Raw genomic sequence first — 144,179 nt, forward strand, 5'->3', positions numbered from 1 at the left:
ACAACTCTTCTTAGATCTGAAAGAGAGGCAAGGTCACAGGGCAAGCCCCCCAAAGTGTAGAGACTCACAGGAGATTACAGAGAATCACAACTCTCCTGAGTAGAAACCTCTGCCAGAGACAGTGCAGGGTGCGAAAACCTGAACCGCATGTAACTCATGAAAGGCTGGAGGCTCAGTGTGGATGATGCCGAGAGTTAAAAATTCCAGGGAGACCCAGTCATTAGGGGGTCCCACACCTCTGTGAGTTTTACCTATTGCATTTCTCCCAGGTTCTCACAGTGAACATTGGAGAAATATTCTGGCAGGGGAAAAGGAACCATTTTGAAACATGTCAGAGAAGTCTGTTCTTAACAAGGCCTGCCCTCAGGAGAAACTATTTAACCTGAGCCTAACTTGCTTGGACTTGTACAGAGTCCAGCTGACCTGGGGGAAGGGGAATACCCAAGCCCAGCCCCCTCTAGCTGTCCAGTCCCACCTAAGAGAAGCACATGTAAAGTTTACAATCCAGGGGACAAGTTCACTTAAAGACTGAGATATAATCGTAGGACTATAAAATGTTTCCCAGCCCCTGCACCTCCCCATACATGACTAAAGGCCTAATTCCAGCAGTTCCTCTTACTCAGTCCATCATAGCTGGGAACTATGATAAGGCACACTAAAAGGCAAAAAACATAGTTGGAAGAGAGAACAAACATCAGAACCACATTCATACATGGCCAGGATGTTGAAATGATCAGATCAGGAATTTAAAACAACTATGATTAATATGCTAAGGGCTCTAAGGGATGAAAGAAACAGCATGCAAGAACAGACGGGCAGCGTATGCAGAAAGGTGGAAATTCTAAGAAAGAACTAAAAGAAATTCTAGAAATCAAAAAGACTAACAGAAATGAAGAGTGCCTTTGATGGACTTACGGTAGCTTGCACATGACTGAGGAAAGAATCTTTGAACTTAAAGATATCTCAGTAGAAAACGCCAAAACTGAAAAGCAAACAGGAAAAAGAAAAAAAAGACTGGGAAAAAAAAAAAAAACCAAACAAAATATTCCAGAATTGTGAGACAACTACAAAGGTATCACATACATTTAATAGGAATATGAAAAGGAAAACAGAGAAGGCAACAGGAGAAATATTTGAAACAGTAATGACTGAACATTTCCTTAAATTAATGTCAGATAACAAACCACAGATCCAGGAAGTTCAGAGAACATCAAGCAGGATGAATGCCAAAAAAACTATACCCAGGAATAACTTTTGAAAAACTACAGAAAATCAGACATAAAGAACAAATTCTGAAAAAAGCCAGAAGAAGAAAATAACTTACCTGTAGGGGAGCAATGATAAGAATTATACCTCACTTCTCAGAAACAAGGCAAGCAAGAAGACAGTGAAGTCAAAATATTTCAAAAAGAGTTGAGGGAAAAAAACACCAACCGAAAATTTTGTACCCTGAAAAATAAAGACTTTCTCAGACAAATAAAAATGGGGAGAATTTGTTGCCACTTGCCTTGCAAGAAATGTTAAATTCTTTAGAGAGAAGAAAAATGACCCAAGTCAGAAATTAAGAAGTATATAAAGAAAGGAAGAGCACTGAAGAAGGAACAAGTGAAGGTAAGATTAAAAGTTTTATTTTTCTTATTTTTAATTGATCTAACAGTTTGTTCAAAATAATAACAGCAGCATTCTCAACAATGTAAGTTCACATATGTATATATATTCATACATACATATATGTGCTTGTGTATGCTGAGATATATATATATATTCACACTTATGTATGCTGATATATGTGAAATGGATGACAGCAATGACACAAGGGACAGGAAGGAGGGAGAAATTAGTGTTATTTTGTTATTATAAGGTACTCACAGTACCTGTGAAACAATATAATGTTATTTGAAAGTAGACTTAACTAATTATAAATGAATATTGCAAACTCTAAGGCAACCACCACAAGACAAGTATAATTAATATGCTAAGAAGCGAGAGAAAGTGGAATCATAAAACAATCAATTAAAACCACAAAAGGCAGAAAAATTGTGGAAGACAAAATTGGAGACAAAGAGCAGGGACAATAAATAGAAAACAGTAACAAATATGGTTGATACCATAATCCAACTCTATCAATAATCCCTTTGAATGTCAATGGTCTAAACATATCAGTTAAAAGAGATTGTCAGAGTGGATCAAAAAACAAGACCCAACTATATGTTGCCTACAAGAAATTCACTTGAAATATAAAGACATATAGATTAAAAGTTGATAGATGGAGAATGATATACTATGCTTACACTAATCAAAAGAAAGTAGGAGTAGCCATATTAATTTCAAACAGAGCAGATTTCAGAGTAAGGAAAGTTATCAGGGATAAAGAAGGATATTAGAAAGGGAACCCTTGTGCACTGTTGGTGGGATTGCGAATTGGTGCAGCCACTATGGAAAACAGTTCAGAGTGTCCTCAAAAAATTAAAACTAGAACTACCATATGATCCATCAGTTTCACTACTGGAAATATATTCAAAGGTAGGTAATGAAAACACTAACTTGAAAACATATCTGCACCTCCATGTTCACAGCATCACTGTTTATAATTGCCACTACATGGAAACAACCTAAGTGTCCACTGACAGATGCATACTTAAAGAAGCTGTGGTGTATATACATATATTCATTATATATATATAAAACAGAATATTATTTAGCCATTAAAAATGAGGAAATCCTAACACTTGTGGCAACATGGATGGACCTTGAAGGCATTATGCCAAGTGAAATAAGTCAGAAAGAGAGAGATAAAAATTATATGATCTCACATATGTGGAATCTAAAAACAAAACAAAACAAAAAACCAAAAAACCAAAACTAAAACCCAAACATGGAAAGAGGATCAGATCAGACTTAAAGTTACCAGAGGCAGAGGAGAGGAGATGGGAGAATTGGAGGAAGGTGGTCAAAAGGTACAAACTTCCAGTTATAAGATAAATAAGTACTAGGGATGTAATGTACAATATGATAACTATAGCTAATATTGCTGTATGATATATAAAAAAGTTAATAAGTAAATCCTAAGAATTCCCATAACAAGGAGAAAGTGTTTCCTTTAATCTTGTTTCTTATCTTTTTATTGTATGTATGAGAAGATGGATATTAGCTGAACCTATTACGGTAATCATTTTACAATATATGTAAATCAAACCGTCATGCTGTATGCCTTAAACTTATACAGTGATGTTTATCAATTATTTCTCAATAGAGCTGGGAAAAAAGTTTTAAAAAAGACATTATATCATGATGAAGGGGTCAATTCTCCAAGAAAACATAATAATCCTTAACATAAATGTGTAAATAGCAGGGCATCAAAATACATATGGCAAAAACTGAAAGAACTACAAGGAGAAATAGATGAATTCATTATTATAGCTGGCGATTTCAAGACTTCTCTATTAGAAATGAACAGAAAGTCAATAAGGATGTAGTTGAACTCAACAAAACCATCAATTAACTGTATACTATAGATGTGTATAGACTATATCTAACAATAGAAGAATACACATTTTTCTCCAGCTCACATAAGACAAATCACCAAAATTGACCACATTCTGGATCATAAAGCCACACTTACATATAAAAGAATAGAAATCATAAAATGTCTATTCACATACCATAATGGAACTAAACTAGAAATGAGTACCAGTAAAATAGCTGGGAAAATCTCAAATATGTGGAGATTAAAAAACACACTTCTAAATAAGATATGGACCAATAAAAAAATCTCAAGAGAAATTAAATATTTTGGACGAAATGAAAATGAAAAGACAGCTTATCAAAATGTGGGATGTGGGATGCCATGAAAGCAGTGGTTAAAGTGAAGTTTATAGCAGTGAATGCCTGTATTACAAAAAAAGAAAAATCTAAACTCAATTATCTAAGCTTCCATCTTAGGAAACTAGAAACAAGAGCAAATTAAATACAAAGTAAGCAGAAGAAGAGAAATAATAAAAATTAGAGCAGGAATCAGTGAAATTGAAAACAGAAAAGCAACAGAAAAAAGGCAATGAAATCTAAAGCTCATTCTTTGAAAAGATCAATAAAATCAATAAATCAGGCTATGAAAAAAAGAGGACAAATTACTAACATCAGACATGAAAGAGGGGATATAACCATGGACATTAAAAGGATAAAAAAAGTATGCTATGAACAACTCTATACCTACAAAGGTGATATTAAGTGAAGTGGACCAATTCCTTGAAAGGCACAATATGCCAGACTCAACAAGAATAAATAGACAATTTGAATAGGCGTATATCTATTAAAGAAATTGAATCAACAGTGAATAACTTTCCAAAACAAATATCATTAGGCCTGGATGGCTTCACTGGTGAATTCTACCAAGCGTTTAAGGAAGAAATTATACCACTGCCCTACAATCTCTTTCAGAAGATAGAAGCAGAGGGAATATTTCCTAACTAGTCCTGTGAAGCCAGCATTACCCTAATACCAAAACCAGACAAAGACATACCAAGAAAACACCAATATCTTTCATGAAAATAAATACAGAAATCCTCAACAAAATATTAGCCAATCAAATGCAACAATGCATCATAAAAATCATAAAATTGTACACCACTACCACTTGGGATTACCCAGGTATACCAGGTTGGTTCAACATTAGAAAATCAATTAGTAATCTGTCACAACAGTCTAAAGAAGAAAAACTATATAATCCTTTCACTCCACTACTTGACATTTACCCAAAGAAGCTGATAACTTATAGCCACAGAAAACCCTGTACAGGGATGTTTATAGCAGCTCTATTCATAACTGGCAAAAGCCGGAAGCAACCAAGATGTCCTTCGGTAGGTGAGTGGATAAACTGTGGCATATCCAGGCAATGAAATATTATTGAGTACTAAAAAGAAATGAGCTATCAAGCTATGAAAATACATGGCAGACACTTAAATTCATATTACTGAATGAGAGAAGCCAACCTGAAAAGGCTACATACAGACTGTATTCTTTCAACTCTATGACATCCTGGAAAAGGCAAAACTATGGAGACAGTAAAGAGATCAGTGTTTGCCAAGGGGCAGGGGGGAGGGAGGGATTAACAGGCAGAGCAGACAAGTTTATGGCAGTGAAATTACTCTGTATGATCATATAATGGTAGATACATGTCATTATACATTTGTCCAAATTCATAGAACGTGCAACACCAAGAGTGAATCCTAACATAAACTATGGACTTTGGGTGATAATGATGTGTCAGTGTAGGTTCATCAGCTGTAACAAATGTACCACTCTGGTGGGGGCTGTTGACAGTGGGTGAGGCTATGCGTGTACGGTGGGAGGAAGTATATGGAAAATCTCTGTACATTCTGCTCAGTTTTGCTATAAACCTAATACTGCTCTAAAAAAACAAAGTCTACTAAAAAAAAAAAAAAAACCCAAGGCACAAATGTGCTTGTCTTGTTCCAGAAATAGCAAAGAAACCACTGTGGTTTCTCGCTATTGGAAGAGAGGAATGGAAAGAGAGGCAGAGGCCTGGCCACCTAAGGCCTCTCAGACTAAGGGGAGAAGTGAAAATACAGTTGTTTCGAGCCATTTAGTGTTCCCTAATGGCTTGTTTTCACAAAAGCATAGTGAAATAGAAATAGTTGATGGTTATAATGAGGAGTCTGTAAACTGAATTATGAATAATACGCTCCATTTTCTAGAGAAATCTTGAAAAAATGTATCACTGTATTTACTTCCCTGAGTGAATAGTTATGTTTCTAATACTTGAACATATTTTCTAGATATCAAAGACTCTTAAGGAGTAGGGTCTTTCCTGCCACTAGGATGCCATAGCACCAGGCACCATGTCTCCATCCTTCATTAAGCCTGAGCACTTGCTTGTGCACTGGTGCTGCTAATAACCTACGACACCCAACAGGTCCTCAGCCACTGCTCTACAGAGCATCCCAACCTGTCTGTAAATGCCTTCCCCTCAAAATCATGGAATTTTCTCAACTGAAATAGATTTTCTGTCTCCCTATTTCAAAGCCTGAAGCATTGCGAGATTCATGCTACTTTAACTCGTGCTAGGTTAACTCTTTAACCTAAAAAGTAACTACCCGATGAACAGTATGAGTAAAACTAAATGTATTTATCTTAAATATTCTAGGTTAGCTTTTCAGGAGTTAATAAGTAAAATAAATTATATTCTAGATGTTTCATAAATGTTGACTTCATGTTTCTGACCACATAAATTGGTGACACTGAAATTCAGTGACCTCTGTTGCATACTGTGAGAATGGTCTTAAACCAAAATTTTCAGCTAAAAATGGTGTAATTCAGAATTTGCTTACTGAATTGAATTAACGTTCTGCATTAAGGATAAACACTGTGGGAATAATTCTGGTATACTGGGTTGGTGGTTTTGTGCAGGACGCTTAGAATACCACAGCTCTTACAATAATTGTATACTCTTCTGGCTTGTTTCCCAGATTTGCTTGAAAAGGGTCAGAGGACAGGATGAAATTAATGACATGTGAATGCTAACACCCAATTAGAGTTGTCTTCAAAGGAGTAATTAGGCTAGACTTAGTAAGAGGGGATTCTGAGAAGAAAAAGCTTTAGGCATAATATACACCAAAGGAAAAGAAGAAGTGAAACAAGGCAACTCTAGGAGATTGGAGTTGATTAATATTTCAGGAAGTGATTTTTTTTATCATCTTATCTTTAAAATAATATAAATATGGTGAGACAGAGATGAATGGAGAGGGATGGTCACCAATCTCAGACTAGGAGCAAGGGTGTGAACACTGGGACCCTTCCTGGGGCATATACCCTGGGATTGTGATTTTAGGATCCCTACTCCCTTTATGAAGGAGACGGGTTTTGCTTTCCAAAACAACAAAAACAGCACCAACAGCGGCAGTAAACACTTGAACTGTGCTCACCATGTGTATAGTGCCTGCCACCTATTAATCTGTTTCATTTCTCCATCTGTAAATAGGGTTTATATTATTATTACATCCCCACAACAACCCCTAGAGTGCAGTAAGCGACTTGCTTAAGGTCATACAGGTAGGTATGATCAGAAGGCAGATTGAACCCGGAAGCCTAGCGCGGAATGCTGAGCCCTCATTCACTGCACTATATGTGTCTTAGGGAGGGGAAGGGACACACACAAAATGCTAGCTCTTTCTGCACTTATTTTAGTGTCAATTCTCCAGTGCCTCCCTTCCCACACCCTGAGCCTCTTAATTTGCCCAACACAGCACCTTCCTTACTTTGCCCTGCCATTCTCTTCCCCTTCGGACCCAAAGGCTCCAGTAGGTAGAAGATGAAAAGCAACTGCTCCGTCAGGTACAGGGCTTTCTTCTTAGCACAATCGCTAATACTCATTGAAAATCCTTGATTAGACGCACGGGTTTAGGAGTATTCACTGAACGCTCAGAGTGGGAACGTTTATCAGGAATGCAAATACTTCCTAGCATACGTTTTTTAACTTAAAAGCGTAAAAAATTCTCAGACAACTCACTTCTGAATAGGAACCTTCACCCGCAGCTCTCACCCCGGCGCCTCATTGCACGGCACTGGCCACGAGGAGGCAGTGGCGGCCATGGAGTCGCACCCAGCGACTGCGCGGGGCTCGGCCATCGCTTGCTCTCGCCTGGCGCGCCGCTCTCGGCCGTGGATTAGCGCAGCTGGGGACGTGGGAAGCCGCGGGCCCCGCCCCCAGCCGGCGGCTGCGGCGGCCCAGCGCGGCAGTCGGCGCTGCAAGCGGAGCGGCGAGGAGGGTGCGACCGGCGAGCAGGGGCCCAGGAGTACTCGCCGCCTTCCGGGCTCCCCTCCGCGCTCCAGGGCGCGGGCACCACTGCGGGCCCCTCGGGCGGGCGCCGGGCTCGGGGCTCCAGGAGTCTGGGGCCGCCCGCCGGGGCGCCGGGACCATGGCTCTGCGCGCCCGGGCTCTGTACGACTTCAGATCGGAGAACCCGGGCGAGATCTCTCTGCGGGAGCACGAGGTGCTGAGCCTGTGCAGTGAGCAGGACATCGAGGGCTGGCTCGAGGGGGTCAACAGTCGCGGGGACCGCGGCCTCTTCCCGGCCTCGTACGTTCAGGTGATCCGCGCCCCCGAGCCCGGGCCGGCGGGCGACGGCGGCCCGGGAGCCTCGGGCGCTCCGGCCCGCTACGCCAACGTGCCCCCCGGAGGCTTCGAGCCCCTGCCCGCCGCGCCGCCCGCCTCCTTCAAGCCGCCGCCCGATGCCTTCCAGCCACTGCTGCAGCCGCAGCAGGCGCCGCCGCCGAGCACCTTCCATCCGCCAGGCGCGGGCTTCCCGTACGGCGGGGGCGCCCTGCAGCCGTCGCCGCAGCAGCTCTACGGCGGCGGCTACCAGGCCAGCCAGGGCAGCGACGATGACTGGGACGACGAGTGGGACGACAGCTCCACGGTGGCTGACGAGCCGGGTGCGCTGGGCAGCGGCACGTACCCGGACCTCGACGGCTCGTCGTCTGGGGGCGTCGGCGCGGCGGGCCGCTACCGCCTGTCCACACGCTCCGACCTGTCGCTAGGCTCCCGTGGCGGCTCAGTGCCTCCGCAGCACCACCCGTCTGGGGCCAAGAGCTCGGCCACCGTGAGCCGTAACCTCAACCGCTTTTCCACCTTCGTCAAATCGGGCGGAGAGGCCTTCGTGCTCGGCGAGGCATCGGGCTTCGTGAAGGATGGAGACAAGCTGTGCGTGGTGCTGGGGCCCTACGGCCCTGAGTGGCAGGAGAACCCCTACCCTTTCCAGTGCACCATTGACGACCCCACCAAGCAGACCAAGTTCAAGGGCATGAAGAGCTACATCTCCTACAAGCTGGTGCCCACGCACACGCAGGTGCCGGTGCACCGGCGCTATAAACACTTCGACTGGTTGTACGCGCGCCTGGCTGAGAAGTTCCCGGTCATCTCGGTACCCCACCTGCCCGAGAAGCAGGCCACGGGCCGCTTCGAGGAGGACTTCATCTCTAAGCGCAGAAAAGGGCTGATCTGGTGGATGAACCACATGGCCAGCCACCCTGTGCTGGCGCAGTGCGACGTCTTCCAGCACTTCCTAACGTGCCCCAGCAGCACGGACGAGAAGGCCTGGAAACAGGGCAAGAGGAAGGCCGAGAAGGATGAGATGGTTGGCGCCAACTTCTTCCTGACCCTGAGCACGCCCCCCGCTGCCGCCCTTGACCTGCAGGAAGTGGAGAGCAAGATCGACGGCTTCAAGTGCTTCACCAAGAAGATGGACGACAGTGCGCTGCAGCTCAACCACACGGCCAACGAGTTTGCGCGCAAGCAGGTTACGGGCTTCAAGAAGGAATATCAGAAGGTGGGCCAGTCCTTCCGTGGCCTCAGCCAGGCCTTTGAGCTGGACCAACAGGCCTTCTCGGCTGGCCTGAACCAGGCCATCGCCTTCACCGGAGATGCCTATGACGCCATCGGCGAGCTCTTCGCCGAGCAGCCCAGGCAGGACCTGGACCCAGTCATGGACCTTTTAGCACTGTATCAGGGGCACCTGGCCAACTTCCCTGACATCATCCACGTTCAGAAAGGTAAATCCTGTCCTTCAGAGCAGATGGTGTGAAATGTGTTGTTCAGGCGAAAGGGTGACTTTGACGGAAATACCATTGTCTGTTTCAGACTAATATCCTACTGGTTGGGAAGCTAGCAGGGATGTGGATAGTTAGGTGTGCCCCCAGCATCGCTTGGATTGTGGGCAGGTCGCTTCCTCTGTAAAGTATTTCCAGGAAGTGAGTGCTCTTCAGAGCAGGTTCTGAGAGTACTTTTGATGGCAGTGCTGTCATTTTAGAGTTGAAATAGTTAGGTAATGAGCTTCTGGAGTTTGTAATCTTACGTCTAGGGTAGAATTAGAAGGGGACCCAAGCCGTGTTAGGCATCTGAACACTGCAGTGTCACCTAGCCATGGGCTTCTGGAAGCATGGAAATAGTGGGGAAGACTGGATATCTGCAGATAAAGCTAAGTCCAGCTTTCCCCCTCCATACCGTACCTCTCAGTTCTTACAGTGGTAGAGGAATTAGGGTCAGTTCTCTGAGTATTAGCGGGGGCAGCTTAGGAATCTCCTGCACAGGCTTCTTTCTTGCCGTCTTTCTGAAATGAGATAAAAGACTTAATTACAGAAAGTTTTCAGAAATTGAGTTTCTTTCAGCCCAGTCAGTTTGAGTTTGGAGTCTATTGACCGATTGAAATTAATATTATTTAGGAAAATGATGTAAGGAGGCTGCATAGAAACTACAGAATCTGTGTTGTGTCAGAGAGCAGCGTTTGTGGAATCCCAGTGAGTTAGCTGCCCAGCTGTCAGCTTGTTTTAGTAGTAGCGTTACTGTCCCTGACTTTCGTTAAAGCACTGAAATTTGCAGATTGTTTTCTTATAATATAAATTAGAATAGTAACGCCATAGTAACGTTACTTAGTAACCTTCATTCTGATAGAATGCCTCCAGTGAGAGAATGGGCAGGGGCTGGAGTTAGGGAAGTTTCGCAGCCTTGCCTGCGAAAGCTTTCTGTTCAGTGTTGGGGAGGGGGAAGAGGGAGTCACCTAATCTGCCTTGGTCAGGTGGTGGAAACCTGCTTGGGCCATTAGGTCTGGCCTTTGGCAATGGGGTGCTCACTGCCCTTCTAGATGGGAGAGTCCCATTATGAACAGTCCTGATCTTTGACATGTTATTCCTGGTATTGAACTGAAATTGGCCTCTTTTGATTCTCTTTCTGTTCCCTGGAACCACACAAAATAAGTCTCTTCCTCATCAACATGTCAGCCCTTCAGACCTTTGGAGACAGCAGCTCCCTACCCCTCTGCTGCTCTCCTTCCCCTTCCAAGTGTGTGACAGTCTTCTGACTCACCAAAGGGGGCTCCTTCAGACACTCTGAATGTGGCATTGCCCCTGCTAAAACGCTTCACCCCAGACACCTGCAGTACTAGTTTTAGTAGAGAGTGGTAACTGTCTTAGCAGTTTGCATTTTGGAAGTGCAGCGTAAGATTGAATTAGCTATCTGGGCAGCCTTATTGCTGTCAGCCTACATTGAAACTGCATCTATATTCCCTGTGTCCTTTTTTTTTTTTTTTGCGAAAATTGCTATGAATCCTTGACGTTTTGGCTGGTGCTGGTGGGACTGGCTCTTTGAGCCTTTAATGCAGGACCTTACATTTAAATTTCATTGTGTTACATCAGTGTGGACCCAGGCTGACTGCCTTTTTACATGTTGCTGTGAGCTTTTGCAAATGGTTAGTAAATGGTTGAAAGGGTGGAGCCAGGTACAGACTCCTGCAGACACACACAGGTGACTGGCTATTACAGGGTGGTATCAGTTCATTCACTGGTTTTACTGTCATCAGACCACACATTCAGCTTTGAAATTATTTATTAGAAAAGGTGTGGGATTTGCTTGATGATCTGTTTTGAGTTTACAGCAGTAGTCTCTGTAGCCTATTAAACCATGTACATAGTTCATTTTTTTAACCCTAGAACTCGAATGGCCTCCTATTGGGATTTGAGAAACTTCCCTCATTAAAGCCAATGCTATTTTATGTTGTTTAAACGATACAAGGGCACTTAACATAATCTTTAGGAACTTCAGAAAAAACACCAGTTGATATTCAACGTAGTTTGTTTCTGCTGTAGCCTTGGTGTGTAACGTACAGGGAGCTTGTGTCCCTAGATGACATGTCTTTAGGACGTACTCCTATTTAAAGCTATAGTGTCTAACACATAAGGCATTTGTTTACAACCAGCGTTTATCAAGGATGCTCGTGTTGGCCATTTTTAGGAATACAGGTGAGCTTTAGCCAGGCTAAAGCTTTTTGAGCACGTTCTAGATGTTCAAAACTTACGGTTGTAAAGAGCAGCTCGACCTACCCCCCCCCCCCAAACTATACGGTTGCTGTTGGAATGAATCTTTCTTACTCTGAGCATTTGAGGATTTTGTTTACAGGTTGTTTTTTCCTCCAAAGTCTCAAAGCGTAATCATATCAGAGGCCTTACTGTGACTTGAGAAGAGAACCCCCCCCCAAAAAAAGATAAAAAAGATAGTGAAAATCTTTAAGCAATTTAAATAGCCTTTTGTTGTGTTTGGTCCGAAGTTTATATTTCACCTTGGAGAACTTTAAGAATTCAAAATGATTATTTCAACTCTTAAGTTTTCATTGTTTACAGTAAGAGAAACGCAGTTTCACCATGTCTGCATTTTACATGTTCTAAATCGTATATTAAGAGACCCACATTCAGTTGAGACAGAAACGATTAGAAAGTGCTTTTTAATTACTAAAGCAGTTAAGAAGGGGAGTTAATTAGTTTTTTTTTCCCCTCCCTTAATTCCTGGGGAAAAGGACAAAAAACATTAGGCTCCTCTGAGCCTTTTCTTAGCCAGGAGAATGCTGTTACCAGCCAGCTTGCTTAGCGTCTGGCTCTGTGCTGTTGGATGCTGGGTCTGTAAGCCACATGTGACTATTTAAATTTAAATTAGTTAAAATTAAATAAAAGTCTTTTAAAATTTAGTTTCTTTAGTCACACTAGCTTAGCTATATTTCATGTGCATTATAGCCAGCAGCTACCATATTTGACAACAGAAGTAGGGAACATTTCCATCACCACTGAAGGTTCTATTGGACAGGGCTGTGTTGGGCTGTTGGCCATAGTTTAGCTGTCAATCTTGTCATCAGTTTCTCCAGCAAACTGATGATCTTTTCACATGCTTTCCGGATAGTTTTCTTTTTTCCCAGTCATCTCACGGCATCCCCTCTTCATATAGGCTTAATGATAAAAACTAGGAGGGGAAATAGGTCCTGCTAGATCCCTCTTTCCCCAACTTACCAGGCGCTCAACCAATGAGTAACACTTCTGTAGTCTGAAGACGTCCATCTGCTTTGCAGTCCCATTCAGTAAATACTACTGGTTTTAGGACGGACATCTGAGGCTGGTGAGGAATCAGCTCCAGAATGAGGGTGAAAACCCAAATGCTCTCATGTGGTTGAGTGGCGTTTTTCTGACTGTACTTAGTACTGGAACCATCGCTTAACTTAATAGTTTCAGTATAAGTACTTTCTGCAAAAGTGAATAGAGCCATGTGTTTCCTTTAACAAAAAGAGAATGCTAGAATTCTGATTTTTTTTTTTCATCAACCAATGGAGTTTTAGATAAACAGACCTATTTCAGTTAGTGGAGTTGAGTGAACGAAGAAGGCAGTTTGCTGTAGCCTGAAGTACAGAAGATGGAATTCACAATCTTTTAAAATTTTCTTCCTATTTTACTTTGTCATCACAGGAGTCCCTTAAATTCTTTGTTCATGGGCAGCTCATTGATCCCTGACTAGCCAGCCTGCCCAGATCTGCCAGTGATGATGAGCTTTGTAACCCTGTGGTCTTGATTTTCTTTCCTTGAAATGGCAGTCTTCTATCCTCTCCCTCTTCACGCCTTTATGATGTCGACCTGTGAGTGCGGGGTGGTACATAGAATATATTTCACCATCAGTCACTTAGCATATTCAGCTGTCTGTTTCCATAGATATGATTAATCTGTAATATTTAATAAAGCTTACTCTGGATGCTAGTGAATTGTGGTCGTTTAAAAGCTTTAGGCTTATCTCTCGGGGAATATTGTGAAAGGGAGAGACCGTAACGTTAGATGGTGAGCAATGTTGGTCTCATCTTTGTTTATGAATATGGACTAGATAGCCAGAGGGAGTCACTTAAAGGAAAACTGTATTCCAGAGAAAAGGTAAAATCATGTAAAAGTGATTGGTTGGTAAAATGTAGTCTGAGTGGGTAAAGTGGGGATGCAGAACCAGACAAATGAGCAGGCGATCCTGTTTTGTGTACTTGTAAATTAAACGTGCAGGCTCTCCCTCTCTGTCCTCTGTAAATGTTCCAGATGGATCCTTCTTTTCAACAGAAACAGCGCCTGGACCTCAGAATGGTAAACCAGGAGCGGGTCAGTCAGTCTTGTGGGATAGAGTTTCACCACATGGAGGGTCAGTCTGGTGTCCCCCCGACAGTAATTAAAGATAGCCGAGTCCCGGCAGGGCACACGAGGTAAGGCTGGGCCACTGTGAGCCTGTCCCTCTCTGCTCCCTGTTCTCCTGTGGCTAAAAATAGCCCTGAGAGGGTGGTGCCAGAATACAGAGAAGAGGTCTAATAAGCGGGCTGTTTACAAACTCATCCTTATTTTGAAATCTCTGGGCTAGAAACCGAGGTCATTCATCTTTTTTGCTTTAGGCCCATCTTAATTGGACCCATTTCTCCTCTCCCCTGCTTCCACCCCAACTCCTTTTCAAGGAGACTTCAGTTCTAGCCTTAATCTTTGGTCCAATCTCCCAGTCTGTATTTTCTTAGTGAAAACAAGGTTATCTTTCGGGCTTTTGATGTAGATGACTGAATTCCTTGGTTGAAATGTCAGTGTGACTGGCTGCTGACAGTCTTGGTCATGACCCAGGTGGGGACACTGCTCACGTCACCCTGTCATTGGTTTTCCAGACTTTTTTGATCCATGAAGCCCTCAGTCACACCAGAAAGCCCGGTCTGTTAGGCTAATCACCACAGAACCCACAGGAGGCAGGGACCCGCATTCCCACTCACGGTCTTCTGAGGATTCTTGGACTCAGTTGAACTTCCCTCTTTATTCAGAAGCATCACCTGCATGGGCTCCTGTCTGGTCATCTTTGGGTTTCCAAACACTGTGTGGAATCCAGACAACCGAGAAGTTCTGTTCCCTTACAAACGCAACACTTCCCTTAAACTATGTTCCTTCTCTTCAGGCTGAAGAAAAATCTGCTGTATTGTCTCTCAAGGTATTTTAAAACCAAAGTTCAATACCAGGTTGGATTTAATTTGCCATCTATTTATGATTCTCTCTCACACACACAAATAGCATGGTAATGCTTAGCTCTCTTTAGAGAGACTGTAGGCAGAAGACCTGTCCTGTTTGTCATCCCACACCGATAGAGCACAGACTAGACTTATGTCTGCAGTAGGGACAGACAGGACTCAGATCCTCACTGAGTTTTCTGACTAGTGGAGGAGAAGCTGTGTGCCAGGTTGCTGAGAGCCCCCTGGCTGCACAGGGGAGAATGGGCTGGCCTGAGCCTGACAGGGAGCTCAGTTACCTCCAGCCCCACGGGCAATCTCATCGCTGTGGGCCTGGCATCTGGACGACCAGTGCGCTAATGTGAGGGGAGCTTTGGGCAAGCTATTTTAACCTTTCTCAGCCTCAGTTTTCTCATTAACAAAGTGGGAACACTTCCTCGTGAGGTCATCAAGTTATTAAATGTTATGGTTCTTAGTAGCTACTCCCTCAATACTTGATTTTGAAAAGTAAAAAGGTACTTTTAAAATGGGAGGCCTTTCCTTTAAAAGACCATCCCAGTGATCTTGTCATCCCTCCTGGTGGCCTAATACTGCCAGAATTGCAGGCAAAGGTATAAAACCCCATGGAGTCATCGGTATAGCAGTGAGTATTGTATTGTAATGTGGCTGTCCTATACTGCACACCTGAAGAAGTGGTAACAGAGGAGTAAGTGTCGGTGTCATTGGAGTCCCCGGTTGTTGCAGTTCACATTAAGGAGTCTCTGTAAATTCTCCTGTCAGCCTCTCCCCTCCTCCACATTGCTTGTGTCCTTGCACAAAGCTCTGCTGTTTTTGAGCTTCAGTTCCCTCATCTGTAAATATGAGGTTCGTGATTTTCTAGGTATCTTTTTATTGGTGGACTTGTTAAAAATAGCATCATTCCTGCACTGAAAATAAAATACCTCTTAAGTATACAGTGAACATTTACATGTTATTTCAGGCTGGTTTCAGTATTGTTCTATCTTCTTATGTGACTACATAATCTGGGAGTGTGAAAATCTTTTATCAGTTGACCTGAAAGAAAATACATGCACTTTTATTTCAGTTCAGCAAACGTGTATCGAGGGCTTGCCCCGCCAGGTGCTGCACATGTACAAGTGATGACTGCCTGGCCTCCTGTCCGGGTGAGAGTGCCCAGAGGTTCCAAAGCCAAGGCTGTGGGGCCACTGGAGCCACTTTCCTGGCTGTAATTAACAGGGCCACCAAAGAGAGAAAGTCTGATGGGCTTTTTTCCCTCCAGCAAACTGAACTTCACTTTGAGTTCTAAATGCTGTCTCCTCTCCAGAAGTAGAAACAGTCTTGAATTGTTGATCTTGTGTTTGTAGCTTGGTTATACTTTAGTATGAGTGAGTTTTAGTCCACATGTCCTTTTACACTTTTTTTAGAACTTTGTATCTCTCACTGTGATTTGACTTTTATGATAAAGAAATTTTGTGTTATTTAGCAGATAAGGAGACAGTGGTTATAGGGAGGAGAGCTAAAATCATTAGATTTATTCATAGGATCCTCTGAAAGATAAACCTGATTTTATTCAACAAGTATGTAAGTACCCGTCATGGATTGGGCACTGTTAAAGATGCTAAGGTTGCATCAGTAGTCAAAAAAGATCACCACCCTTGTGGGGTTTACATTCTAGCATGGTGGAGACGAAATGAAAAACACACAGTAAGTAATTATAATGTATGTTGGCATACGGTATGCTTTAGTGGAAGAAATAGAAGTGGAGCAGGACAAGTGGGCATGGGAGGCAGGGGGCAGAATGAGGTTTGTATTAAAAAGGATGATCATTGAGGCCTCTGAAGTGAGATTTAAGCAGATGCCTGGAGCAGGTGAGGGAGTTAGCCAAACAGGTATCAGGGGGAGAGCTTTTGAAGGCCGAGGATACAGCTAGAGCAAAGGCACTGGGATGGGTACATCAGGACTTGAGTCTAATCATTTTAGATTAACAGGTTCCTGCATTTTGTCTGCATCTCCCCCACCCAGCACAGGCAGACACAGTCAAGCCTCAGATCAAGTTCCCTTCCTTAGATTATCCCACTTGGGGCACTTGGGTCCCGGTCCTTTTCCAAGTCATCATTGCTGAATAGAATGCTAACTGGGGTGCCAGAGATTAATACATTGCTCAGTTAGGGTGTGGGGGTCATGTTTTTATGTTCCTCTAGTATGAAGTTCCACTGTTATGTACATGCAGAGTAAGTGCTTAATGAACGCTTGTTGAATTAATGAAGTGGGCATTCAGTAAGTACTTCTTGGTTGATTTTGAAATAGATTTCTTTGTGATTTATAGAATGTTTTTGTTTTTCTATATTTAAGATGATGGATAACACGGTTTAAAAGTGGGCAGGAAATAAAGATAGGATCTGGATATGTTTTATGGGTATGTTTTCTGGGTCACTAACGTGAGTGGCTTAAAGTCTTAGACATGTGGATCTACGAAGTGACTTTCCAGAATTCATTGGGGAGAGGTGAGGAAGTTTGAAAATGCTTTATTTTTGAAATGTCAGCAAAGTTAATATTATATATATTATATATATCATGATTTCACTTTATATAGATTCTGGGTGTTTAAGCTTGTATAGCATACATTTCTTTTCCCCTTTGGTAAGCTTTTGTTATAATAATTTTATTGGGGTCCCTTTTGCTTAACTGAAAGCATATGATTCAGAGAGTGCGATCACCTTGCTGAACAACTTGGATGCACAATGCATTGAGCGTGGGTGTTGAGCAGGAGGTACCTGCCCTCAGGGAAGGTTCGGTTCTGTGAGGGAGGGAGCATGTGTGCACAGACAACTGAAATAGGAGGTGGACCTAATTTAGTCCCTAGATACTAAGAGTGTGTGGGAGTCCAGAGGATGGAGAGTCGTCGGTTGTGTTAGAGGCTGGGGTGGTAGCACTGGTTTCCCCTTTGAAAGATGGTCATATTTTGACTTATGGAGGAATGTGGGTGGAAAGTGCATGGTTGGTCTTGGGACTACTTTAGGATAGGTTTGCTAAGGTGTATAAAAGCTGAGGCGCTGCATGCCCAGGGCTCAAGTCAGCAAGGGAGCCTGACAGGTGAGTTAGCTGTCACCACACAGTGTAACACATACAGTCATGGGCACGTGCTGTGGTGTGAAGTAGGACAGAGGAGGCCTGGTTAACTATGGGGAGTGGGTGGGAGAGTTCAGGAGTGGCTTCTCCCAGTCTCAGCCTAAGCAGAGTTTTGAGAAGCCATTGGAAGTTTGCCTGGTAGGCAGAGTGGGGAAGGGCATTCGGGGCAGATGGAACCATATGTACAGAAATCAGGGACTAACTCCTGGCTGCCTGTTACAGTCAGCCTTGGAGTGGTTGCAGCTGTACAGGGGCCTCAACCTGGATCTGTTGAATCTGAGTGTCAGGGATGTGCGGCCTAGACATTGGTGTTCTTAGAAAACTCCTTGCGTGATTTTAATGTGCTGCTGGAGATGATCACGGAAGATGAAACAGGTATTGATGTGGTCAGGCCTGCCCTTGAGATGGACAGGTCCTGGTGACAGGTGTGAAGGGTGGCTCAGGGTGGGGCATGGTGGGAAGTTCTTGCATTGATTCAGGCAGGACTGGGTGAAATCCTCAACTGAGGCAGTGCCTGTCAGGGTGGGGAGGAGGAGGCAGAAGGGGCTGTTTGCTGACAGGAGTGGGATATGGAACAGGGAGGAGTCTGAAATGACCCGTAGGCTAGAGCCTGTGGAGCTACCAGCAGCGATGCTTGGATATGGGGCCGGGGTCTGCCAACTACAGGCTGCGGGCCAGACCTACCCAGGCGTCTGCTTCTTTATGGCAAAGAATTCCGTTTAATGGTTATATAAGCCTTGATTTTGCCTCCACCTGCAAAGCATTAAATATTTACTATCTGACTCTAAAAGAAAGTGTTTGCTGACCTTTGACTTGGAGGTCAGGCAGGTTAGGGAGCTGGTGCGTGTGCAGTCATAGCTGTTGCTGCCTGCCGTCTGGGAGTGCTGACTGCGTGAGCAGCAACATTCTGGGCAGTCAGTCCGTTGAGTCCATCCCCACTCAGGAGTGGGTGTGACAGCGCAGGGCTGTGAGCCTGGACTACAGCCACACGGGGCTAAGTCCCCACCAGCAGTTTCTCCCAGCCTCGGTTTCCTTGTGCGTAACATGGCCTAACCATTTTAAGTTAAGCAGATGTCTTTAAGCATTCATTATTAGCTATCCTATTAGTTTCCTAGGACTGCTGTAACAAATTACCACAAACTAGGTGGCATAAAAGAAGTAGAAATTCTCTCACCGTTTTGGAGTCTAGAAGTCCAAAATGAAGGACATGTCTGCAAGGCCACGCCCCTTCCAAAGGGTCTAGGGGAGGATCCTTCCACGCCGCTTCCAGCCTCTGATTGTGGCCGGCAGTCCTTGCTGTTCTTGGGCTGTAGATGCATCACACCAGTCTTTGCTCCATCTTCACCTGGTGTTTGTCCTGTATGTCTGTCTCTTTGTCTCCTTTTAAGTATACTAATCACGTTGGATTTAGGGCCCATCCTAATCCAGTGTGACTCACCTAAACTACTTACATGTGCAAAGGCCCTGTTTCCAAAGAAAGTCACAAGTTCCAAGTGCATGTGAATTTGGAGACGGGTGGGCATACTGTTCAACCCACGATAGCTATTAACTCCCCCACTGGGTACCTGTGAACACTGAAGCTTCCGGAAATAAAGTGATTTCCACGCTCATACAGCTAATAAGGAGACCCAGGAATTGAGTTCATTTTTTTTGCCTTGACCTGAGACCAGTACTCTTTCTGCTACAAGAAGTAGTATGTGTGCTGCTAGAAAATTGAGTTTTATTCTACAGTCAGCCAACAGCTGTTAAAGGTTTGAAACTGAAGAGCGACGTCTGAATCGTGAGAGTAGCGGACATATTTTGAGGACTTTCTGTGCTCCAGACACAGTGCTTCATGTTTTCTATGCGTTATATCCACGTAAATCTTTTGGGAGATTTTGAGGTAAATTCTCATGATCCTCCCTTTGCAGGTAGGAGGTGAGCCCCAGAAACCTAACTGTGAGCTCTTAGAGGTGTCCCTCACCCCAGGAAGCTGCTCTTGTTGGCTGAGTGCAGATGTGCAGAGGCTGTCAGAGGAGACTGGGCTCGAGGGTGGCTTTGGGAAGAGCAGGTGAACTGGAGACACTTGGCAGGCAGAGGGGTAGACTGGGTGAGGGGTGGCTTTCCCAAGGCATCTAGAGTTCCCTTTGAAGTTTTAAGATTGGATGACAGAAAGTATTGATGCCAGGAATTGAAATAGGCAGGTTAAAACAAGGAGGATTAGAGGGAAAGAGAAGGAATGGGGCTGAAGGGAGTCTTAGAACTCCTATTTTCTGGGCCTTTTATTATCTTTAGTTATATTGACATTTATGATTTTCACAAAAGCCACCTATTGCTTGTGATAAGACATCTTTAAATACTAATAAATGTCAATGTGTTTTATGAGTTGTACTTCATGTGTATTTTAAAATAATATATTTCTAGGTGCTCTATTGTGTCTTTAGTTGGTTATTTATGACTAGTTCGGGAAGTCAGATGTGGCCAAAGCGAAGACTCATAGCCAGTGGAAACCTGGTCTCTGCCAGTGTGAGGAAGCAGGAAAACCCCAGGGTCAAGAGTGTTCTTAAGTTTGAAACAGCTGATTTAGGAATTGTCCCCAAAGCTTAGTGATCATAAAGTGATGCAAAGTGCTGGTTGTAAAGGTCACAGCCACCAGCACTGAGGAGAGTGATGAGTGCCTTGCTGCTCACCACGTGATGCCACCATAGCCCAGGTAGCAGTTTGTGACACCAGGGTGTACCATTATAATTCTGTTTTTTAAAAGTAACTTGGGGAGGGGGGCATTAATTAGGTTTATTTATTTAATGGAGATACTGGGGACTGACCCCAGGACCTCATGCATGCTAAGCACACACTCTGCCACTGAGCTCTACCCTCCCCCTTTATCATTACAATTCTGAAGTTAAAAACTAGACATCACTTAGGAATAATACTTGAAAGCAGGAAATAGATTATTTGAAAATATTCTTCCAACTGTAGTACTAACTTCAACTTTCAGAAGCGTTCGTGGTAATCAGGAATCCTGGCTTTGGGCATGTAGCTCACGTCTCCTTGGTTTCTCTTCTGAAGGACCACCTCACTCTCTCCCTGACCCGCGTAGAGGGGCCTGTGAGATTTATCTTAGCTTGGGCCTCCCTTTATCTTCCCAGAGAAAATAAAAAAAGAAACTAAGATTTTACCTTTGGTTAAAGGTATTTTCCAGAGTTCACGTTTCTCTTAGGTCCAAATATGTTTTGTTGTATGTCAAAGGTCATTGAAATCCAGAGTGCTGGCAGCTTGCAGACATATCTCATGCCACTTTATTTGTACAGACTGATATTCATGCACGTGTGGAAACAAAAGAATTAGGAAGTTAGGAACTGTGAACTGTAGACCTCAGCTGCCAACAGTATTCTCTGAATTTAAACCATTACATGGACTCTATTTTACAACATCAGTTGTTTTTTCAGGTTTTATTGTGTTCATGATTATTAAGGATAGTTTTTCTACCTTATTTTATTATGATTCTGTGGGTATAAAATCTTTAAGGAAAAAAATGATAACATGCTTTTCTTTTCCTATCCTCAAATTTTAAAGTCTTTATATTTGCTTGGCCATAGACAAATTAACATTTTCACCATCATATCCAGACTCTTCTGAAATAAAAACACACAAAGTTTACAGAATTCTCTTGAATCTATTACTTTAGTATCTTTATCATGTATTTAATATTAAGTACAAGCTGAAACACAAGAACCTTTATTATATATAAAATTTCCTGGCAATGAACAGCTTGTTTTACCAAATAAACCACAAGAGATATGTGGTTTCTTTCTTTATTTTTGCAACAAAGTGAGCTATATGAATGTATGTACATAGTGAGTAAAAGTAATCAAATGTATTAAGATGTTGTAAACTCAAGTGAATGCTTTCATTCATACTAAATGTCATTCTGCCCTTACACTTTTGGTGATTGCCAAAAGGAGCTATACGGGTTGCTTAATTAGAATATAATAAGGCTTTTTACCTAGAACAAACTACTTCTTATGCTACCTTCAGGACCAAACCAAGCTTCGAAGCCTGAATTCTTTAAGTGATTAACTTTTTCATTATGAAGCAACCAGTTTTTTGTTGTTATTGGGTGGTTTAGGGTTTTGTTTTTTTTTTTTGCAATTTACTATCCTTGTTCTGACTTTTCCCCTCCTTTGAAAATGACTCAAAAGATCTCTTTGTGAATTGAAAATGAATTTTAAATTAATTATATCTTTGAATTTTGATAGTTCTTGGCTTTAGGGACATTTAATCCCTTCAAAAAGTTGCTTTCACTGAACTTGAGTTCAGTAGTACTGTTTGTGCCATCCAGAGTTGATTAATGCAGTCCCAATCTGGAGCCCACTTAGTATGACTAGATGCCAGAATAGAATTTTGAGGGCCTAGAGGTGGTTTATGTGTTGCTTATCCCTGAGATGAGGCTTCTGGAGGGCTTGGCGTGGTGCACTGTGTCCTGGGGCTGGTACATGGGGCTTGGAGATCTCAGGGTTGAGGTAGCCCCAGTCAGGCAGGTACAGGGAACTGCGTGGGCTGGGAAGTTGGGTGGACCCAGGTTCATGTGCAGCTGACACCTTTAATAAAGTTATGAACCTTGCCTAAGCCTCCTGTCCACCTCTGGAAATGAATTGCTTTTCTTTGGAGGTTAAAGAGAAGAAAACGAGGCATGCAGGATGTAGACCACAGCTTTGCATAGAGCAGGTGCTCACCTGAGACTGTTTTGCCTGGATGGATGGCCATCCTACCTCTCTCTGTTACATGGATGTTGGCCTGTAGTTTTTGAGATGTTTTATTTAAAAAAAAAAAATCAAAAAGTAAATGTTGGAGCAGAGAGGGGAGGGAGGAATCAACAAATGAGTGGTTGGAGACCAAAGGGAGGAAAGAAAGGGGAGGGGAAGGAGTTAGGGGGGTGGTAGCAGGGACCCAGAGGGTGTGGGTACCAGTGATGAGAGGATGAGCGTGAAATAGGCCACTTTGACCAAATTAGCATTTTCTTTCAACATTTTACATGTACAAGGGAATGAAGAAAAACAGGTCTAGTAGAGTCTTGGGCAACTTCTGTGCAGCTGTCTCTGTGCCATTCAGCCTGTCTCCTGTCTGTCCCTCACACCAGAGCTTTGGTTTTCTGGGGCAGGGCCCTGGGAAGACAGAAGATCTAGTTAATGTTTTTGGCACATTTATGATTTCAAAATTAAATAAAGTGCTTGCTTTTTTTTTTTTTTTTTTTCTTTTTAAGGGAGAAAATGTAGCCTTTGGATCCCTGTTGCTTAGTGACTGGGCCTTTTGTATAACTGGGTCTGAGGAGTGACAGAGAGAGCCTACTGAGAAGAGATTTGGTTGAGGAAAGGAAGGCAAAGTTCAGGTGCAGAAACTGGTGGGTTGGGAGCCTCGGAGCAGCCAGCAAGCACAGGGGCCCTGAGGAGGTGGGAGAGAGGGGCTTAACAAAGGAACCTGAAAGGAGGCCAGACAACTTCTTCAGCTGCATTTAGGGCCCTGCTTGGTGAAAATGCCTGAGGCACTTCCGTGGGGGGGGGTGGGGAGTTGTGTGTTCATTTGTTTGTTTTGCCCCCTGCCTCATTTTGTTTGGTTAGAAGTTGCCAAGAAAGTGATTTCTCTCTGTAAATCAGAAGGAAATGATATAGAAGAGTTTAGGGTAATGTGACTGCATTTGCTGGTGTGCTTTAGTTTAGTTCACAGCGGGTTTTTAATGTGTGCTGATTGACTCCATGACACCAGAGCGTCATTGCTGTCATTTTAGAAAAACCAAAATGGCACTGAGATTCTTCCTGAACAGTTTTATTGATGGCAAGCTGTGTAAGTAATGTGATGCTTTCAAAAAGAACGCTGACTTCCTGGATTGTAATTAATCTATAAAATGAGTTTGTTTGAGTTTGAGCCCTTCAAGGTTATAACATTAATGAACCTTGTCATGTGATTGAATTCTTTATGTTTAATTATTTTGTGTTCGTCCCAAACATGCATGATATCATTCCTCTAAAATTGAGTGCATGTGGATTGTGAACTGGGATGCTCCTTCCAGCCTGAGCAGTCTTTTAAAACTCTGCAAGGTGGCTCACTTTGATAAGATACCAAGTAAATGGTTGGAGAGGGGTAGGAGTGAAATTGGGATATGAGTTCTTCTGGGTTTAATGACTGGGAAGGGGGCAAAGTGTCTTTCTTTGGGCCTGGGCAATTGCAGTAACGATAAAAACAAACCTGTTAGGAATTTTGCATGTACAGTCAGCTAAAAATGCCAAAGGAGCCCAGGAGATTTTGTTAAAAACAGGTCCTAAAGCAGAGTTGAAACACTGGTTTAGTTCTCCTTTTACCTCTCCAGATGTGGAAAGAGAAGAACCCTTTTTAACAGAGTGGAGCAGAGGCCCTGCGGGGAATGTGGAGTGGAAAGTGACAGGGCTGGCAGGCAGGTGGGAAGGGTGAGTTCTTTGCCAGGAATTAGCTGTGGGACTTTGGACCAGTCATTTAGCCTCTTGCTAGAGAGACTGAGAGAACTATACCAAAATTTTTTCTAAGGCCCTTATAGCACGTTAAAAAAAAAATCTGGGACCCGCCTCTGCCCTTCTCACCTTGGAATCAGCACCCAGCTTCCCCAGTGGGTACCTTGTCAGGATGGAGTGATGAATGAGAAGGAAGTCTTTGGGGTTTCTCCTCTGCCCTTTGGAATAAAGGTTTAGGGTGATCAGTTCCTGGGTGAACTTCCTATCCTGTGGAGAAATTCTAATAATTTGCCCAACTAATTTAATAATTAGATTGAGTGCTCTGCTGACAGTCCTTCCTAGCCTGTAAGCCTTTTTAGGAGGGGGTGTCTCTGTGTTCCTTTCTGCCTCCCCCACAGAAATCCGACTCAGCCCCGTATCCTGGAGGGGAGCTGGGCTACTTTTGCCCACTTGGGAGCACAGTCATGGATGTAGTGGAAATGTATTGCCCCACTTTCATCAATACTTTTTCCTGTACTTCAGATACACTTTAAGAATTTACTTTCAGCTGCATAACGTGGGGAGACTGCACCATTTCATGGTACCTTCTTGTTATTTTGTCTTGTTATTGGTTATTTTTTAAAATGAAGAATATACTTATTACTCTGTATTGTCAGCCCCTTCTTATTTAATGTCAGAATTTAATACTTGTCTACATTTTCTTTTCATAATAAAATCCTACTCGGCCCGTATGTTAGTCCATATGTCTGTCTGTTAGCCTGAGAAACAATTTCATGGTTATGTGCTTATATTCCCATTTTAAATGTGTTTCTCTCTGATTCCTCCTATTTTTAATTTTCTTTCATTTTAAAACTGTTGCCCTATCCATGAGTATTACAGGGACTTTTGTTTAATCCAGTAGCAATCACTTTTCACCTTGGGCTTTATTGCATAATTTCTTTCTCTTATTCTTTGATTTTCCTTTTCTGTTTTGAAAGAAACAGTAATGTGATGTTTATGAGAGGAGGAAACTGGCAGGGGGGTAGATTTTTAATTAAAGTACTTAAAAAGTACAGATTTTGAAAACCTTTGCCTATTTTTCTATTGGTTGCATGACAAAAATGTGTGTTTGATTTGTTCTTTAGATATGGGACAATGTTTTTTAGCTTTTATTTACACTCCTCCTGGGTTTGTTAAAAAACACAGTACAGCTAAGGGAATATTTAAAAGATGCTACGATGTTTTGTTACGGCTCTGCAGCTGGTTACATTGTACCTCTCCAGTTGCTTCTTAAGCTACAAATTAATTTTTAAAGCTATCCTAGAAGTAGCAAGCCTGTAGCGATCTGACTCTGCCCCTAGTAGTTTTCTTTAACTCTCACTCCTTAGGGGCTCGGCCTGATTGAACATATGGTTATCTCTGCCTTTCTTATGATATTTAAAATTTTAAATATGAAAAATTGTGAAGGGTAGAAATACATACAGATTTTTCCCAGTTTGAGACTTGGCAGATCAACTGTGAGAACTCAGCGATTTGTGATAAAACCCAAATTCTAGTTCTAGTAGTAAAACTATTTTACTTACATCTAAGCAATGTCTATAACATTATTTCTATTGGGAAAGTATGTTCCCACTTTGGTCTTGAGAGAACCTAGAGCTTAGTACAGTGGGTAGAGGTGCAGTAGAAGGAAGCTTTAGGGAAAGTAGTTGTTTGTCACTCCCCAGGTGTTTAAACACCTTTGCTGTTTGTTTATTAGATGGATAGCTTGAGCTGTTTAAAGGATGCCACTTTTTTTTTTTCTGTTTACTCCCAGACAATAAACCGGTTAATTAACTCCCATAATTAGCTTACTGAATGACCTGACTTTATCTTTCTCATAAGGAAAACACACTAAACCCTTACTGTTTGTTAAAATATATAGCACAGACTAACCAGAAGGTTGTAAGAGGAATATTTTAAAACAAAACAGTTTTCTTCTTAAAGGAAATAATACTTTTTAGACTTTGAGTGATCGTTTATAAGAGGTAACTTACGTTTGGGGGGACTTGGGGCTGCAGGGCTTCAGGGTTGTCATCCTGAACTTGAACAGCCAGCTGCTGTACTCCTAGGAAAGAACCTGGTTGCTATCTCTTCAGCTCAGGAACTCTTGTGATTTTTCAGAAAGTATATCGCTACCAACTTGTTTTATTGTTAATCATCTTTCTTCTGAAGGTGGATCTGGGAGGAAATCAGTTTAGCTACATTTTAATTAAAAGAGGTTGCTGTTAAGTTGGCTCTGAATTCATGGGTGCAGTTTTGTGGAGACAGTCTTCCCTGATTACACCTAGCACCCCCTTCTACCACAGTTTGCACATTTATAGAATGCTGTTTAATACCTCCATATGCTGTTTTGTATAGCTCTTTAATAGTTTCAGGCATGTAAATCTTGTCACCTCAAAAAAGTAATTTGAGTCCCTAAAATAGGAACCGTGTCTCTTTTCAAAAATATATTATGCCCCATCCTATCTTCCTGCTCCTGTAATCCTGATGCATTTTGTGCATGGATTTGAATTGCATTAAGTGTGTGTTGAACCAAAATTCCAAGTGAAATTGACCTCTGGGTGCTTACTCTCCTCAGTGGTTTGTTCTGTCCTTCCTAGTTTGTAAAAACAAAAAATGTTTTTTCTGAGATGTTCATTTGCACCAGAGTAAACAGAGACAAAGCCCATCCTTGTATTCCTAAAGAGATTGTGTGCTACTAATTTGGGGGCAGTTCTTAATTTATTTAATTTTCCAGGAGGATCTAAGTAGAAAGAGAGGGTGGAGAGGGATAGAAAGGGCCCCCTCCCCCTATGTAAGTTTGAGCTTAGATTTTCAAAATACTGAAATATGTGCTGCCTTTTCAGTGTTTTGTCTTGTGGCTCCCTAATCACGTTGATAACAAAGATAAGAAAATCAGACATCTTATAAATATTAAAAGCCTTTGCGGGCATAATTAGTGATTTGAATGAGGTTAGTAAGATTCCAGGGGGAAATTTTCAAAACCTGTATAGTTTCTTTTACATACTCACAAGGCTTCTGAATTTCATGTCAAAATAAAAGTCAGGGGCCCTGGAAGGAAGGTGAGGAGGGAGGAGGGCAGTGCAGGAGCCCAGCACTGGTGCAGGGGTGGGGAGGCCCGGGGTCAAGGGGAGGAGAGGGAATAGCTGATCCTCAATGCCCACCCTTATCCCCAGAACGCTGCTCACTGGAGTCCACCTTCCTTTTTTTGCCCATTCAGGCTCCAGTTTCTTTTCTGAATATTTGGAGTTGGAGCGTTTGCTTTGAAGTTGGTTGCGCACTCAGATCCCATTTCCACCTCTTACTGGGTTACCTACTGACTTTGAGGCTCACAGAGGTTGGGTGGCTTTCTCAGTTTCCTTATTGTAAAATGGCAGTAATGTCAGCTGCAAAGTTGCAGTTGGGTTTGAGTTGGTACATGGAAAGTGCCTCGAGAATATTGTGGCTATTTTGGGCAGCTACTATTTACTGTTTATCTACCCCATCCCCGCCCCCCCATCCTCAGCACAGTGCCTGGCACGTAGCAGGCCCCCAGAGCATTTTCCCTTGTGACACAGTCACATCCTCTTGGAGAAAGCATATTCTACTCCCGTGCAGAATTCCGTGCTGTGGTCCTGTTCCACGTGACCTGGCTGTGTGCTGGTCCTCAGTATGCTTTGTGAGGTGGCTTCCTTGAGAGCTCGGGTGGGGACTTGACCACTTCAGCGTGTGAATCCCCCCGTTCCAGCTCTGTGCTCTACGTCAGGTCCTCCATAAACGTTGTGAAACTGAGATTCTTGCCCCAGAGCCCAATTGTTGGGGCTCTGTGTTACTTAGTAAAATAAACTCATAGTTGGGAGAAAAGTGAGTCTTAAATTCTCCACTCCTTCTATACGCTCAGAAAGCTCAAAGGTGTCAAATGCCAAAGAGTCTTTAGGCCTCAGAGAGATGTAGGCTGTTGTGATACAAGGTGTGAAACCTTCAGACTTACTCATCTTTAAGTTGGTTTTTATAGGTGCACATCTGCAGTTCTATGTAACAGAATGTCATTTCTAAGAATACAGTGACCTCATCTGGGGTCTTACAAGCTGCAAGTTCATTGACATTGGTGGAGCTCGGGGCGAGGTTTCCAAGCTCCTCTTTGCTGGACTCCAGCAACTCAAACAAGCACTACTGGCAGCAGGTCCTCAATCCAGGCCACGGATGCGCGGAGGCGCTGAGCGGGCCGGGCGCCGCGGGCCTGCCCTGGGCGCTCCCACAGCGGGCCCCGGCATCGCGGGGACTTTGCTCTCTTGACTTCCTGTTCTCTGTCAGCCATTTAAAATATATATTTGATAACTTTATGTTCTCAGTCCTCTGTATGGTTTTTTTTTTCTGTCTCATATGCTTTCCTGGTCTCTTCAATTTCAGTGTTTGTACATAAATTGTGAGTGATACTTGTACAGATATAATGAACATAAATTTGCTACAAGAAATTACTGTTACCTCTCGCTGAGGGGGAGCGCTCTTTCTCTGTTTAATGTAGACCACAAGCAGGCAAGTTTCAGTGCTTCTGTGTCTTGTGCACTCTGGGGGAAGTGGTAAGAGGGCCGCACTCCTTCAGGGTGTGAAACAGGGGTCTTCTGTAGCTGTGTTAGCACGAACAGCTTTCTCTGTAGCAGACCCCACATCGCTGCTGCGGAGCCACAGGGAAGCAGGGTGCTCTCTGCTCCAGGGCTCTCCTGCTTGTCACGTAAAGATCTCTTTTAGAATAAAGAAATGAAAATACAGACACGTATATAAGTGTGTGTCTTTAACATTTGTTATGGTAGGTTTTAATTTCTCAGGTCTTTGAGCTGTGCCCCCCCTTCCCCACAAAAACACACTGTTTAACCTCTAAGCATTTTATTTAATACTAGGTTTACCCTGTATTATTTTGTAAATTTGAAGAAATTTAGAAATAGGTTTCTCCCCTTGTACACTTCATCACTGGCTAAAAGTGAACATTTCCAGAACAAAGCTTCTCAGCGTCCTCACTGCCTTCTAAACAGGCTGCCTTTCCTGTCACCATGTCCTCAGACAGCCAAGCCAGGGGTTCTAGATGTGTTCTCTCTCTTGTCTTTCATCATGGTTTAGTAGAATGGGTGCAGTGTGGAATCAGGAAATCTGAATCCTTGAGCTGACTGTGCTCACGTGATAAGAGCTTTATCATCATTCATTTTTGAGAACCTGTATATGGTCTTTATTTTTACTTCCCCCTAAACATCCTCAGCCTTTTGTGTCTTCACGTGGCTATGCTTCTGGTGGAGGGTCTGCCCTCATGTGGCACCTGCCAGAGTGGCCGTCCCCTTCCCTCCCCCTTGCACACACCCTCTGGTGACATTTCTTGACTAGAAACTCTGGTACCTCTGGCATCATTCCCTGGCCATCATAGGGCCAATTCAAAAGTCAGGTCTTTACAGCTGCTAACGAAAAGGAGGCAAATTCTTACTTCAAAGGGCCCTCGTGCTCCAGGTATGGGTCTCCTGACAGAATGTGGAGTCAGAATCAGGCATGTGCACAGTATCCCCTCTTCACTGCCCGCAAGACACAAGCTTGGCCCGCCACAGTGAGGGCGGCCTCCCCCTGTAGATTGGCAGCATCGCCAAGCCCCCTCCACGACACAGCATGAAAACACAAGCTGAGTTGGTGCTAACATGTTTTAGTGTCTAGTTCTGGAGTCTTAGACAGTAATTCTTTAGTGAGACTTTCCCAGGAAGTGGGTTTGTATCCTCTGTGGAGTATTATTTTTATAGATAATTCTCTTAATATGCGTGCATGTAATGGTGTCACATCCTTTTTCTTAAGAATGTTAAAAATGCAGAGTTTCTTGGTTTGTCTTTTTAAGGACAGTTCCTTATTATCTTTTATATATAGTAACTCTAATTGGAAGAGATGAAACATACTGTTGCTCTTTGGTCAATGGCAAAACCTAGTTTTAATAGGGGAAATTGCAGTAATGGAAGTGTTTTTCAGAAACTTTGCCGGATTTCTTCTTTTTAAATACATAATTACAGTCATCCCTTTAAATTCCAGAGGACTTTAAAATAGTTTAGGCAAATATTTATAATGCCCAAGATTCTGCTTACTACATAGCTGTACCACTGGGATACGTATATTTTTTAATTATTATTTTTTTTAAACTACAGGAGCTCTTACCAAAGTAAAGGAGAGTAGGCGACACGTGGAAGAAGGGAAGATGGAGGTCCAAAAGGCTGATGGCATTCAAGATCGCTGTAACACTATTTCTTTTGCCACTTTGGCTGAAATTCACCATTTCCATCAAATTCGAGTAAGAGACTTTAAATCACAGATGCAGCATTTCTTACAACAACAAATAATATTTTTCCAAAAAGTGACGCAGAAGTTGGAGGAGGCTCTTCACAAATATGATAGTGTTTAATGACTGGTTGTTGGATTGTGGACTTTTTTTCAGTTCAAGGATAATTTCTACAGCAGAATAAATACTGCTATCAAAGAGCTATTGCCAACTATCAGCAGTGGTACAAGGATGGTTTTGTGTTCAACTGAAACTCGGCTGAATATATAATTCTGTAGGAAAGAAACAGTTAATATGGTTATATAATAGAAACAGTACCACACATTGTAACTAAATTATACTATGTATGCCTACACTACCATTGTAACTTTTGGAATAATGATTATACTATTTGCCTTATTGCTTTTTGAAGTATGGGTATTTTAGTGCATACTTTGTAGACCTCAAAACCCACGAAGGGTCTCAAAGAAGCTGGCTGGGTAAAAGCCTGCTGAGGATGCCTTTTTACTCTCTTAGATTGGGATTACTGAAATTCAACCTGTTCTCTGTTTACAAACTCCAACTAGAGCAGCTATGCGACTTTGTGCCTTTAGACTCTTGGTTTTTCATTTCTGCACCCTGCCCCCACCCCTGTTTCTTTTATTTTAAAGTAACCACAACTTTTCTGATTGAAAGAGTGAAAGGCCAGTGTACATAATGACAAACTGCCGGGAACCTCCTACTGGCGCTGGGGGCGGGCTGGGAGGATCAGCTGTCATCAGCTTGCCCAGCGAGTTTTGTCTTCTGATACACGCTGGTGAGCGCAGTGGAGGGAGACGCCTGCTCATCTTTGGATATAGTGTCTGTTAGGGAAGAAATGGTGCCACTCTGTTCCCTTAGATGCTACAGTAGCATAGCCTCTTCACTCAGGTGTCGTGGAAACTTGGAGTGGAGATGGAATCGAACATGTCTTATAACCTGGAGAAGGAGTCTAATCAGCTGGGGACATGAGCACAGAATCAGTGACGACACACACTCAATTTTAGTTCTTAGGAGGGTTTTCTTTTCCTTTGTTTTTCTTTTTTTTTTTTAGCTTGAAGATTTTCTTTTAATATTCAGCGTGATTTTTTTTTTAATGGATCTACACTGTTAACTGATTGAGACTCCACTGTGATTCACTCGTTTACTTAATCAAAAACTTTTCAGGGATGTCTGTAAAATTCAGTGTTATACGTGATGAAAAGTAGTGTTGGTTGATCTAAGGAGGGACCAGAAATAATTTCTACTATTCCAAATGCTGACAGAAAAAAGTAATTTTTTTTAAAGTATTGGTAAGCCCCCAGGACATTTAACCTTTCAAATTATTTTGAGTATATTCTTTTATTATTATAAGGGAAATACAAATGGCTAATAAATACCAAAAAAGATTCAAAAGCAGCTTAATTTAAAAAGCACAAAGAGGTTCTGGCTTGAAACACCAAAATCTCAACGTTTTTATAGTTGCTGAGCTCAGTAATGTGATTCTTGAGTTTACAGATTTAAAAATTGTCACTGAAAGATTAAAGTATCTACTGTTTTTGATGAAGTCAAACGTATGCTGCCTCAGAAATCCCTGGGTATTGAAATGGTAACATGGAAGTAAAGAGGTCAGTTTGAAATGTTAGTGAGTCACACTGATTAAAAGAAAAGGGTCAATTTGCAGGTAGTCATACAAAGAGAAGGTTATTGAAGTGAATACTCAACAGCACATTTACTCTAAAAAGTAATCTCACATGGGTTGAATTTTTAAGATCAGAGTATCATAATTTTGATCAAAATTTTATACCTTAGGTAACTTAGAGCCAGATTTAACATCATGTGGCTTTGTCTCTACTACCGACATGTGGAACTGTAACCAAATACGTTGTTCTCTAAAAAGTAACTTTCTCCTGTTGATTGCAAAATGCAGTTCTATAAACAAAACCCATCTATATAAATGTTAATTTTATTACAGAAGTTTGGAGATTATACTTATAGCATTTAATTTAAGTTTGAGTCTATTGGACAAATAAGCAGTATGCTTGTCAAATGATTTGAAAATCAGTTTTATTTGCCTTCTTTTTTGATGGTGGTTTGACTTTTTTTTTTTTTTTTTTTTTTCTTTTAAGGAGAATCACTAAACTTGTGCGATGGTAGCATGGAAATTATCTGAGGTGTCTTGTATGATTGTGCTTTGGCCAGGGTGGACATAGCTTAAATTATAAAAACTAAAGATGAAAGAACAAGAAAGTATAAGTTCATGCTGCCTATTTAGAAGGAAACTTTCATTTTTCATAACTATATAACATTATAATGCCACTGATTCATAAGGGGTTTAAATTAATTCTGTGGGGTAGGACACCAGAATTATTAGTGTTCATTTTCATCTAAGATCTTTATTTCTCTAACGTTCTTGGTCCTATTGAAACATTTCAGTATACAAACATACTGCAATGTTAATACCCAAGAGAAAAGCCATCATAATGTGTATGCTGGTCATTATGATCAGAGTGGTACAATTTTTTAAAATAAACTATCATGCCCTTTATGCCATTATGTCTTTATTTCTGTAGTTTATAATTCTGATATATGGTGTATTTAGAACAGGAGGGCGTCCTCTGGAGCCCGGTTTTAGTATTTTAGTGACAAAGTCGTTTATGTGCTGCAGCTATAATGCAGTGAGACTGGTTCTCCAGCCATACTTGGGAACCCCTTTGCTCTTCTAGGCTGTTGTATCTGAAGGAACACTTTAAACCCAGGAAAAGGGAACACATTTGAAAGTGAAACAGAGAGTCAGTGCTTGTTGGCTTTAGTAGAGTTGTAACTGGGATTTTCTTGGGCTTTAGCGATCCAGTTGTCTTACATTTATTCATAAGAATACAGCAGATTCTTAAATACTGATTTTTAATTGTCTGGAATTTTGCTGCTGTTCTCACCATTAAGGACTTGAAAAATGTTTTAGTCTCTCAAGTCAAGCATGTAAAGTTTATGTATAAACCTTTAAATGTCATTCTTTACTAGGTTCATTGCTACAGCCATTTTTTCCGTTTATGCCTTCATTTCCTCAGAATCAAATACTGTGTATGATTCTTTTAAATCCACAAGCATTATCCAGTTTTCTCATTTCCAACCTTATCTTTGGCTAACAGAATAAGTAAAACAGGGTACTATTTATTTATAGACTAAAAATGTTGAATATTGTTTCATTTCCTTCAAAATGTTATGATTAGTGCAGATCAGCCATGTTTATCTTTTAAAAAATTAACAAAGGTTGCTATATTTCTCAACTTCAATGGAATATTATAATTATTTATTCTCCAGTAGTCAAGGAGGCATTTATTTACTGTGAAAGACTTAAACAGAAAAATAGAAGCGTGTGTTGACTGTCTTAAGCTCCCATCTGCAGTTGCTGTATAAATTGTTCACAAAACTCTGTAGTAAGTTTTGATTTAAAACCATAAACCATTTGGGTGGTCCCACTGAGTACCTGCTTCTGTTACTAACTTCAGTAACTATTAAGCATATAGCAGTAAATTGTGAGTGAGATGTTTTGAAATAATAGATACCATGAGTCCAGCACCTGACACATAGTAGGTACTTTAAATAAAGTACTTCACACACTGTATCTGTTGGGGACCGTCACTGTTGGTTGCCAGAAACAGGCCAGCTCAAACTAGCCTAATTTGAAATGGAAAGGGTCATGGATGGGTACAGGGACTGGTGACTCCCACACGTGGCCAAAAGTCCCATCTAGAAGTAAGCTTGCCCTCTATGTGGGGCTTTGTAATCTGTCAATTTCTCTTCTTTATGGGTCCATTTTATTTATTTTTCTTCCTTTGGCTTGGCTTTTTCAGCATCTTCTAATACATCTAAAACAACCAAGCCATCTTGTAGTCACAGATTTCCTTGGGCCAGTGGTGGACACCTGACCAAACTGGACAAATCAGCTGTGGCCTGGACAGGGTGGTGGTGAGGGTGCTGAGAGGAGAGGTTCTCTTAAAGGGTGTGTGAGGGTAGAAAGGAAACCACAGGAACTAATGTCAAGTTAAATGTTTAATTTCACTTGGTCAGGGTCAGAGTTACCCTTGACAAGCTCCCCTTGGTCACATGTAGAAGCAAGAGAATTCCTCACGCAGTAAGCTCTGGTGAGTTTGAGAAGTGGTGAGTAGACTTCTGGGCAGAGTACAGAAGGGTGCTATGCTAGGGCACTGGGGGCGGGGACCTGGAAAGACCCAGCTGAGGATCTGCCTTTGCCCCAGGCCTCTGAGCTGATGCGCTGTGAATCTGGGATTGGGTGACGGCTAAAGCCTTTCTAGGGATGACGAGTTCTTCCTACTTGGCCCTGATTCTGAGGATGTCCGAATCCCATCATGCTGGTGACCGAGATGGAACTTCTAAAAGTGGCTTGTTTTATTAGACAGTTCAGCTTCCTTGGGTGAACTTGTACCCAAAGTCCATGAAGTTGTCTTAAAAGGGTTTAGAAACACACAAGATGTATGTTATACCTGGAAATGATTCCTAAGTTTGAAGTGGCCACATGCACCAGATTTTATTTTTCTAGTGCTTTAAATTTTCAGTCACTCCAGGAAATGGCTCTCAGGGCTTAATAGCTGCTGAGTTGTAGGACTTCTCTGGGAGCATAGTGGGGAAGCTGATCCAGCACATCAGTGAGAAAGGCACCGCATTGGAGCCAGGGGTCACACCCTAGCTTCTCTACTCTGAGTGACCTCAGGCAACTCACCAGCCCATCTGTGAGCCTACTGAGATTTTATTGAATTATTGAGAATATTAGATTAACCAGTATGTATAGTCCTTAACCATTTGGCAGTATTCCCTTCTAAATAACAACCATAGGAAGTGATACAAATTCCAGAAGTAGGTACTTAGTAAAAGATAGCAATGTTCCCAAACATTGTGTGACCTTGAGCTGGCCACTCAAGCTCTCTGAGCCAGTTTTCTATCTGTAATGGGAAATATTGCGAGAACTGAATGACACAGGAAAAGCCCTGAGCCCAATGCATGGCAAGAGTGAGAACGATAAAGATCATCTGTGATTATGTGAGAAGGCATGAGATGAAGAGTTTAAATAATAAGAACTTCTGATCAGCTGTAAACAATCCACACTGCTGTCAGCCATGGCTGTCTCACCTTGCACCTTCCTTTACCAGCTCCTCCATCCAACCTGGCCTCTGGTCCAAACTCCCCTCCAGATTTCCAGAACCCTTGCATAGCATCCTTGCATATTCTGCCTAAAAGCCTAATTCCCTGCTTCTCAGACTCACCAAACTCCTGCTGGGTGGGTAGGGGCTTAGCTCTCCAGAGCCCTGTGCCATAAGGCTCCCTACTTGGTCTTGAAGTGCTAAATACCAGTATGTTTGGGAGGCTGTCCTCTAGTTCAAACCAGAATATCTGAAGAAGACAGCTCAGAATTCTGTTTTTGTTCACCAAATTAATCATGATTTTATTGACATCTGCTGTTTTCACACCTTATAAAAAATATGTACTTGAGGCCTAGGACAAAGAGAGGCAGCACACAGCCCTGATCTCATGCCATGCAACACATTTCTAAATGACAATCATTGCCTTCACTCTGGGAAGCTGAATTTAATGCCTCTGAATGGCTTTGTGAGCAACCATGTTCTGAATCAAATAAAACATCGGTATAGACCAAGTTTGATTAGACAACACGGTGGTTCTGCTTTTGTTAAACCTAACAGTTTTAGAAAATGCAAAGTTTTAGGTTTTGATTCAAATGGTTCCCTTAGGGAGAAAAATCTTTTTTAAAAAATTGGAGTATAGTTTAGGATTTAGTAAATTAGATTCAGCTTAAAACCTTTGATGTTTTAATCTATGTGTTGGTGTTCAGCGTCTGTAGTTTTGATCACTTTTTAATGCCCTGGCCTCAGTTTGTGAACTTGTTTTGAACCAGCTGGAGTAGTGAGGTGCCAGTTGCATGTTCAGTACAAGGCTGCAGCTGTGTGAAACCAAGTCCATGAGCTGTGTCCTTTATCTGAACCAAAATACCTATGGGGAAAGCAAAACCTATAATTCTGGGGGGAAAAAGATGGGGGGAGGTTCTGAACAAATGGTGCTTTTTAATGGCTCCTATTCTAGAATCCATGGGAGGAAATTTTGACTTTTTAGGTACCCATCGTGACAGGCAATCCCATGATAAATTACACAGTTATCTGAAGGATTAAAAACCATAGGTGTCAGTCTGAAAAAAAAAACAACTTCACACACCAATACAGAATTCCCCCACTGCCAAAAATTACATGACAAAAAGAAAAGGGCAGAACAATATTTTATATGCTACCCTTTGAGTAAAAGAGAACATAATTATATTTGCTTATATATGCCTAGATTATTTCTGAAAGTAGAGGCAAACAATAGGTAACAAGGTAACATTGTTTGCTTTGGAGTCTCGGAACTGGGTGGCTGTGGGGTAGGGTTGGGAAGGAGATTTTTATTTTATGCCTTTTTATATCTTTGAATCATTGAAGAATGTATTTTCTATTTTAAAAATAAAAATAGTGAAAGATAAATGTTAAAATTGACAAAGGGACTAGTCAAAAAAAAAAAAAAAGTAAAAAGGAGGTTGGAACAATAGCTCTGTGCCAAACCCTCTGAGACCTGGAAACAGATTGTCCAAGCATAGGAGGAACAATCTCATGCAGACAATGGACTCACAATGGTGACCAAATCAGTCGTCATCATGTTATTCCATGCTGAAATCCAGCAGCATTAGGAAGTGTACTGTTACAAGACCGTGTAAAGTGTACTGTACAGAGAGGTGTGACCAAACCATAGTCTGTTGCTCTCTGGTACAGGTTATTCTTTTGTCTTCCTCCTTGCCCTGTGAAGTCTTCCAGCAATGCTCTAACCCCTGTGTCTGGCCCCTTCTCTGCACTCCTGTCACTTTTGTGATGACATTTAGCAACTAAGCACCCATAGATCCTGAGCTGATTTTGATTTCTTTTTCCTACCACTTACACATCGAGTGTGTATTCTGCTCTAGGTATGGTACTATTACCTACCATTACATACATTATTTTATCTAAGGAACTCACTTACAAAACCACTTGACAGACAAAGAAACGGGCCTCTTGACATTCCGTGATGGTCACAACAGCCAGAAAGCGGCAGAGCTGAGATCTGAACCCACGTCATCTGACTCCAGGGTCACCTGACCCCATAGCTCTCATTACTAATCACTTTACAACCTACTTGAGGACAGAGGCACATGCCCTTGAGCTGAAGAGGAGGTGGTGGAATAGTCCGCCTGAGGACCAGCACTGTCTCTGTCCTCATCTCCCCAAGACCCGGCAGCGTGAGAGGCGTGGGGTGTAAATGCAGGAGAACTGTGCCTCGAGAACAGAGGACCTCTGTGACTCACCAGAGTTGCGAATCCCACTAAATTGCATTTTATGAAAGAAAATGGCAAAATGCTAGCCCTCTGCGTTTGCACCACCAGCACAAGTGACTGGCCTTCTCGGGAGGGCTGTTCTCCACAAAGACCTGTGTCCTGGTTCCAGGAGAACGGAGGCATTGGCCGTAGGAGGAGATTGGTGTGGCCAGCTGAAGTGCCCGCCTTATTCCAGCTGCGGGCCTGCTTCTGTGCAGCCGGCTCCATTCAGAGCCATGCCCAGACCCAGGACCACAGGTTACACCCTACCCAGCCCTCTGTGATCGGCTGTCATTTGACTATCAAATCCGTATGTGCCAGTTTGCTGCTGTGTGTTCTTCCTAAACACAACTGGCAGTTTGAAAGGTACAAGCTGAGCTCCAAGAATCAGGAGGAAAACTGGCCTCTGAGCAAGTGGCCAAGGGGTGTCACAGGTCAAGACCAGGAACTTACCACCAACAGAGCCATTTAGAGACTGAAGCGTCAAATGAGATGAAAAGTCATATATTGTCACTCTGATTCTTTCACTCCTTCAATACGAAAACTTTGAATGGAACCAGACTACAAGCCTTCTGACTAGCACATCCTTTCCTGCTTTACCCTGTGGGAAACCAAATCATCATTAAAAAGTTGCTGTGAAAAAGGGAATTACCCCAACATCAACACATTTGAGTCACTTACCTTCGAAAGCTGGATGAAGCCATTGGCACAGTAGAGATATCCTGGACCCTGATTCACTTGTTCAACAAGTATTTACTGAATGCGTGTTTTCCAGGCATTGTTTTAGGCACTGGGAATACAGCAGTGAACAAGACCAACCAAGACCGCAGCCCTCACAGATGGACACACTAGTGTGGGAGACATAATAACTAAAAGTACTTGTGAAATAGATGATATTTAGAGGATGGAAGTGGCATATAGAAGAATACACTGGGATAGGTTGGGGAGTATGAGCAGTGAGAGGTGGGAGAATTTGTTCCTTTAAATAAGGTGGTCGGGACAGGCCTCCCAGCCTGGTGTAAAGACCTGAAGGACCTGAGAGTGAGCCACGTGGACACTCAGGGGAAGAACATTACAGAACATGGACAGCAAGTGCAAAGGCCCCAAGGCAGGAGCACACCTAGCAGGTTTGGAGCACAGCAGGGAGGCAGTGTGGGATGGGGGTGGGGAGTAGGGGGTAGGGGTAGTGGTGGTGCGGGGCTAAGTAGGAGGAGAGGAAGCCTAGAGGTAGGAGATCCAGGTCGCAGAAGGCCACATATAGGCTGTTGTGAGGACTTTGGCTTTTACTTTGAGTAAGATGGGTGCCCTTGGAGGGTTTGAGTGGAAAAGAGCACGATCTGCCTTATATTGTGACTGGGTGACTTTAGCCCCTCGTTGAGCGTGGCAAGGCAGAAGCAGAGAGACCAGTTAGGAGGCTTTGTGATAATCCAGACATGATGGGGGCCCACACTAGGATGGAGGCAGTGGAGGCTGAGGACAGTTGGGTCGAGTCCCTTGATCAGGGCCCTTGTCCCCAGTGTGGAACTTAGCAAGCACAGGATCAATGCCTTCCTTGTTTCCTAAGCCTCCATGGCTGATGACCATCCTTTCTGATTGACAAATTCTTACTTAACAATCTATCTTGCTGATTCAAGAGCCATTCATTCTCCTTAGCACGACTCTTCTATTAAGTATTGATTTTGTAACTCAACTCTCAGAGAATACTCTTTCTTATTTTAAGTTCCTAGGGGCCACTCCATCACTGCCCCCAGGTACAAGAGCTGACGAGAGGTCTGACACAGAAAATTGACTTCCATGGTTCTGGGTGCACACGCCTGTATTTCAGCAGTAGATGGGCCACCCTGGTCATGGCCTGAGGGTCTTGTCTCGCACTCGGTGAGGCGGTGTCTGCCTGGTTGCCACGGTGCTACCTCTGACTCATGCTGGTATCTGCAACGTAGAGGTTGAGGCCCGGAGGTTGTTGCCTCTCTGTCTACCCTGGGGACCTCCTGCACTGCCTGGTCAGGATGCTGCCAGTGATATTTGCAAACTGAATTGACAAACTTTAACAGACTGTTCGTGATTCCCTTGGATTCCTTCCCTCTCCCTAATGTGTAAACACTTGACGCACTGCTCTCCATGACTGGGCCTCCACTGTGCTTTGTGCTCTGCCTGCTGGCGGCCCAGGGGGCTCCTGCAGTACCACGTCTGTCCTTGCTGAGCCTTTTTATTGAAATTGCCTTGCTCCCATTTATTCATCTGTTTTTTGTTATTGTTGTTTTTGTTTTTTAAACCATTCCCTGTCTTTTAATAAATATCTGCAAATGAGTTGATAAAACTTTAAAGGATTCCTCTCTCAGTCTCTCCTACTTTCAGTTATGGGATGTTTTGACAGTGGCTTTACATTAGGATCACTTAGGGAACTCTAAAAAGTATTAAGATGCCTGGATCCCACTCTTGGCCAACTGAATCAGAATCTAGAGAGTGGGGCATAGGCTTCAGTATGTTTTAAAACTCCCCAGATGATTCTGATGTACAACTTGGCTTTTTCCTTCTAGTCAGTATAAACAGGGCCTGGCACCAGAAGGCTGTTGTGGCTTCTCATTCACCAAGGCACTCAAAGGTTCCCTGTACACGAGATCTTACAGAGAGTAAGAACCAAGGAAGGCATTGAAAGAAGACAACGTTCCTTATATAAATTCAAATCTCTGTTCCATTCGCAGAACACATGGCCTGTCATGAATGATGAATTAATACAGTTTTAGTCTGTAATCCATTTTGAATGGCACAGTTTTATGTATTGTATTTTGTATGTGTTAAAAGCAATGGTCTGTTAAATATGAATGATTAAAATATACCACAAAGTGTTTTTTCTTCTTTGATACGTCAGGGTTTTTAAAGAACCAGAAGTGGTTCCAGCCTGCCTTGGGGCCCAGGGGCTTTGACCTGGAGGGAAGAATACAGGGCAGGGACTCCCAGGAGCCTGGGTCTTCCTTTTCTAGCCCTGAGACTCCAGGCAGGGCCCTTAATCCTCTTGGGAAAGGAAGGTTTTAGGATTCTATTATGAAAGTGGGGAAACTAAGGTTCAGAGAGTATAAAAAAATCTCATTATGTAAAAGTCCTTGTGTAGGGTTTTAAAGTTTACTGTCTTCCCAAATGCCACCCCACCCACACATCCACACTGGACATCGTGTCAGCTAGCCTTTTGTAAGCTGTTTCCTCCGCTGGGACGGCCTTCCAAGTCTTTTTTGTCTGGCTGAATCCCACTCCTCCTTTGGGATTGGGTTCAGGCACTTCCTCCTGGTGGCTGTCCCCGTCCTGCCCTCCCACCCAGGCTCGGTGAGGTGTCCCTCCCTGTGCTCACGCCTCCCTCTCGAGGTACCCACGCCTTCCTCTGCTTTGCCACGTCTTGCACTTTGTATCATTCTCTTGCTTCTTCTCCCTTCTCTAGTCAGTCAGCTTTCTTTATATTTTCTAGTGTTTATTTATTTGTTTGTTTATTTTTTCTCTTTTTTCCCCTATATTTTCCAGTGTTTAACACGGTACTTAGCATATTTATAGGTTTATCGTAAGAAGGAAATAAGACTGGGTGGCTCAAAAGTACCACAGCCTCGGTGTTGTGTTATACTTGCTATGCATTTACAATTTATTAACTGGAATCTCTTTACTATATTTTCCCTCTCTTCTATTTTAAATTGATCGCCAAGCCCTCACCAAAACCAGACAGAGGTTACCTCTGGCAGTTCTCCCTTTGGCAAAAGCCTGAAGCCTCTGACATCCATGGTTATGATGCAATATTTTGTCAGGCTTTTATTGATGGGTGCTTAGGTTGCTCTCAATTTTCTTGCCACAAATGATGCTGCAGTGAGCAACCTTAGTCATTGTACTAGTTTCCTATTGTTGCTGTAACAAATTGTCACAAACTTGGTGGCTTTAAGCAACACAAGTTTTATAACTGAATCACTTTGCTGTACACCTGAAACCAACACATTGTAAATCAACTACACTTCAATAAAAATAAATTAATTTAAAAAAAGCTACACCTAGTTATCTGCTGAATGTTTACCAGTTTTTTAGATTGCATGGATTAGTCTGGGATCACTTAAGCTTGAAACTCACCCGGTGTGCTCCCTGTCAGCAAAGCAAAAGCTTCCTAACGGCCACTGTGCAGACGTGCCAAGGGCGTCCTATTCGAGTGAGCTGCCTGGGAAGGCCGTCTTCCGTGTGGAGCAGGATGCAAGCTTTCTGTGCCTCCAGTGGGACTGAAGAGCTTATGGAAGGAAATTTTACAATTCACAGTCCAAACTCACCGAGTGTGTGATGTGATAATTTGGGGGAATTAAAAGATATTCATGGGAAGGCCTTCAGTAATTTTTGAGTGCAGCTATTTTTCTTATTAAATAAATTATATGTGTGTGCTTAAAAAAAAACCCCACAAATTTATTACCTTACAGTTCTGGAGGTCAGAAATCCAAAATAGATTTCATTGAGCTAAAATTAAGGGGTAAGCAGGGCTGCATTCTTCTTTGGAGACTAGGGGAGAATCGTTTTTCTTGCCTTTTCCAGATTCTAAAGCCTGCTGCTTTCCTTAGCCCCTGGCTCCCTTCCACCTTCAAAGCCCAGCAAATGTTGATTGAGTCTTTCTCACACCAGCATTGAATCTCTCCTACGCTGACTTTTCTGCCTCCCTCATCCACCTTTAAATGACCTTCAGGATTTCACTGGGCTTACCTGGTAGCATACAGGAGCATCTTATATTAAGGTCAGCTGATTAGTAACCTTTAATTCTATCTGTAACATTTTACCTTCTGCCACAAACATGACATTCACAGGCACTCAGGTTCTGGTTATTAAAATGTAGGCATCTTTGGGTGACCATTATTTAGCTTACCACAGCCACATATATCTTTGAACATTTGTATGATTGTCATTGTGGAATATATAACTAGAAATGAACTTACAGGTTGGGGGGCAGGAGGAGAGAATGCACAAAAAAGTTTAACTGCCCTCTTAAAGGTTTAGATTTCCCCCAGCACGGTATGTGAGCCCCTGTTTCCCACACCCTAATCAGTCCTGAATATTTTAATGTTTTAAATCTTTGCCAATCATACTGTTAATAATTAATTAGTACTCCAGAATTTGAAAACTGAGCAAATCTGACATGTGCATTGACATTAAGAAGCTGATGGGACACAAAAGAAGTGTATGTGATCCAGAAGTTGATTGAGTTTGCATTTCAAAAGACTAATGCATTGTTTTTCATCTGCGTCATCTTTGAAACTGTGTTTTGCTTAGGTTAATATTTAAATAATTTTGCATTCTCTAAGTACTATCAGTCAATGAGCAAAGGTGTGTCACAGAATCAATGGGAAGAGAAATACCCTATGATGAACATTTTCTTGCTAGCAATTCTTAAAACAGGATATTAATCCATTGAGTTATTAATTTACTAATTAGTCCATTAGTGCTTAATATACTCTTAATGCATGTCAGGCACCACCTGACCTTCAAGAAGTTACAAAGCAGTAAAAAGGATAAGACACAAGTACCAGTATGTGGCAGGTGATTTGATGCTAACATTATAACAGATGACCTTTATTTTGGAAAAACGTCATGTTTTTACCTAAGCAGTTAGATATTTAGGCAATATAGCAATATAACGTGCAGATGCCAAAACTTCTGTCTGAGTGTAAAAATTTGTTGTCTCAAAAAATAATCTAAAAAATTGGTTATCTAAATAAGCCAGTCCAAAAAAGACAAATTCCACTTAAAGGAGGTACCTACGGTAGTCAGACTCATACAGATGGAAAGTAGAATGATATTTGCCAGGGCTGGGGAGAGGAGGAAATGGGACTTACTGTTTAATGGGTATAGAATTTCAATTTTGCTCGATGAAAAGAATTCTGGAAATCAGCTGCACAACAATGGGAACATACTGAATACTACTAAACTGTACACTTAAAAATGATTGAGATGGTAAGTTTTTTGTTATGTGTATTTTATCACAATTTTTAAAAAATCTTAAAAAATTAATTGATTATCTACTGAGCAGTCATAGAAGGAAGTTATTGTAGACATTTATTGAGTGACAACTGTGTTGGGCACTTTCATTGATCATCTCATTTAATCCTCCCAATGACCCTCTGTGGCAGGTATTAATTGATCTATTTTGTAGGTGAAAAGACTAAGTATCTTGCCCAGAGTCACACGCACTGGGATTTGAGCTTGATTTGTCTTTCTCCTGTGTCCTCATCCCTGATAATTAAAGGTGCATGAGTGAGATGAAAGTGATTCACCCATCCCCAATATTCTCTAACGTAGATGTGCCCATATTAAAAATGACAAAAGGACGCAATCACTTAACTGGAATATAAAATTCCTAGAAACTTTCATGGCTTCCTCAGCTAAGATTTATCTTCACTAAATAATTAAGATTTTAATTCCTTCTCTCCTTTCTCAGTTTTTCTTTCTTTTAATATTCGAGTAACATCTACATCATGGTCATAAAGAGCAGCACAATCTATGCTGAGGTAACATAATTAAAGGTGCCCCTCTCGATATTGTTCTTTCATTCAGAGAGGGCTGGGAAAGATCTGTAAGGGACAAAGGGCTTGCCCTGCCCGTTCCTCCTCTGACGTGGGCCCTGGATGACATCACATAAAAAGTCATTTCCTGCTTGGTTCTTATCTCTAATGCTGACTAAATTATTAGCCTTACTTCCTTTACTTGTGTGTAATGGAATTTAGGAATAAAAGTAAAATCACTGCCTGCTGGAGTTTATACTTAGGCCCCTTAAAGTTCATGTACTTGGATGCTTTTTTTGTCTCTGGAGACCATCAGGTTGTTTGATGTAGAAAAAGAACAAGTCATAAAATATGCCAAGCTGATACTCAATGAGAGACATGGATTACCCACTACTCATGCTCTGGTGAATGTCTTTCTGACTCACAAACTTGCTGAAGATTGGGGAGGAGTAAAACCGAACTCCTACAGGCATGGAGATTTTTTAATTAATTAAAAATGATGACCGTTGTTATAAACAATATCATCCCACATGGATCTTTGAAGGTGTCCTATGCAATGTGAGGCAATGAAAAGAGCGCTGGACTTTTATTCTCATTTGGCAAGAGAATCTGGAGCTGCCTAACCCAAAGAGAGGCTGTGGCACCAAGTGACAGATCTCTACGTGAAAGCATTAACTGTCAAGCATTTCCTTCAGGGCCCCTGTCCCAAAAGGGAGGTAGTGGCACCAAATCTGTGTTCTTCGTTGGGAGACTAGGCTACATACTGAGTAGCCATTACAAAGGGGCTGGCCTCTGAGAAATTTACGCTTAATTAGTTATAAAGGTCCATATTTCAATGGCTCTATGATCAAGTCAAACTAGTAAATCAAGCTTCACTGAAAACCAGTTGTCTCCTTTACCCCTTTTTATTATCAGAAAGTTTCCCTTTGTCCCCCCAAACTTATTCATTCATCATTAAATGCTAAAATAGGGTGCTTTTTTATGCAACAAATAGAGGGTGGCATTTGTTGGACAGAATTAATGGCCTTGAGAATAAAAATACTCAGGATCTTCTGACTCTTGACTTCTATATAGAGCTTACGTATTCTTATTATTCCTTTTATCAACAGGAAGCAGATATACAAAGGACAGAACCTGATATACAGCAACAAGTTTTAAAATTTGTGTGTTTTTTCATCAGACCATATTATTTTGAGAGGGTTAGCATCCAGCTTGGATTTTTCTGATATGAGGTTTTTGTTTTTCTGATGATAAAATTAACACATAAGTAATACTTGATACATATAAGAAAGTAGTATAAAAACAATTGCTCCCAGGTATTGAGCAGTTTTCCTTTTCAGCTGGAACTCCCTGACCAGTGCTTGGCCTCCATGAGCTCATTCGGTCCTGACAGCCCTGTAGGGCAGGCATTCCTATTATTCCCTTTATTGGCAAAGGTGCTCAGGTACCAAGAGTGAGCTAACTGGCCGAAGGGATTTAAATCCAGATCATCTAACTCCAGAGCCTGTGTTCTTAATGATAATAGAGTCTTCTCTATTAAACACTTTTAACAAGTCAGTGCTTGTTTCTGGTCTAAAAATATTATAAAGGCAGAGAAATTTAGCAATGGTTTTAAATATTGTTTATACTGTATGAGTAGGATGTGGTGGTTATGAGAAACAGAGCATTAAGAAAAGGGACCATCTCCTCTCCACTGCCTTCTGGATGCACTATTGCAGGCTAGGACTCCATCTGATTCTCCCTCTTTGTGACCCAGATGGAGGTAGCTCTAACCCTGGCAGGGCTCGTTTGACCTCTCAGGAGGCCCCTTTTGAGAGCCCACCCCACTCCTACAGTTTTCTCCATAATTTAGTATGGATCTGATTCTTCCTATGTCCCTTTCTGTTTGAAACAGCTTGAATAATTTCTCTTTTCTGCAGCTGAACCCTGTATGGATATGTCATATCTATTATATGAGTATATAATTTTTATAACTGAAACCAGATACAGGTTTATAAACTGCTTTTTTCAACTTAATGTTTTCTCATAAATGTTTAACAAATTTTACAATTGTTATATGATATTTCTTCATATAAAAGTAGCATCATTTTTTCTATTCCTTTATTAATGAATATTTAGATTCTTTTCAGATTTTTACTCTTATAAAGGAGTGCTTTTTTGACATAGTGTATTAGTTTTCTGTTGCTGCTGTAACAGATTACTACAGACTTGATGGCTTAAAACAACACACACTTCTTACCTTGCAGTTTTGGAGGCCAGAAGTCTGAAATGAGTCTCACTGGGCTGAAATCAAGGTTTTGGCAGAACTGCATTCCTTTTGGAGGTTCTGGGGGAAGATCTATTTCCTTGCCTTTTCCAGCTTCTTAAGATGACCCACATTCCTTGGCTCATGGCCCCTTCCATCTTCAAAGCCAGCAATGGCTGGTTGAATCCTTCTCACAATGCACCACTCTGACACTGATTCTCCTGTCCTCCTCTTTCACTTGTAAGACCCTAGTGATTACACTGGGTCTACCTAGATAATCCAGGATAATCTCTCCATCTCAAAGCCATCTGATTTGCAACCTCAGTTCCATGTGCAAACTGACTCCCCCCCTGCCATGTAACATAATATATTCATAGGTTCCAGGGATTTAGGATGTGGGGGTCCATTTGAGAGAATCATGATTCTGCCAACCACATGCAGTAATTCTGCTTTGAGGAGTCCATCCTGCAGAAAGAGTCAGAGATGCAGATAAAAGAACTTTTTAAAGCTTCTGCCATGTCAAATATAACAGTACCAATTTATATCCCATTTACAAAGTTTAAGAATTCTCACCTCATTCTTACCATACCATTGCTAGTGTGAAATACTACTGTTTCTCAATATCTTTCTGACATAGGAGATTAATAATACAATACTTGCTTGAGATAGAAAATTCAAAGAGTACAAAAGAGTACGTAGTGGAAAATAAGTCTCCTGTTTACCTGTATTCTCCCAGCTCCCCCATCTCCTCCTCTTACCACTGATGCCAGTTTTTTATACACCATTGTAGAGATATTCTGCACATATGTAAGCACACATATAGATGTGTCCCTCCTTTTCCCACAAATCATAGTATACTATGCACATTCCTCTAATCTCTTTATAGGTTTTTGAAATAGGATTGGTGTGGGTAAATAAATATACTACCTTTGATCTTGAAGTTCTATATGTCTTAAAATAGCCACAATTAAGATTTATTTTGTGTTAGTGAATGATGGACCACATAGAGAACTTTTCATCTTTTACTTACAAGCATGAATGCATTAGGATTCTATTTTTTATAAGTACAAAGGCATATTGAAAGAAATTCAATCTCAGAAGAGACATATGTGATTCCATCACTAGATTTTAGTGTGTTTATACTGTGAAAATGGATAGTGTGTTCTGTAATAAGAAAACAGTAGCTGTTTCTAGCTGAGGGTAATTTATATTGTAGTAGAATAAAATGAAAAACAAAGCAGATTTCACAACTATGAGTTCATATTTTCATAAAGAGTTATAGTGTCATCCAATAATCCAGTAATCACTTTCTGAGGCTCTCTGTAAAATTCCCCAACTGTGTTTTGGAAGGTAATAGTTGTAATGGAAAAAAAAGTCTACTATCAAAAAAATTCAAAATAGCTTCCTTATATTCAAATAATACAGTTATAAAACAGAGAAAAAACATATCATTCACAAAAGCAGCAAAAATTGAATTATAGGATTAAACATTAAACATATAAAAATAAGCTATGACATTTTATGAAAATATTAAATAGGGTGGATAAATGGAGAGATATACTTTTTTTAAAAAGACTGTATTAAAATAATACAACATACCCTTGATCTCTACATTTAATACAAACTAAACTCCAATAAATTTTTTAAGGAAACTATCAAAATGATGCTAAATTTTACCTAGTAATTTCAGTGTGCTATTCTAGAGAAGAAGAGTACAAAAGGAATTTAACTTTTGCCTTTCAGATGTGGAGCCATATTATAAAGTTACAGTAATTAAAATAGTATGATACTGAGGCAGAACTAAACAAATCAGTGAAACAATATGAAGTCTAGAAATGGATTTCAATTTACGCAGACATGTAGTAGATGCGAAAGAAGGTCCTCAAATCATTGTAGAAAAGATATCACATCTATAAAGAAATTGGGGCCAATTTTCTTCCTGTTTGAAAAGAAAACAAATTAGTTACTACAACAAAATTATAAATCCTATGTATCAGATTAATTTACAAAATATAAGCCATAAAAACTTAAGAGGAAAATTTCCTGGAGTGCTTTTATAACCTTGAGGAAAAGAGATAAAGGAAGGGCCTTTCTAAGCACAAAATAAAAGAACTCAGGAAAAGTTTGAACATCTTTAATGTCTAAAAATTAATAATTTATGTATGGCAAGGTGACTATAAGCAAATTTGATAAACAAATAAAAAACTTAGAAAAAGTCTTTACAAAACATTATTGAAAATAGCCATTTATATTTATTTATAAATGACTCATACTTTAATAATAAAATGACAACTCACTCAAAAAGAAAACTGGGCAAAGAATATACATGACAGTTCTACAGAAGAACTAGGAAAGAAGAGTAAAAATGATAAAAGATGCTTATTCTTAATAAAGATTAAAGAAATACCTACTAAAATAATGAATTGTTTAAAAAATAATGAATTTCTAACCTGTCAGATTTGTCAAAATTAAAAAAGATTGGTGATAGTGTGAAGATATAAACAAAGTCATACATTGTTTATGGGAATATAATCGACAGCATACTTTTGGAGGGCAATTTCCAAATACCAATACACATTTAAATTTATATACTCACTTGCAAATATGCATGTGTATTTCTGTAGGTTAACTTGCCAAAAATGGAATTACAGGAACAAAGATATTTATAAACGATGCTTATTTTAACATTGTTTCTCATTTCAAAGCATGTAATGATTAAAATGATGGTACATACAAAAATTGTAATACTAGAAAATAATTTCAAAGAAAGGTATATTAGTTATTTTCATGTTTACAAACATGTAATGCCATGACATTACAGTTATCCCTTGGTATCTTCAGGGGCTTGGCTCTAGGACCCCTATGGATACCAAAATTCGTGGATGCTCATGTCCCTTATATAAAATAGTATATGCAGTCAGCCCTCCATATCAGTGGGTGTCACATCTGTGGATTCAACCAACCACGGGTCACCAACTGTATTTTGTAACCTACTTTTTGAAAAGCATATTAAATTTTATGTATCTGTTTAAAAGGGGACTGGAAGGTCATATTCCAAACTGATAACAGAAGAGACATGAACTGGCCAGCAGTGGAATGGAGTGGGAAAGTCGGGGATGGGGTAGGGTGAGGGTTGGATTTCTACTTTTAACTTTATACAGTTTAATTCTATTTCAGATTTTACTCATCAAATGAGCCATACTTTCATTATAAAATGTAAACAATGAACATGCTATATTTTGGGGGGGAAAAAAAGCCGCTGATCTTCTCTCAGTCATACCCAGAGATGCAGAAGGGTACCTGCTGCTCCAGAAAAACCTGGTGGACTGTCTCTGGACCATGTGGCTTTCCTTGCTCAGGTAAATTTATTACAGCCATGGCCTGACCTTTAGCCTGTGACTCAGAAACCTGGCTGAGATCAGCCCCTGGAGAGCCTGGACACAGTCTTATTAACCAAACTTAAGGGTTCCAGTGCCTACCATTGGAGCAATGAGAAATAACAGCCACATGGGCTGTTCCATCCTCAGATTCTCTTCTAGCAAGCAAGTCTTCAAAAAGTCGAGGTAAGAGCACAGAGTTCAGAATCCAACATACCTGCCTGAGTTCAGATCCCAAAGCTGTCACTTGTACTGTGGTATAGATTGAACAAGTTGTTGAACCTCTCTGAGTCTCTGTTTCCTCACCAATAAAGGTAGGAAACTTGCAATATCTCATCAGATGTTGTCTGGAGAAAATGAGGTGGTGAACCTAGAGCAGCTTGGACAGAGCATCCAGATCATTTCGGCTTTGACTTTGGCTAGTGTGGACAAAGTGGATGTAGCAGGCTGGATGCAGTAAACACGGGGCCTCATTCCTGAAGTTTGTTTTTCATCCTGAAAGAGATATATTACAGAGATATAAAGAACATGGAAGTGTATTCTTTCTTCAGGTAGTGGTCTGGAGTTGGTTGGTGGGCTTCTCTGCTCCACAAGGTCACGCAAGTATCCAAGACTCTGAGGGGGAGGGTACAGCTCAGCAGTAGAGAGCATGCTTAGCATGCACAAGGTCCTACATTCAACCCCCAGTACCTCCACTAAAAACAAAATAAAGTAAAAAATTAATTAAAACATACATAAAGAAATCTAATTACCTCCCCTCTAAAACAAGACTCCAAGACTCCTTCTGCCTTTGTCATGGGTGTTGTCTTCACCCGGAGGTTGAAGTTAGGTCCCAAGCCCATAGGAAGGAGTGGGAGTTGTGTGCAATGTTTTAAAGGGTCTGCTGGAAGTGGGACACTTTCTCTCACCTTCCATTGAGGATGTAGGCATATCGCACACCTCACTGCAAAGGCCTGCGAACAGATGTGTTGTCCCAGGCCCCCAGCTGGGGATTCATTACTGTGGAGGAAGGGAAGAACCTGTGTTGATGGATAGCTAGCTGCCTCCACCACAACTGGTCTTGCCAACAGCACTAGAAATATCCCAATTCTCTTAGCTGCTTCTCATCTCCACTTCAGGGAAGAACTTGCCTTTGGGTCTTAGGGCCAGAAACCATTGAAGTTCTTTGGCTGACTCTCATCTTTCCTGTCAGGACTTTCATGGACTTAGCCAAATTTTGCTTCTAGTTCTCTCCTTTTCTAGGGTTTGACAAAAATACTCTGTCTCACCCCCATACTCTTTCTTTAGATTTATCAAACTTGTGCTAGTACAAATTCCCCAGTACAGCTCGGCTGGCTTGGGAACAAAGGTGAGTTAGCCTTTAAGCAGAGGCATGGATTTTAGTGTGTGTATGTGAGCATGGTGGGGCGAGTGGATGGTGTGCTGTGGCCCTCAGGAATTGTGTGTGAGGACAAAGGTCACTGGGAAATGAATTAGAGTGAGCTCTTTCTGCCCTGGGAGAGGTTGGGGAGGGGTGGAAGGTGAAGGATGCTGTCCAAGTTGTATATACTGTGAAGACCAATCAGAGGGGGACCCAAAACAGAGAGAGGGTTTCGTATACACTTTAAAGTAGGCAGGTTTGGGGCCTTCCCCAGCCCTAAACTGCCTTGTCTGGGAGTTGAAGATGTTTCATTTTGTCCTTCCAAAAACATCAGGGCAATGTGATGGGAAGAACAAAAGGAAGGAGCTGGAAGGATTTGCCTTGGTCTCCACTGAATGTCTTACTCTCTTTACAGAAACCAGAGCCACTTAAGTAGTTCACTCTAAACCACCAGAGTATCTGCTAACAGGCAAGTGATACAGACAAGATCACAAATTTAGCAGAAATGGCTACCAGCTGTAAATGGAGTGATGGCTCCCCAGAAGACTCAGCAAGTCTCTCATGTTGGCTCAGCAGCTCAGAGCACCTCGCACCCACTTCTTGCCTGGTTTCTTAGGGCTCCCTCCACCTCTGTGGAGGCCAGTGGTGCCAACTGTGCCTGGGATCCCTGTGTGGAATGTTCTGTGGAAGTGGGAAGTTGCTCCTGGAAGGGAACGATTGTCCTTGGGTCTGGGAACATCTCCTGTGTGTAATGAGTGCCTTCTTCCCTGATGTACTATTTGCTTTTAAAGTTTCCTTAGAAACCATGCATGTAATACTTAACTCACCCTTGGCTCCATCCTGACACATTTTTTGTGGAAGTCACAAGGACTGTTCTTTTCAATTGTGGCCTTTTGCTTCTCGCACTTTCCCTTGGTCTCTAAAGTGTGACCATTCAAGAAGTCCAAGGCTTCATTTGTCATGCCAAGATTTGTGTTTGTGCTCTTGGCAGGATGCATTGTTAACCTTTGAATACTATGTCTTTGAAGGAAAAGGATGTGCTCCAGTGACACACTTTATGGTAGAAACTTTGTTCACATGGTAGAAATAACACCAGCAGTACACAGGTCCGGGTCTGTGGTACAGGCGGGCATCCCAATGCCAAGCCGTGGAGATGCATAAACTGTCCCTTTCCCTGTAGGGGAAGGCGGCCATGTCACTGGGCCTCCCTCTTCTAGGCCTTCAATGGACCCTCCCACTTCTCTCGTTGTTCTTCCACCTCTCTCCTCCCCAAACTGCTGCACAACCACTTCCCTCCCCATTCCCAAAGGAGAGGGAGCTCTGGGCCCGGCGCCTGAAGGGCAGTGCCCGAGAGAGTGCCTGACCTCTTTTTCAGTCCCTGCTTACTTCCATATGACCAAGCCCTGAAGAGACTAGACTCAGCCCTGTGAGTCCCAGGGGTCTTAACTAAAACAAACTTTGGTTGCAAAATAATTTGTGTGTTGATTATGGTTACAGTACAGAGTACAGAGAAGCCTCAAGCATTAGGAGTCCTTCATGACTTGTGGCTGGAAACACAACCACCATACCATCTTCCTAAATGAAAAAGTTCTTTGTTTCCTGATTGTTTAAGTAATATGAACTCATCACAGAGAATTCAGAAAATACAGAAAGGTATAAAGAAGGGGGTAAACCCCACTGCCACCACCAAATAATCTCTGTTAACAGTTTGGGGTCAAACCTTTTAGGCTTTTCCTTTACATGCATATACATTCAAATTTTTTTTTTAAATGTGACTGTACTATTCATGGCATTTTGTAAACCATATGATCTATTGCCACACAAAACTAACCTAAAACTTGGAGGCATAAAAAGTGACTGTTTTATTATAGCTCATGAATTCTCTGGGTAGAGTTTAGACAGGACACAGCTGGGGTGGCCATGATGTCTGGGGTCTTAGCTGGGAAAACTCAAATGGCTGAAGATAATGGAACATCTGGGGTCTGGAAATACTTGGCGGCTTCATTCTTCACTCACAGAACTAGCTCCTGGGTCGGATTCAGTAGGATTCTAAGTTTTGTTGGGCTTATGGACTAGAGTAGCTGCATGTGATTTTTCCATGTGGGTTGAGCTTCCTCACAACATGGAAGCCTCAGGGGAGTTGGGTCTAATGACTAATCTACTGACTGATGTCCTGATTAGAAGAGGGAAATGTGGACATCGGCACACAGCCACAGAGGGAGTATGCTGTATGAAGGGGGAGGCAAAGACTGGCGTGATGTATCTGTAAGACAAGGAATACCAAGGATTACCAGCAACCACCAGATGATGGGAAGAGCAAAGAGGAAGGACCCTCTCCTAGAACCTTCAGAGAGAACGTGTTCTTGCCGACACCTAGATTTTGGATTTCTGTCCTCTAAAAGTATAAGAGAATAAATGTCTGTTGTTTTAAGCCACCAAAGTTTACGATAAGTACTTTGTTACAGCAGCCCTAAGAAAAAAACAGTTCCTCATAGCTACATGGATCTGCATCATCATTTCATAGTTGCACAGTAACCATGGCATGCTTACTCAGCATTTATTTAATCAATCTTAAATAGGTCTAAGAAATTTAGTTCAATAATTAGCATGAGTGTGCATGCTATACAATTAAATGGCTGACTCATCTCTCTCATAGACTTTGTTTCCTCCACGGGGCCTAGCATTCAATAAGTATCAGTTAACTTGCTGTCACAAAGAGAGTATCAGAAAATACAAAGTTTGATCACCTACAAGCAAGTTCTGTCACTTCTGGAAACTTGCTTGGTGAGGTGACTGGAGGGAGGAACAGGTGAAAACTTCAGTCTAACAGAGCACGCCTATAAAACATCAAATATTTTAAGGTGAAAGTGATTGTAGTACAAAAAGGTGAAAACCCATTCCTCTTTACAGATGTGATACTCCCAGTTCCCCAGCCATAAAGGGAGTTTTAAACATCTAAGCCTCTTTGCCAAGTGTTAAGAAATGATTCAGAAATGTAATCCAGGCAGACGACTACAGAAACGCACCCCGTGCATTCTAGACCTTTTCTGCTGCTTCTTTATGACTTCTCGGTTGAATGAGGCCTCCTGTGTTTTCCTTCTTAAGTTCAATCCTCTGTTTGTTTCTTGGCCCCATTTGTCACTTCCTCTACGCAGAAGGGCGGGCATGGGGCAAACCTGGAAAGAAACCAGGTTGCCCCTCCCCGTCCCTCCTGGTGCCAAGTCAGAGCAGCAGGCAAAGTGCTTAGCTCTTTAAATTACGAGGCTGCAAGCCGTTCCAAGCAACTCTTTTCTTTTCTTCTATAGATCACAAGTCTTCCCAAAAAGTGCCTGTAGGAGAAAAATAAAGCCTGTTTGAATTCTAAGATGTTTGTCGGTGCTTTTGCCATTTTCAAAGGACCTTTAGATGTTTTGTGAATGCGTATTGACATATCACCCCCGCCTCTCCCCTACCCCAAATGCTCTAGCAACTGGCAGGAGAAAATTTCAGAGGAGATGAATTCTGGAAAGTGCAAATTGAAGCCAGCTCAGGGGAGACAGAGAAAAATCCTCAGTCTAGGGCTTTGCTTTTGGTAGGGCCTCATTTTTATGGAGAAGAAAATTGGAGCCCAGAGAGATTAAGCAACTTGTGCAGAGTCACACAGCTGGTTTACGGCAGAGCTAGGCTTTGTATTTAAGTCTCTGTTGCTCTTTCAGCTACATTAAGCTGAACACAGTAACTCAGGAGAAGGGATACAAGAGACTAAAGCAGATGTAGGGATGGAGTGGGATCCAGTAAGAGCTGAGAGCTTGGCCTTCCTGAAGGCATGTGAAAAACTGAGACAGGGTGGCTGAAGTTCTGGAAAGGTTGGGAAGAAGGGGGAGGCATTACACAGAGTCATTTCCTCCCATCCACTTCTGGATTGTGTGTGGAGGAACCGAGGAAGTGGCTACAAGGTCACATGTGGTTGCTGGAACTCCCATGAATTTTGAGAGCCCACAGTGTGAAGAAGCAAACTAGATCAGATCCAAGCCTGAAAAAGCAAGAATGCCACAGACTTGCAAGTTAGATTGCAAGTTATTACACAAAACCTCCTGTTTGCTCCCAGGTTGGCTGGGCCCCACCTCCTTCCCATCTGTAATTGTAGCTCCTCAGGAGGGGCTGGGTCCCTGGGTGTGGAAAATCAATATGCTATTTCTGGAGGTCAGGTGAGCTCCATGCCTCCCAACTCTTCAACCTAAGCCCATTAATCAAGTCTGATGACTTAATTTACTGTTGAACCAAACACATCCATAGCAAAGTGATACATCACAAACATCTCCACTTCCCAAATGCCAGGGGAGTTAGCCCAGAGAAAAAAGGAGACGTAAGACTTTCTCTAAACAAAGACATTCTCCCTTTGTAAAATTAGAGACAAGCGATAGGATCTGAGTGTGTACTCACTGGCTTCTGTCCTGGAGATGCCAATCATTTGCTCCCTGCCCCCAAGCCCTGCATCAGAGGCCCCAGAGCCCCAGCCACCCTGCCTCCAATGCAGCAGCTGGTCAGCCCTTCATAAAGGCCATCCCAGTTTCCAGCTGTGTGTGTACTTGGGCATAGGAAGCCATGGGCAGTGAGCTGAAGGCTGTGTAGACAAAGGAGCTGCAGCTGGATTTTGGATTGATCTCTGGAGAAACCAGAATGAATCAGATATATAGCTACAGTGAGGGCTCCCACTGCCCTAGGGAAAGAGATGGCGATGGAGAGAAGAGGTGACCTGCTTCCAGATCTTCCCTGCTGTCTACATGGGGCCCGCTGTATTTCCTGCTCTGGTCCTGCAAGATGTCCCTGAATCCTTAGAATACTTTCCTCTTCATTTCCATGAGCTTGAGAAGGTTCTATCTCCTGCAACCAAATGATTTTCTTTATTAAGATATCGACTGTGTGCAATGCCAAATGCTGGCAAGAGAGGCAAGAATGATTAACATAAGGTAGGTAACTGATCCCTTTGAAACAGTCTCCTTCATAAGTATACCCACACTTATCTGCTGTCCTATTTCACTTACTATATTATTTAAGCAGTTATTTGTTTACTAACTATTCAAAGTTTGTTAACCTTTCCTCTCTATAACTAGACTGAAAAGGGCCTGATGTTCGACAAAGGAGGCAAGAATATACAATGGAGAAAAGACATCTTCTTCAGCAAGTGGTATTGGAAAAGTTGGACAGCTGCATGTAAATCAATGAAGTCAGAACACTCCCTCATGCCATACACAAAAATAAACTCAAAATGGCTTAAAGACTTAAACATGCAAGACAAGACACTATAAACCTCCTAGAAGAAAACATAGGCAAAACATTATCTGACATAAATCTTAGCAATGTTCTCCTAGAGTAGTCTACTGAGGCAATAGAAATAAAAGCAAAAATAAACAAATGGGACCTAATTAAACTTAGAAGCTTTTGCATAGCAAAGGAAACTATAAAGAAAACAAAAAGACAACCTACAGAATGGGAGAAAATATATACAAAGGATGCTACTGACAAGGGCTTAATTTCCAGAATATACAAACAGCTCATACAATTCAATGACAAAAACCCAAACAACCCAAACCAAAAATGCGCAGAAGACCCAAACAAGCATTTCTCCAATGAAGACACACAAATGGCCAATAGGCACATGAAAAAATGCTTAGTATCACTAATTATCAGAGAAACAGAAATCAAAACTGTTATGAGGTATCACCTCACACCAGTTAGAATGGTCATAATTCAGAAGTCCACAAATAATAAATACTGGAGAGGGTGTGGAGAAAAGGGAACACTCCTACACTGTAAGTGGGAATGTAGTTTGGTGTAGCCATTATAGAAAGCAGTATGGAGATTCCTTAAAAAACTAAAAATAGACTTATTGTATGATCCAGCAATCCCACTCCTGGGCATACATCTGGAGGGAACTCTAATGTGACAAGATACATGCACCCCAATGTTCATAGCAGCACTATATACAACAGTCAAGACATGGAAGCAACCTAAATTTCCATCAACAGATGACTGGATAAAGAAGTTGTGGTACATTTATATAATGGAATAGTACTCAGCCATTAAAAAGAATAAAATAATGCCATTTGCAGTTATAAGGATGGACCTGGAGACTGTCATACTAAGTGAAGTAAGCCAGAAAGAGAAAGAAAAATACCCTATGATGTCACTTGTATATGGAATCTAAAAAAAAAAAAAAAAAGACAGACATAGAAATTAAACTTATAGTTGCCATATTGCAGCAAAGTGTGTTACAACTCAGTGTTACAGCTCAGTTGTGACAGCAACCTGGATCCAAGTCCAAGCAGCACTTGGAGGGTTAGAGAACTCAGGTTTATTATGCCAGAGGGCCCAGAGGAGTTAACACTCCAAGCTCTGGACCCCATCTTTAGGTTTACACAGGCTTTTATAGGCTACCAGTCTAGACCTTGCAACATTTTGTAACATCATACGCAAATAAGATATAACAAAGGTGACTAATTAGGAACAAACTTTGTAGAAATGGACCAATCAGGAGTGAGAGAAATGGACCAATCAGGAGTGAGGAAAATAGAACAATCAGGAGTGAGGGAAATGGACCTATCAGGAGTAGGGAAATGGACAAATCCAGAGTTAGCTCAGGGAGCCAATAGAATCTTAGGGATAAGTTCCGCTTTCCTAGAAGTAAGCCTTTTCAGAGTTTAAAAAGCGAGATAATGCTGCAGGGCCAGGGAACCAAATGGTGCTGGCAGGAGGGTAGTGGCCCTGCCTGGGGGTCCTGCCCTCTTTTTCATGGGGCTTCCCACCTCAACCAGAGGGGAAAGGTAGGGGTGGAGGGATAAATTGGGAGTTTGGAATTTGCAGATACTAACTACTATATATAAAATAGATAAACAACAAGGACTTACTGTATAGCACATGGAACTATATCCAGTATCTTGTAATAGCCTATAATGAAAAAGAATATGAAAAGGAATATATATATATACACATATACACACATATATATATACACATATACACACATATATATATGTATGTGTATATATGTGTCTGTGTGTATATATATACACATATATGTAACTGAATCACTATGCTGTACACCAGAAATTAACATAACATTGTAAACAGACTATACTTCAAAAAAAATGGCCTGATGTAAAAAACCATGTCATATATATATACTTTGCACCCCTTAACAGTGTCTGGGAGAGTATCACACATATTTTGGCCAGTAAGTATATTAATTTTTTTTTTTGCTTAAATAGCAAAGAAAGTGATTATAGAATCAGGAGCTAATTCAGTTATTTTAATAAAACAAATTTCACTTATTCCCTCTCTCTATCCTTTTATCAGTCACTTGTTCACTTAATCCATCTGGTTTGAGTGGCTTGGAGTTGGAGAGATTGGGAAAAGCTAAAACAATTCAATCTTCCTGCAATTCCCCAAGTGTAAGGTGATATAAGGGTCTAGTTAATAGACATGCAGAGGAAAATACACATGTTTTAGGAGTAAAATCAACAGCACTTAGAGACTAGAAGGACTGTGGATTGGAAAGGGAAATTAATCAAAGATGGGGTAGAATGTTAGGATGTTTCCAAGAGGGCTCACTGGCAAAGTCCTGAAGATGGAGGTGTGTGTGTGGCTGGCCTTAGGAGTGTTGCAAGGTACATTTTCTTCCCTTTCAAGAATTTTTTTCCTTGAAAAACAAAGAAACAGTAGTTTCAAAATATAGGAGTTGAACAAAAGAAATATATTGTCCTTAAGAATAAAATGTTTTAGCATTTGACAGGTGGACCCAACAGTCATCTGTCAATAATGCATTTGTTTGTCCACATACAGACATATTTAATTATTTAAGGAGTTCATACAGCCTGTCTCAGGTTACACCAGCTGGAATACACACACACACACACACACACACACACAGATCCAAGGTAGGCATTTGCCTGATAAGGGTTATAAAACTGGTCAATAAAATAAAATGCATTTACAGAGAAGCTCTGCAAAGACCAGCTTTACTATCCTCTGTCATTTTCCCCTTATTAAGTTTGGATTTACATCTGTATTTTATATACACTTTTGCAGGACTGCCACATTTAGCAGGTCTCAAAAGGTTTGTTTTGATGGTTCTTATTTTAAAAGTCTGAAATTCATGGATTGAGTAAGAAATGGGCTAATTGGCTCTCAGTGGGACTGCACTCGCTCTGTTGCTCTCTCATTTTTTGTTAGGAGCTTACTTCTACAATTTATGATTCACGTTCATGATTTTAAAGCTCCTAAGAGCCAAGCAATTGTAGCTCTGAATTATTTTATTCATTTGACAGATAGGTAAAAAACACGCCTTCTCTTTGACTAAAGACTGGGAATAGATTTTTTAAAGTGCACTAAGATTTCAAGTCAATTTATGTGTTATTTCCGAGTCTCCTTGCAAGTGTAGATTTGTCTATGAATTACAAGTGCAGAAAGAGAAAAAAAAGACCACTTTCTTCACTTTTTCCCAAAATATCAAGTGAGCACATCCTAAGTGCCAACCTGTCTAAGACAACGGTTGAGAAGAGTGAGACACAACCTCTGACCACAAGAACTCAGAGGCAGGGTGTTCTGACAAGGTAGAAGAGTGAGATGTTTCTTGGGGACATTCAAAAACCAATTTCCTATGACACAGTGGGAGAGAGCTTAGGACTTTCAACCTTTGTTCTGGGGGAAACTTTGCTCAAAAGTGAGCACTGACTGTCCTAAGTGGTGTGAAGCTGGGGCCAGGGGTTCCTCAGGAAAGGGCTGTGCAGGGGGCTTAGTGGAGGAAGTGGGACTCAAAAAGGATGCTGAGGAAGCAATGGAGCTAGAAAAGCAGAGAGAAAGGGTAAAGTCCTATCAAAAAAAGCTGACCCCTAGTCCCAAGGAGGCAGAGGGTCATTTAAAGGGCACTGTGGTGTACTTTGTCATTTAAAGGGCACTGTGGTGAATTCCGTTGCCTGGAGTTCTCGTCTATATCCTCTCTGTGTCAAGGCATACCATGAACAAACCCTGAAGAGAGCTGTGTACCAAGTTATATTTGGGAAGACTAATGTGATTTCACTCTGTGGGGAAGAATAGGGCAGGGACTAGTTAGGAGCAATAGTCTAGGAAAAGAATAAGTGTTTTAGGAATTTGGCTGGAGTTGCTTTTTCACTCTGGGATTACAGACTCCAGAACACCACCAAGCTGAAAGGGAGATTGAAGGAATAAGACCCGGACCAGGTTCACTTGGGAGTACATGAGGACGAACGACTTGTTTGCTTCTTCCTGGGCTCTCCTCTGCACTGTGGCCTTACCCACCCTGCTCCCAGGGCTCCCTTCTCCCTCCCTTGTACCGGTGGGTAAGGGGAGCTTCCTGCTTACAATCAGTCAGCAATCAACAAGGATCCTCAGTCTGGTAAAGTCTAGCAAGACTGTGGGGAGCCAGCCATTTGGGCATCTCTTGTCCAGATGGAACCTCCCCTAAAACATTTTCTCTATCAAAGTCTGCCATGTGAATGGTAGTGATTTTATTTAACCCAATCAGTTCAGTTACTGTTGCACTGTAGCAAAACATCCAATTGTCAATGCCAGTTCAGATCTAAAGATGTAGAGCATGCTGTATTAGGGGACAAATCCAGAGACACCACCACCATCACCGCCAGTTGGCACTTACTCACCAGACTGAGCTCAGGGCCCCTGCCAAGGCGGTGGCACTTCTGGCTCTTCGCAGAGCATCGTTCTGGGATCTGAGAGTCAAGAAAGCCAACATGTTGTTCAGGTTGCCTATGAGAGTTTGCCTCTGGCCCTGGCCCAGGCCTGGGCATAGGGCCTCCTTAGAAATGGGAAGTAGAGGGCTTTGTGGAGTAAAACTCAGGTCATGGCTAAAACTCTGCTTTCAAAGTTTTGAAGACTTCTGTCTTCTTAAAAATTAGGAAACAAAATAGGCCCCTGGAACTAGGCATCTTAATCTTATACTCTTTATTATATCAAAAAAAAAAAAAAAAAACAAACCAAACAAAACCTCTCAAATGGCAGCTGTTGCCTGTGTCTTAAATTATTTGTGACTAGGTCAGAACAGTCACTCTTAGGAAATCACAAGACATCCCATGAGCATTGACTATAAAAATTCATGACACAAAGTTAGATGGTTTCAGTGGTAACATTTTTTTTTAAATTTTGTGTTTATATCACTTGTTCTAAATGTAGAATCTATTTAGAAATTTTCAAAAAAGAAAAGCAAAACACAGCTTACTATCAGTGGCTTTAAAAGAAATAAACCAACTATATGATTTGGTTGTGGGGGAGAGGATTAGTAAGTTTATTCCCCTTCCAAATCTTATCTGTCCTTGAGAGTTTGGTTCAAATCCCTCTTTATAAAGCCTTCCCTGAGTCAGAACAGCCCATATTCACCTCTTTCTTCTCTGAACTGCTATAAAAATTATAGTCAGTAACATACAATTTAATCCTTCATTGTAAACTGCCTTGTATCATTCACCATTACCCGTGCTGTTCCTGTTTCCCCAACCAGATGGCAAGGTATTTTAGAAAGCATGGATCCTGTTAGACATGTTACTGCCTAAAAGCTGAGCATACTCCTGACAGCATTGTAGGTATTTGGTTAGTACTTATTGAAAGAAAACACTGAGCATCTAGTGGGGCTCATTTCAGGAGCCAGGTCTGGTTCTGAGTCTTCCCTTTCTTGTAGGGGAGGCTCAGGCTTAGCATGATCCAGGGCTGGTCACACAGAGAAGTTGTGTCATGATGATGTCAGTCACTCCTTGTTGACAGCCCTGAGTGGCAGGGGGACATACTGATTAAGAACAGCCAGAAAACCTGGTTTCAGATCTAATTTTTCCCACTTATTAGCCATGTGGCATTGGACAAGTTACTCTACTAAACTGTACTTTCCTTCTATATAAAATGGAAATAAAAATAGTACCACCTCCTAGCATTTTTTTCAACAATAAAATAAGTTGTATTGAACCATATGTCCCACTTCTCCATTTGGGTATGTAAGAAATGTAATTCCACCCATTGCCTCGGAAAATGCCATTTGAGGACCCGCATGTCCAGATTAGGAAAGTCCAGAATCCTATTCCTTCCCTGTGGACCAGCCTGGAGACCCAGAAGTGCCTACTTGATCTCAAAGGACCATCCTGGATCTTCTCACCTTTCTGGGGTTCCCAGCTCCCACATGCCCTCAGCTGTACCCATGTAACCACCAAAGCCTGATGCTGGTAACCCACTGCAGCACGGGCGATCCAGGACAGCCCCTTCACAGCTGTTGTCAGTCCTGCAAGGGCTTCTCAGCCAGAAGAGAGGCTACTTCTGGGTTCCTGATGTTACAGCTTTTTAACAGAACTTTCCCTCAGTGCTGGGGTGTACTCTGGGTCAAGGGGAATAATCAATCCGTAAATAAGCCCCAATGGCTTATGGAGCCAAGAGAGGAGGATACCTCACCTATAAGTTTTATCTGGTCCGCGGTAAAAAAGCCATGATTTCAAAGTTTCAATCAGCTCTTCGCGTAGCTGGAGGGTGGCCACTGGTGTTTATGGACTTGATGTTTGGAAAGATTAATAATGGGCCAGCTGTCTATGCATTGAGGGCCTGTGGGAGATGGTTTGGGATACAGAAATGTCATGAACAACAAGAAGAAGCTGTCGTCAGCCCACTTAATTCCGTGACACGGCACTTATAAAAAACGTTTCTTTCTCTTCTTTAGAATTGGGAGGTTTGTGTGTGTGTTCCAATAGTTAACCACCAGAAGAATGAGGAGGCCCAGTTTTGCTTCATGTGGGTGGGTGGTCTTGGAAGGCCACCAAACCCCAAGTACTAAGACCCATCCTGGGGTGAGCTGTGGAAATGACTTCGTGTTACTCGACTCTGCATTTCCTATCCAGGCTGGGGGGGCTGGCACATTTCTTTGACTATGTACCTGATGCCTTTGCCATTTACTCATGGATAAAATGAAGAAGGTCAAAAAGTAATGTAATGATCTACATGTCCTGATGAACTTCCAGCTCTCTGCTTGGGAGGGCTGAGTGGGGAAACTGCCACACAGGATTGGGCAGCAGGAGAGCTCAAAGGTTGTGCATCCTTTTGTGCTGAGTGGGTGGGGTGGGATGGGAGCCACAGAGGCCTGGTCCCACCCTCTTGGTCTTCTGTCACACTGGCCTCTGTGACCCTGAATAAAGGGACACGGGACTTCCCTGAGTTAGATGGCAACTGTGAGTGAATTGCTGGGCCTGGCTTGTGAGAGATTGGTAGGAGAGAGTCCCAAGAGTGAGGGACAAATTTTTTGGTAAGGGTGCGACTGTAGCAGGAGCATAAACAAAGGTCCCACTACCTAGGACTCTGCAAGTGGCTTAGTGTCAGGTTGTAAGTTCTTCTACATTGTAATGTCCTCTAGACACCCCTAAACCCTTCACTGATAACTACAGTCTGGTCAGATGATGCTGTGGAGAAAGCCAAGGTGGGACAGAGCCTGTGATAGGAGCAGTGACATGATGCATGAACAGACATATATGTATAGATGCAAATATAGCAGAGGAAGGGACCCTTGTTGGGGAAAAAGGAAAGTACTCTGTAAGGTTAACGGCAAACTATTTTGACTCTTCCAAAACAGCCCCCTTCTCTAGGGAGGAAGCCCACTACGCCCAACTCCAGGTGGCAGGGTTGAAGTCTTGCCCCTCCCGACAGGTTTTCCCCTTGGGTATCCAAATGTTGGTGGAACAGCCAACCCATTAATCCAGCCAACTATTACTCTCATAGTGAATTATTTAAATATAAGAATCCATTGCCTTTCTCTGTCATCAAGCTTTGGTCCAGGCTATGGTAGTCCAACCAGTATCTTTTAGTAACTTTGAGTCTCAAAAAAAGAAGGACATTGTTGGTTCTTATGTTAAAATTGGTATGTAAACAAGTGTTAGGGAAGCAATTAATAACACATAAATAATAAGTCTGAAGAAACCAAAGATGTAATCTATTACTGTCTTCCCCTGGAACAGAAAGTAACTCTTACCAGAACAAGACTGTGCTCCAAATGTGAATTAATGTTTTTACCTCTGTAGACTGAAGACTGTTGGTAACTCCTAAAAGGCAAGAAAATAAAGCAATAAAACTCTTACTGTGCTGTCTCTATATGGTACCTACCATATATACCTGCACACCATGTGCCCCTTCTGTTGGGCTGCCGGTGTTCCAATCCCTTTTATTGTGCCCTTCATTGCCCCCAGAGCCTCCTGCTCTCCTTCAGTCCACTTAGCAATTACTATTACTGTTGATGATATTACCAGTTATTGAGAAAGAAGCAATACAGCTCCATGCTCTCCATTCATGTGGTCGGAGCCAGAGGCTGCAGGTTACCCCCTATATCCATTCCCTGTTCTTGTGACACTAATAAAGCACCCCTATTGTTATCTGGGAACCTAGGGGACAATTTGAATGTCCCTGCCCCCCTTTGCAGTTAAGCATGGACACGTGACTTCATTCAGGCCAATGGCTTGAGAAAAAACATGGTAAGTCCATCCACCAGGTTGTGCCCTTAAAGTGAAGGTGTATCTGCCCCCTCCCCCATCACCCCCCCTGGCTTTGCCCCTTCTCCTTTCTATGTAGAGGTCCCTCTTGGACCAGGTGCAAGAAAGCAATCGGCTAGAGATACAAAGAAGCAAAATCCAGGGTACCTGGGCTTCTGACACCAGCACCCAGTGTCATAAGTTCCCACACTTGTTTCATAGCACACTGTCTTAGAAATTTCTTCAGTGTCCCTAGGCCAAAAGAAATGCCTAAAAATTCTATTTATTAAGTAGTTGTATGCAAACAATTTAATTCATATACAGAGGTCCTAACAACTTAGATGCCAACTGAAAAACTAAAACAAATAACTTGAAAGAAAAAGTACTCTCATTTCATTCTTAAATAACCACCATCACTTACTAGCAAGATGTGTGCATCTGTTGGACCATATGACTTCCCAGATCTTGGGATAGATTGGACGCCGGTACTGTCTTTTACTTATATTTTATCAGAGGAAATGATTACCACAATCTGGGCAGCTTGAAATAACAGTTCTTACAGTTCTGAAGGCCAGAAGTTGGAAATAAGGAGAAAGCAGGGTTGCACTCCCTGCAGAGGCTCTAGGGGAGATTCTGTTCCTCGCCTCTCCTGGCATCTGGTGGTTTCCTGGACTTGCAGGTGTATCACTCTGATTTCTGCCTCCGTGGTCACATTTCCTTCTCCTCTTCTCTGTGCCTTGTCTCTCCTCCATGTGTCTTTTATCAGGACACCTGCCATTGGACTGGGGGCCCACCGTTGGTTGAAATTCAGATATAGACTGAGCTGTCTGTCAACTTTATGCCAGTGAAATATTTACTCCTGTCTTACATATGTTGGCAGCAGCTGGTACTAAAATCATGGACAGTTTAATAACAAATCTCATGAGGCATCTCTGAAGAAAGAGCAAAGATAACTGGCCAATGGACCAGGCAGCAAGGGACAGTCAGGCTGGCCTCACTTGCATGGGAGCTGGAACTGTCATCTCAGGTTGAGGGTGGGTAGCGAGTTGGGGGAGAGGAGCCCATCTCTGGTATAGAGACTTGTCCTCAGTCTAAGGAAGGCTTGTCCTCAGCAGTATGTATTACACCCAGCTTTGGTCTGGACCTACAATTGTGCAAAGCAACCGGAGTCTCTGGATGTGGGGAGAAGAGATGAGACACAAGCAGACAGCCTCCAGAAAACTGAAGGAGAGGAGGGTAGGAATCTGTGACTTTGCATCGATCCAGGGGAGAGCAGTTACTCATGGCCATGTTCTATTTTTTTTTTTTCTTACTTAACTGAATGTTATCAACTTTGGTTTTGATTTTAGAAAGCAGGTTAGATCCTTGAATTCTCTCGAAGTATTTTTTGCTCCTCTTCACCTACCTGCCCCCTCAACCAGGATGTGAGTCAGAGAGATTAAGTTAAGAAGGTGACATTTCCCAATGTGGTGCTTCTACCAGTGGACGCCTTCTTCCGTTTCCTCCCTCCCAAAGCTCTTCTAGGCTGCTGGACTGGCCTTGTGGTCAGAGTAGGTGGCAACCACCAGCTGGAAAGATCCCTGACCTCCAAAGTCCCTGGGCGGTGCCAACAGCACTGCTATTAGAGAAGGTCATTCCAGAATCCTGGTGTTCCCTTTTTAAAATGCAAATGCCTGTGAAAAAGAGGATAAAGTCATTTACCCAGTACAAGACTTCTCTTAGGATGTAGTCCTACTTTACAAAGGAATTGTGTAACAATATGAATGAGGTTATCAGAGGCTTCTCTGCCTGAGGGCCAGTGTGCCATCTCTCTCTCCTCCACTTTCTACCAAAAAGACTCCTCAGGAATAAATAGAGCATTCCTGATGGAGGTAAAGGGACCTGGGAGACGCTGAAAGCAAAAAGCAAACAAAAGGCCTTCACTCTGGGACTTTACTCAGGGCTGGCTTGTTTGGCTAATTTTGTTGTTGTTTGCCCTCTTTAGGACGATGAGCAGGAAAGAGCTCTTCCCCCAACAGTGAGAGACAGGTAATTAGTAACAAATATTAACTAGTATATATAAAATAAACACCAAGTTTCTTCTGTATGGCACAGGGAACTATATTTAATATACTGTAGTCACCTATAATGAAAATAAATATATGTATGACTAAAACATTATGCTGTACACCAGAAATTGACACAGCATTGTAAACTGACTGTACTTCAATAAAAAAAGAAGAAGAAAAAGAAGTCAAGTTCACATTCACTGCTAGCTCTGTCTGAAAGAGAATTAATAAAATGGCCACGTTTAGGCTAACATTTTGCTTCCTTTTATGTTTGCCCTTAAAATGGTCAACTGACTTGTCTGACTGGTTGCTACTCACAGCTCCAGGCCCATTGTTAAAATAAAGCTATTAATTGTACTGTTTCTGCTTTATTCCAGTAATCAAAAGTAATAATCACACTTGGTTTCTGAGTTGTTCTCCAGGGAGAAGGTCATAGAACTGTAACCTTACAAAATGGCCTGAATTACCAAGAAGACCATGCCTTGGATGCTTACAAGATAAAGAGATCGAAGAAGTGACAACCGGTAGCCTCTATAGAATTAGTCCGGGAGGCATCAGGACACCACTCTTAAGTCTTATGACGGGAAAATGATTCTGTTGATTGTTATCGATGATTTATTGTTTGAGCTCTGGCTATGTCATCACCCTACCCCATCCCCAAGGTGAGTTTGCAGTTTTGAAGGCACTAGCCTGCTGTGAGTCCTCTTTGCCTGGCAAAGTAATAGAGTTGTTTCTTTTCTTCTCTGCTCTAAGACCTGGTCTCTGACTTTCAATCTGGCCCACCAGGGACAGGGGCTGATCTTCTGGCAACACATCCAATGGCAGTGGACTGTAGGAGGCTGTAGGAGAGTGTTCTAGCTCAGGAGCCAGATACCCTGAACTCTGAGAACTTCCACAGCCACCAACTGCCTGTTCTATGGCCTTAGCAGGCCACAGTCTACTTTCTATGTCTCAGGTGTATATGTCAATGGGACAGAGAACACCTACTCTATCCTCTGTAGATTTTTGTAGGCCTGCAACCATTACCGCTACGAGCTTACAGTAGGAATGGCTGTGCCCCTTCCTGCCCCATTCCTACAGTGGTTCCCCAGGTGCTATGTGCTTGGAAATGAGTGAGTAGCTGGGACTGGTGCCAGGAAAGGGCCGTAGATCAGACTCAGGTGAGTAGGTCAAAAAGGGATGAACTATGGCAACTTCCTATTATCCATCCATCGTGTGTGTGTGTGTGTGTGTGTGTGTGTGTGTGTGTGTGTGTGTGTGTGTGTGTGTGTGTGTGTGTGTGTGTCTATCAATGCATTCATTTGACACATATGAATTGGGTACCCAGGGTATGCCAGGCACTCTGAGACCTTTTGTATCTCTCCTCTGGGCCTGAGTATTTGCTGGACTCTAGCAGTGAGAGAGCATGAGGGCAGTCTTTGTTTTTACTTATTCCTTTGGAACATCCAGGCAGGCATTTCTGTTCTTATCCTAAGACCAGAACCTACACGTGGCCTGGGGGCAGGGAGCAGCCCCGCCTGCCAGGAGAGCTCTGACTATCCTTTCTGTCCTGTTCTATTAGAGAGGCTTTGCTCCAGGGCAGCTAGTAACCAGTAACTGGCAGTAGCACCAGAAAGGGGAGGTGTAATTTGGGGCTGGCAGGGGAGGGGAGATGGCAGATGAAGTTCACTTGGCATCATCCTCCCACCTGGTCTCCACCTCTGCCTTCTGCTTCTCTTGACCTTGACCTTCTTGCTCACTCTGCAGGCTTCCTCCTCACTGACCTGTCAGCTGAGACGTGGTCCACTTCCCTCTTCCCCCATTTCTCATCTGCTCCAGCATGAGGTAATAATGACACATGACTGGGAAAAAAATTTCAAAGTATTTTTTAATGAAAAAAGAGCATATCGCATTTGTCAAAACTCATAGAATGTACATCAGGAGTGAATCCTAATGTAAACTATGGACTTTGGTTGATAATAATGTGTCCGAGTTGGTTCATCGATTGTACCAAATATGCCACATTGATGAGAGATATTGAGGGTAGGGAAGTATATATGTGTGGGTGGGGAGGGCTATGTGCAAACTTTCTGTGATTTCTGCTTAATTCTGCTGTGAACCTGAAATGGCTCTAAAAAATAGTCTATTAATTTAAAAAAAGAAAAAGATCATATTGACAAGTAGGGATTTGGAGACAGATTTGGGGTGTGGTTTTAAGGCACTGCTGGAGTTTTATATAACTCCCTATTCTGTTTCACTGTTAGCCAAATTTCTGAAACTAGCATTTCCATTTGAGAGACAGTAATCTCACTCACCCTCCTCACAGCCAAGAGTCAGAAAAAGCTCCCAGAGTGAGCAAAGCCCCCGAAGAATCATGGACCCACTAGAATGGCCATCGCCCAAGGCAGAGCCTTGGCAGTAGTAAAGCCCTAAGAGTAAGGCTGCCTGTCTGGGGATCACCAGGCAGCAGACAGCGAAGGCAGGACCCGGGGGAAGGCCAGTGGCTCGGATACAGAGGGCAGGAGAGAGCTGGGAGGGTTGGTGGGGCCACTGGGAGAAAGGTTGTAGTCTGGCAGAGTTTTGGAGCCTGTTTTTGAGATTCCAGGAAGTTTTTCTCGTTCTCCTCTGTCTCCAGCGCTGCTGGTTGAAATAGAGTGTTCCTGACAGTAAAGGAGGCTGGCAGGATCTGGGGAGAAAATCCATGGAAATGGTTCCAGGTGCCAGTTGGGCATTTTTACTTGGATTTTCCCATCCCCATTTAGCACCCCATTATTATACATAAAATGCAATATGTAATGTGTATGTAATTTATTGTCTGTAATGGAGTGGTAAAATACATTGTTTACCTGTATATGGCATGTATAATGAGAATTACCAGGCTCAGAACTACTTGAAAATCATTAAAAATTTTAATCCAAAGAATGTTACTTGAAATTTTAAGAAGTCTTGGGATATCAGAACTTGTATTTTATCTGAACCGAGGACTCAACCAGCATGCCTCAATTCTCAGAGGCAAATGATGTAATTTAACAGATTTTTCAGCTGTTTGTGCTTCCTTGAGTCCTGGCTCTGGAATATGTTAGAATCCAGTAATCAAAGGGAAAAGGATAAGAGAAAAACCCAGTCAGAGATGCCCAGGAGGCGACTGGTGTGTGGGCCTCATTTGGTCTTTTCTTTGCTCCCTGGAAAGTCAAAGAAAAGCCCTCCATTCTTACTAATCCATAATCATCAGGCCGAATCTACAGAACTCAAGTGGGAAAAACTACAAGCAAGAATGGGAATTTATTTCAACTCTACAAGCATTTAATGGGTGCCTTCAATGTGTTAAGTGCTGGAGTTACACAGATGAATAAGACCTAGCCCTGCCCTCAAGGAGTTTGCAACAGATTTAGGGAGAATAGAGCAGAGAAGAGAAAGAACACTAACAATTGCTGAAGACCTAATTCATTCATTCACCTAACAAAAACTTCTAAGTGTCCATTGTGCACCAGACATTATTTTAGGTGCTGGGGATGCAGGAGGGAAAAGCCAGATGCGGGACCCCTGCTCTTAATGGAGGTTTCATTCCAGTGGAGCAGACAAACATGCATTTTAAAAACGCCATGCTTACAGTATGGTGGCTTCTCAAAAAGTTAAACATAAAATTACCACATGATCCAGCGATTCCACTTCTAGGTCTACACCCCAAAGAATGAAAGTAGAGATTAAAACAGATATTTGTGTACCTGTTTTCATAGCAGCATTATTCACAATAGCAAAAAGGTGGAAACAACACAGTGTCTTTTGATGCATGAGTGGATAAACCAAATGTAGTATAGATGTACAATGACATATAATTCAGTCTTAAAAAGAAATGTTCTTACACAGGCTACAACATGGATGAACCTTGAAAACACTATGCTAAGTGAAATGAGCCAGACACAAAAGGACAAATGTTATATAATTTCACTTTATATGAGATACCTAGAATATGAAAATTCATAGAGACAGAATGTGTAATAGAGGTTACCAGGGGCTGGAGGGAGGGATAATGGAGAGTTATTGTTTAATGAGTAGAGAGATTCAGTTTGGGAAGATAAAAAGTCCTGGAAATGGATAGTGGGGATTCTTGTGCAATGCTGTGAATGTGCTTAATGCCACTGAATTGTGTACTTAAAAATGGTTGAAATGGTAAATTTTATATTGTCTATTTTACCACAATAAATAAACTAACAAAGAAACAAAAAATGTCATGCTGATAAGAAGGGCAAGAGATGACTGGGTATGGACGTTAGTCTGGGTGGTCACAGATGGCCTTCCTGAGGAGTTGCCATCCCAGCTAAGATCTGAGCATCAAGAATAAGCACAAAGTGGGCAATCAGAGGGAAAAGCATACCTAGGAGATGGAAGCAACCATCGTGTTTCTAAGCTCTTAGGCATGTATGCACATTCTCCCTTAGAGTTACTTATGCACTTAAGTGGGAAGATAACGACTGAAATAGAGGCAGGTTTAAGAATACAGAGAAGAAGGAAATACATTCTGACTCAGAAAATTTGAGATGGATTTATGGAGGTAGTATTTTACTTGGGACTTAAGCCATAGGTAGAGAGAAATTCATGGGGAGAAAGGCTAAAAAAATGTCCTACATGGAAGGAGGAGTATGAGCAAAGACTCAAAGTTGGAGTTTAGATATTTTTTTTTAAAAGAAAGATTTAATTTGAAGGCTGTAGAAAAATGTAGAGCTATGCTTTTCACAATGGAGTGCTAGGGACCAGGGATGTATGTATGAGCCATGGAGCAACTGTCATCCCGGAGGTCAATTTTGCTCAAACTACTTAGCTTTTCACACAATTTTAACTAAAATTTTAAAGTTGAAAATTACACTATGTCACAATAAACAGTTGTATTATGGAATATAATGGAGTATTTATATACATTTTACAGGTATTTCAGCTTTCAGATGACTGCCTGGCTGCATACTAGACTGTTGTCCATATGTACATATATATCTACTTTCCTCTATGATTAGGGAACATTTCACTGAAAAAGTTTGAGAATGACTGAATTGTAAATGGTATCCTTACATAGACAGTTATCAATTAATTCATGAAATTTTCCCACATGACACAGTGCCATGGTCCCTCTTCCTTCTCCTGTCCCTGGACACTGGCTGTAACAAAGGCTGCCTTTGTTGCAGTTTTCACCAGGGCCTGCACTGACTCTGGGGAAGGTGATGGAAGCAATCTGTCATCATTTTGCCCAGTCAGTGACATTCCACACAGCAGCGTTACGCGGGCCCCTAGCCACCAGTTTCCCTACCCCAGGGCTCCTAATCCAGGCTATAGTCAGAGAACTTTGCTCTTCCCCCTCATCATCTCACCCCACAACAAAACTCCCATTATGGGGTGAACAATCCTGGTTTTGCCAAGTGGCTAGTTAGTGGGGTAAGCTGCCTGTAGTGTGGCAATGGTTATAATGATGGGTGCCTGGGATGGGGTTTACCCTGATGCCTTCAAGGGCAGGCGGGTAATGGTGTGTGATGTAGGGGCTGTGCCACAATTGGGCAGCTTGGGAGGGCCAATGGTAAATTGAGGATCAGCAGAAAACCTGCCTATAAGAATTTAAATTTGATTTAAAGTGCTAGTGATTGCAGCTTGCAGCTCTGGATTAAAGTGTCAGTCTCTTTAAAGAGAGCAAGAAAGTGGCTGTTTAAAATCCTGCTCAGAATCAGATCAGTAAGAGAAAAGGACATAGCTCTGTTTCATTAACCCGAGTTTGTTTTTCTGAGAGGAGGGGCTGTATGAGAGGAGAATGTGTATGGAGGAACTTCCTGGTAGGGACTTCACTGAGAATCCTGTTAGGGCTAACGAGGTTTCCTTTGAAAAAGGTGCTTCTCCTGCAAGAAAAGTTGCCAAGGGCATTTAGGTTAAACCTTGTTCTAACTCAGGCAGTGAAAGGCAGCCCTGCCAGCCCACTGGCCATCATGATTCTCAAAGTTTAGAGCTGTTACACGTATGAACAGACACAAAACAGGAAGGAAAAAGCTTTAGAGCTGGTATATGTGATTTTCTTGTTGCGTCTGGGACTAGAAACAGAAAATAGTCCTTGTTGTTTTTTCTGGAAACAAGAGAGCCTAACCCTGATAAGACCAACTGACAGATAAGAGAGATTTATGGAATTTAGCTGGGTAAGTAGCCTCAGGGCTAAACTTCCAGATTTTTAAGGATTTAGAATAAGATTTATGGCACAAGGTCAGTGAATGGTAATCTCTAGCTATAGAGAGATAAAATACTACTTGTATAACATAGATCTTATTCTTTCTAAGAATTCATAAACAAGGAAAAATAATGATAAAGATTTAAAAGACACAGACACTAAAAATAAAATTAGTTGAGCATTTCCCCTCTACCAGGCACTGTTGTGACCTTTATAACAATCCTTAGAAGGAAGTAATTATCCCCGTTTTACAGATGAGGACACTCGGGTCAGAGAGGTAAAGAAATTTGTCCAAGTCACCCTTTCATCCAACCAGTAAATGACTCTAGGGACCATGGCCTTTCTACTCGGATTTTTATGGGAAAAAAACCGCAGTGTGGATGGAGTGGATATTCAGGGCTCTGGGATTTTAGTCAGAAAGGCTTGGGAAGAAGCCTGGCCCAGGTTGGATCTATGTCGGTCTCACAGTATGATGATCCATGTTCTGACCCAAAGTTGGAGTAGGGAAGAGATTGCTGTCTCACTTCTGATTGCCTACCTGGTAAAGAGCAAGCCGTGGAGCAGGAACTTGAAGGTTCTTTGTTGTCTATTTCCTGGCTAGTTCTAGTCCATCTCCCCCATCATCATCATGTGCTCATCAGTCTACCCTCCCCTAGGGAGGTGTGTAGCTTCTCCAGACTCCGTGCTGGGCCCTCACTGTTTCCCTTTGCTGGGTGTACCCCGAGTCTGCTTAACTGACACATTCCTACTCATTTAAATAAACTCAGTTTGGGACATCTCCTCTGTGAGCATATTCTGGTCCTTACCCCTTCATTTCCCATCTGCCAGAGAGAATTAGTCACTCCCTTGTCTCTGTCCTCAGAGCCTGGTTTCATACTTTTGCCAGAGGCATTATTGCCTTGTACCACAATGTGTGTGGGAGACTCATGCCATCTTAAGAGAGCTGCTATTTATTTTTAAATACTTCTGAATATACAGTGCTATTTTATGTGTATATCACCTAGTTTAGGCTCTAACCAAAAGTTTCTGGACTCTAATCAAGAATGCATAATCGGAGGCAAAGAACTTCTGTTATTCACATCTCCATCAATATGAGTACTTTGCCAATTAGCATAGTTTGTGTCAGAACTTTTTTTTTTTGTTGGTGAAACTGATTAACATGATGAAAGTCAGAAGTGAGATCTCCTTGGTAAATATAAAGATATTCAAAAGAAGTGCATTAGACCCTCTACTCTTGCACGAATAGGATATACATGTTCAGCTAGAATTATAACCAGTATCCTTAGGATGATGCCTGAGGTAAGCCTTTACTTGGCCTTGGGTCTAGCCATGAACTCAAGGATTCTGGTTGCCCCATTCTGACTACGCTGGGGACAGAATCCTACCTCTGGAATCCTGGCAATTGTTTTGAGAGAACCTTGCATGCAAGGTTATATACTCTCCTTTTTAATAAGTGTCTGTAGGTGCAGCCGAATTTGGCCGGTGGCTTACTTTGATCATAACTGAGTAACCCAGTTGTAGAGGAGAGTAGCTGACATTACTGATTCCTGTGGCTCCCATTTAAGCATCAGTAATCTTGCTCAGGTCAGTTTGCAAGATCTGCTGATTCTAGTGTGAGTTTCTCAAGGGCAGAAACTTACTAATCTACATAAATACTGTGAAATCTTGGAAAGTGAAAGTCATCTGGGAGATGAAGTTTAGATGCTAAAATACGAGCATTTCAGGGAAAAATGGCAGAACATAATGGAACTGAGAAAATGCAGGACCCATGATTGAAGGGGAGCTCTCTCCCCATTGTCTGGTCCTGAACTGCAGACCCAGTGACTGAGGACCCAAGCAGCCTCTAAGGACACACCTTACAAACTCACAACTAAGACCCATAAAGACCATAATCTCTGAACTAAGCAAATAAATTACTGGGGTACTCTTGAAGCAGGGCTACCTGCTCAGAATCACCTGGGATGCTTGTTGCAAATGCAAATTCCTCATCACATTTGAGACCTCCTGAATCGGCACTTGTCCCTATGGGATCCAGGTGTCTCAGTTTTTAACAGGTTTTTCAGAGGTTCTTATCTATTTAATAAAGATGAACTTAGCAACTATTAAAGGGAAATAAAGAAGCACTACTGCATTAAAGAGTCACACTGATTGTAAAAATGCATCTCAATTTGGAAATATTAAAATGTGGGTGAAATATACATCTTAGAATAAAGGCAAAATAGTATTGTATCTTCCTAGATAATAGATCTATATTTTTAACCAGGCCCTCACTGCCTAACGGAAGATGAGATAAATGTGAGGTTTCTTTTTCTATCCAGGAGCAAGCCAAAGGGAGATGTTTGGGGGCTGGGAAGTCTCTCCAGGGCCCCTCAAATTACATTAATCTGTTTTATCTTTGAGTTGCAGACTCCTTTTGCCCTGAACCCCATGTTGTTAGACAAGAAGGAGCTCTCTTCATTTTGAGATTTAAATATTGAGGCATAGAATCAGAGTAAACAACCCTGCCAAAGCCCCCTTCTAAGAAAGTCAGTGGTGAGGCAAAACACACAAGCAGTGTTCTGACTCTTGATGAAGCCACAAGGCCTCTCCTCCCCATAGGCTCTAGCACAGAGCCTTTCAACAGATGAATTCTTGACCTAAAAATTTCTCTTTTTTTCCTTTAAAATTCATAAAGGCACAACAGACAGAGTAGAGCACTGAGTGCAAATAAATCTGTCCACCAACAGTTCTGACATCTCCTGCTTAGTTCCTCAGGGAAATCACAAGGGAAAATATCACAAGGGAAAATACAGTATTCTTTAGAAAATATTTCTTTGAAAAGCAGGGGAGGAATGATGTACTTCGCCTTCACAGGCAAAACTTTTTGAAATTTCCAGTGTTTTAATTCTCCTGGTCAGTCAGTGGCATCTGTTGAGGATGTCCTCTGTGCTGAGAACTGAAATAGACTGTGGGAACGGTCAGATGAGGGTGCCAAAGAAGTAGAAAAATATGTTTCAGCCTCAAGAAACAGAAGTTCTAAATTGGGAGCTTGGGATTTGTAGATATTAACTACCGTGTATAAAATAGATAAACGCCAAGTTTCTTCTGTATAGTACAGGGAACTATATTCAATACCTTGTAATGGCCTATAATGAAAAAAGAATATGAAAAGAAATATATATGTATATGTGTGTGTATAATTTATTTATAAATATATATATATTTTATAAATGAATCACTATGCTGTGCACCCACCAGAAATTAACACAACATAAAAGGAAGGAAAAAAAGGAAGAAACGAAGTTCTAGCTCAGGAGATGGAAACAGCCCACAACTGAGATGCTTCCATCTCTGAGTGAAATTCTGGAAAGCATTTGTTCATACCTATGTTTATTAACCTGTCAGCAGCCGTGCCCCACAGTTGGGTGAAGTGAGCCATGGAAGAAACGTTGGAGGTGAGGTCTGAGTCAAGGGCTAGGGAGGATCACAGTGGGAACAGCATTCCAGGCTAAGTATTACAGACCCAGGTGAAGGCACACGGCGGGGAAGAGTAAGCAGGTCAAAGGGCAGCAGGTCAAAGGGCAGCAGGCAGCAGCAGAATCCCAGGTGGCGTGGATCACGCTCTTGGGGATCACTGAGACCTAGTGCCTTCCTTCCCATCTTGTGCCACTCACCGGTTGGGTCATATTGGATAGATCACATTCCAGAGCCTGTCTCCTTGATTATAAAAATGGGATAATTAGATCTGCCTCATAGGGTTGCTTTCAGAATGAAAATAATGTGCAATGCCTGGTAGATGGTAGACGTTAAATAAATGGGCAATCTGCCTTCGGAGTAGAGAATTATTAAACGTGAAGCTGGTGAAATGAGAGAAGGAGCTGAGGTCACTGGCAAAAGGAAGGGGAACCCCAAGAACCCCAAATGTTTAAACTTTGTCATACTTTTCAGATATTGAGCTCTGAAAAATCTTTGAAAAAACAAAAACATGACATGTTGTTGACCACAACACAGGTAGATATCCTGAGCAGTCAAAATCATGGACAAAGACAGGTTTCAACTAATAAGCTGACCCTAATACTGTGGCCACAGACTCAAAGCTGTAAGTATAATTAGAAAGCAAAGATGAAAAAGACCCCTAAAGTCAATAAAAATACCTACATTATTATTTAAGCAGGTGATTTCTAATGACAGACAGCACATTAAGAAAAAAAAATCTCATCTGACTTGGACTTTATGTGTTAGGGCCCAGTGTACTTTGGATACTATCTGTGATCCTTTTTTCAGGTGGAGGGGAAAAGAAGGCTTTGTCTTTCAGCTTCCCACCTCTGTTTTGTAGAGAGCTCTATCAGTCTGAGAAGCAGATGTCACATTCAAATTCGGATGATTTGGAAAGGGTTTATTTTAGAGTGACTGTTTGCAGAAATGTGGGCATAGAAGAAGCGGAAGAGATAGTGCAGTGGCCCAGGGCTGCGACCAGAAGAACTGTTTCCAACCCTGGGCCTGAGGCTTTGAGGGGAGAAGAGAGTCATGTAGGAGCAAACTGCTTTGAGAGAAGATACAATCTTCGATTGAGGGACACAATCAGCCAGCGATGGCCTTGCAGGAAAAGAGCCAGGGGTAAAAATATTGAAGGGTAGCAGAATATGCCTCCTTGGCATAAGGATTATTTTGAGCTGATTATTTTGAGAAACAGCAGACACAGAAGAAATAGAAGTTACCCTTTTGTAAGAAACATTTTTATTTATAAAGGAACTCTCCATTGTAAGGGTGTCTCTATTAGGAAGAGAAGGATGACTCTGATGCGCAAGAGAACGTTATCAATGGAGAAGGTACTTGTTTAAATCTGTATAACAAACCGTACCGTTTACCTTCCTTTTCCAGGTAACCCCCTAGAACTGGCCTCCTCTCACACCTTTCTTTCTTTTGTCTTTAGCTGAAGTTTGAGCTAGAGTTTAAAGCCACCTCGGAGAGTTACTTCTTTTTCACAAGGTATCTCACCCATATACACGATGTACACAAGTTAATAAACTTGTTTGTTTCTTCTCTTTTTAATCTATCTTTTATTATAGGGGTCTTGGCTAAGAACTCAGAAGGTTGGAGAAAGTCAAAGCCTCAAATATGAACTTTGGGGGAGTGGGACACAATTCAATCCATAACAGCTGGCCACAGGGTTTTATACCAGTAAACTCTTTAGATGGTTTTTATGAACATGTAGGTAACTGGAATAGCTCACAGGACGTTCAGAACCTCTCATTTTAATTTGATAGCTCATCACGTTATTCCAAACACCTTTTTCTGGTGTTGGATGTCCACTTCTACCCCTCTGACCACAGGGCCCTTGAGATACAGAGACTCTGACCTGAGTCATTGATTTCTAGTGAACTTCATTGTAATCTAGAGCTTCATTCAATCCTGTGAGTAACTTTCTATTCTTATACAGTGGCATGGGTCAACAAGTTTCCTTTTTACTGAATTTAATTTGAGTTGGGTTTCTGTCATTTGTGTCCCCAACTTCTGACTAGTCCTGACTAGGGACAGAGGGCATTTATTTGTGAGAATTTTGTTCCAGTTACCCAGGGGCAGGAAAAAATGAGATATGTCAATTGAGATTTGAGGCTAGTTTTCTAAAACAGCAACCAGCCTATCCTTATCCCTAGCAGATGTGTTCAACCCCTTGAGAGATCAACATAGCTGGGGAGGGACACAGGGCCTCTGTTTAGTGACCACTGCAGCCAGTCATGATGCTTCTCAACAATGACCTTTAGAAAGATGTCATATGCAATAACACTGCTCACATTTGGCATTCACAGGATCACTCCAGCATCAGAGAAGGGTTAATCCTAGATCCCGCAGGCTGCTTGTTTCCCCGCTCTGCTTTTCCTGATGAGATGGGTGGGTTGCAGCCAGGAGGCTTTGGAGACAATAGTGGCTTCATCAACCCTCTAATAAAACGTCTTGAATTTGTTGCCTCAGAGGCTGCAGACAGCTACTGTGCTAAATTATTCACACTGACTTTTACTGGGTACCCTCCTCCCATTTCAATTACTTGGGATTTTTATAGAAAATTGGCTGTGGGAATTTGACCATTCCAACTGCCTGGTAGTAATCTGGTCTGAATAGTAAACTCAGCATGGATCGATTCTGGGACAAACCAGCGCATTCGCAAAAGAATTTGTGAGGAGCTGCCCTCTGCTGCAGAGCAAGCTAGGAATCTGTTTATACAAAATGATGCTATTTATTTGTGAGAATTTTGTGCTATTTACACAGTAGCAGGAAAAATTAGAAATGTCACTCTTCATCAAGATTTGAGGTCGGTTTTCTAAAATAGCAACCAGCCTTTTCATAAATGCTTTGACCACTGTCTAGTGGAGCTATGAAAATGCTTTTGAGATGCTTTTGAGAATCCGTATTATAATATAAAGAAATTTTGGTGTCCATGCACGAGCCATACACATAGTGGCTAAAAGCTTGGCTGGGTGCTTACTCTATGCCAGGTACTGTGCTCTGTTTATATTCATTAGCTCATTTAATCCTGTAATAATACAATGGGTAACAGCTGTGTGATCTCCATTTTGTAAATTAGGAAACTGAGGCTCTGAGAGATAGATAGGGTGAATTTAACATAGCTTCTTTTTAAAAAATTTTTTTTTAAATTATTTTTTATTTTTATTTTTTAGAAGTAATTAGGTTTATTTATTTATTTATTTTTAATGGAGATACTGGGGATTGAATCCAGAACTTTATGCATGCTAAGCAGGAACTCTACCACTGAGCTATACCCCCACCCCTGCCAATTTAATGTAGCTTCTAAGTGATGGTTTAATTTCAGAGTCTGATTCTTCATTCTTCTTAAAGCCAAAATGCTTTAAAGTTAGGTCACTTTTGAAGCAGAGAAAAATAAGTATTAAATTCTTTAATTCATTTGCTTACATGCCATAGTCAATACTAATTGTTTCTTGAATTTACTTTCATTAAGACAAATACAAGAAAATTATTTTGGAACCCCCAAACACATTGTGGTATGTTTCACATGTGGGCTCAGTCTTACTTAACTCACATCTACAGTGTTTACCTCCTGGTGTGAGAACTTGGGATGTCTAAACTTGAGGGCCTAAACTATATATCTTAGGTTTTCAGACAAGTCTGGATGGCCGTTAGGGTGGCAAGACTCACCTTTTAGGGTAGAGAGGGTCCTCTACACAAACTTGGCTCAAGGATGGGAGGCCAGCATCAGGAGAGAGCTCAATTACAACTTTTGGGATTTGCTCTTTTTCCTGGGCCAGAATCCTAGGGAGATGAAGTAGTAAAACTAAAAAAGCCAGTAGCCTTTTCACTTGTATCTATAGGAGCTTGAAAGCAGAAGACACTGCTGCACTTCAGTGAGGGGACTGCTGGAGCATGTGACACGGGAGATGTTGGAATAAGGCAGGTGGGGTCTGTCCTAGATCTGACTCTGAGAGGCAGCAGTCTCCAAAACAGAAGAGAAGGAACCAGCAGGTTACATGCTGCAGCTACAGGAACTTGCAGAAGGGAACGGTACTTTCTATTCAAAGTGTTCAAAGTATTCAAATAGTCAAGTCATCTCCACTCCCACACTCACTTAATACATCCAGGAACTCCTCGGCTACTTGGGAGAATTTTAAGGGAGCTAGATGCCTCAAAAATGTGAGTGGGTCAGGGTTACAGAAATACTATCCTGTTGCCATTAGTGAAATTCTGATGGTCTTGGGAAATACAGATCAATGCAAATTAAGAAAATAAAACTTAAAAAAAATATTTTGAAGCTTTTTTTTTTTTTTGAGAAATATGCAAAGACAGACAAGTAAGACTCTTTCTTAATTTGGCCTTGGATGGAAACCTTGGCTCTTCAAAGATCTCATTTGATACAGCTTTCTTCTTCTCCACGACTTGACTAAAGTTAGGTCATAGGAACAGAACAGGAAGTTTTTTACCTTAACTATGAATAGACAGATCTTTAGAAGTGTGCTCAGTTCATTACAAAGAAACGTGGTTAGTGAGGATCTCAATGTTAATGGAAGGATCACAGATATCCAATAGCTCATTGAGCAGCTATTAATCTGAAAACACACATAAACTAAGTCCATCAGCATCATGCTCAGCATTTTACTAGATCAAACTATCTAAAAATAAATTGATCATGCCCTATTCTATCAAATACCACATTCTGTAGAAGCTACATAAAAAATGCACTTCAAATGGTCCTAAGTAATGGTACTCTTGACGTTGAGTTCTCCCAGTATTCAAGTCACTTCCTGAGCTCTCACCACTGTGTGACTTTTCATCATGTACAATTCAAAGAGACTTGGGCTCCAGTGGGTTATCATTAGCAGGTCACTGTCTTCTTAGTACTTTATTTAACTTTCATTCTTATTGTGATCAAATTCTGGAGAGGGGTTTTATTTTTCCAAATGTATTTACCATGAGCCAGACACGGTAAATCAGGACATGGAAGTAAGAAAACAGGAATTCTGTCCTGTATATTGTGTGTTCTGGAGCACCTGAGGCAATTCAGAGTCTTACAAGTACCTTATTTTAGTGCTTCCAGGACACTTTGGAAGAAAAATTCTAATCAAGATCTCAATGTTAAAATTTCAAAATGGAACTACAAATTTATGATACTGTGGCAAAAGATTCATCGATATTTCAGCTTCTTAGGCTGTTTAATTTTCCTGTTTAATGGGAAGAGAACATAAACTGTCTTTGTCAACAAGGAGACTTTAGGGCTTATGTAGTAATGGAAACTAAAAATTCAGAGCAGAGAGATCTAAACCAATAGAAAAGTTCCACTTAAACTTGGTCTCCAGCAGTTTCCATCTCTAGGGTGAATAAAGGAAAAAACAACTGTCAACACTGAGCTCCCCTTACTGCCCCCAGGACATGTGGTTTTACAAAGCCTCTGGTAAACTAGGTCATTACAAATTGATTATTGATACTCATATGAAAGTCTGCCAATTTTCCCCCTATGGCTAGGGGGGTTAGAAGAGTGCTTTCTTTTTATATTTTGAAACTTATATGTTCAGTGAAAACAGCCTAAATTGGATGTTATAATGAGTAGTGTTTTTGAGCACCAGAATTCCTTTGAGCTATGTCTCACCCAATCTCAGGCCATGGTGTTTGGTGAAAAGCTCCCTATCTTGTATTCCTGGGGGTGTTACGTGTGTGTGTTAGTTATCTATTGCTGTATAACAAACAACCTAACTTAATGGCTTAAAACAACCAACAATATCTGGTAGCTTCTATGGGTCAGGAATTTGAGTGTAGCCTTTCTGTCTGTCTTGCCCTTAAGATTTCTCATGAAACTGCTATAAGGTGTTAGTTAGTGTTGAAATCATCTTAAGGCTCAGCTGAGGGGAGATCTCCTAAGCTCACCCACATGGCAGTTGGCAGGTGTTGAGTTCTTGCTGTCCTTGGACAGAGCCATCAATTTCTTGCCACGTAGCTCTCTTCATAGGGCAGTTCACAGTATGGCAGGATGAGTGAGGCAGAAGTCGCAGTCTTTCTGTAGCATAATCTCGGAAGTGATAACATCACTTTTGCTGAATTCTATTCATTAGAAGTGAGTCCAGCCTACACTCAAGAAGGGGAGAATACATGAGGTCAGGAAAACCAGGAGACAGGAACCAGTGGAGGCCATCTTAGAGGCCGTCTACCACAGGCTGTGCTGACAAGCCTGGGAAATTATCTGGAGTGTTCCATTTCTCTGGCTGCAATGATTGGCTCATGGATGGATACCTGATCCAAGTCAGGTCAATGAGACTTAACGTTGGAATTTTGGCCAGAGCTCTTGGAAAAGAGACATTCTCTCTCCACTGGAGTTTGTAGGGTATCAGCCTGGACCTTCAGTGGCTGGCTCTGTCACTGTCTAGGGAAAGCATCTTGAAAATAAGGCCAACATAGAGAAAAATATAACCCAAAGAAGAAAGTAAAATATTACTGGTGTCATTATTTGAATACCTTGATCCACATATACTTAAGGGCAATTCTATCCCTAAATTTTCTGTTATATGTCCCAATAAAAAGCTTCTCTTTTTTGCTTAAGCCACTTTGAACTGGGCTTTTGTCATTTGTTGCTAAAGCTACTGATAGACAGATACACTGTAAAAATATATTATATTCAAAAAAATCTTTGTCTGTTCAAAAAGAATCAGCAAGATCTTAGCGTTGGCCAGTGATGGTACACCAAATCACTTCTTATTTGTAGTAAACTATTTGCTCAGTACCTTAATTTACTGGACCTGGACAAATGAGAGAATTTCAACTCACTTGTCCTAAGTCCTTGTCATCACAGCAGCAGGTAGAGTTCTTCTCTGTTGACTTTCAGATGCTAGCTGGCTCCTTGTGTCTGACTGAACTTTGAGAAGTAGTGCTACTCTAAATCAGTGTTTCTCAGTCAGGGGTGTTTGGCAATGTCTGGAGACATTTTTGGTTGTTATAGCTAAGGGAGGGAGATGTGCTACTGTCATCTAATGAGAAGAGGTCAAGGATGCTGCTAAACTTTTGACAACGTACAGGACTACCACCTCCCCACCCACAAAAAGAATTATCTCACCCCAAATCTCCATAGAGTTGAGGTTGAGAAAGCCTGTCGTAAACCATCTGTGGGTAACTTAGCAAATTACAGTGAAAGATTGCGTTAGCTTGTTTCTGGTTAAATAATAATACAGGAAGGTTCAAGCTTGAAGATGTCAGAGCGTACTGACTTGGAGGGGAGTTGTCTTAACCCTGCCTCCCACGGTAGACCCTAAAGCTTGGAAAGTGACATGACAGAGAAAGGGTTCTTAACGTTTTTTCAAAACTATTTTAAAATGAATTCCTCAGGCATATATTTGCATCCTCCGTTCTGTTCTCATAGAAAGATTTCCATTTCAGGATGATCTGGGATGCCGAGTAAGGAAAGAAAATGACGTAGGATTTCTGGTGGGATCTGGTGCCACATCATACTTACAGACACAAATCCACAATGAGATCCAAATTTTAAAGATTAAGGGCTTTTTCTTCTAGCTGGAAAATGGGGCAATTAGTATTTAATCTAAGACATTAGGATTGAATGGAAAAATCAGGAATAAAAACATTCCTACTCTTTGTACTAGCAGGAAATTTATTTTTTGTATGATCAGATGGTGTTTAGCTTCTCTGCTTCCATCCCTTCCTAGGGATGTGTTTTGAGCCCCATCCAGTATTGCCACGAATAGAGACTTGTTCTCTCATTTGCTTTTTCATTGATTCAGTAAATGCTTGCATATTCCCCAAAGTGCTTAGCACATAGTGAGTATTCAATACCCTTTACACCGTGCTTTGTTCTAAGAGAGCCTCCAGTTGCCAATAATATGTTCTCCTGTGCCCTCCTGAAGGATAGGGGCTGTAGGAGGAGTAAGGGCTATTATCCAAGGTTTCAGGGCTGCCTGGCACAGTGGAGGTCAGTTGTATTAAACAAGAGGGGACCAGTGGGGCTAGAATTCAGCCCATGCACCCCTTCCTAAACTGTATACCTGACCCAGAGCTATGTTCACCAAAGACACTGACCATTAGCCAAGCCATGCTCCCTGTGGACTACATTCCTCCAGAAGGGATGCCTCTGCCTTCAGCAGAGGTTAGTGGAGGTTCTGGTGTGCACTCTTTCCAGGCACCCAGAAGAGTACAGGTTTCCATGCCTCTCTCCATGGAACTTGGAGTCCACTGGAAAATTCCATCACCTACAGAGGCAAAAATGAATTTTAGAAAACTGTAGTAATTCAAAGCAAAACAAACAACCTATTTTCCTGAGGGTATTTGAATTTGGCTTCTGACAAAAATAAGCCCATTTCAATGACATCATACAGCCATGTTTATCTTTTCCTGCCATCTCCATTTAGAGCGAGCTCAGTTCTTGTCTCTGGCCAAAACGAACAGCTGGACCCCTTTTGCAACATTAAGAAGCCACTCTTTTATTTAGTGCTGAGAAATCTCTTTAAAGGAATGTTTCACAGAACTGTGCTCAGTGCCCTGCTTTTCTGTAGGGAAACAAATCCAGGATGGTTTTAAGGGTAATCAATTATCACAGAGTCAAAGTTCATATCATTAAACCAGGTTATTGTGTCAGTGGATGTTTCACTTAGTATGTATTTAAAAGGGCTGACCAACTCCTTTTTCACTTCAATCTCTGCCAATAAATAAATGTTAAATATTATAGTCCACATGACTGAGTCTATTTTCCTCTACACAAGGCTGTTATTAATGTAACTTTTATTGAGCACCTACTGTATGTAAGCCTCAATTTTTGGATGCTATGGTGAATGTATAGGTGAAAGAGACACTCTTTCTCCTCTCTGGAAGATATTGGGAAGCTATCACCCCATATAAAATATCTGAATAAGCCATGTGATAATCACCACTTGCTGAAGGAGCCTTTAGAAGTCAGAGGAGGGAATCTGAGAGGAGAGAGATTTGAACTGGGCTTAAAATGATGTGCAGGACTTTTCTGAGTAGATGTGGCAGCAGCAGAGTTGCACATGATTGATTATGCTGTACAAGCTCTTGGGGGAGCAGCCACTTTCACCACAGCTATTCATTATCAGTGAATACCATGGTCCGCGAGTTTCAGCTCCCACTGCAAAACCCAAACCAGTGCAGATGGCATTGTACATTGACCCTCTTTAACAGAGAAGACAAAATCCTTATCTTTACCTCCATTCCGATTATACAGAAAGGGATCCCAAGAAGGCTGGCATGTCCTTGCTCTGGCCAGCAGTCCAGTCTCTGAAAAGTTTGAGGGGCTCATGGCAGTCTTGGGAAGATGCTAGTCATTGGTCCAATGAGCATCTGATCCTGGGAGTACATTTCCCTTGTACGGTCCTGCATTCAGCCTCACTCCCCTTCTACCTCCTAGGCCATGTTTCTCTTAGCTCAGCTTCCCAGAGATGTGCAGAGGCCAGGGTAATGGATCCAGACAAAACATGTCCTTGGCAGAGATGCCAAGATAAAGCCCTGAAGAACAAAGGAAGTCTAGCAGATAACTGGCTTGTTCTGAAGGAACCCAGAAGGTTATGATTGCAGTGACTTGTTGACACCAGCGGGGGATGGAAATTGGGCCTTGCAAACTGAATCCCAGCTTGTCTGTGTATCTTGGTGGCCTGGATGCAGTCAAATCTGGCATGCATGCAGGTTGAGTGAAGGCTGGGCGCAGGATGCTGTGGGGCTCCTTCTCAGTGGTGTGGCCTTTCCCAGGAACCCAGCCAAACCAAGAAGAAGGGGGCTGAGCCACACAGGGAGATGTGTGCTCTGACCACCAGAGGGGATGCTTCAGGCCAGGGAGGGATAAGGAGATTTGTCCTGGTTTCTTTGAAAAGAAAATACACAAGTTCATTCTATTTAGCCAAGCCTCAGGCAGATAAGAAGTATCCCTTCCAATTCAGGGCAGTGTCTTTCTGATACTAGAAACACTTGGTTTGCTAGCTAAAGAGGCTAAAAACCTCAGGCTTCCTGAACTTGAATCTGAGAACGGAACCTGGCAAATTTGCAAAGTTTAACACACGCCCCACATGAGTCCTCTGCCATGATCAGTAAAATCCTGCATCTAGCTACAAATAGGACTGGGAAGCTTGTGTTTTGTATACCAAGCAGGCGTGGTGGTTTCCAGAAGAACTAAATCAAATTCAAGACATTCACTCACTTCCCCAAACATATTTAGATCCTGAAGCTGAGACACTGCGATGATTTAGAACTAAATAGTTCACTGACTGCAGTGGTACCACACCTACCTCAGCTAGATGCCTAACAAAGTATTGCAAGACAATTTACACATTGGAGCCTCCATTTTTGCATTTTCAAAAGGCTAGAGTTGGCTGGTTGAACGGAGTTGGAACCAAGAGTTCATCTGGTTTTGTCTGGGTTGAACACAGGACCCTGACAAAGGAAATGGGCTCCAGTAACCAGTGACCAGCATCTGCTTTTATTCTGCTGAGGTTTAGTGGTTGAGAACCTAGGGTTTGATGCAAGACCTTCCTGTTTGTTTGAAACCAAGCTCTGACACTCATTGGCCATATGACTTTTGGCAAGTTACTTAACATCTCAATTTTCCCATATAAAAGGGAGTGTGATAATAAGATATCCCTCATAGGTATTACAAGCATGTAAAGCACTTAGAATCGTGCTGCCTGGTGGAACACTCAATAAATGTTGACTGTTATGCATTTTATGGATGAATCTTTGGAAGACCATCCAGCTTAATCACTGAGAGCACCCCTGGGGCTCAAACATACACTTTACTGTGTATGCTGGGAGAGTAAACTATGTTCTTTTACAGTCAATGAATATTTACTAAGGCTCTAACTGTACAAAGGTAGAGAGAAAAGGCATGTATTTTATCTTCATGCAGCTATTAGTCTTGTTGGAGGATACTCATTTTATTGTTGGTTTACTTGTTTGGAATTGTACAAAGCATTATGAACAAGAGAAGCATCTGTTAGTCCTTGGAATCCTTTCTTCTTTGTTTTCATGGCAGAATCCCATTTTGATCCTGACAACAGTCCTGCGCAAATCAGGCAGTATTTAGGAAGGCACTTTTCAATATTCAATGGCTTGAGGGGTTCTCAGGAGGCCCTTGGAAGCCAGTGGGGGTGGGGGGGTAAAATGAATGTAAGGGTTTCCCTGTCCCTCTTCCAAATACACATACACACATTTCCTCGGATCAGAATATTGTTCTAATGGATCTGAACTTCCTCAGGAGGCTGTCATTAAATCAAGATTCTGCTGGGTGTAGAGGGTGGTATGGAGGAAGAAATTCAGGATTTGGCTCTTTCCTGTAAGTTAGAACTTCTGAGAGGATGGCCTTGGCATAGCTCTGAGGCTTAGGAAGGGGAGGCAGAGCCTCAGGGCTCTTTCTCATGGAGGTATTTATTTCCCTTTGTTTGTTTCTTTTAGTAACTTGGAGCCCGTAAACAGTTTAGTCCATGGTCCCAGAGGATAAAACCATTTCTGAGCACCTACTTCACATAGAAACTTCATTCAGAATTACACACATAAAACCCACAAACATTGGGATGAAAGGAGGGAATCAAACTTCAGATTAAGGTAAAATGCGCTGCAAATCTGAAAGATAAACAATACACTCTAACCCATTTTATAAATACACTCCATTTAGAAATATTAAAAAATTATTGACCTTTTCATTTATAAAATAAGCATTTTTATAATAATTAATGCTTATCACTGTATTAGTTTCAGTGCAGTGAAAATTTACTAATTGAATTTACTTAAAAATTTAAAATTTTTGCTACATATAGAATCACAAACTACTGAGCTTTAAATTTTGCAGTTTTAAAGCAGCCAGAAAATAATTTCTCAGTGATGAATTTCTGAATTTTGTGTTCAGAACATCTTTTCCTTCCTCACTGGTAGTTATAAACACATTTTGTGGTTTTGAGAGTCTGAAAAACACTTGTGTTAATCTGGCCTATTTGGTGGAGAGTTATTTCCAAAGATGGGTTTATCATAATCAGAAGCCTTAATTATTGTTATTAACATAACGGATAAGACTTTTAAATCCATTATCTCAGAAGCTTTGGCACTGGAATCTAAAATAGACCCTATAAGCCTGCAGAGGGCCCTTCATTTAAACAAGACACAGATGCCTCTGTGGTGTGAATAAATGAGATCTTCAGGCCTGAGAACAAGGGTCCCTGCTCCTTTCTGAACGTTCACCCGGCCCTGGGGGGCTCTAACGCTTCCAGATCCTCTACCACTTCCCTGTCCCCATGCTGGCCCTCACCTCTCCAGCCCAATAAGGACAAGAACTGGCCTTTTGTTTTTCCTCTTGTTTTTTAATAGATTTAATTTTGAAAATGCTGGCATCTGTTCAATATGAAAAGGGAAAATTTAAGAAAATAAATACAGAAAATAAAAACAATACAAAAGCTGCCAAGTTTCTAAAGCACCTGCTTCAGTTGCCAAGCTTCCCTGTAAAATCAGTGCTGGATCTTCGGCCCCGACGCGGAGGAGTGGCACCCCATCCCGACACATTTCCTGGTATTCTTTTCTTGCTATTTGCCTTGTTTTGTGTTATTGAAGCGACCTTTTCACAGTGGTCTTAGAAGGTCATCAACTGCAACATCTATTTCAGGAATGGAAAATACCCGCTATTGATTGTTGCGGGTGGCATACGCAGTGGATGCTGTGGCGCTCCGCCGGGATCTCTTTGCTGAAAGAGGCTTTATTCGGCGAGTTGGCGGCTGATGATCTGCGCCTGGCGAGCTCCTTTGGGTATTACCCTGGCAGAGAAGAGCCACCTTGCCCGAAGCCTCGCCTCCACCCAGCAAGCCTGCGTCCAATGAGTGTTGAGTCTTAAGTGTTTCGGGGTGTAAGGCCCAGGCCCCTTGCCTCTACGCAGGCAACCTCACTCCAGGGCTCCTCAGGGATCCTCCGAGGCCTCGGCCATGACAGTATCACGGTTCCGCTTCTCCTTTGCCCAATGCTGCTTCCTCACCCCTTAGAGATGGGTTTCCAAGAGCTCTTCACAATAAGCCTCGTGCATGCAGACTTCAGGGTTTCGGTGTCTGTTTCCCAGAGAACTGATCCATGGCAGACAGGGCTGACTTCAGTGGCCTAAAGACCACAGCCTCCTGCTCAGAAGGGCCTCGCATTGGGTTTGATGCTCCACTGTCGTCATCCTGAAACTCGCAATAACTTTTGAACTTTGAGCCCCTACATTTTCATTTTGCACCAGGCCTTACAAATTATGTAGCCTGTTCCAATGACTCAAGGGAAAAAATGTACCTGGAGCGTCATGTTGAGAGGGAATCTGCAGTGTCCCCGAGCTCTGTGGGAATGAATGCTGGTTGATGGGCCAGGCTGTGTCACAGTAGATGCCGGGAGAGGTGAGGGCAATGTGGGCACTAACTGCTTCCTGTCCCAAATTTACTGAGCAAATGCTGGCTTAGGAGAGCGGCTCAGCTGGGTGTTTCAATCCTCCGGGACCTCTCACTTATTTCTTTCCTCTGGTCTAAGTGAGACCTGGTTTTAGTCTTTCTAGGTCCTGCAGCTTTTGATGATGGCTGTGCCAAGGGCACACTCTGCTCTCCAGCCTTTTCCACCAGCAGGCACACTCACACGTGGGCCTGAACTAGAATGTGGGTTTTGAAGTCTACCCATTTCACCTTCACACTTTCACAATGTAACAATACCTCACCTGTTAAAGAACTGGGTGCTTGACATCTTACAAGGTCTTCTTGGTGCAGTGATTTTGACTCCGGGACATTTTGGCATGGGGAACAAATCAACGCTGGTTGATGGGCCAGGCTGTGTCATGGCAGATGCCGGGAGAGGTGAGGGCAATGTGGGCACTAATTGCTTTCTGTCCCTAATTTTCTGTCCCTAATAAACTTTCAGTGAAAAAAATTCTGAGTAATGTGTGTGACAGAAACATCACCTCCTCTCTCACTTTCTCTTCTGGTAGCACTTTTACAAAACTACCAAATAAACATGTACATCTTTCATACCTCAAGACCCACACCTTTCCTTATCTCTATCTACTCTGCTTCTTGTCCCAAACCTGCCTCCTTTCCCAATCAAAATTCCTACTCTTAGGGTTGCATCAAAAATAAAGACAGAAAAAATAAAACAATCAGTTTATTATTACTAAGTGTTCATCTAAACAGACAATGCACCCAATTTTAAACTGGCAATAATAGCATATACATAGATATAGATATAGATACAGATAGATATAGATATATTGAGATATATATTGATATATGTAATATACATGTATATCAATCACTTGAGAATACCTGACACATATAATAAACGTGTATAATATATTTGTATATATTATATATAATATGTAATATATTTCAAATATTAACCACTTAATCCTTGCAACATATTGAGGCACAAAGAGGTTAAATAATTTGCCCAATATTACTCTGTAATGCAAGTGGATGGGGCTAGGGTTCACCGGGCAGACTGTGCTTTTAACCACTGTGTTATCTGCACATGTGTCCTCAAGTCAAATGATGAGGACCTCACCAAATTTATTATTTTTTACTTTAAATATAGAGTTTAAGATGGATTAATGAAAGGCAGTGTCCAAATATACAATTTGATCAAAGCTACTCATTGACAGATGCAAATGGAATTCATTGTGGGGCAGCTGACATGTGGCAACTAATAAATGAACTCTGTCCAATCTGGAAAACACTAAGAATATGAGCAGAACATCTGTGGAGAAGAAACACCATAGATGTGCTTAAAGGTGTGAGGACTGAGAGAAGAATTTTGAGACTTTTGAGCCTGGAAACAGAATACAATGGCAGAACTACCTTCAAATATCTGAGAGGAATCTCTCATAATTTTCTTGTCAATTGATCATGAATAAAGTGTTGATATCAGAATTCACGTTAATCAAATGTCACTTGGGTTCATAAGAATAGCTCTTCAGATACTTTATTGAAAGAGGATTCCTAACAAATACAAATTTTGCTGGTTGATATGAGGAATGGGGTGGGGTGGGGTGAGGTGGACGAGGTTCAAGGATAAGGAGTGGAGAAAGGGTAGATGAAAACTATAGTACAAACAGCACATACTAGCCAAGAGGTTTCAACAAAAATGATAAATGAGGAGATATGAAGGGGTGGAGTGAGAGTCAAGATCAGGCAGTTGACATTTCCTGGTAATCTTTTTAAAAAAGTAAAGCTGTGTTAAAACAGCCTTTTGGAAGTACCCTCCTTTGGCTCTGGCCCTCTAACATACAGAATTACTAGGGTAATGTGTAAAGTGCCTACCATGGTCCCTGGCCCTCTGGAGGGTCTCCATGTTCTGTATAACTTTTGAATGGCTTCTCTTCTACCAGTCCCTGCTGAGCCAGCCCAAGTCAGAGGCTAGAGGGCTGTTCTCACTGGTCTGCTGCTTTATCTTCATCCAGCAGGAAACCCTGGACTGCTCTCCAATTTCTGTTAAGACTTCACCCAGTTTTCAAACTGATGGATTGGAGAGGCAGAGTATGTTTCCCTCTATTGCACAATCTCTGACAAAACTGGCTTTATGATTCTTACACCTACTGTGATTGCCTATTTTGGAATTCAATACCTATTTGTATTCTAATTCTACATGGAGCTTTCTTGAAGAATGGCTGCATGTTGACTTTAATGACTTAAAAGTATCCTGCCAGAGGTACTTTCTGAAAAGTTTATGGTTTTTTTGTAAGAACTTGGTCATTTTTTTTCCTGGCCCATTGGTATACAAAGGTCAAAAAAAAAAAAAAAAAGCTTTGGAATTGGAGTCACATGATGTGAATTTGTGCTATTTTTCTGACATACCTGTAAGTTTTATAAACTTAGAGAACAACTCCTGGAGCCTCAGCTGTCATGTCTAAAAATGGATATTACTCCTCATATTTAATGAAACATGGGACAGCTGAATAGGATTTTGTGAAATTTTAAAAGTTTGGTGAAGAATTCTCCTTTTAGGAGGAAATCTGTATCTACAAGACTGACTCTTGGGGAAAAATTGTTGATCAGTGACTGGCACTGATAGCTAATATTTATTATGCACTTACTGATGTTTTGTTTTGTTTTATTTTATTTTGTTACTAACTGATGTTTTAGATGTATTACTTGATTTCAGTCCCCTAACATTCTTGCAGAGTAGGTATTTTTATTGCCCGCCTTTATAGATCAGGAAAACAGAGCACAGAGAGAGTCAGCAACTTGCCTAAGGTCACCCAGGAAGAATGTTAGAAGCTGGGATTTGAAACCTGGCCACATTCCTCTAGGACCTGACTTTGTAACCATGAATCCCTTGAAGGCTGGAAGTAGGGACCCTCCCCTCCCCAGGACCAGCTACCAGAGCAGTAAATCTGTCAAGACATAATGTCTGTCTTTTAAATATATTTTTACCTTTTTTTAACACCTTTATTGTGGTATAATTTCTATACAATAAACTACACATATTTCAGATATACATTTTGATGTATTTTGATAGATATATACACCTATGAAACCACCACTCCCCAAGAGGTGCAATTTTTGAATTCCCAGTTTATCCTTTCCCACCCCTTTTACCCCCTTACCATAAGTTTATTCTCTATGTGAGTCTGTTTCTGTTTTGTAGATAAGTTCATTTCTGTCCTTTTTTTTTAAGATCCCACATATAAGTCATATCATATGGTATTCTTCTTTCTCTTTCTGGCTTACCTCTCTTAGAATAACAATCTCTAGGTCCATCCATGTTGCTGCAAATGGCATTATTTTATCCTTTTTATGGCTGAGTAGTATTCCATTGTTTAAATATACCACATCTTCTTTATCCATTTATCTGTCAATGGACATTTAGGTTGTTTCCATGTCTTTCATGGCTATTGTAAATAGTGCTGCCATGAACATTGGGATGCACGTGTCTTCAAATTATATTTTTCTCTGGATATATGCCTAGGAGTGGGATTGCTAGATCATATAGTAAGTTTATTTTTAGTTTTTTAAGGAACCTCCATACTGTCCTTCATAGTGGCTGCACCAATTTTCACTCCCATCAACAGTGTAGGAAGGTTTCTTTTTCTTCACACCTTCTCCAACATTTATCGTTTGTAGGCTTTTTAATAATGGCCATACTGACTGGTGTGAGGTGATATTTCATTGTAGTTTTGATTTGCATTTTTCTAACAATTAGTGATGTTGAGCATCTTTTCATGTGCTTGTTGGCTGTCTGGATGTCTTCTTTGGAGAGATGTCTATGTAGGTCTTCTGCTCATTTTTTGATTCAGTTGTTTGTTTTTTGATATTAAGCTGTATGAGCTGTTTATATATTTTGGAAATTAGTCTCTTGTCGGTCACATCACTTGCAAATATTTTCTCCCATTCTGTATGTTGTCTTTTCATTTTGTTAATGGTATCCTTAGCTGCACAAAACCTTTTAAGTTTAATTAGGTCCCATTTGTTTATTTTTGCTTTTATTTTCATTATTCTAGGAGCTGGTTAAATACCTTTTATTTATTTTAATATGGTTCATTTAGACAGTATTTATCTCAATAGAGGGGAATATAAATGTAGAGAAAAATAATGTCTACATTTTGTAAAACCTAATTGGAAATGAAAATTTAAAAGTCCTGCCATGAATTTCCTAACTTGGTCCTCTTGAAGCTGACAGTGAAACTTTGCTCTCAGAAGTCTTGGTGGATTGGCCACTGGAGGCTTTCTTAACTGGGGAAATAAAACTTTTAAATCAGGAATCTGGGGAGATGAGCATTTTAAATGCAGGTTTATCATGTTAAAAAAATTCAGAAGAGCTAACACATTAAAATCTGTATATATATTTATAATTTATGTAAAATGGCAATCCTTATCTTGTGGCTGATCATAATAGCTGATATATCATAGGTGTTCAATAAATACCTTTTAAATGAGCAGATGGATGAATGTGGCAAAGCCAATGTCAATACCAGCACTTGCCAAAATAACAGTATCTAATGTCTATTGATGACTTATTATGTGTCAGGTATAGCTTAAACATATAGCACACCTTCTCTCATTTAAATCCTTAAGCAACACTAGGAAGTAAGGACTATTTTAAACTTTTATTTTGCAGATAAGAATACAGGGACCAGGGATATTTGTAACTTATTCAAAGTAAAGTTGTATACCCAAGATTCAAACTTGCACCCTATGGGTCCAGGTCTATCCTGGAATCCACAAGGATGTGCACTCTCCGAGAAACAAATCTCATCTGGGTCTGATTAAGCTCTGCTTAGTCACTCCCAGAAGAGAAGTGGTCTGCAGGCTTTCTGGAGGGGCCTCTTGGAGTTTAGTGATGAGGCTGACCAAGAAGGTTATGTGAGGACAAAATGATGTTGGGTAATGAGTGAGGATGGGCTATGGGCCAGGCTGTGGACTAAGGGAGTTGTCACTTCCTGTGGCTGAGGAGGTACTGCTCCTTCAGCAGAGTTCTGCAGGGAATCTAATGAGAAATACGTTTTTAAAAGTGAATGAAATACAGTAACTATGGGCCTCAGGTTTCAGTACCTAAATTCAATATGTTGTCCAACATGTACCCTGGTAAAATGAGCAAGGGTCAGAGAAGCCCAACCTCAAACACCTTTTTAAATTATAAGGCCCACGCCTTGGGAGAAGAAGGATCACCACTGTCAGTGGATATAGGGTCTCCTACCTTAGGTACTGGCCCTCTAGGAGGTCCTGGATTGCCCAGAACAGTCCTGACAAGGCAAAAAGTAACTCCCAGCAGGGGATCATCTGGATGGACTTTAAAAAAGATTCATAAAGTCTCCCAGCTTCTCCCTGTCATAATGACAGAAAGGAACTGTGGTGGCAACCCAAGAGAAGGTTCTCCTAAAGCCCTCCAGGATGGTGTGGGGTTGGGTTGCATAATAAAACCTCAAAATCTGTCCATTAAAATCAGGTTGATTAAAAAAAAATCAGGTGAAAATAAAAAGCAGTTCCTGAGCTCAGTGTGCACTCACCTCTCTGCTTCTTGTCATGAGACTTCATCCAAGGATACAGTACCACCTTGCTCCTCACCAGTGTCAGGCCAGAGCAGTGCAGGTGGGTCCTTCCACAGGAGTGGCTAAACACTGTCCAGTTTGGCTCAGAATTCCTGTTATATCTTAACATATTATTATAAATAATAATATATTAATATTATGTATTACAATATATTGTATATCAAAGCATTATATATATATATATATATATATATAATATATATATATATATATATATAACATACACTACTCGAATCCAATGGCTATAAAAGAGACCAGAAGCTTTCAATAGTATTATAAAAAGCAGAACTTTTTTTTTTTCCTGAATGAAATCATGCCTGGAACCTCAGCACAGAAAGTGAAGGGGTGCTCTCTAGTTTCCTGGGTAGGTAGAATGGGGGGTAGTTGGTGGGGTGATGGGTGGGGCTGGAATTGGGGCCATCCCAGAGGGGTCATCCCTGAAGAGACACCAGGGAATTAAAGTTCTCTGAGGGATGATCCACCCTTTGTTTTGGGGTCCTGCCTTGTATCCCCGTCTTAGTCCAGGGCCTGACCTGTTCAGCATTTGTTGAATGAAGTGAGGAAGAAGAAGGGAACAGGGGTGGTCACATCTGCATTCTCTGATAACTGGGCAAGGACTTCAGGGTGGGGATGAAGAACGGCTTTAAGTTTTGGAGGAGCCATTGGGCAGGCAATAAAACCTGTGTTTCTATGAACCGTTTGTTATTCTTCCTTCTGTTGCTAATGACTGATACTAATGTTTATTAATAGGCTAGTCATGTGTGCATGCATTTACATCTGAGTCTCAAGTCTTTTTTTTTTTTTTTTAAAGAACCAGCTATTTGGATCCTCCATCATCCCAATTGCCTCTTGGAACTCCTTCCAGGAGTCCCTGTAGGGCAGAATGTAAGGTTTTGTATTCACTGCACCCAATTCACTGCACCCTCTGAATGGCTCTGATGAACTTCCTCACAAGACCCTATGAGACATTTTAAAAGTAAAATGCCTGTAGGAAGTTTCTGAGAAATAAATGTGGGCTTTTTTAAAATTAGTGTTGTCTTCAGAAATGAATGTTTCATTTGATGATATCTAACATCATCCTGGAAGAGGGTGATGAGATTTGCAGTGATTCTAGATGTTCAGAGTTGGTTTCACTATTTTCTGAAGGAGAATTGAATTAGATGACTGCAAGTAATAGCATGCCAAGATTTAGCAATGGGTTTGCAGAATCCTTTAGTTACGTGTAAACATTTTCTGGTCGTAAAGTCTTCATCTTACTGCCAAAGGTGGAGTGGTGATTTAGTTGGGAAACATCGTATTTATCTGGGAAACATCAATAGCATTTTTTCTCACCTACCAAGTCATAAAAAGGATTTCATGCTTCAAGAACCAGGCATTTTCTGCTCTTATTTGCTGTTGTATTCTAGGCATCTAGAACAATGTCTTGTAAGTGGTATACACACAGTAACTAATTTATGAGTGTATGAAGCATGCTTCTCTGCAAGTCCATTGTGAAATTCAGGCACATGAGGCCAAAAGGAACCAGGTATCAACTTCTTTGACTTCTCAGACTTTAAACATTTTTTTCTCATCTGTGGATTCATTCCTTTACTAGGGTCCACCCAATTACTCCACATTTTTTGAGATGAATGGGATAGAAAAACCAACTTCTAGATCCAACCCAATAGAAAAAAAAAACAAATAGAAATTTGTAGAAATGTTAATTCCCTGATAGTATAGAATAGAGGGTCCCAACATGTCCAAGTATAAGGATGTCTATTTGATATTCAAAGTTTTTGCACATTGTCATCTAATGGTTGTATTTTTAGTATCCAGTGATCGCTTTTTTCCATAATATGTTTCCTCAATTAAAAATTCAGTCACATTTAAAAATAAATTTGCATTTTATTAATCAAAACCACATCTATAGAACTTGAAAAATAGTTATATATATAGTTATAAAAATAGTTATATATATATATATATATATATATATATAAACACTGATTTATAACAATGCTTGACACACATATAGATTCATGGACTACTCTCTTCCTTCCCCCCTGGTCCCAAATCCTATGGTGGAACTAATATAGATAGATCATATTGTATTTGTAAAGAAAAACTACTTTTGGTTAATTTACATAAATTATTTTAAGGAATGAAGTCCTAGTAGTACTAGTAGTAATAGATGAACACACTATAGCTATTCACCATCCTGAGACTAAAATTTTGAAGGGGTAAATTCCTTGAGATAGGAGAAGGGAAGGAAAACAAATGAGTCTTTCTCTTGCCTGTTTCTGACTTTAGCACTTCCCTGTCTTCCACATCATGATTCAGGACACAGGGCAGACATCTTGGAGAGCACCCCACCTGTGTTCTCTATTGTTGTCTGTGAGCCACCAACAGGTACCATTATTTTATTCATTCAAGAAGCCACCCTTTCAGGAATGTATATTGCTTCTTGGCCCCTGCCTGGTCCCTAGAAGTCCTGGGCAAAGAGCCAGGAAAAGAATGTGATTGCTCAGACGAAAATCAATGGGCTGGGATTTCTTCACCTTGGGTGACTCCAGTCTACTCAAGGAATGAACTGAATTGTCTCTGAGCAGGGAAAATAGTACATCCCCTTTGGATTCACTCCCTTATTTATAAGCCATAACTTCAGGAACAACAAGCTGGAGGACCTGCCAGCATCCTTGAGCCAGCATCTCAGCTGATGTCACAGTTAACAATCTGAAGTAGGGGCATGGGAGGGAGGGTGAGTAGTCTTGTAGGACTGAGCCCTTAGCCTATGAAATCAGATGATATCTCCAGGTAGATAGTATCAGAACTGAGTTAAATTGTAGGACACCCAGCTGGTGCTGCAGCTGGTGGGAAAAAAACCCTCACACATCTGGTGTCAGAATTGTTGTGACTATGGTAGTAGTGTAAGAGTAAAGGAGAAACACAAGGAAGGAGAAGTGAGTTTCTCCTACACAGTGAAGGTTATTAAGCAGGACCATTCCTGAAAAATCTGGTAGAGGAGCTGACCTGGCCATGCACTCTTTTGTCCTTGGTGCTTCCTCTTCTCTCTTGGCTATAGCATTAACATGGTGGCCAGAGCGGCAGCTGCCATTCTGGGACAAGAGGAGTACTGAGGTTGTAAAACTTACGTAGGCTAGTAAAGCACATAGAACAAACTTGGGCCCTTAATATCATGGCAGAATCTCTACAGCAGCCCAAACTACTCATCACTGGACTTAACTTTCAGGAGAGAACAGTAAATTCCATCTGGCTCAACTCACTGTTATCTTGTGGACTAAGAACTTTGATATTACCTGGGAGCTGGTTAGAGAGGTAGAATCTCAGGCCCTTCCCTGGTCCAACTCAATTGGAACGTGCATTTAACAAGATCCCCACATGCTTTGCATGCACACTTGCACACTGAGGTTGGAGAAATGCTGATCTAGATGTAGTTGGTATATGTAGCCCAGTCTCTCTGTTTATAAGAGATACAAGAATAATGCATCCCACTTGCCAGTACTAAAACATAATAAGAATCACACAATCATAGGGTAGAACAACTACAGGGACCTGAGTTCTTTGTATACAAAGAAAGGTAGCTTCCATGCAAATTAGTTAATTAATGTTCCAACCACCACATTTGGCACCAGGGATATCCTGGCTCTCAAGTTCATAATATAACAAGGGAGACATGTAAGCATTGCATTACAGTAACTGTTTACATGCAACAAGAGAGAGATGCTCAGATGTTTGGGGAAAACAGATGAGGAATCTAAGCCTTACCTCCTGGGCTATGGAGCAGGTTTAAGAAAACTTCTTGCAAGAGGTATCACCCAAGTAATTATGGATTATCTTGCTTCTTCTTCTAGCTTCAGGGATGCAGAGGCCATCCATTGTGGGCTTAGTCAGCCTAACAGCCTCCCAGAGGAAGAGTTGATGCTTAGAAAACACAGATTTCAGCACTAATGTCATCACCTTATGCCATCTTTAGTTTCTCAGTTTATAATGTGGGCTTCTTGGCTCCATTTTACAGTTGAGGACAATGTAGATGCTGAATAGTGAGTGTATTTCAAAAGACTCGGTGTAGGTGACCAATTAAGTCTATATGAGGATTTAGCATTCATTGAACTCTAATATCTTCTCAATTTTGTCGACATTGGGTTTCAAATTCCATCATTGATTAGCTATTTCTATTTATCTGTCTTCTCTGAACAATCTGAAGTTGGAAATCCTTTTGATAGATGTTTAGAATGTATCTTCCTCTTCTCTTTATATTTCTATTTGATATTCTTCAGTTCATTAGATTATTAAAAATGAAATCACATTTTTGGATATTTGTGGTTTGGCTGGCTAGCTGGGAAACTGTTTTCTGGCATTCATTAATGCTTTTTTTCTTTCCATTTAAAGAACATTTACTGGATTTGGTACTTGAAAAAAGAAAATGCCAAATTAAGAAATGGGAGGGAGAATAAATGCCCCGTGCATGCAAAAACCCAGAATGATTTTCTTCTCCCAATTTTTATGAATTTGACAGTATTGAGAATGAGAACATTGTTTCTAACAAAATCCAAATTTTTATTTCTCTCTCTAATTAATATGGCTTTAATTATTTCTTCTTCTTCTCCTTCTTTGTCTTCTTCTTTCCTACTGCTTTTCTGAAATGGCTTTCTAGATTCTGATCTTCTTCTTCCTTAAAATAGACCAAAATAGCCTTGGTGGTGAATACTATCATGGAAGTGAAACAGACAAGGACTCAGCTTGCCTCATGCTCGTGGTGTGTCTACTTCTCTATAGACAGTGCCTGGGTCCACAGCTGACTGTTTCCCGCTCCCCTAAGTTAACTACAACAAGGGGAAGACAACGAGAGCCTTGAAATCTTTTTGTATTCTCCTCTCTTCCGAAGAACTCACAAGTTTGCAAGTATTCAACCAGTGCTAACTAGAGGGTGTTGCCAAGCATAACAGACTATACACAAATGAACAAGGCCTCCCTCATATTGCAATCCCAGCAGAAAATGATGCAGCAAAAGCAATCCCCAACCCTTGGTTGCCTGCCACGCAAGTACTTGCTTCAAGCTCTGTATTCAGCCAGTTCTAGGATGCTGCCACCTTTTCCTGTGTTCAATACTTGGTTTACAGCCACAGTCCTCTCCACCCAGAATGTGTTATTTGGCTTTAACAAATGCAAGAGGAAGTGCCCTTCCCTGCACAGAAATCCAAACACAGGGTGAAACCACAGCTTGTTTTCAACAGGCCTCCTGTTGTGAGCCCTCCCGGCTGTACTGCCTTTCTGAAGTGATTTGGGGACTGGTGGTTTGAAGCAGTGGCCTCTGCCTCTTCCTGAGGATGCCTCTAACAAGGATCTTGAGATCATTAGTCATGATCTGAAGATTTACCAGTATGGCTCACTGAACCAGGTCATGCTTTGTCAGATGTGAAATTCTGATATTCTAACACATGGTTTGTTTGCAAATTGTGCTTAAATAATATATAACAATATAGTGCTCTGGAGTAGTGCTTTATTTATGGCTTCATTTACTCAATAATTTTTAAAAATATTTCTTGGACAGTGATTTATTTGTTCAGCATATTTTTTTTGGAAGGGGAGATAATTAGGTTTATTTATTTCTTTATTTTCAGAGGAGGTACTGGGGATTGAACCCAGGACCTTGAGCATGCTAAGCATGTGCTCTACCACTTGAGCTATACCCTTCCTCCCTCAGTAATTGTTTATTAAGTGACTAATACATGTCAGGTTCTGTGCTAGGTGCAGCAGTTACAAGGCAGAAAAGAGATAGCATTGCCCTGTGTGGGCTATGGATTCAAATCTGTCTCATCTCCGTTAAGTTGGCTGTATGAATAGATTATAGTGGGGATGCAAAAGGAGTGGTAGATTGAACTTAGGCAGGAGAGTTGCAGCCAGCATGTAAGATACCTTTTTGTAAATTGGAGCCTCATCCTCTGGGCTCATTTGGTTCCCACACTAGAACATGGGATTTGGTGAGTAGAATGTGGGCTGGATTTATCCCACACTCACCTCTGTGGCAGGTTCTGATCAGGACAGCTTTCTTTAAGGCATGGTGCTTGAACTCAGTCCTCAAAGATATAGAGGTGTCCACTGAGAGGACAGGTATAAACAGAGCATGCTAGAAGGAGGGGACCATGGAGCAAAGATATATGACACCACCTGGCACATTCTGGAAACTACAAGCAGTTGAACTTGGAGGAAAGGGGCATAAAGGGAAGGAGAGGTGGGCAGAGGCCTGGTTATAATCAACCCTGTGTTCCAAAGAAGCAAACTTTTCATTCTGAAGATTATGGGGCAACATTGAGGAAGTTCCCAGAAATGAGTGAGATGATCTTATCACTCATCTTCATGGCAGCATTGAAGTGGGTATCGGGTTGAAAACAGGGATAGAAAGAAGACCAAGAAATAATCCAGGTGATTATTTGAGTGAGTTTGAACTTTGAATGGGCAACAAGGATGGAGAGGTGAGAATAGATTTGAGAGAAGAGAAGGTGGTAGAACCTGCAGAACTTGGGGTCTGGTTGGATTCTAGAAGATTAAGGAGATTTGGGTGTCAAAGATGAATGAATACTCCCAGGTATCTTACTTGGGAGCCTGGATGGTTGCTGGTACTGTTCAGTTAAAAAGGATGCAGGAGGAGGAGGAGCTTAATGGAGTGCTCTTAGAGGAAGATCACTGGGTGCTGTCTTACTAATGGCTACTGTCTGTTTATGGCACTGTTCTAGCAACAATGATGGGCGTGGCAGGCAAAGTGCAGAGAAGCTTATCAGTCCCCACTTCATGTCATAGATGACTAAGGAGCTTTTAACTAGATCAAATCCAGAACTTAAGCTGCCTACCCTAACATCACACAGAGAAAAATATTCTTCCAAAACTATGGCTCCATTGGCTCTGACCCTGTCTAAGATGCCAGTGTTTGCCATTGTTCAAAGGGGCCATGGGGTAGGCCATTAGGTCAGCCTAATATAATGCATCCCCCTGAAAGGAAAGCCCCTCAAGCACGTGATTCGACACGTCAATACCATTGACTTGCCCTACAAAATGGGAAGACCACATTCCTTAGCTCTAATAAAATATGCTACTCTTCAGCTGCAAGGTGTGCATACACTCATGTAGTAAAAAAGTGGCCAGGGCTGGAGTTCATATACTTTATATTTCTTCTTCTAAGTTCTCAATTTAATGGGGGTATACATTTTTGAACTTTTTTCTTATGGAGGATTCCAAACATGTATGAAAGTAGAAGGGATAATATAATATATCCATCCATGTGTCCATCACCCAGTTTCAACAGTTACTGAGTTATAACCAATCTTGTTTCCTCTGTACCCTGCCAATATTCCTCCTTGTCCCTCGGATTATGGGCTATTTGAAAGCAAATCTACTGAAGATATATAGGTATAATATATATTTAGTGCATAAAATATTACATAGTATATAATATAAAATATATATAAATATATTTTTATATAGACTTTTTATTTTGGAAGTTTTAAATCTAAAGACTTAAGATTTCTTTAAAATATAAATACCGAATTTGCCCTATTACTAACATTTCACACTAGTAAATTACATTTGTGACAGTTAATGAACCAACACTGATACATTAACTATAATGTCCATGCGTTAGTCAAATTTCCTCAGTTTTCCCCTAATGCCCCTTTTCTGTTCCATGAGCCTATTGGAGGTATATTTTACTCTGCATTTAAAAATCATTGTGGCAGAGGCAGGTGGGAGAGTATAGCTCAGTGGTAGAGCACATGCTTAGCATGCACAAGGTCCTGGGTTCAATTCCCAGTATCTCCATTAAAAAAGAAAAATTGAAAAAAAAACCCTTTGTGGACTTAGGGATGTAACGCTCCATTTCATCCATTACGTGTAAGTTTTTCAGGTCTAAGAAGACTGCGTCACATCAAGTGTGTAATTCATCCCTTTCTCTGTCCCTTCTCCCTCTCTCTCATTCCCTAATGGGAAACGGATGTCAAGCACACAGGCCCACAACAGCTTAGGAGCATTGGTAACTTCGCTATCCTAGGAGCACTTTGGGCACACACCACTGAGGAATTGATGCTGGGACAAATCACTGAACAGAGTTTAGGACAATGGGGAAGCAGAGAATTCAGGAAAACACAATGTACCTTTAAAAATACATTTGTGAATTCACCACATGAACTAAATGAAATGGAACTAAAGGCTCCCGAGCTGTTTGGGTCAATGTCCACATTGGCTGTTCACAGTGTGGGAGGTTCTGAGAGTCGGAGGCCCCGCGGAAGCCTGGGGAGGGGCTGCTGGTTGTTCACCCTTCCTGACCTCAGGGCCACCTGGACAAGCCATTTGCTCTCTGCTGGCATCACAGGAAATCAGTTGTCTTTGGAGGTGCTTGGCTTGAATCAGTGGTGTGTGTGTGGTGCCACGTTTCTGATGCAATGCCTGCTTCCAGCCAGCCTGTCGAACAAATCTAAGTGCCTCAGGGCTGGCTGGGGGCCAGAATGGCGTCACTGCCCATTAATAGAAGTTGATGGAGCTCAGAAAAATGCTTTAGGTCTGGCAACAACCCAACTCCTCCTACACTGTGTCTGCCTCCAGGCAAATATATGGAAAAATCAATTTAGGGATGCTTATTTTCACCAGTTTGTGCTATTTTAAGCATTGATTTGCCTAGTTACTGTTGGATTTTTAAAAAATGTTCTGTGACACATCTTGTTTTTACCCAATTTATATATTCTTTTACAGGCTCTGCTTCTTTCCAAAAAGAGATTCGAGGATTTGAAATGCTTTATTACAAAGGACATTTATTATTAGCTTATAAGCTTCCTCTGCTTTTCCTTGATGATGTTCTTATGTAAATATAGTTGATGAAGTAAGAGCTTATTTATTTATCAAACATATGGATTAGCATTATGGATACATTCAGAGTGTACAGAGACATCATATAACAAGATAACACAAATTATAAATAGGTGAGAAAGAAAAAAGGAAACACAAGTTAGTAACTTGAAACATAGCCAGAAAGTAGGACTAAATAAATTGACAGCGTAAAGTCCTCCAAATGGGTCACGTATTAGTTGATAAGCCTCAGAAAAAATGAAGAAAGAGAAAACATGACCATTTGGGTAAACCATAGTGACAATAATCTAAAAAGAAGACACACAACTTTTTCTGATATCCGTGTCAGAAAGAAAACACTCTGTAATAACTGTCTTCAATAATACATATTAGAGACTATTATGGGCTGAATTGTAGGCCCCTCAAGTTCATATGTTGAAGTCCTAACACCCAAGTGCCTCAAAATGTGGTTGTATTTGGAGGTGGGGTCTTTCAAGAGGAAATTATGTTAAAAAGAGATCATTAGGGTGGGCCCTAACTCAGTATAACTGGTGTCCTTATAAGAAGAGAAAATCAGAGGGAAAAACATGTGAAGACAAAAAGAGAGAGGCTTCAGAAGGAACCAACCCTCCTGACACCTTGGTGTTGGACTTCTGGCCTCCAGAACCATGAGGAAATAAATTTTTCTTGTTTAAGCTGCCCAGTCTGTAGCACTTGATCACGGCAGTCCTGGCAAACTAATACAGAGCCACAGTGAGGTGTTTCCTAAGGGCTATCTCTAACGGCATCCCTCCGTGCAGGCTGATTACGTCACCCTAAGGTACACAGACTGCTCCTTTCCCACCTCGCACCTGAATTCACATGACTATTGTGAGAACTTTGATGTTCTTACGTAACCTTGCCAACCTGGCCACAGTCTAGAGGCAGGCACCTGACCCCAGCTAGACCAGTCAGAGCCCTTTCCTGGAATTTTTCCACCTGGAACTGAGAGATCTTGACATTAGTGCTCTCTGGTGGCAGGAGCTATAAGATGGAAGCCTTGTTAGCTGTCAGGGGCCATATTTTCTCCCAGGAAGGAGACGCCAGGCAGAAAGAGCATTATTCCAATTTCTAGTTTATTCTATTATTCAATAAATATTTATAGAATGTTACTATGTTCCAGGTGCTGGTCCAGTCATTCCTGAAGTTCATCAGCATCCCTGCTTTCTAGCAACTTAGTTTTTGCTACCCTTTTATTGATTTCATCACCAATAAAACCCCGTTTTTGCCCAAGCCAGAGCAAGTGGATTTCTGCCACTCACAACCAAAGTAATAGATTAGAATTCCCCATATTCTCCTTTCCCTCCATTCACACTGAATTTCTGGTAGCCTTCTTGAACAAGTCCCCTTGTCTCAGGATAACAAGAGTCAGTAAAAAGATAATCATGTTTCTCAACATAAAAAATAAGCGAAGTTCAAATATTAACTATGCTAGTTTCCTTGCTTTGCCTGTAAAAATCTATCTTTTTTTCCCTAGATATCTGAGCTACTCGGATACCTCCTTTCTCCTTCAGATTTGAGGGGGTGGTTACAGAGGCTTTTATTCACAACCAGGGGAATGTGTCAAAGAGTCAGAAGTATCTAACCTCTTTTATAACCTCTTCTAAGGCATAAATGAGTGGTAGTAAAAACATTCAATCATGATATGTATTAATGAAATTTCTTCCATCTAGTAAATCACTCTCATTTCTTTAGTATTACCATTAAATAGCAAGCAAGTGCATTATCTGTTCCAGTTCATGTGGAATTTATCTTTTTTTTTAATTTAAGAATAGTTGATTTATAATATTGTATTAGTTTCAGTTCTATAGTAAAATGGTACAGTTATACATATATCTATTTCAGATTCTTTTCCATTATAGGTTATTACAAGATATTAAATATAGTTCCCTGTGTTATACAGTAAATCCTTGTTGTTCATCTATCTTACATATAGAGGTTTGTATCTGTTAATCCAAACTCCTAATTTACCCCTTCCACCATTTTCCCTTTAGGTAACCATAAGTTTGTTTTCTGTCTGTGAGCCTGTTTCTGTTTAGTAAACAAATTTATTTGTATTAATTTTTAGAGCCCACATATGTGATATTATATAATATTTGTCTTTGATTTACTTCACTCAGTATGATGATAAACTCTAGGTCCAACCATATTACTTCAATATTTCATTCTTTTTTATGGCTGAATAGTATTGCATTGTGTATATATATATATATATGTATATATATATATATATATATATATATGACATCTTCTTTATCCATTCATCTGTTAATGAACACTTAGTTTTCCTCCATGTCTTCGCTATTGTAAATAATGCTGCTTTGAACATTGGGGTGCATGTATCTTTTCAAATTATAGTTTTCATCTTTTCTGGATATATGCCCAGGAGTGGGGTTGCTGGATCATATGGTAAGTTTATTTTTACTTTTTCAAGGATCCTCCATACTGTTCTCCATAGTGGCTGCACCAATTTACATTCCCCAGCAATGTAGAAAGGTTGCCTTTTTTCCATACCCTTTCCAGTATTTATTTGTAGATTTTTTAACCGGTGTGAAGTGATAACCTCATTGCAGATTTGATTTGCATTTCTCTAATAATTAGTGACGTTGAGCATCTTTTCGTGTACCTGTTGGCCATCTGTACATCTTCTTTGGAGATAAGTCTGTTTAGACTTTCTGCCCATTTTTTGATTTGGAATTGTTTGTTTTTTGATATTGAGTTGTATAAGCTGTTTGCATATTTTGGAAATCAACCCTTGTTGATCTCATCATTTGCAAGTATTTTCTCCCATTCTGTAGCTGTCTTTTCATTTTGTTGATAGTTCACTTTGCAGAAGCTTTTAAGTTTGATTTGGTCCCATTTGGTTATTTTTGCTTTTATTTCTTTTGCCTTCAGAGACTAATCTAAGAAAATACTACATACCTTTTAGGAAAGATGCACACAAATTTTTGTGAACTTGTTTATTTTCTCATTTCTTAACTTTTGTTTTTTCCCAAGACAGAGGGGAAAAAAATCATTAACTGTATGATGAAGTTTTGAGTCCTAAACAGGAAATGGGCACTCAATCAAGGATTTTTAAAAACATACTCAATACTTTAATAGATGTTTTCTATTCTGACAAGTGACACCAAACCCAAAAACCTAATACTTAGAAAAAAATTGGATCTTCTGCTTTCATTTGGAAATGTCCTATTATCTCTATTTTTTGTTGTGGAAACACATGATCTTTAGCAACTTGAGTTTAGAGACAAGCACTACTACTTGGTAGGTGGGAGGATGCTGCCAAGTAGGTCATTAAGCTCCAGAGCCTCGGGTTTTTCCTCTGTAGAATGGGAATTAAAATTCCTACTTTGCAATATAGTTGTGATGTCAATGATATGTAAATGACTGTCACAAGTGTCTGGTATATTGTGGGCATTCAATTACCACTCAATTCACTATATAATTGCTTATCTCTAATTTTCAACTGCCTTGTAGGCTTACTGTCTATCCTTTCTTTTATGATTTTTTAAAATCATTTGATGCATACAATTGCTGGGCTTATGGTGACACAGAACTGCTACTATGGCATTTTTTGGCTTTCATAAAGAAGCACAGGTGAGAAAAAGGCAGAAAAGAAATACTAATTCTATATCAAATCATTTATTTATTCATAGAATTTATTCATAGCAAGTAACCAGTATAAATAGTTCATACAACTAGAACAGCATGAGGTTTTCAAACCAAATTATGCATGTCAATGACTTTCAGCTAAAGATCAGCAGGAACACATCTGTTGGGTTTATTACTTGTTGCAGGGAAGCAAACTGTGCACAGTAAGAGGGGATTAGAAAGGACTTGCAGGCTATGGGCTAATGTTAGGTGACATGGGGATGGGGAAAGGATACAGGGATCATGCCTAGATTGAATGCTGTCAGGAAGAGGAGCAAAGCTTTGACTGGGTATCTTAATAAATCCAAACTAGGAAGAGGGAAGGCTAAAGTTATAATTGGTAAAGAAGCAGCAGTTACTCAGATGAGCAAGAATAGGGGGATGTTTGGTCATTTTTGTGATTTGGAAAATGTTCATAGTTTGTCTGAGTTCAAACATGATACAGAGCAGTCTTTATGTCTTGATCCATTACAGTCAACAGAGGGGTCTTGTCTGAAGCTGACGTCCTGAGAAATTGTTTACATTCAGTTGGAGAACACATGGCCTATCTGTAAACACCAGGGTGCTTCCTAACAACTGTGAAATGTAGCTGTAAGTGTCAAGCCAGTTTCCTTATGTCAAGCTGCTTTTCTCATTCTTATATATTAACATAGTCTGTAACAGAATTTAGGTGCAGTTAACAGGCACCGCTCTATTTTATGAGAATGAGATTTGATACAGAGAATTAGGTGCTTACAAAATTGCTGAAATATGATTGAAATAATAGCTCTGGGTTGGAATCCAGAAACAACTCCAGAAACCACCCCATTGAACTGATCCTCCTGGGGAGCTGTTAACCACTTAATTTCCTACCGTCTTGATTGTGGCCATCGTCACTGAAGTTGTTCACTCCAAGAATATGTTAGCTTATGTACTCTTTGGAGATCAGGAAGCCACCGCTGCAACACTTAGCCTTGAAGCCATGACCCATCTGATAGGTACATTCTAACTTATCTGAGCCCTGCATTTTGGCTCTTACCATGCTGGTGACCAGAGCACAGGAACCTCAGCTACCTCGGCCATAGGACATTGTAACTCTTCTGCAGTAATCTTTACCAACAGAAACAGCACAAGTTGCAAACAGCCCATTCCCTCTATCACTTCCAGTTTCCAGATCTCAAGTCAGCAATCTGGTTGCCTGGCTCAAATCACTTCTAGAACTCTAGCTGCAAGGGAATTGGGTTAGTGTTTAGGTGTTCCAGCCTCTGCAGTAGGAAGGCATATTGGAAGGAGGTTGGAATGGATGTTGATTTCCAGGCGAGGTTATTCATCACAAGCCTTAACAGTAAAGCGCCCTAGCTATAACCCTGATTCAGTCATTTATTTGCTATGTGAAGTTAGAAAAGTATCATCACCTTTCTGGGTTTCAGTCTCTATGACCAAGTTAGACTGGTTGATATCCAGGATTTTTTCTGATTCTAGAATTCTGTGACTCTGTTATTAATTTAAAAAAAAAGTTTTCTTAAATATATACACTTTGAAAAGTATTTTCTGTGCTTTTTTAAACATAGATTTCCTTCCCCCATTAATACTTGTAGTAGATTAACAAGTCCTCCAAGATGATTGGTGGCCTCAAGTGATTTTCACCTCCCAGTATTCTTATCCTTCCATATTGAATAGTGCTGACTGGGATATTGAGATATTGTGAACATAATAGTGTGGGACCCAGGGTTAGGTCATAAAAAAATTGCAGGTTCTACCTTTGCTTTCTCTTAGATGATTTACTCTGGGTGAAGCCAACTGTCATATCATGAGGACATTTAAGAAGCACTGTAAAAAGGTTCAGGTGGTTAGGAGGCCTTCTGACTATAGCCAGCTTCAATCTGCCAGCCAAGTGAGTAGCTCCCTTGAAGGTGAATGTCCCAGACCCAGTCAAGCCTTCAGAAAGTAACTCTGGCTGATATCTTCACTGCAACCTTATGCAAAACTTTGAGCCAGAACTACCCTTCTAAGCCACTCTCAAATGCCTCACTCACAGAAACTGTGTGAGACAATAAGTATTTAATGCCATTTGAAGCCACTAAGTTCTGGAGTAAACTGTTATGCAGCAACAGAAAACTAATCTATTCCCCATTCAGTATGCAAAATAGCATAAGAATTACTGAATTTATTTCTTAATTTCCAACATCTAATTTCATTTGCTTATTCTTTCCTGACATAAAGATAGTAGCCTGTGAGATTATATCTCTAGGACATATTAGAAACGATTAAGAAGTGTGTATATCAGAATTAAAACTAAGTAGTTATTTCCCAAGATTTTATAAAATGTAGTAATGGGTAGACAGGAAAAGACCTTATTGTTAATATATTAAATAGCAAATATTTTCTCAGGCAAAATGCCAGGCATTTGAAACTTATCATGGGCTAATACAGTCTTTGAAAATAAAGCTAATGAATAGTTAAAACAACACTTTCACAGATCTGCAAAATGACTTTTAGTTTATAAAGGAACTACACTGTTTCTATAGGTTAATAAACACTATAATATGTTCATGAAAAATCAAAGTTGCCTGTTATTGAATTATTTTTGGTTTCATCTAAAAGGTAAAGAAATTAATCTAATTTCTTCCTGTTTATGATGGCTTAAAGTTTCATTGAACAAAGAATCTTCCAACAAAATTTACTTTATATTTTTTTCACCAAGTTTAATTTTAAATAAGTGTCTTTTCTGGATCCTGTACCCATTTGTGATAAGAACATAATTTCTTAATTAGAGCAGCAATCTTCCACTTATTATTAAAAGTAGGAGTACATGAGTTTTGGAGAATATATCAACTAGAAGTCTGAGTTGCAAGTGCCACAAAACTTGTATAAGTCAGCTTAGATAAAAAGAGGAATATACCGGACAGTCACGGCAGTCTTCTGGAATTCGGGTCACAGCCAGGTCCCCACAGAGCTGGAGCCTGCGGCACCAATGGAGCCAGCGCTGGAAAGCCGCCAGCGCTCCCTCCCAGCCTTGTCTCTGCTTCTCTGGGTGCCAGCTTTGTCTTGTGGCAGACTGGCTCTCTCTTTGTTGTGAAAAACACAGTTGTTGGCAGTTACCAAGTTTTGTATTTTTCAGCTTCCGTCACTGGAGACTTGCTCCCTGGTCTGAAATGCAAGTTCCTGGTGAACTCCAGTCAGAACTGGGGTCACGTTGTTCAACATGGCTGCTCTCGCAGTAAATGGGGAGGGAGGGAGGTTTCCCAGAACAACAGTGAGCTGGAAAGACAACACAGTGTGTCCCGTGTTTCAGGTTCCTGGAGCTGTTGTAACAAAGCACCACAAACTAGGTGGCTTGAATATCAGAAATTTATTGTCTCACAGTTCTGGAGGCTAGAAGTCTGAGATCATGGTGTTGGCAGAATTGATTCCTTCTGAGGGCTCTGAGAGGGAATCTGTTCCAGGTCTCTTTCCAACTTCCGATATTTTGCTGACAATCTTTGGCATTCTTTGGCTTGTAGAATCATCACTCTAATCTTGACTTTATCTCCCTGTGTGTATTCTGTGTCCAAATTTCTCCTTTTAATAAGGACACCAATCATACTGGATTAGGGGCCACCCTAATGGTATGATCTCATCTTAACTAATTCCATCTGCAATGACCCTTTCCCCAAACAAGGTCACATTCTGAGGTATTGGGGGCTAGGACTTCAACATGTAATTTTTTGGTGGGGGAGGGAGCATTATTTAACCCATAACACTCCATATAGGGCAGCACATCATGTACAGGGTACCAGAGACCAAAGAATGGAAGCAAGAAGTGAGGACACAGAGAAGTAAACCTAGAATTATGAAACCCTTCAGATTTCATCTTCCAAGAGAGAAAAGTAAGGAACAAATCTGCACTCAGAGAAGACAGTGGAGAATGTTTTAGTGGTGATGAGGTAAAGTTAGGGATATAGATTAATATGGAATACCTCATGGCTATAGTAACTCATTGACTTGCATGCACAGTCCCATTTTCTTTCTCAGGCTCACCCTCCCTTCAGACTTTCAGTTGCCAAGGGTCGGGGGTACTATGGGGTGTCAATGGAAACAAGCAGAACCAAGAGCCCAGCTTTTTCTGCTGTGCTGTGAACCTGAACAGGATTGGACAATAGAGTTTGGAAAGAGGAAGAAAGTCAGGTGCAGTGCCTCCCTTTCCCCTCCTGCCTCCATGAGGGTGCAGCGAGGGGCCTGCAGTCTGGACTTGAAGGGTGGCAGTGAACGTTTGCCCCATTTCCTGCCTGGGTCTCCCAAGAGCTGAAGCCCTGCAGATGCCCCTGTCCATTGAACACTTGGAGGGCAGCAGAGGTAAAAGCAAGCATCCTCTGGGACTCAGAATGGCATAGGAGGCATCAAGATGCCCTGTAGCCACCCATCTCCTTGCACTACCCATCCCAAGAGGAGAGAGAAGTCTCCACAGCAGAGCATGAGTGGGTGCAGACCAGCCACAATGTCATAAGGGCCCCATAGAGCTTGGGACTGAACCCAGCAGAAGAGGGACAGAGTTTTTCATTGACTACATTTTTAATCAGAAGAGGCAGATTTAGCTTCAGCTAAACTGAGCTAAATCCAGTAATGGAAATTACCATAAATCAACAGGATTAAAGTTTCCACTGTCAAAGCAGGAAATCCGAATTAGAGACATGATTGATTACGAAGTTCAACAACAAATGTTGTATGTAAAAATTAAATCTTATTATGTTTTCATTATTCAGCACTTACTATGGGCCATAGACACGTTAATTTGCACAGCAAATCAGTGGGTCTTACTATTATTTATTCCCATATTACAGATAAAAAGACTAAGGTTTAGTGAAGTTGAGAAATTTGAACTGAAAGCTAAGTGTGGGTGAATTGTATGGTATGTGAATTATTATCTCACTACAGCTGTTACAAAATAAAATGAAACAACTCTGCTCAATAATAAAGCCTTCATACCATATTTCATAGGAAATATCTTGCTTAGGTGGGGCTGTTGATGGTAGCAAGAAAAATGTGCTGTTCTAGTTTGCATTTTTCTTGTTTAGGAGGGTATAACATATTCCCAAGACAGAGATTTATTAATTTGGTTATAAGAACTTCCAAGGCCAGGGCCTGACAAAATAAAGTGGATGTAAGTCCTTCCTTCCTGTATTCCAGTGACATGTCTTTCATGAAGAGTCACATTGTCTCCTCAGAACACAAAGACCAGATCAAAGCCTGCTTTGTTTATGGGGGAAAGGGGTAAAGTTCACCATCTTTTTGGACATTATTTAGATCCATCACTTTTCAAAATCATGTTTTATGTGATTTTGATGAAATCTTAATTTAATCCCTTATTTGAAGCCACCAGTACCTCTTTGAAGAGGGAGACATCGAATATACTAGGAATTCATTCTGTTTTCATATGCCACTAAAAGCAAAATAAATTATCATCTTATAAGATTTATGAAAGAAATATTCATATTTTTTTTCCTAAGTCTTTTGTAAATTCACAAGCATGATGACCCATTTGTTTCATAATTTATGGTAATTAATTCAAGTTGGATCTCATTTTATAACATATTCTCTTAGAGAAATTACTTGACCTGGGCTGTCAAAATGGATATTTGTTGAAATGACAAATTTGAAAGCCTGTGAGAGTTTTGTTCACAAGCCATAAGAGGAATGAAGGCGACATTTCAAAGTCCTTTAATTATCTCAGATGATGTGATAAGGAAAATAATATACTAACAGCCAAAGCAAAGTCATGCATTGGGATGAAGTCAGTTACATATACAATGGATTTCTTTCTCTTGAAAACCACGATCTGGACACATTTCAGTAACTTTATTCTTCAGACACAAGCAGTGAACCACAGAGAAACCATGAGGTCTGTGATTCTGCAGGGGGCACTTTCAAAATGCTGATTCGCTGCCATGGAAGGTCGCCCAAGGTACTGAGCAAAGTGAAAAGTGCAAGTTGTCCAACAATGTATACAGTGTAGACCATTCACAAGGGAAAACAGATAAGATATGGTATATTATGATTGGATACAATACTATACTTTGTTATAAACATAGAAAGACAATTCTGAGAAGACCCCAAAGGAACAGTTAATAGTTGATGCCTTTGGGAAGAATAATCGGGAAGGATGGTGTCTTTTACATATAATGGTTAAGAAGATTTTGTGGTAAAGATATTAGGAATATTAAAATTAATAAGTAAAGAAAATAAAAATAAAACAAAAATAGTGAGTTTCCACTTCATAAAGAATTGCAGGCCATGATGCTGGGTTTGTCCCTTGGAAGTGGACCCTAGCAGCCCACCACTTACTTGCTGACCCACCAGCAGTTTGTTAACTGCTCTGGGTCTGAAAGTCGTCATGTGCTGGCTGACCCCTATTGAGGTATCATACACTGAGCCACCAGGAGATGACAGCACATTGTATCCCCTCCGTCTGTATCTGTCGATCTTTCTGAAGTAGTAATAACAGCACATATAAAAGACTAAGAGGATGATGGTGACGGCTATTGTTAGAATGTGACTCACAGCATTCTAGTAGATATTTAAGTTCACTAAAACTGAAAAAAATTCACAGAAAACAACGATTTTTGATTCGAAAGAAAGAACACTTCAGTCTTCAGTGTTGTGATAACTAACCAACAACAAAAGTTGGATAAGTTACGTTTTGACCGTCTCCTGAACCCACCATCCTGCCGATCTGGAATACTGAAAACATGTATTCTGGAAGACTTGTAGAATGCGGTTTCATTTATTTTACTTCACTGTTTAAACTGTATGTTTTTATTTTTTAAAAAACTGCATATTCATGTGAGAAGAGAGACACCTATTTTCTAGACATTCTAAACTTTCTCTTAGATGTCCCTTCATCCTTGATATTCTACTTCCCTCCAGCTATAGATTTTATCTGCTGGGAGAGAATAATAAATGATAGTATATTGAAAAAAATCAATGCTGATGGCTTCCAACATCAAATCAAAAGATGAGCATTTCCAGTAAAAGGTTTCAAAGGTATTAATAATAACACTTGATTTTATGTTTTTAAAAATAGAATATAAAATTTTGAAAAATTTGGCAAAGTGTCAGTGTTAGGCTGCAAAGTGGATATATCTACAAGCAAGTAAATATCTGTCGATTGTATCTCCTTGTTAGGATGCTTTGCTCTGCTCTGTCTGATTTTTCAGATGTGACAGGTCCCCAAGACAAACCTCGTTTCCAAAGTACCAGAGAAAACTGGACTCTGGAGATGTGGCCTCATTTCTATATTTTTGTCTCTTAAAAATGCTATGTTTACTCTCACCTCAGGGCCCTCCCGCTTGCTCTGCTGGGAATGCTCCTTCCTAAGACATGCATGTTGGCAGCCTTTGTTTCACCATTTAGGTCTGTAATATGCTGAATGATGGACCCCAGTGAAGCCCACATCCTAATCCTCAGAACTTGTGAATATATTAATTTACATAGTATCAGGTTTGCAGATGTGATTAAGGATTTTGGGATAAGAAGATTATTCTGGATTATTTCAGTGGGTCCAAGGAATCACAAGGGTTCTTATAAGTGTAAGAAGGATACAGGAGAGTGAGTGTCAGAATGAGAGATTTGAAGATGCTATTCTGCTGGCTCTGAAGTTAGAGGACAAGAGCCACAGTTAAGAAATCCAGGCAGCTTCTAAAAGCTGGGAAAGCAAGGAAACTAGAGGCTTCAGAGGGAATGCAGTCCTGCTGACAACTTGGTTTTAGCCCAGTTAGACCTGTGTGGGACTTCTGACCTCCAGAATCATGAGATAATAAATTTATGTTGTTTTAAGTCACTAAGTTTCTGATAATTTGTTACAGAGCAATAGGAAACTAATACAAGGTCTTAACTCAAATGTCACCTCTAGGAGGGAACTTCCTCAAACCCTAACTAATTAGTCACTCTTCACCATATTAACTATCCTCTTTTAGCCTCTTCATTGTATTTATAGGTACATGAAAATATTTTAGATAATAAGCACATTAAAAATATATTTTCCCTCCTATTAGCATATGAACTCTTTAGGGACAGCACTTGCTCACCGTTTAGCCCCAAAAGCTGGATGAACATCTGGTCCAACATAGGTGCTTATGAAAATGCATAATTCTCCTTCATTTTCGTCATTCTTTGTCCTCCTCTTCTTTTGTAGAATGTACCTGTGGGAAGACCAAAAAAAACTTATTTTCATTTTAGACATTTGTGTTGATGGCAAAACAAACCACTTGGAGCCATTTCTAAACGCTAAATGGGAGTGAGAGGCCTCCTGATCCCCCCTTCTCTCCTGCTTTCTTTTCTTCCCAACATTGGGAGTGAGTCAGGCCAAGCAAGTTATTCCAGAATTCCATCAGATTGTTCAAGCCAAGAAGGAGGCTGAAATTTTAAGATTCAGATCTCTGGTAAATTTCCTAAAGGATATAACTTGGGCCTGAGCTTGATGTACTTCCTGATATGATATTATCATTTATTTGTGACTTATTGCAAGCCCTCCGTGGGCATGAACGGCCCAAGAGGTTGGTGGGTGGGGTGAGTGAGGCATTGTTAGATGCCTGCACTGGCCCACGGTGTCCTGCTTTCCTTGGCCACTGTGGACTTGTCCAGCCATCTTTACCCACTCTCCTCCATGCAGTTTATGTTCTTAAGCCCCCTAGAATCCTTGCTGCTCCCTGGAAATACTGTACTTTCATGCTCTGTGATTTCTTCATGTTGTGTCTGAGTCTGGAAGGTCTGTCTCCTCGTTCACACGGCAAACTCGTGGTCTCCCTTCAGAGACAGATCTTTTCTATTCCCCGCCACTTCTCCCCTGGGTAACACTTATAAGAGCAGTATATATTCATATTGACTGTCTTGTGCAGGAACACTGTCTTGTGCACTCTGGAACCTCTAATGCTTAGCACAGGGACTGACACAGTCATTTGCTGGAGGGACGAATCACTATGCTTTATTAGACTGGACCAGGGCCATTCATCATTCATCCCTGTATCTCAGAAAAGTGAGTAGCCCAGAGTACACTAAATAACTTGAGTTAAATGGAAGGGGTGGTAGAAACTGTTAGTCTCAGCTTGTAAGATTTTTAGTTTGGCACTTAACTATCTAAAACATTTCTCAGCTTTACAGATAGCTGTGGCCAAATGACTAAGTTCTGGTCAATGAAATGTGAGCAGAAGTGTCATGTGGCAGCTTCTAGGAACCTTCATCAAGAGAATTACATATGCCCTTTGACTCTTCTTTGGGTCCCACCTCCCATTCTCTTGTCTAGTACATGGGTGCCTCAAGTCATGCAGTGTCAGAAACTCAGTGTGGTCTCCTGGGGCTAGTAATGGTAGGATACTGTTAATATCCCTGGCCTGGGACAAAAGAAATAAGTGATCATTGGCATCTGGAAGAAGAGGGTTGAGGGTCATTCACCAGGAGCCATATTAGGAAGAGAATCAGTCAACCTGCTGGGAGATAGCTAAGGGAATAAATATCTGACCTCACTTTCCTCCATCTTCAAGTCAATGTTTCTGATAAACTGAATGAACTAGAAATTTTAAGGCAAGGGAACCCACTGTTGCGGGGACCTCCAAGGGCACAGAAGGTGGAGAAGGGTGGAGGGAGGATGTGGCTGGGTAAACAGGATATTCAGCACACTTGGGTAGACCTGTTTTCTCATTTTAAAAATAAGGGAATATGATTGAAAAAAATCTCTACTGTTCTTTCTGGTTGTTATATTCAGAGTAGATTTTCTGCATTAATTGGTTTCACTTTCTCAGACCTTCATGCTAAGGCTACAGGCCGAATGCAGTCAGGCACTTCAGAGTATCAGATAGTACAGACCAGCGTTCCAATTCCAAACCGTATTAGCTGGTAACTAATATGTCAAATTTAAAAGTCCAAAAACAGATCCAAACACATATAAACAATTGATTTTATGACAAAAGTAGCATAGCAGACCAGGGGCAAAAGGATAGTCTTTGTAATAAATAATGCTGGATCAGTTGTATACCTTTATGAAAAAAGTAAATTTTAACCTGTACTTTGTACATAATTCCAAATGGACTGTTGACCTAAATGTAAAATAAAACAACCAAAAAAAAAAAAATAAATAAACTTCTAAAGAAAACAGAGGAGAGTATCTTCATGATGTTGCTGTAGAACAAAAGTATGGATAAAAGATTTGAAAAGCACTTTCCAAAAGAAGCATATACAAATAGTCCATAAACATAAGAGAAGGGTTCAGCTTCATCAGTTATTAGCAGAATGACTAACACAACAAAGTTATGCAATGACAATTTCACAGTTCTCATTACATGCTGACAATAACAAGTGTTAGTAAGGATGTGGGGCAACTGGAACTCTTCCATACCACTAGTGAGTATGGAAATTGGTACAGCCACTTTGTAAAACTGTTTTCTAGTATCTACTAAAGTTGATCATACACAAAACCTATGACCCAGGATAACTAAGCATATCCACAAAAGAAATGCATGCCTATGTTCATTTAAGACATATATATTCAGGAATATTCATAGCAGCATTATCTTTAAGAGCCAACAACTTAAAACAACCCAACTGGAAATCAACAGTAGAATGGATACATGACTTGTGGTATATTTATATAGTGAAATACTAGTCCAGAGCAATAAAAGTGAAAAATTATGACATGGGACAACAAGGCTGAATCTTATGAAAAGTACACAGAAAAGTATACACTGAACGATTACATTTAGGCAGACACTTAAAATGAGCAAAGCAGCAATCAGTGGTGTCAGAAAGCAAGGTTATGCTTAGGCCTTTTGGAGAGATATAGGAACTGGGTGGGGCCTGAGGGCAACTGATGGAGGCTGGTAAATTTTTGTTTCCTGATTTTGGTCTTGGTTCTGTGGGTGTGTTCACCTATGAAAGCTCTTTGAGCTGGACAATAATTTTGTTTGTTTCTATAAACAGAGACTTACTGACACCAAGTAAGTGTTATCATTTAATATGGCTTTTTTTTTTCTTCTTTTAAATAAAAGCCAGGGCAGGAACCCAAACAACAGCCCTTTGCTATTCAACACTAACATAAAGATTAGGACAAGAGCATGTCTGTATTGCCATTGAGGAATTAATGGAAGTGAATTATTTCAAACAGGGTTTCTTTGAACAAGTGCTCATAACCAGAAAGGTTTCCCAAGTCATTTGTAATACCAAATTTCACTGGAGTCTGGAGCCTTGGGTATTGTGTTAGGAATCATATGCAATGAGATCACTTTCTTTTGCCCACATTTCTATCTGATAAAGAAAATAAATCTACTTGACAGAACAAAGAGTTGCCTCAAATGAAAATATGTTGAGAAAAGGGCAGCATTATTCTCAACTCTGAGTATCTCAGAGAAAAATGATATGAGGTTTAAAAGAAAGAGTTCTCTGTCCTGAAAAAGATTAAATTTTTACCTACTCTCTCAGCAATTAATACATTTATTAAGTAAATTCACATATTTCCAATTATTTTAGGTGGCTTAAAGGAAAGACACATCAACATAGCCTAATGATAAAAATAACAATACCCAAGACACCCAAAACAAGAGCCATGTTGAAGGTGAGGAGTGGGAGGTAGTTTTACCATAAAATCTATTTACACCAAAGTTACTCCAATTCTGTACCACATTTCACTCTTACTGTCCAAGTGGCCAAGATATAAGAGAAATATAATAAATTAGTTTTCCATTAAAAAAAAAGAAAGAAAAGGAAAGAAGGAAGTGTGCTAGACCAACATGATGGACAAGCATTCCCAGCATATTTAGAGAAAGCAATTAGGAGGATTGTTTACATAAGGTTTTTAAACATTATAATAAAAATTGTCATTATAGTGAGTTTTATAGTATATATGAAAACATTCTTAATTATCTCTGGCAAAAAAAGCTGAACCAACATTAAATCATGTTTTCTTGAAGACACAGTATAACAGATGTGCTTCTGATGATTTATCTTGGCACTGAAGTGATTGTGTGCATCTAGTGGGGAATGATGGATTTGTGTAATCCACTTGCCTTGGCCACACCACTCGAGGGCAAAAGTAGAGTAACCCTGCCCCTAGGCGACGCTATAGAATCCCCCAAGTTGTTCATGGGCGTCCCAGGGATGGGCATGTGTGCTCTCCTACATGGCCCTCTCAGCTACCATGTGACCCCTGCACTCGGCTTTCCTCCCCCACAGCTCCCTGTGGTGATGTTTGTGTTGGGGCATGATGTATCTGTTTCCACTGAATACACCAATGTCACTGAGTTGTGATAGGAGTTGTGATAGCCATGCTTCTGAGATGAGTCTATTTCCTTGAACCAAGCTGTGTACCAGACTTGATTTCTCTAGGAAAAGCCTTTTCCAGGAAGGAGGCAGGGATCATCTGCTGGGAATACCCAGGTACATGTGAATCCAGGGAGAACACAATTTGAACTAAAGCAGAGGCTCCAGCAGTAACAGCATGTCCCTAATACCATTCCTCCCAAATGTTTATGTCTGCTGCTTAGATCTTGTCTAAAGCCAGGCTCTTCCAGAAAGTGCACATTCCTTTCCTGATCTTGCATCATCTGGAGAGATGCAGCTCAATTTAAATAACAATAGTCACAGTTGCTTAATGCCTGCTTCACACTGGCACTTTGAGGCATTAGTTCTGCTTTTCACAGTCACTCTGCAAGGGAAGTGCTGTTATACAAATTTTAACAACGAAGAGATTATTGCTGGATCATATGGTAGTTCTATTTTTAACTTTTTGGGGGACTCGCGATACTGTTTTCCATAGTGGCTGCACAAATTTTACATTCTTACCAATACTGCACAAGGGTTCCCTTCTCTCCAAATCCTGGCCAACACTAGTTATTTGTTATTTTTTAATAATAGCCATTCTGATAGGTGTGAGGTGATATCTCATTGTAGTTTTGATTGCATTTCCCTGATGACTAAAGATGTGAAGCATCTTTTAATGTGTCTGTTTGCCATCTGCATGTCTTCTTTGGAAAAACATCTATTCCAGATCCTCTGCCCATTTTTTAATTGGGTGGTTTGCTTTTTTGATGTTGAGTTGTGTGATTTCTTTGCAACTGCACATCTGAGTATTTATCTGAAGAAAACAAAAACTAATTAGAAAAGATAAATGCACTCTTATGTTCATTCAGCATTATTTACAATAGTCAAGATAAGAAAGCAACCTAAGTGTCCATCAATAGATGAATAGATAAAGAAGATATAGTGTATAGATATATATGATGGGATATTACTCAGCCATCAGAAAGAATGAAATCTTGCCATTTGTCAACATGGATGAACCCAGAGGGTATTAGGCTAAGTGAAATAAGTCAGACAGAAAAAGACAAATACTGTATGATTTCACTTATACATGGAATCTGAAAAATAAAACAAATGAACAAACATAACAGAATAGAAATTGAGTCATAGATACAGAGAACAAATAGGTGGTTGCCAGAGGGGAAAGCTTAGAGGAAGGAGAGAAATAGGTGAGGAAAATTAAGAGGTACAAACTTCCAGTTGTGAAATAAATAAGTTATGGGTATGAAATGCACAGTGTGGGGAATACAGTCAATAATTATGTAATATTTTTATATGGCAACAGATGGTAACTAGATTTATCATTTTGAAATTTACAGAAATAAAAAATCACTATGTTGTGTAACAGGAACTGATGTAGTATTGTAGGTCAATTACACTTTAAAACCAAACAAACAAATAAAACTCATAGAAAAAGAGATCAGATTTGTGGTTACAAGAGGTAGGGGGTTGGGAAAGGAGGAATTGGATGAAGGCAGTCAAAAGATACAAACTTCCAGTTATAAGATAAGTAGGTATTAGGGGCATAATGTATAACATGATAAAAATAATTAACTGCTATATATTATACATGAAAGTTGTTAAGAAAGTAAATCCTGAGCTCTCATTGCAAGGAAAAATATTTTTTCTATTTCCTTAATTTTGTATTTGGATGAGATGCTGGATATTCACTAAACTTATTGTGGTAATCATTTCATGAGGTATGTAAGTCAAGTCATTATGTTGTACACCTTAACCTCATACAGTGCTGTATGTCAATTATATCTCAATAAAACTGTAAGAAAATTAAAGAAATTAAAGATTTTTCACACCAAAATTAAAAATAAATAAATAAAGATGAAGAGGTTAAGTAATGAGGTTAAGTGACTTGCCCATGGCCACAGTTAGTAAGTTGCAGAGCTACGTCTCAAGCCCCGATTTGTGGGAATCAAGCCTAGTCTTGTCCTAATGAAAACAGTTCTATATCATAGGGTTTAGATCTTGGAATCAGAACCTTTTTATGAACAGCTCTCTTAAGACAAGTAATTTCATCTTCTTCTCTGAGAATTTAAAAGAAAGATAAGCACTCCCAAACACTCAGCCTCTTGAGTTCTGGCTTGAAGTCTATTTCTGTCCTTCTTGCCTTTGGACATCAATTTCATGCCTTCATCATTTTCTAAGTGAAGGCAGCTTCCAGGTCTAATATACTGTAAGTGTATTCTAGGGTTAATCAATTCAAATTCCTTCCTTTTGCACAGTTCATCATTATAGAGAACCCTGGGCCTATTCAGGCTGAGGAGGACCCCTCTACAGTGCTCCCACGTGTCAGGTTAGCACTCCTGCCAAAGTCATTTCCCTGAAATTCACATTTCTTGGTACCTCTCTCTCCCCTGCCTCCACTCCCAGTTCCATTTAAGAATTCCTGTGCAGCTCACACCTGCCTCTGGGGTGGAGTATGTGACCATCTCCTGATCACATGACTGATTAACTCAGGCCAGGAGTGCCGCCCTTGAACTAGATTGAGTCCCAGGACTCTACATGAGTGCTGAGGCAAATAAACTAGCTCTTCTTTTTTGGCTGGATTTGAAAAAGGAAGTATGTAGCACTGGGATTTGCTTATGGCCATCTTGGGACTGTGAGGGGACCCAGCCTTAGAGTATAGCCAATAGCCCAGAAGACGGCAGAGAAATGGAAAAGAAACCCAATGACTGAGCTGCTGAGAAGGAGTTTGTCAGAAGCAAATCCTCCCCTGGAGGTTTCAATCATGTGAGCCAAAGAGATTTCCTTCTTTGTTTGGGCCTGAATGAGCCAGATTTTCCATTGCTTGTGATACAAGCATCTTAAATATACATTGTGCACTGATGAGTCAAGTTTTTTTAATGTCTCTCTAGATTGTGAGCTTCTTGGATCCTAAGAGAAGAGTGGTTGAATGAATAAGCAGGCAAAAGAAATGAGGAGAGAGAGACCATTTGCTCAAATGAGAGCTTGTTTAAGGCCACTGCCATTTCACTAGCTATTTCTTTCTCTTCCTGATGCGTGGACATTTACCAATTCCTAAAAAATCATCAGTACTGATATCCATGGTCAGAAACAGGGATCACCTTGGTGGTAAGCAGCCCAACTGCATCAGAAATTATTAAATCTTTGCAAAGTAAGGAATAACTCAAAGAGAATCCTCAGGATGAAACTGTATCTCTTATCACACAATAAACAGGAGCTTTGACTCATCCATTTTTGACTCAGGGTCTTGGCAACAAAGCACTTGGGAAATGGATGCCTGCAGGAGCCCTCTGCAGGGATGCTGCCAGTTGACTCCCAGCTCAGAGGGATTGGGATTTGGAGACCTCGACAACTTCCTGCTCCACAAATAAAATCACAGGATTGAGGTGGTGAAGGTGGTTAAGTAGATGTGGGCCTTTCATTCTTTACTTGGTGGCTCTAATGAATCGCTGATACTTTTATGTGCATTTATATACACACCACCCCACACACCCAGTCAAGGCAACAGTTTCTGTTGCATCTCAAAACAAAAAAAAATGAAGTTGTCACTGAAACCCCAGGGGGGAAAAAAAACATGTGCAGGGATTGATTTCTTGCTGGTTCCCCTGATTTTGCTTGCCCCGGGCTTTTGCGTCCTCCCTCTTCACACATTCCTCCCCACTTTCACTCCCCCTTCCAACCCCCACCACCCACCCCCACACACATAGAGGAACAGCTTTTCTCAGTGGGAAATCTTGGTTAGGAGGAAATGCCCTGGTTTTGGCCTCTTGGTTTCACAGCATCAAAGGTCAGGGGCAACGAGTACTGAGGAAGAAGCATTGCGTGCATAACTCTGAGTTAGCAAATCGGAACTAAGGGCTTTCAGACAGCAGTGAGGAGGAAATAATGGGTGACAGAAAGTATTGCTCAAGAATCAGATTCAGATTCTAGGCCTGGCTCTGCACCATTTTTGAGACTCTTGGCAAGTCCTTATGCATCTATGGACCTTGATTTCCTCAATAGCAGCACAGGGAGGTTCTGGATAATAAGGCAGTGTCTGCTACCACCTGGATACACCCCACTGGCTACAAGGAAAAGGACGAAAGCCATTTTTCCACTTCCTCCAGGGTTTGTCCCACGGATACCAATAGCTGCCAGGGAATTTGTCTCCTGAATCCCTTCTCTCATCCCCACAGATGTCCAACAGCCTCCTCCTCCTCACCCAGATTCCCATTTACAAATGGCTTATGCCTCCTGCCACTCCTGTCTCATTTAGGAATAGACAAAAGGAATTATTCACTTGGTGTGTGCTATGGTCTGAATGTTTGTACCCCACCCCAAATTCATATGTTGAAATCCTAACTTCCAAAGATGATGGTACTAGGAGGTGGGGGTCTTTGAGAAGCGCTTAGGTCATGAAGATGGAGATTTTATGAGTGGGGTTAGTGCCTTATAAAAGAGGCTCCAGAGAGAGCCGTAACCCCTTCCACTATGTGAAGATAAGAGAAATCTGCAACCCAGAAGACAGCCCTCACCCGACCATGCTGGTGTCCTGATCCCAGACCACCAGTCTCAAGGACTGTAAGAAATACACTTCTGTTGTTTATAAACTCCCCAGTCTGTGGTATTTTGTTATAGCAGCCCAAATAGACAAGGCAGATGCCCAAATTGTGAGAATCGCAACTGAAAGATAACCTGAAGGGGTGTCACAAATAACTACAAACCTGTAAAAGAGGACCATCCATCCAGCATTCTATCAACAACCATTTATTCATTCACTCATTCTCTTGCTCAACAAATATTTATGTTGAATTCATTCACTCAATTAACATACATCACACCGTCAAGATTCAGGGGTTCAAGAGTAAATAAGGTGTGGATATTCCTTTCTTGTTTTTTAGTTTTGTGGGAGATACAGATTAACAAGTAGCCCTAAAAACACTAGAATTAAATTGCTTTTGATAGAAGCCATGGAGTGCTATGGTACTAGACTTTCCAAAGGAAATGATATATAAGGATGAGCAGCAGGAGTTAGCAGAGGAAGAGGGGATGGGGGAGAGAGTGTTGCAGGGAGGAACAGCCTGTATGAAGGCCTAAAGGTGGGAGAGGGCACAGTGGACTGCAAGAGAGATTGCATGAGGATGGGGGTGTGAATGGGGAGAAGCTTGAACCCTGTGGTAGTAACAAGGCACCTCTGTAGATTATTGAGCAAGAGAGTGGCATGATAATAATGCTTTAGGAAAACAATTAGTCTGTTTCCTACATTCAGCGTGCATCAGAGGTGACAGAAACCAGATGCAGGGAGAGGAATAAGAGGATATTGGCAATAATGAAGACAAGGACCAGAGTGCTGTCCATGAAAACAGAGAATAAAGAACTGGAAGCCAGACTGTCTCTCAGATGAGCCTATGCTGCACCAGGAGAGCTGGAAACAAACTCTGCTAAACAATAAATGAGCTTAGGAATCACCGTCTATTAGGTGGAATCTGCTCTATATTCACCTGGACTTATATATCATCCTGTGTCCAAAGATCCCTAGGGTTTCCCAGATGTGCTTTAGAGACTCCATTAAACCGGAATGGGTCTGTGTTGATCTATTTTGGACAAATGGAGGCTTTAATACCACTACTCTGCTTTTACACAGTGTATATGTTTTGTCCAAAGCCAGTGTATATGTTTTGGTACTTATTACTTTTGGATATGTGTGTGTGTCCAGACCACCTTTCTCTTGTGGAAGTTTCTTAGCAGCATCCCATCCAAGCCCCCACTAGAGACATGATCACTCTTTCTGATATTCTGTTTTTCTGTTGTTCTGTCCTCCCTACCTAATTCTAGACCCACTTCAATAAAGAAAACCCTTCCTTAGTTTCCCTCCCCATTGTAACTTTCTTGAAGCTGTTCCCTGGAGAGTGGAAAAAATTATTATTGTTATCAATGGTAATCATAATAAAGCTTGAAAAGTGACTGATGAGTTTTTAGTTCAGTCAAACCTCTTGAAGAGAAACAGAAAACAAAAACAGTACTTTTCCTTGTCTAGAATGATCATCTGTCAAAGGAAATATCAGAAGTTTTGCACTTTATGGGAGGAAGGGGACAGACAGGAGGGAGGCAGAGGATGTTCAGGCACAGTGCCTGACTCAGAGAAGGTGTTCCGTAAATGCTGGGTTCATAGATTCTTCCAATCATTCTACAACACAAACTATGATCTCTAGGAGGAGTATTTTATTTGCTTCTTGAGCTGTCTCTTGGCAATGCCAACAAAGCCACCATACAAATGATGTCTGGTGTCTATCAACTGGCTTTCATATTTACTGAGCTACCTAAGTTCTGTACAATGAGCAAGAATCAAAGGCTCTCAGACCTGGAAGGGGCCTTTAAAGATGACCCAAAATCACCTGCCCAAGAAGATCCCTCCAAGTGCTGTTCATGTGTGTCTGGAGGGGGTCTAGCCTCTCTGTCTTTGGACAACTCTGCTAGAAAGCTCTTCCTGATATTGAGCTGAAATTAATCACCCCATAGCTTCTCTCTATTGCTCCAAGAAGTCCAGCATGGGTAGGGGACTGGGAGGCAGAATTATTCTAACTCTTCTCCTGGTTGGCAATCCTTTGAATATTGGAAGACAGAGACCAAGTTCTCTGAGTCTTCTCTTCTCCAGGGCCCATCTCCAAGTCTTTCAACCTTTCTGTATGATAGATTTTTCAGATCCAAAATTATCCTGGTCCTTCTCTCACTAAGAATCTTCCCTTTCCTGCTCTTAAAAATATGCTGCCTAGAACAGAAATACTTCTGTATTGCCTAACCCTCTATAGCTTTATCTAAATAAGTAATAAAAATGTTTGCATGGTTATGGTAGAGAACCAAGCCCTGCTATCATTAGAAAACTTCTTTTAGGTTGATTCTAATCTATTAATAACCAGCATTATTTAAGTTCATCCAACCTGTAAATAATTCACCAAATTTCATTTTACCTTGTGAATAATTTTCCCTCTTGAACCAAGTAATATCATGAAAATTTTGTCAAGTGACTTGGACAAGTCCAGAATCTCCAAGGCTGCTGTGTTTTCTTTCTCCATCCATCCATGAAACTGTCACAGTAGAAAATGTGTTCTCTGTGAACTCCTGCAGGCTCCTAGTGACCACAGCTCTTTCACTTATTTGTTTATAACTCACCTTAATGACCCACTTGGGAATCTCACTGAGGAATAGAATTTTTTATTTTCTAAAAGAATCTTACTTAGATAACTAAAGTAATGCTAGAAATTGAAGCAGATAAATCCCCACATCTCAGTGGTTTAACCCAGCAGCATATATTCCTCACTCATGTGAAGTCTGCAAGGGGCATTCCTGATTAGCAGGTGGTCTTATCTCCAAGCAGTAATTCAAGGCTCTTGGTTTCTTCTTTCTTGTAGTTCCATAATTTTTCTTACTGTTATGCCCATACAAAGGATAATGTAGGATTAGATAAAAAAGATTTCAGTAGAAATAATGAGGAGAATTTCAGACTGACAGGGAAGAAAAGAAAAAACATTAGCAGGAATGCAAAGAAGTAAAGAGTATATGGTACACTTAAACTAGGGTATATGGGGAAGGCTTCTAGACAGGAGCCGTGCCTTCAGTTGAGGGTGAGACCAACTTATGTCAATGACACAAGAGGGAGCCGGGAAGTATACCCTGACCCCTAGCCCCTGGCCTCACTCTCCTCCTGCACGGCTCCACACTGTCCAAACAGAATCATTAGCCAAAGGGCAGGGGAGTTCACTGATGCTTTCCCTACAGACTGACACAAAACAGGGGAAGAAAGTAGAAGGTGGCTATGCAGAAGCAAACAAAAGACAGCAGCACAAGAATCACTAACCATTTTTGAGGTGACAGTAGCATAAATCTGACTTGTGCTTACAGAGATTAATTTGGTGGCAATGGAAACAGGGACTGGAGAGTGGAGATATTCCTGGTGGCAGGAAGACTGTTAGGGAGGTGAGGGCCAGGACAGGGAAAGGGTAGGATGAGAGAAAAGGACTACATACTGGAATCAGTGAAAGGCTAGATATGAGAGGTAAGAAAAGAGTTGAAGGCAACTCTAAGACCATGGTTTTAAAAGGAAGATGACAGGTTCATCTAGGGACATGTTGAGTATAAACTGCCTTGGGACATCCATATGGAGATGTCCTGAATCAGCCCAGCCCCACAGGAGATGATTTTGTCATCTGGCTCTGCTGCTTTCTGGAAAGCTCTCATAAATGCAGAGATAGTCGGGACTGGCCCAAAATAAAATCATAGATGCCTATTTAAATCATCTTTCTCTTAACAAAAATCTCTGGGGAGAAAAAGATATTTTATTTGAATTCCATATCTTTAAGGATAATTTATTTCATGCTATATTTACACTGGTTTCCAACAGAGGCATGCTATAGATTTCAAGGCAGCATTTGCTACCTGAAATTTAAATTAAACTTAAAAGTGCATGTTGGAGTATCTCCCAGAAGGATGGCATTGAATCAGAGCTTGTAAAAGTTAGCATTATTCTCAAATGCATGTTTTAAAACACAGATTGTCTCTGAATTCATTGCTTAAAAACATAAAAATCAATATAACAGTTCACAGGCTCGGACTCTTGCTTGCCAAATATTTGTCTAATATTAAGGTCACTCAAATACCGTAACAAATCCAATATTTGAACTTATCCTTGACAGAATGTTGAAAGCAATTTTTAAGAAATGTGAAATATAATTCTAAATTGAACCTAAGTAAACAAACCCAGAATTTAATGTGGGTGGCCTTAATCTATGTGTAGACCCACAATTCCATTCATCTTTTAATCTCTTTAAACACAACTGTCTATAATAATTATATTTCTAAAGAGATTTAGTTGATTTTAGGTTGAACCATTTTAAGTAAAAATATATAGCCATTTTAATAGTTTTCACATTTACAAATTGAAGTAGTCACTCTTTTATTAAGGCAGCTATAATACCAATGACAAAAGATCAGAAAAACACTTCAAAAATAAAATGACCTAAAATCGCAGATAAGATTCAGGATAAAGTAGGCATGTGGTATTTAATCATGCATATGATATCTCACATGTCTAACTGGTGTTATGAACATTTACTCTGACATTTTCAGTAAGTGAGTCACATTTCAAGGATGGTTGAATTTTCAGGGTCCTTGGTAAATTGGAAATTGTCCATTTCTTTCGAAAAGAAGTTTCTCTAAAAATAAGGAAGTATGAGATATTTCAGGGCCTTACTTATTGCTGCCTTAATTATCAGTTAGGCTGTTGGGCCCTCCACTAACTGGAACATTGCCGATGACAATGACATGGGTGGGGAATAATCACTGGTAAACTCTTAAAGACTTCCACCTGAAAGACATACCTATCACTTCCATTTATGTCCATGAATAGGATTACCTATATGGCTATGTTTAACATCAGGAGGGTAGGGAACAGTAATCCTACTCATGCCAGAGAAAGACAATTGGAAATATTGATGAAAAGCACCAGTGTCTACTGTATCAGCCTTTGTTCAAATTTTGTTTTTAGTTTCAAAAACGAGTTGCCTGATCAAGTGCAATTGGAGAGAACTGAACTTGGTATCTAGGGGTTCCTGGATTTCAAGGACAAAAACAGTATTGGAATCAACATGAATTTGATCATCTTGACAAAAATTGGCCTGTCCTGAAATCTGCCTGACAAGGATAGTTGCAGAGATGGTAGGAACAAAGCCCCAGTGAGCAATGGTTTGTGGCCATTAGACAAGTCAGAGTGAGAAAATACTCCTTTTGAAAGAGTGATCTGCCTTCTGATCTCTCTTCCCCCGAAAGCTGCTCATTCTTGAACAGCTCTAACATTTTTACTTTGGGAACGCCTCATATATTTGTTGCTTAGGGAACTACTTCCTGCCAAATGGTTTTAATTTTCTTTTTAACTCCTCATTTCTTAGTATCATCTGTATTTAGTTGAGAATGGTTTGGGAGGACATTAATCTGAACCATTTTAGTTTCTTATTTTCCAATTCATTACTTTTTATTTTGGATCAACTGACTTTTACCCTTTTATTTTTACATTTTATTCCTCTTAAGTGGCTCACAATGTTGATTCTTCAGATTTTTGAAGAATGTAATAATTTGGCATTGATTATGTTGTCCCAAATTGGACCTAAACAGACCCAAGCACACACTGATTTCCCTCTCACTCTATTTTTTTATTTGTTTAAATCTTTTCTGAAACTAGGTAGAGTACAACTGAAGGGTGTTTTTGGTTTGTTCATTTATCTTTCGGGTTTTTCTTTTAATTTAAAACAGGCAATCTCTATTATGGAATAGTTTCTTCCAAATTTTGAACAATCAAGGAATTCCTTTAAACTGTTCTATAATCAGGAAGCATCAGAGCTTGGAATGAATTTAAGCCCTAGTTTGCTTTGAAGATAGACAGGATGGAAGCTCAATCAGGCAAAGAGAAAGAGCTGGCTTCTGGACAGAGTCTAAGCCAAATCTTTATGGAAGGTCCCATTTATGAATGGGTTCTGGAATTGATGTGTTTGCTGGCTCTTAGCAATTTCTGGAGGGGAAAAGAGGGAAAAGAAGGAACTAGCTAAGTCCTATTCTCACAGAGCTTGTCTGTCATTCCCTCTTCCTAAGGACAAATTATTTAACGAGTCAGAATTCCTTTCACCCAATGAGAACAATTATAAATAAAAACTCACATGCCAATCACCCACAGTTTGAGTTTTATAAAGCAAATTAAAGTCTCATTTAAAAAAATTAATACACTGTATTTTTTAGAGCAGTTTTAAGTGCACAGCAAATTGAGCAGAAAGCACAGAGCTCCCATGTGCCCCCATCCCCATGCACAGCCTCCCTCACCATTCACATCCCACACCACAGTAGTGCATTTGTTTATTCCTTCTATGATGCTCTTCCTTTCTTTATGTAGATCTGAGTTTCTGACCTATTATTTTCCTCTCTCTGAAGAACTTCTTCTAACATTTCTTGCAAGTAAGCTCCACTGGCAAAAAATTCCCTCAATTTTTATTTGAGAAAGTCTTTGTTTCTCCTTCACTTTTGAGAAGGATAATTTTGCAAGGAACAGAAATCTACAATGGTGGTGTTCTTCTTGCAACATTTTAAATATTTCACTCCATTCTCTTGCATATATGATTTCTGAAAAGTCAGATGTAATTCTTATTTTTGCTCTTCTATAGGCAAGGTGTTATTTGCCTCTGGATTCTTTCGAGATTTTTTTCTTTGTCTTTGATTTTCTGATGTTTCACTATGATGTGCCTGGGCATAGGTTTTTAAGTATTTATCTTTTAGTACTTAGTATTTTTTAACATTATTTATGTATTTATTTTACAATATTATATTTACTAACTGAAGTATAGTTGATGTACAATATTGTATGTTACAGGTATGCAATATAGTGATTCACAATTTTTAAAGGTTATACTCCATTTATAGTTATTACAAAATATTGGCTATATTCCCCATGTTGTACAATACAACCTTGTAGCTTATTTTATACCTGATAGTTTGTACCTCTTAATCCTCTACCTCCATCTTGCCCCTCCGCCTTCCCTCTCCCCACTGGTAACCACTAGTTCCTTCTCTACATCTGTGAGTCTGTTTCTTTTGTTATATTCACTAGTTTGTTGTATTTTTTGATTCCACATGTAAGTGATATCTTACAGTATTTGTCTTTCTCTAACATTTCATTTAGAATAATGCCCTCTAAGTCCACCCATCTGTACACCAGAAACTAACACAACATTTTAAATCAACTGTACTTCAATTAAAAAGCAAGCAAACAAACATACATATTTTAAATGGGTTGCATGTTTGTTTGTTTATATAGTTATTTTTAGTATTTACTTAGTACTTAGTATTTACTTAGTATTTATCCTGAGCTGTGTTCTCTGAGCTTCCTGGGTCTGTGTGCTGGTATATAACATTAATTTGGGGGTAATTTCTCAGTTATTATTGCTTCAAATATTTCTTTTCCTTTTTCCCTTCCTTTATTCCTTCCTTCATTCCTTCCTTCTCTGTCTTTCTGCTATTTGCATTATGCCTATGTTACACCTTTTATGGTTGTTCCATGGTTCTTGGATATTCTGTTCTGTTGGGTTTTGTTTTTGTTTTTGTTTCAGTCTTCTTCCCCCCTCTTTGTTTCTCAGAGCCCACATTCTGAAATCCTATGTCTCAACTGCCCACTGATTTCCCTTGATCCCCATTCCTCGGGCACAGCACTCACATATGCACTCATGGGGCTCTGTGGTAAGGATAATTCAGCCACTGCCTGGGTGGGGAGTAGGTGTCTGTGTGGCTTTGGGTGCTCAACCTCCCCTCTGCTGCCTCAGTCTGGAATACAGCTTGGGAAGCCAGAGTTGTTCAGAGAATGAGCTCCATTTTTGTGTGAGTCTAGGCTCCTTTTGTCAATATTTTCATGAACATAGGTTGATTACTTAACTTCTTTTGCTTCAGTTTCCTCAACTGTAAAATGGGCATGATGATAATAGGAAGTACATGTAAAGTACACAACAAAGGATGCTAGTCCTTTATTCCTTGCTGATAATGGCCACATTTATTGAGGCCTGCTGTGTGCCAGGTGCTGTTTGGAGTGCAGGTTTTGGTAGGCAGAATAAGAAAGGGTGATGTGTGGTGAGGGTGAGGGGTGATAAGGACATGACGTAGGAGAAAAAGAAGGAGCACCAAAAAAGGAGTTAGAGTTGCAGAATGGCAAGAGCTGAAGTTCAGTTCAAAACAAACTTCATCTCTTTTCTGTTTCCAAGTTTCCTAGACCAAGTCCTGACTGATCATCCAGAATCTCTAAACACCAAGAATGTGGTTGAGGGAGGGGGAACCAATATCCCATTTCTCCCCACCTCTCCCCTGAAGGAATCCAGGGCTTCATTTTGGATCCATTATAATAACCCATTCCTCATACTGTCTTCCTGGCAGGGGCTCCGTAACCCCACTTACTTGAAAAAATGAAGCCAGCTCAGATTCGAAGTTCTGAGTGTTTTTTGCCATGTTCCAGCTGAGTCGTCCAGGTCAGCACAAGGTTGTCCTAGTCCAGGATGTGGAAGATGGCATTTTAACTGCAGCGGAGACTTCACAAACCCAGAAAATGCCAGAGGAAGGACTGGGAGAGCAGTCGAGGGCAGTCATGTGAAGAGCAGCCCGCCTTGGCATCTGTTCAGGGCTTCCCAATCAGCCAGGTACAAACACAGAAGAAGCTCAGTGACCCTCTAAGGGTCGCACAGCTCAAAAGAAAATGGTGGGGTTTCCTGAGGCACTCTTTTGAATTTGTTTGTTGTTTGTTTTCTAATGACATGTTGACTAGCTCCTGTTATTTGAACTGTTACAGTTTTCCAGCCTTGATCAGATTACAATTGTGTAAGAAAAAACACATAAGAATATTTTTATGATCTCAAGGTAGAAAAGGATTTCTTCAATAAGACATGAAAGAATCAACCGCAAAGGAAAATATTATTTATAGTGGGGTTTTTTAAAATATAAATAAAAAAATTTTTAATGCAGTCAAATTTATCAGAGTGAAAATACCAGCCACTGACTGGGAGAAGAAAACTGACCCTCATAATGACCAAAGGAAAAATATCCAGCACATAAGAAGCATTCCTACATCAATAGAAAAAGAAGCCAATAAATATTCAATAGAAAAATGTGCTAAGGATATAAACCAGCAACACACATAAGAGGAACCCAGAATAGTAAATAAATATGAGCAATGCACCATCTTACTAGTAAGTAAGAAAATGCAAATTAAAACAACTGTGAGATCTCAGTTCTCCAGAATATCTCTAATACTTGGGGGTGTTAGACTTTTTTTTTTTGTCAGTCTGATGAGTATGAAATGGTAATTCTTATTACTAAGAGAATCTGGAGAATAATTTGATAACATATCAAGATGAAGATGTGTCTGCTGTTAGACTCATCAATTTTATTCCATGTGTCTACCTCTCAGAGACTTTTACACATATACAAAGATATACAGATAAGAAAGTTCATTTGTGGCATGTTTATCATTGTGAAAAACTGGAAATAACATAAATACCCATCAACAGAAGCGCATATAAGCAAGTTGTAGTATATTCACACAATGGAAGATTCTATAGTAGCTAAAATTAATGAAATAAAGCTACAAATATCTACAGGTATAAATCTCTTAAAAACACATTGATGAGAAAAGTAACTTGCAGATGGATAGCATACAGCTTATATCATTTCTATAAAGATTTTACATAAGCAAAACCATACTAAATATATATATATTTTTACTAAATATTGTTAATGGATGCATATATATGTGGTAAAAAACATTTCTTGTGAAAAATAAACAGGAGGGGTTGGGGTATAGTTCAGTAGTAAAGTGTGTGCTTAGTATGTGCAAGATCCTGGGTTCAATCCCCAGTGCCTCCATTAAAAACATTAAAAAAAAAATTTTATTAAAAAATAAATAGAAAATTGAAGATGGTGTTGGCTCCTACGAGGAGAAAAGAAGGGAAATGTGATTGGGAGAGATACACAGGAAGCTTAAACTATATCTGAAATGTTTTTTTTTTTTTCTAAATGTTTTGCCACATTTTATTAAACCTCTTTTTAAAAAAGCAAACTGTATGGTGGGTACATAAGTGTAATGTACTTCCCTCTACTTTGAAATATTTCATAGTAATAAAAGAGAAAGAAATATCTCCAGTGACAATGTGTAGATTATTTTGGAGTAAGTCTGGGGATAAGGAGACCAATTAACCTGGTTAAGAAGCAGTGGCAACAAGATAAGTAAGTGTTATGAAGGGCTCACACTATAGCAAAGGAGTGGGGATGGAGAGGAAGACATTTCAGGGGGAACTGACAGATCTTGGGACATGTGAGAAATTAGAGAAAAGGAAGAATCAAAGACAATCTAAGAGATTTACAATTTGAAAGGTGAGGTGGCTGATACTGTGGGGAATACAGGAGAAGGATAAGCTCGGGTTGGCAGAATTGGCAGGTTGGGTTTGAGGAGTCCATGTGTCATTCAGGCACAGCAATCTGGTAGAAATGTAGGCTTAGCCCCGGAAAGGGTGTCAGTTGGGTCTCAGCCTCATATCTTATTTGTGCCCAGGCACTCATGAACCCACACATACACATGACTCTTCCTACTCTTATGGTTTAATGGTCATATCAGCTTCGTCCTCTTTGGCATTACTGGTTTGACTCTCCATTCTGGTGTCACATATTTTGACTGCTCTTTCTCTCTCCATCCCCTGATTCTTGCTATCTCCCACTGCCAAATCCAGAGGGCAAGGGAGCTTGGTTGCTGCAGCCTGTAAGAATCAGCCTCCTAGGGATCAGAGCAAGACAGAAAAGGATGGAGAATCGATCCTTGGTGGATGTGAGAAGATACCAATGGAAAATAGCCAGGATAGCCATGTTTGGTCCAAGAGTGAGAACATAACCCAATAAGAGGATGCTGCGCAATGACTAGCTCAGCCCAGATGCGTCACAGGCCAGGGAAAGAGGGTTTGTTACTAGAGGCAGGAAATTAGGAAGCTTGTTGGGCCTTGAAAATCTACTACAAAACCCAACTCAACAGTCGACTACAATCATGTGTGCAGGTACAGTAGGAAAACCATGGAAGTGCTTACTCTAAAAGAGGATGTAGTAAGGAGAGGAGATGGACCAAGCCAAGGATGGACCCAACTAAAGTTCTAACATTCAGGGAAGAACTCCCAGAAGAAGAAATGCCCACAAATTGAGAACAAGCAGCCAGAGTGGTAGGAGGAACACAGAGTGTGGTCTCGTTAAAGCTGAGGGAAAGAGACTTTCAGGGAGAAGATGGTCAAGAGTGTAAAATGCCAAACCAGTAACACCAATGGGAGAGTATAAATGGGAAAGGAGAAGGCAAGGAGGAAAAACTAGTTACAGCTTTGGGACATGACAAAATGCCCTGAAAGGGCCCACTGAAAGGAAAGGAAGAAAAGAACATTGGGACAATGATGAAATGATAATAACATGGATGGTCGGGAAAGAACAGAAAAAGTCAACTCAGTACATCCTGACCCTAAAACAGCTTTGAGGGGAATAGGATCTGGATTACGTCAGATAATTACAGTCATTTTAAAACAGAAATGGATTCTTATATTATCTTCTTTCAGTTGCATCTTTACATGGACCATTTAGATTCCAGAGCCTCCCATAACTTTCTCCATCTTCAAATTATAGCCCATAAACCTATCTTTCCAGCAGAAAGAAAGAGGTGAGGAGAATAGCCATCCAGTGGCAGAATGAGGCACGGAAGACAAGGGTGGCGACAGAGCACAGCTTGGGCCACACGAGGCCCAGATCACAGTCCCAGTTCTGCACTGGACTCATTGCTAAACAAGAGGCCACTTGCCCATGTCCATAGGCCTACTTTGGGGTTGGAGTGGGTTCTCCCTAGTGCTGCTTTCAGCTTTGACTGCCTATGGCTCTGATCCTCGAGGGCAAGAAGGAAAACCCCCAAGGGTTCTGTGAAAGCAGCATCCCTCAGTCAGCAAGGGTGCTCCCTGGCAGACAGGTCTAGCAAAGACCCCTGAAGCATCTCATTCGAGTGCTCACAGGTGTGCTGTCCAACCAGAGTCTCTGGGAGGTGCTCTTCTCAAAACCCAGAGCAGACTCTAGGGCCCTTCACCAGCTTCTCTTTCCACTGGCCGACCTGGGGCAAAGGTGTCAGCTCTGCTGGGCAGGAGAGAGCCTTAGCAGGCAAGGAGCTGGCTCAGTGCCTAGAGCATGCGCTCAGAAAACAGGCAGGGCGTGGGCCTGCACAGGGTGGAAAGTCTGAGGCTGGGTGGTTGCGCTAGGAGCCAGAGCACTTTGGGAGAAGCTGCCAAAATCATTCAGACAAGCACTTGGGGGAATTTCAATTGTCCCTAAAGTACCTTTTAATTTAAAAACAATCAGGAGGCAGGTCAGAGGGTTTTCCATCACTTGGCAGTGAATGGCAAAGCCTGGTCTTGGAGAGCTGGCACTGTGTTGTTGCAGTCTCCAATTAGGTGTGAGAAATGGTTGCTGCTGCCTGCCAACTGGGGAGGAGCCAGGCAGCTCATCATCCCTTGTCTCATAAACACAAGGGGCTCCAGCACCAAGCCCAGAAAGACCAATGACACCATTCATCTCGCAAAACTTTCCAAACACTGGAGGAAGCTCACAGTTTCTGCATCAAATCTTTTCACCCAAGGGCCTGAGATGACACCACTCAGAGATTTCTGCAAGTAGAGATGCTGGTGACATAGCCAGTATAAGTGGGAGGATGGTACTGAGCAACTTCCATCAGTCTTTCCAGGCAGGAGGGCTCCATGTCTGTGCAAGATGAGGGGTGAGGAGAGCTTTAGATGGAGACTCGGGACAGAACAGTGTGGCCACTTTCTGGAGGAGGCTCCAAGGTATGGGCTCTGGGTTAGGTTGTCTGGGTTCCCAGCTGGGTGACCACAGGCAACTGCTTAACCTGAATGAAGCCTTGGTGTCTCTGGTTATAAAATGGGGTGATGGTAGTGCTGAATTCATAGGGTGGTGGTGAAAATAAATGAGACAACAGACTCAAGCATTGGATACAGTGCATGGAATATAGAAAGGGTTAGAAAAGGTAGAGTCAAAGAGAATTACACAAATAATAAGCTAACAGACTACATACTCTCCCACTGTTCTCAAAGGCTTGATTTAAGGACTGCCAGTTGGACAGCACTTTGGGTTGAGCCCAAGAAAGGCTTTTCAAAATGTCAGATGTTATCAGCAGTCCGTTTTATAGATGAAGAAATTGAGGCTTCATAGAGTAGTGGTTTGTGTGTTCACACAACCAGCTTGTAAAATAGTCAGAATTTGAATCTGAAACTTTTCATTCTAAATCCATCAGGGCATCATAACACACAATAAGCCATTAGAAAAAAATACATCGAACATCTTTAAAGCAAAAGTATACAAGGTATAGATGTTAGAAGAATAGAAAGAAAAAAATCTGTAAATGCCTGTGTTCCCTGATTCAGAATTTCCCTTAATAGTGAGATACTCTGGGTTACATGGCCTGAGCAGCGCTGCAGACCTATCTGACCAGGAAGAAATCTTCTTCTGATTCCCCTAGAAGGCCCGCATCCGGAGCAAAGGGGCCATTTGATGAAGGCACCACTGACTTTGCAATTACTTTCTATACAATATTTTCTTTATTTTCCCCTTGAGGTGGTAACCCAAGAGTCACAAAATATCTTTATTATTATTGTTGTTTTTCTTAAGAAATCACTCCCACAGAAATACAGAAGATTTTTCACGAGGCACAAAGTCCTTGAAGGAAATACTCAGAAAACCACAGTACCCTAAAAAAGACTTCCAAACATTCCAGACTTAACAAAATCTGTGCTAAGAATTGACTCCTCAAGGAGGAGGCTCTAGGCAGACGACACTGTAGTGATTTCTTTATATCTTGTTGATAGAGGCATGACCTGTACTCCTCAAAGTTCCTCCTTCCTACCCACTAACATTACCTTTCCTCTTAGCTCTGTTAATTACCCTCTTGTATGGAATTCATTAATTTACGTGCTCGCCCCATCTGAAAGGAGGGCCAGTTTTTTTCCACTTTTGTGCCATACAGAGCTCAGCACTAACGGTATTACAAAACTAACTGTATTGGAAAAGGAAGAGAGTATTCTTTTGTATTCTAGAATACAAGTTAAATGGTATTTAATTTTCTTTTACCTACGTGACCCAGAAGTTACTTAGTGGGTCCCTGTCTTTTGGAGTTGGAAACCAAATTAATTTGACCCCATTCTCCCAAATCCAGAGCTGTCAGAAGCCTAGGAATCTCATGAATTCCTGGGAGCCCAGTTTCCCATGAGGTCTTCCTTCTCTGCCTATAAAACCACCACCCCTTCTCTGAGTTCTACCAAAAAGAAATATGAACAGACAAGTCTTTATGGATGGTTCTGGAGCAGAAATGGAGTCTCACGACACAGCAAGGCACAGAAATTCATATAAAGGGCAGCCCCCAGCATCTCTTCAATGGCCTGTGAGGCCGGGCGACTGGGCTGTTGGACCTGGCCCTCATCTCTCTCCACTGTGCTCTGTGCTCTTGCCTCTTCCTCCTTGCATTTCTCCCCTTGTCTTCCCCCCTCATCTCCAAAGCAAAAAGCAAATTTCTCTTTGGTCCAATGCAGGCCAGTTTTACTTTATTCTGTGAAGTTCTATGGCCAAGAAACACCCAGACCCTCAGGCTCCTGAAAACATTCCAAACAGCAGGTATCTAGATAAAAATTTCTTTCATCGCATAAGGATCTCAAGCAGTTTATAAATACTGCCTGATTGAAAGTCTTCTCAACCTTATCCTACATAATGAGAAAGTGAATGTTTTGATACTTTGAGGCAAAGTCAAAATAGAACTAATGTTCAGCTCCTCAGCCGGGTTCTCAAGGTGAATTTCAGGAAAGCCTTGCTGACTTTCGAACATTCAGATCAGAATGTCCCCTCAGACACATGCTCCCAGGGCTGGAGAAGTTCCTTTTCACTTCTCATCTCCTCCTTCTCTTACTGTCTTTACCTCTCATGGAGGACAAGCCCAACCACCAGGTGACCTAGGCCCAGGGGCCAGGGGCGCGCCTCACCAGTTCTGCGGCTGGGCTCGCTCTCCGGCTCCAGCCACCCTGCCTCCTGCAGCTGCCGGCCGGGACCAGACCCGCTGATATGGGCGGGCCGAGCGCGGAGGGCAGTCTCCCGGCCCCGGAGGTCGCAGTGAGGACCAGGCCCCAGAGAGCGGGCAACATGGGGACAGGACGGCCAAGACCCCGCACTACAGGCCCACCAACCACGGCCTCTCCGCCTGAACTTGAGGGGACGGTGTCACTATTACTAATCTGCCTTCCTGGGTGGTTACTTCTTCCTTTGATTGGCAGCTTGGGGCAAGTCTCTCCAGAACTCTGGGTTCCAAGGAACCAATATGCAGCGTAACTTGCGGAATGCCGTGGAATGTTATCGCGGGATGCCCGCAGTTCCCTGTGGGTTGTCCTTACCACAAGCCTTTAGTCTCCTAGGTCCCTTTTCTCTTTTAACCCCATCCCTCCCCAGACCAATACATGCATCTGAAGGTAAATAAATCTGTCAAGAGAGCTCATAATCCTCAACATCTTCGTTTCATTGAAACCAGTAAAACAACAGTTAAACTTCCCCAGTGCTCTGCTACTGCCACCCTTAAACGGAAAAACACCCCAGCTCTGTTGGTTTTTAATATGATTTTACTTGTTAAAAATAGATGTTTTAGATGTCCCTATATTCGCTATCTTGTAATAACCTATAATGATAAAGAATATGTATATATGTATAACTGAATCACTATGCTGTACACCAGAAACTAACACAACACTGTAAATCAACTATACTTCAATAAAAATAAATACACAGATAAATATCCCCAAAAAGATGTTCCTAAATCTAGTATGCATTATGAAAATAAAACTCATTTGTAAAACTAACAAAGGATCTAAAGCTGCGAGGCTGCATCTCCATGGATCTGGAGGGGACAAGCGCAAAAGGTGTCAGTATTAAACTGGCTGCCACGGCTTGATGATACTAACCTCCTAATGCTATGGTCCTGATGAAAGCCTTTCCGTTGTAAAATGATAAATTCTGAGGATGCGACCTAGAGCATGGTGACCAGAGTTGATAAAACTGTATTGTACAATTAACATTTGCTAAAAGAGTAGAACTTAAATATTCTTACCAAAAGAGGAAAAAAAGTTAAACGTGTGAGGTGACCATTGTGTTAGTTCAAGGAGGGGGAATCCTTCCACAATGTAAATGTGTATCAAATTATCACGTACGCGTAAATATCCTCAATTATACCTCAATAAAGCTGGGGGGAAAGGGCTATGGATGTGTATTTTCCTCAGATAATAATTTAATCAGATTCTAATTTCAGTGATTTGAAGGATAGAGTGGGTGAAGGAATGAAACTTTTGTTACTGACCTTTTCCAGTCAGTCTCCCACAAGGGTCCTTCTGCCCAGTGTCCTTCCAGTCCATAGAACAAACCGAGATCGGTTCAGAAGCAAAGGAAGGTTTTATTCTTCGACGGAAGAATGCAGAGGCGCACGCTCGGCTCTAGAGTACGCCGTCTCCCGGCAGACCGGCTGTTGGCTGCTGCCCCGCAGGGTTCTCCTCAGCGGCAAGGGGGCGGCGCTTGCGCGAGTGGTGCGCAGGCGCGGGTTTCTCACAGCACTGCAGACTGAAGCGCCCCAGCCTCCGTGCGCTCGGCGCTCCCCGCCATCTTGTGCTGAGGGGCCGTTCACAGTACTTCTCCACACGAGCAAGCTGAGGTGTCCGGCAAAGCTGTTCTGCACCAAAGTGATACGTGCAAGGCCTCTGCACACGGCCCCCTACAGGCAAGTGAAACTAGACTAAGCACAAAAGAAGACCTATATTCGTCTTTTGTGGGCTTTTTCTGGTGACACTGCGTCTACCAACCTCCGTTGTAAGACCTTAGTCACTTACTGATTTTAATTAAAGCAACCTGATCGAACAGTGGTTTTCCCAGGGATCTTCAGAGACACCTCTCTTCACAAGATGACTGATAGTTATCTTAGAAATAATCCTACAATTCCCACTCAGTTACAGATACTACTGGCATTGGAGTGGCCCATTCTCAGGAAGAGAAAAAAACCTGGATTCTTAAGAAAACTAAAAATCCAAGACTTTGACTCTATTGAGCGTCCTCAGCTATGATTAGGAACAGGTACTAGTTTTCGTCTCTAAGAATCAGGACTCTGCTATTCCCCTGAAGTTGTTTGTTGAATATGAGAAGAACTGGGGGATGGATTTGGAAGGACATGTACTAAAATCTTGATGGTCCTTGCAGAGTGATTTACAAGAAATTTTCTGAAAGGTTGTCCAAATTAGCAGAAAGAACAACAGAGATTTCCTATTACTTAAATAAAAGTTCTTACAATCAGAGCACCTCTGAAAAAGAAACTTTTGTACCCCAATAAGGTCCAGACAATCAAATCAGTGAAGGCTCGAGTCATAAACTGGTCCCCTGTAGCAAACTTGAAAACAGACCACTGTGTAGGCTGTTTCTGAATGTGTGCTCTTGGGATTGTCACCAGCAGAAGAAAAGAGAAGAAATCAGGATTGGGCACCAGGAGAAGTTGAACTTCAATGCTGGATATCTCAGTGGAAGACACAGTCAATCCTATAGGGAGTTCTGAAGATGGAATCATATTCAGAGGTCCCCATGTTGGGGAGAGGAGGGAAAATACTTTTTACCTCTTGATTAGTCATTGGAGATGGACTACCCAGGAACAGGAAGGAGGTAAGGCTGTGTGTTTGTGTATATTTGTAAGTCTCTCTTTGCCTGAGGCCATCCCTTTGGGGAGGACAGCCAAAGACAGTTTGTCTGCCCTTCCTATAGGAATAAGTCTTTCATTCCTATAAGAGCGTTGCACCATCTACCATATTAAATGACGTGGAAGTGAAGGAGTTGCAGTAGAAGAATTGTGCTTTTCTCACCTTTGAGGGAAATACAAAAGGAAGAATACACTCAAGAGTTGTGTAAGCTTTCCTCTCTCACACTAGGCAAGGTATTTCTTCACAAGGAACACTCTATTGCCTATTCAGCACTGCTAGTGGATATTCTTGGTTTATGTGACCTGTAATCAAAAAAGTATAGTTTCATCCAAATCTCCATTCTTGAAAAAGGAGGGTGGGTGGGATCGATAACCTATTCCTAAAGTACAGCCTTATGACCCAAAGTGAGGTGAGGAGGCACTCATCTTTCAAAGGTAGTGTCCAGCCACTTTTACTTTATCCAGGCTTATAAGTGGAGACATTCATGTAAATTTCTCAATCTGTGCTGGTACAGCTCTGCTGGAATATGTTTGGAGGTGTTTGAATGCATTTTGTTTGTTTCTTTGTTTTTACAAAAATTTGGTAGTTGGTTTTGGCCTTTTTATAGCTTTTTATTCTTTGGAGATCTATGTTTATTTTTTCTAAACATAAGAAGCCACAGATATTTTATAGTGTGTATTTTATAATTCTAATTTTAAAGTCTTTGTGATCTGGTTCTATTTTCTGTTATTCTGCTTGTTTTTGCTTATGTTGTCTGGTTTATGCATATGCAACTGATCATATTTGACCATGTGCTGGTGACTGTAATTAAAAAATAATTTAGCAGTGATTGATGTCATAGATGATGGGACTTTTCCTCTGGAGAATATTTTTATCTGTTACTGGGGCTTTACCAGTAAGGGCCCTGCTTAGTCCATGTTCAAGGCCTGTGGTTCTTTGGACCATCTAGGTGAGCCAGACCTGGGTTGCAAATTCACACAAGGGCTGGTTTGCCTTTCATTTGCTTGAAAGTACAGGCCTTTGGATCCAAGTTTAATATATACTAGGAGAAAGTGGAACTTCCCCACCTTTCGTGCGCCCCAGGCTTTAACGTCTTCCTTTTTTGCTTTGTGAAGCCACCAAAATAGCATCTCAGCTTTGCATTTGTCTTCAGGTTTGACAATTGGCTTCATGTGCTCAGTTTACCTACCTAGGATTTGCTGTCTAGATTTTTGCAAATTAAGTCCCTTATTTTTTAGCTTT

General features: G+C 41.1%; 1 protein-coding gene and 1 long non-coding RNA gene across 8 annotated transcripts; one reads left to right on the plus strand and one right to left on the minus strand.

Annotated features, from left to right (window-relative positions):
* The first annotated feature begins 7,764 nt into the window (after window positions 1-7,764).
* On the plus strand, window positions 7,765-71,894 carry SNX18 (sorting nexin 18). 4 transcript variants are annotated; one of them, XR_010378289.1, is made up of 4 exons: window positions 7,765-9,567; window positions 67,081-67,124; window positions 67,567-67,806; window positions 68,891-71,894. XR_010378289.1 is itself a non-coding variant. In XM_064480620.1 (3 exons), exons 1-2 carry the CDS (start codon window positions 7,935-7,937, stop codon window positions 67,086-67,088), a joined length of 1,641 nt encoding a protein of 546 aa, XP_064336690.1. In that variant the 5' UTR covers window positions 7,765-7,934; the 3' UTR covers window positions 67,089-67,124; window positions 67,567-68,429. The 4 variants fall into 4 exon arrangements, 3 of the variants coding, with proteins under 3 accessions (XP_064336690.1, XP_010976077.3, XP_064336682.1); XM_064480620.1 differs by lacking the exon at window positions 68,891-71,894 and having other exon boundaries at window positions 67,567-68,429; XM_010977775.3 differs by lacking the exons at window positions 67,081-67,124; window positions 67,567-67,806; window positions 68,891-71,894 and adding an exon at window positions 30,586-40,964.
* Window positions 71,895-80,196: 8,302 nt separating this feature from the next.
* On the minus strand, window positions 80,197-116,742 carry LOC116150657 (uncharacterized). Of its 4 annotated transcripts, XR_004134370.2 has the most exons (5): window positions 116,367-116,728; window positions 111,206-111,864; window positions 95,761-95,903; window positions 84,843-85,012; window positions 80,197-82,886 (listed from the first exon to the last, which is right to left on the minus strand). It is a non-coding gene; the product is annotated as an uncharacterized LOC116150657 (long non-coding RNA). The 4 variants fall into 4 exon arrangements; XR_010378291.1 differs by lacking the exon at window positions 95,761-95,903 and having other exon boundaries at window positions 116,367-116,726; XR_010378292.1 differs by lacking the exons at window positions 80,197-82,886; window positions 84,843-85,012; window positions 95,761-95,903 and adding an exon at window positions 100,051-100,474 and having other exon boundaries at window positions 116,367-116,725.
* Between the last annotated feature and the right edge of the window lie 27,437 nt (window positions 116,743-144,179).

This window comes from Camelus dromedarius, chromosome 3 (genome assembly GCF_036321535.1).
Source record: "Camelus dromedarius isolate mCamDro1 chromosome 3, mCamDro1.pat, whole genome shotgun sequence".
Classification (NCBI taxonomy): domain Eukaryota; kingdom Metazoa; phylum Chordata; class Mammalia; order Artiodactyla; family Camelidae; genus Camelus; species Camelus dromedarius.

Excerpts from the sequence above, each read along its gene's own strand:
- SNX18 (XM_010977775.3), top strand. The coding sequence starts at position 7,935 with ATGGCTCTGCGCGCCCGGGCTCTGTACGACTTCAGATCGGAGAACCCG. Across the intron at positions 9,568-30,585 it reads CATCATCCACGTTCAGAAAG|GAGCTCTTACCAAAGTAAAG; the intron begins GTAAATCCTGTC and ends TTTAAACTACAG.